The 124,404-nt window shown below is 32.9% G+C and overlaps 11 protein-coding genes across 30 annotated transcripts; 4 read left to right on the top strand and 7 right to left on the bottom strand.

The window, feature by feature from the left end:
- The first annotated feature begins 5,275 nt into the window (after window positions 1–5,275).
- Window positions 5,276–9,474, top strand: LOC128895097 (inositol monophosphatase 1-like). Its single transcript, XM_054157372.1, has 7 exons — window positions 5,276–5,477; window positions 6,380–6,513; window positions 7,561–7,820; window positions 7,995–8,100; window positions 8,202–8,353; window positions 8,482–8,661; window positions 8,757–9,474. Exons 1-6 carry the CDS (start codon window positions 5,418–5,420, stop codon window positions 8,586–8,588), a joined length of 819 nt encoding a protein of 272 aa, XP_054013347.1. The 5' UTR covers window positions 5,276–5,417; the 3' UTR covers window positions 8,589–8,661; window positions 8,757–9,474.
- On the bottom strand, window positions 8,791–17,826 carry LOC128895075 (serine/threonine-protein kinase PRP4 homolog). Of its 10 annotated transcripts, none has more exons than XR_008461693.1 (16): window positions 17,714–17,826; window positions 16,989–17,159; window positions 16,664–16,910; window positions 16,113–16,594; window positions 14,965–15,643; window positions 14,493–14,843; window positions 14,327–14,412; window positions 14,104–14,250; window positions 13,873–14,026; window positions 13,397–13,649; window positions 12,383–12,621; window positions 11,773–11,973; window positions 11,276–11,396; window positions 11,033–11,178; window positions 9,963–10,036; window positions 8,791–9,496 (listed from the first exon to the last, which is right to left on the bottom strand). XR_008461693.1 is itself a non-coding variant. In XM_054157317.1 (13 exons), the coding sequence occupies exons 1-12, from the start codon at window positions 17,716–17,718 to the stop codon at window positions 11,773–11,775; spliced, it is 3,015 nt and encodes a 1,004-aa protein (XP_054013292.1). In that variant the 5' UTR covers window positions 17,719–17,826; the 3' UTR covers window positions 10,681–11,396. The 10 variants fall into 10 exon arrangements, 2 of the variants coding, with proteins under 2 accessions (XP_054013292.1, XP_054013293.1); XR_008461694.1 differs by having other exon boundaries at window positions 11,033–11,175; XR_008461692.1 differs by having other exon boundaries at window positions 11,033–11,396.
- Window positions 17,827–18,851: 1,025 nt separating this feature from the next.
- Window positions 18,852–20,454, bottom strand: LOC128895099 (ubiquitin carboxyl-terminal hydrolase). Of its 4 annotated transcripts, none has more exons than XM_054157377.1 (7): window positions 20,404–20,454; window positions 20,258–20,329; window positions 20,000–20,128; window positions 19,765–19,919; window positions 19,545–19,686; window positions 19,402–19,477; window positions 18,852–19,259 (listed from the first exon to the last, which is right to left on the bottom strand). In XM_054157377.1, exons 1-7 carry the CDS (start codon window positions 20,437–20,439, stop codon window positions 19,102–19,104), a joined length of 768 nt encoding a protein of 255 aa, XP_054013352.1. In that variant the 5' UTR covers window positions 20,440–20,454; the 3' UTR covers window positions 18,852–19,101. The 4 variants fall into 4 exon arrangements, with proteins under 4 accessions (XP_054013352.1, XP_054013353.1, XP_054013354.1 ...); XM_054157378.1 differs by having other exon boundaries at window positions 20,318–20,329; XM_054157379.1 differs by lacking the exon at window positions 20,258–20,329.
- Window positions 20,455–22,499: 2,045 nt separating this feature from the next.
- On the top strand, window positions 22,500–25,437 carry LOC128895087 (alpha-L-fucosidase). Of its 3 annotated transcripts, none has more exons than XM_054157354.1 (7): window positions 22,500–23,066; window positions 23,462–23,746; window positions 23,870–24,121; window positions 24,201–24,563; window positions 24,639–24,857; window positions 24,992–25,215; window positions 25,296–25,437. In XM_054157354.1, the coding sequence occupies exons 2-7, from the start codon at window positions 23,479–23,481 to the stop codon at window positions 25,386–25,388; spliced, it is 1,419 nt and encodes a 472-aa protein (XP_054013329.1). In that variant the 5' UTR covers window positions 22,500–23,066; window positions 23,462–23,478; the 3' UTR covers window positions 25,389–25,437. The 3 variants fall into 3 exon arrangements, with proteins under 3 accessions (XP_054013329.1, XP_054013328.1, XP_054013327.1); XM_054157353.1 differs by having other exon boundaries at window positions 22,500–23,277; XM_054157352.1 differs by having other exon boundaries at window positions 22,500–23,746.
- LOC128895086 (cytosolic non-specific dipeptidase) lies at window positions 25,425–29,933 on the bottom strand. 3 transcript variants are annotated; one of them, XM_054157349.1, is made up of 6 exons: window positions 29,841–29,933; window positions 27,852–27,955; window positions 27,293–27,743; window positions 26,795–27,223; window positions 26,250–26,723; window positions 25,425–25,822 (listed from the first exon to the last, which is right to left on the bottom strand). In XM_054157349.1, the coding sequence occupies exons 2-6, from the start codon at window positions 27,890–27,892 to the stop codon at window positions 25,775–25,777; spliced, it is 1,443 nt and encodes a 480-aa protein (XP_054013324.1). In that variant the 5' UTR covers window positions 27,893–27,955; window positions 29,841–29,933; the 3' UTR covers window positions 25,425–25,774. The 3 variants fall into 3 exon arrangements, with proteins under 3 accessions (XP_054013324.1, XP_054013326.1, XP_054013325.1); XM_054157351.1 differs by having other exon boundaries at window positions 29,837–29,878; XM_054157350.1 differs by lacking the exon at window positions 29,841–29,933 and adding an exon at window positions 29,382–29,635.
- Window positions 29,934–30,448: 515 nt separating this feature from the next.
- On the top strand, window positions 30,449–35,210 carry LOC128895079 (protein HBS1). 2 transcript variants are annotated; one of them, XM_054157327.1, is made up of 10 exons: window positions 30,449–30,589; window positions 30,663–30,728; window positions 31,173–31,463; window positions 31,527–31,568; window positions 31,747–31,822; window positions 32,957–33,514; window positions 33,589–33,818; window positions 33,881–34,076; window positions 34,164–34,369; window positions 34,466–35,210. In XM_054157327.1, the coding sequence occupies exons 1-10, from the start codon at window positions 30,547–30,549 to the stop codon at window positions 34,918–34,920; spliced, it is 2,163 nt and encodes a 720-aa protein (XP_054013302.1). In that variant the 5' UTR covers window positions 30,449–30,546; the 3' UTR covers window positions 34,921–35,210. The 2 variants fall into 2 exon arrangements, with proteins under 2 accessions (XP_054013302.1, XP_054013301.1); XM_054157326.1 differs by lacking the exon at window positions 31,747–31,822 and having other exon boundaries at window positions 32,959–33,514.
- LOC128895107 (selenoprotein K-like) lies at window positions 30,509–36,101 on the bottom strand. The gene is made up of 5 exons (XM_054157389.1): window positions 35,960–36,101; window positions 35,752–35,836; window positions 35,600–35,674; window positions 35,337–35,428; window positions 30,509–30,744 (listed from the first exon to the last, which is right to left on the bottom strand). The coding sequence occupies exons 1-4, from the start codon at window positions 35,976–35,978 to the stop codon at window positions 35,338–35,340; spliced, it is 270 nt and encodes an 89-aa protein (XP_054013364.1). The 5' UTR covers window positions 35,979–36,101; the 3' UTR covers window positions 30,509–30,744; window position 35,337.
- A 99-nt stretch (window positions 36,102–36,200) lies between these two features.
- LOC128895074 (vacuolar protein sorting-associated protein 8 homolog) lies at window positions 36,201–43,452 on the top strand. The gene is made up of 16 exons (XM_054157316.1): window positions 36,201–36,375; window positions 36,529–36,757; window positions 37,128–37,406; window positions 37,871–38,164; window positions 38,273–38,491; window positions 38,568–38,747; window positions 38,825–39,070; window positions 39,153–39,293; window positions 39,361–39,816; window positions 40,077–40,822; window positions 41,189–41,580; window positions 41,656–41,819; window positions 41,896–42,043; window positions 42,163–42,403; window positions 42,480–42,693; window positions 42,806–43,452. The coding sequence occupies exons 2-16, from the start codon at window positions 36,677–36,679 to the stop codon at window positions 42,902–42,904; spliced, it is 3,900 nt and encodes a 1,299-aa protein (XP_054013291.1). The 5' UTR covers window positions 36,201–36,375; window positions 36,529–36,676; the 3' UTR covers window positions 42,905–43,452.
- Window positions 43,342–46,523, bottom strand: LOC128895101 (uncharacterized). The gene is made up of 4 exons (XM_054157382.1): window positions 44,760–46,523; window positions 44,243–44,452; window positions 43,852–44,058; window positions 43,342–43,761 (listed from the first exon to the last, which is right to left on the bottom strand). The coding sequence occupies exons 1-4, from the start codon at window positions 44,823–44,825 to the stop codon at window positions 43,480–43,482; spliced, it is 765 nt and encodes a 254-aa protein (XP_054013357.1). The 5' UTR covers window positions 44,826–46,523; the 3' UTR covers window positions 43,342–43,479.
- Window positions 46,524–46,688: 165 nt separating this feature from the next.
- Window positions 46,689–52,720, bottom strand: LOC128895078 (ubiquitin carboxyl-terminal hydrolase 36-like). 3 transcript variants are annotated; one of them, XM_054157325.1, is made up of 8 exons: window positions 52,553–52,720; window positions 51,067–51,606; window positions 49,848–49,961; window positions 49,544–49,770; window positions 49,070–49,468; window positions 47,944–48,878; window positions 47,714–47,850; window positions 46,689–47,216 (listed from the first exon to the last, which is right to left on the bottom strand). In XM_054157325.1, exons 2-8 carry the CDS (start codon window positions 51,560–51,562, stop codon window positions 46,876–46,878), a joined length of 2,649 nt encoding a protein of 882 aa, XP_054013300.1. In that variant the 5' UTR covers window positions 51,563–51,606; window positions 52,553–52,720; the 3' UTR covers window positions 46,689–46,875. The 3 variants fall into 3 exon arrangements, with proteins under 3 accessions (XP_054013300.1, XP_054013298.1, XP_054013299.1); XM_054157323.1 differs by lacking the exon at window positions 52,553–52,720 and adding an exon at window positions 52,312–52,508; XM_054157324.1 differs by lacking the exon at window positions 52,553–52,720 and adding an exon at window positions 52,312–52,507 and having other exon boundaries at window positions 49,848–49,955.
- A 20,493-nt stretch (window positions 52,721–73,213) lies between these two features.
- LOC128895103 (uncharacterized) lies at window positions 73,214–111,984 on the bottom strand. Its single transcript, XM_054157384.1, has 4 exons — window positions 111,786–111,984; window positions 91,190–91,358; window positions 74,634–74,893; window positions 73,214–73,700 (listed from the first exon to the last, which is right to left on the bottom strand). Exons 2-4 carry the CDS (start codon window positions 91,355–91,357, stop codon window positions 73,601–73,603), a joined length of 528 nt encoding a protein of 175 aa, XP_054013359.1. The 5' UTR covers window position 91,358; window positions 111,786–111,984; the 3' UTR covers window positions 73,214–73,600.
- Window positions 111,985–124,404: the final 12,420 nt, after the last annotated feature.

Here is a 124,404-nt window from a genome sequence, read left to right as displayed (position 1 = left end):
ATTAAAAAAATGTACCTACACCACTTTCAAAATAAACTGTCCATATAATAATTATTAATGATAGTTCAGAGGTCGTAGAAGGTATGCCGTAAGTATTTAGTACGATTATGTTGACGATGAATTATTATTTGTTCTTACTGTTTAAGTTATCATTTAAATCCTTTGTATAACTCACTAAGAGGAGAAGATATTATTTTACTTAAATCATAAAAATCTGCAACGTTGTATTGAATCTATCTCAGAATTAGGAATATTTTAACTGATATTTGTTACGAATTTATTCCTTGCTGCTGTATCTTCTAAGCTACATGAATATTATATATTACATACGTACATGTTTATGCAGTTAATTTGATTTTTGTATTTCATACCAACGAGATAAAGTGTTTACTGCAGAGGTATAAAATAAAAAAGCAGTAGAAATGAGAGAGTTTTGAAAAATTAGATGGAACAGTAGGACAGTAAGAAGAGAATATAGAGTGTAATATTATGGGATAAAGGATAACAATGGTGTTCTGTTTCACACAGAATCGTTCAACCGTCTTGATCTTTCGAGAGCCTGTCGTTAACCAAAATAGCGACGCGATCAGCTGTTCCGAAAGATCAATATATCGATTGAACATTGACACGGCTAACCAGACAAAGACAGAATTAATATATTTCTCGTTTCACTCATGTTGAATTCATTTGTCTTAACCTATTGATAGGGTTCCCCGCATACTTGAATGCAATTCACTTGATTTCCTCCTCTTTTCTCAAGAGGGGCCAACGAAATAATCGAATCGAGCTGCAGTAGTTCAGTTTTTCATAGACCTTTGACCGAAAACGATCGAGCTCATCAGACACGGTTCTGAATTAAGATCACGTATCAATTGGTCGTTAGAATCCTTGATATTCGGCTTATTCTGATTATACAGCATTCAACGTAAGATTGATTGACTGAGGTCGACCATCGAGACTTCGTCAACCATCTTCGTTTTCCATAATCAATCAGTCGAATAATGCTGAATAATCTTTGGATTCAGCCAATTGATGTATCGAATTATTAACGATTGGTCGAATAGAGTTCAACACGGAACTCAACCAATTATTTATCGTTCTCGACGTGCGTTGGTTGAAAAAGAGTCGTAATATCGAGACTCAACCAATCGTCACGATTGCGAAATTCATACGTCAAGAAAACGACGCGTCTAGGGCAGGAATTGTCAGATGCAGCCCTACCGATGAGTCTACTGACAATTCCGAGACGAAACGCACGCACTCCGTAAATTCGATCCATTTGAATCAATCACTCGATATTAATTTGGCGAGTGATAATCCGATTGTTTGTATTCTTTAAAAAAATTTTAAAAGTAAAAGTATGCAACAAATGGAGTGTTTAAATGAATTAAAGAAGCGTAGAACAAATTTGAGCATATTGTATATATATTTAAATATTATTCCATAATTATGATAGTCGGATAATGATGATAATAATAATAAAAATTAAATAATAGTACAATAATTTATTCAAATAATGTAGATAAATAAAAGTATAATTAAAAAAATGTTATATGCAATTTGCATTTAAAAAACAGATTTGTTTAACTTTGTCTGACAACAAGCATGTTCGCTTTTCCGTGACAATATTGCCAGCTCTAGAAAATAGCCTCTCACTGTAGGTTCGGATTGCTGGAATGCCTAATAAACTTTTGGCCACTGGCGCTAAATGGACAAATCGAATTTCGTTCTCTGTCCACCATTGCAAAATGCAGTTGTCCGTTGGAATGACTTTCTCTGCCATGTACATACTAATTTGCTTGTTCACCCGCAAACATTACTATTCGTCGCGACTGATTAAGATACGAATACATCATCATCGTTCGCTCGATCCCCAAACATTCCACAGTGTTTCGAGTTGACATTACACTCCTCGTAGCTAGCACGCCTATCAAACATTATACACGGCCTGCACATCATAAACCTGGGCGAGCTGAGATCAGTTTCGTCGCCCAAGGTTGCTGCATTTTTTTAAAATGTCGACCAAGTGGCCACATTCTTTAATACTGTCTTTCACCATCAATTGAAAAGAATAAAGTACATGTAGATTTGAAATGTTGACAATATATTAATTTGTTTAACATTTGAATTGCTTGATACTTTTTGCTTACTTGTAATGTGTGAGCAAAACAGGGGATCCTCTCCCACGCATTACATAATGTGATTGCCTTTACAATGTTTGCACCATTGTCGGTGATGAAATATATCTGGTAATTGGTACTGCTGAATCCCCATTTATCCAAAGTATGTCTTAGGTAGTTGTTGATATTTTCACTGGTATGGCATTCACGAATAACAGCAATGTTTAAAGTATAATTGACTAATTTGAAATTATCATTTAAATAGTGGACTGTCACGGACATATAATTTTCATTTGCCTGCGATGTCCATCCGTCGGTAGTAAAAGCGAATGAGCGCACTTAAGTAAAAAAATGGAAAAAATAAATACAAATTTTGTATACAATTGAAAAACCTTTTGTTTTAAAAATATTCGAACAGACATTGTAAATAATATAAAATGTTCTACCTTAGAATTAAAACGGTGAAACGTTTCTTGGGAGAATAAACTTATAAAAAAATAATGTTACAAAAATTATTTAGTAACCAGAGGGGTGTGGTACTAGTGCTAATGGAATAATAATAATATTATATATCAGATCGAATAATTTGTCCCAAAAAGAACAGTATCGTGTTAAGAATTGGTTTTTTTTTTTTTTTTTTAAATATATACAAGTTGGTACCCAAGTTGATACCCATTCAATGTAACTAATTGTATTGTATTGTATTGCTTTATTGAGCGTTAACCCTTAACGGGCTGTTTACGCTTTTCTTACACATCATATAATCCGCTCTACAAAAACTTCCTTATACAACTAGAGTACAAAAATCGTAACCCGTACAATATACATATATCTCGTCAGACTTAAACAGTATTGCATTTGTTCCCTTATATTAAACTTCGATGCGTTACTATTGCATATCTCGTCCCACCACCCAATGGATTGAATTCAGGTACCTGTCTATCCGTTACAACACTCATTCATAATTATCTCTTTCCACACTTATTGTCTAATCTTATTTCTACACATGACTGTGCTAAATCGGTCCATCCCATTCTATCCTTACTTCACTTATTCCTATCCTCCTTCTGATTTCCCGCTTTTTTGCCCTAAGTATCTTATTCCGGTAAAAGAATGGACAGGTATGGCTCTTGCAATTGTTTTAGATCAATATACCTTATCACTAAAATCTTTGTACTTTCTTTCCCTTTGTATATCACTATTGTCCACTATTATTTAACCGCATAAAAAACTTCAAAAAAGCAAAAAAATTACGCCAAGTTCATGAAAAAGTAGAGGACTTAAAGAGTAATCATAGAAAAATAAAAGATGCCCCTAAAAAAATTCAAGAAAGTAGGAAAAGATGTGAAATCGAAATGAGCAGCCAGTACTTGAAGGTCCTTTCCAGTAAAGTGCAAGGTGACACTGTGTAACATAATATAAAATTCCGTGCTTTTCAACTATGCGCAGCTAAAATGCTGTGTTTAACAGTGCAGACGTTCAGATTCTAATGACAACTCATGTAAACTGACTGCTCCGCACTTTGACGGTGAAATGAAGAAGCTAAGTAGTGTATCAACCATAAACTGAGACTGTTTAAACATTTGCCTAGATGTTCGTGGCCTGGAAGTCAAATGCTTGGCATGGCCAGGCAAGGTCAAGGTTTTGATGAATAAGAATTATTTTAAAATGTAAAATAATAAAAATGTACTTATATTGTCAGCATTTTAAACTGACAAATTATCTGAAAGTTTGTAAGAGGAAAGGTATCTATGTCAATGAATGTTCTTAGAAATATTTTAAAACACAATAAAATGAAAATGTACTCATACTGTCAAAGTTTTAAATTGAGAAATTATGTGAAAGTCTGCGTGAGAGAAAGTATGGGTATTGATGATCTGAGAATGCTTTGCCTGGCCTTGCCAAGCATTTGACTTCCAGGCCACGAACATCTAGGCAAATGTTTAAACAGTCTCAGTTTGTGGTTGATACACTACTTAGCTTCTTCATTTCACCGTCAAAGTGCGGAGCAGTCAGTTTACATGTGTTGTCATTAGAATCTGAACGTCTGCACTGTTAAACACAGCATTTTAGCTGCGCATAGTTGAAAAGCACGGAATTTTATATTATGTTACACAGTGTCACCTTGCACTTTACTGGAAAGGACCTTCAAGTACTGGCTGCTCATTTCGATTCCACATCTTTTCCTACTTTCTTGAATTTTTTAGGGGCATCTTTTATTTTTCTATGATTACTCTTTAAGTCCTCCACTTTTTCATGAACTTGGCGTAATTTTTTTGCTTTTTTGAAGTTTTTTATGAGGATCTCACTTCTTTTTACAAAGATAATTTGTATAATGATAACCATATACTTCCAAATACAGTATCACTACACGTAGTCTTTAAAATAATTATTCAATTTACGGCGTCCAAATGTCACAAATACAAACTGACAGGTTATACAGGTTAGAAATGAACGAGCGATGTGAGCGGCAGCCATATTACAATTCCGGCCGACGAGCCCTGCCGACTGATTCCGAGAGTCGACGAATCGACGAACGGCCTTAGCTCCTATTGGCTAAGTGTTGACGAAAACAATAAGTATAAGAGTCAGAATCAGAAGAAAAATCTACAATTTCTGACCGATTTATGACATGATATTACGATATCTCAGTTGTACATGGACCGGACCGATTTTATGATTTTGGTTTTATTAGAAAGATTACACGAGATTTACATAAGAAAAATGCCTTTAAATTTAGAAAATATTGCAGGTGTGATGAGATATTAATGAAGGAAGTTTCAGGTTAGGTTGGAATCGCAATTTTACGAGTAAAAAATACGTGGTAGCGCCAGCGCCAGTGCAGTGTACAGGGTGGTGGAACTTTTGTCATGTACTTGGCGTCAAGACGCTACCGCGTCTCTAGATTCTCCTACAAGAATGGATGTATTTTATGAATTGACCACTGAATAAGTGACGCTGCGATCGTCCAGTAACTGGTTCGAAATTTGAGAGTAAACAATTAAACACTGCTTTAATCGTGACTTAAATATACCTGTATATAGTGAAGCACGAGTTAAGGTTGTGTAGCTGATTCGTGATTCGAGTTTATTTACCTACGATTCATCACATGACCACGCGATTCACTTCGGTGACTTATATAGATAAAACCGCCTGTTTAAAACCAGCTGACAAGATGTTACGTCAGCCAGTCGGTAGCCGTTGCCATTGGACGCACGACGTTATTGCCAGTGTTGGTTATGCCGGGAGTCTGAAATTGTGTACCTTTTTTCTCTCGTTCGAACGTATCGCTGAATCATGTCCAAAATTGACGAATATTACTTGACAGTGCTTCGACTAGTTAAAGAAGCTGGCTCGGTAAGTTTCAGTTCCTTTGATAAAATCGATGCTAACCCGCGGAAAAAATGTTTTGGAGAATCGAGTTATTCTTAGTTAATAGTTACTACGTTTATCGATTTTGCACACAAACATGGATTTCAATAAAATTCTTAGTCAGTATATATATATATATATATATATATATATATATATATATATATATATATATATATATACATATATGTTTTGTTTTTGTATTCCCCTCGAACAGGTTTGTGTCGTGTTACTTTATGAAATATTAATGCATGCTTGCTCGATGTTCAGTCATTCGTTTTAATGATTTGTTTTGAAGTTGTTTTGTTTAACGTAATGTTAATTCTATCGTAAAATCGATCGATATAATATTACGATAAAAACTATTTATTGGGGGATATTATGTATTTGCAATTACTGTAATTTTATAAGTTGGATTGATAATAAATTATGTCAATGTCAATGCGTTCGACTTCTAATAGGATTTATAGTTACCATGTCCATTGTAATGACTGACCATGTTGTTATCATTTATGTAACCTATAATGTTAATGTGCATGCTTTACAAACGAATTGCATTATACTTACGTTAAAATTTATGTACAATTACAATTTTCGTGACTTATTTTCGTGATGAAATAAATTGAAATTCTCAACATTAAAAACTTGGAGTGTTACTTAATTACATGTACAAGTGGAAGAATTCTCATTAAATAATTATTAGCTGGTACTTTAAATCTTTTCATTATATTGCTATTTGACTTCTACTTTCACATTTATTTGAGAAAACATTTGTTAACAACGATTTGTTCCATCTCAAGTTTATTTAATTATGTGTAATCGATATGAACAGGCGTAAAAAATACGAAATTAAGGAAAATAGTTGAGTTGAATCATATCGTTTACAGATCGTTCGGGAAAAAATTAATCAACCGAAGGATCCGATGATAAAGTCGTGCGAAGTCGATCTTGTTACTGAATGGGATCAAAAAGTTGAGAAATTGTTAGTCGAGGGTATATCTTCGAAATATGCAGACCACAAGTACGTTCTGTAATTTATAATATTTAAATAGATGTTTTGTCTTATGTCACAAACAGTTCGGAAATTTCATCATAACGAACAACAATCACAATCTCACGATCAATGTCAATACATATTGCAATCTCCTTCAAAAAGTTTTGGGCTATTTCTTCGATACATATGAACGTGTGGAAAAAGTAGGAAATCCTAATAATTTTTAGAACAAGTGATGTGCTTTTTTTATTCAGTTTTTGTAACATTATTTTTGTGGACGTTCAGCGAAGTTTTTCAACAGGTATTACATGGTTTTCTTGATCAGGTATTAAATATTTGAATATATGTTGAACAATGTTGAACATTTATTTAATAGATGTTGAACATTGTGTTGATAAATGTGGATGAATTTGGTAGTACATGTTGAAAAAACTTGTTATACTTGTTGAGCACTAATTTAATAAACGCTTAAAATTTTTACTAATCTTGAAGTAAACAATGAATATTTCTGACCTGAAACATAAAGTGCGACGAACTCTGTAGAATATAATTTGATCTTATCCATCGAAACCTTCGATTCGTTCTATCCCATTAAGCTCATTATTGCGTGCTTATAACCCATAAGGGGATAAGAATGGTTACTAAGGGTTCCGTAGTATGTTTAACTGGAATTTTCCATTAGTATAACGTTCTAGAACAATCGAAATAATTTATTTGTATTCCAAAAATATGCCGATTTAAAGAGGGCGAAAAATATTATTCATTAAAAAACCAGACAGAAATGAAATTAGCATTAAACAAGTTGAATAGTTTGCGCTGTATGATCTATTTCGTAATATTTTTAACTATTAATTCCATTTTGTAATTACTTGTTAATAAAGACTTTAAACTTGGTTTAATAAAAGATACAAATTTTCCTGTTAAATGTTGATAAATTCGTTAAACAAAAGTTAAAAGTTTCGTTATTGAACGTTGACAAAAATTGCAATTAAAAAAAAAAGATGTAATTATGTGGTATCGTATTTGATGAAAATGTCTGTGTAAAATTTTAAGTGAAAACATACATTTTTCCAGATTTATTGGCGAGGAAGAGAGTTCACTTGGTAAGAAGATCGAATTAACGGACGAGCCAACATGGATCATCGATCCAATCGATGGCACGATGAATTTCGTGCACGGTTTACCGCACACTTGCATATCAATTGCGTTACTTATTAACAAAGTTGCTGAAATTGGAATCGTTTATAATCCGATTTTGGAACAACTATTTACTGCCCGCAAGGGTCAAGGTGCATTTTTGAACGGGGCACCCATTCAAGTCTCTGAAGTAACTGGTAATTAAATTTTATACTCCTATATGTTGTTCAATAACACCTTATCAATAATCGCATTAACTTGCGTTTACCTTTTGAACTTTAAAATAATAAAATCGTTTAAAAATTAAAGCTATATGTACAAAGTTTACATATATACCAAATTGAAACGAATTAAGCTTTATTTTTTTAAAGAATTGCGCAAGGCACTCGTAATGATGGAAATGGGCACAAGCAGGGATCCTGAAAAAATGAAAATTGTATTGGAGAATGCAAACAATCTTACTCCAAAAGTTCACGGGTAAAACGTTTTCGATTTGAGATTGGTCGTTTATTTTACTTAGACATTGTTTTATGATCTCTATTAAAGAGACTTTTGTTCTTCTTATTATATTGCTTCAGAATACGAGCTTTGGGATCTGCAGCTTTAAACATGTGCATGGTCGCTCTAGGCGGAGCGGATGTTTCGTTTGAATTCGGTATTCACGCTTGGGATATTGCAGCTGGTGATATTATTGTGAGAGAAGCTGGTGGTGTGTGTATAGATCCGGCAGGTAATTAATGCATGTTACAGTTATTAGTTATTTTGAAGATAATTAATGTATGATGTATAATTATTTTATTACAATAATAAATTATCTAGATTTAGTGATTTTACTTTTTCTTAACGCTTTAATTTTAGGTGGTCCATTTGATGTCATGAGCAGAAGAGTCTTGTGTGCAACAACAATGGACTTGGCTCAGGAATTAGCTAAAGTATTGGTTCAGTATTATCCCGAACGCGACTGAAAATCTTAAAATAGATATAAATAAATAAACCCAAAACTCAATAATTAAAAATTGAAGTGATTCTGTATTTAATGTACGTATAATTTGTATTATGTACTTCGTTTCGTCATATATCGAAACGTAATTTTAATCTTGTTCAAACCATGACAATTTTTTCCTTTTTCGCAGGCATTTAAGGTTTATAAATAGAAAAATACATATAAATTTTTAAAGAATGTACTTATATTTTACATAGATGTTTGAAACAAAGATGACAATATATCCAAGAGATGTATTATAAATCTAAATTTCATATAAATTACATATTCATGATAAAAAAAATGCTAACAATGTTAAATATTAACGAAAGGGATATTCTATGGCTGTAAATGTGATTTGCTCTTTACATCTAAATATAAAATACTATATTAAAATGTAACATGAAATAAACTTAATTATCCCGCTAAATATATGTGTAATTTGTTCTGATCATTGTTTCCGTGTTACACTTTTCGAATTACATGTCACATTATAGTACTTTTTGCATCTAAAACTTGTTCACTGTATTCTAATTATTTTCTAAGATTTTTGTATTTAGCAATCTGAAAACTGAAGGCCATAAATATTAGGATTATGTTATTTTTAATATAACTTAAGTATTTTGTTTTAATTTAATGTAATAATTTGTAATTCTCACGCATATGTACCTTACCTGTTCACATACTTACGATTTCATTAATTTCAACGAAACAAACCTTCCTGCTGATATAAATTTAATTAAATATTCGGCGATCCTTTCGGCGATAGGCACCATTTTAATACAGTTGTCAAGCTGCAGCTGCGACGATCTCACGCCATTTCCTTCATCATTGCTTTCCATCAACTGATTTCATCACCTCTTCCATTGCCTCCCCTCCTCACAGGGAGGGCTACAAGTGAAACATTACCAAATTGCCAATTAGAAAACTGTAAACTAATCTAAATTTCTGTGTATTCATTTTATTTCTGTATTGAAATGTGCCCGAAATATCTATTTCCCCCCTTTGATATCTCAATTTAACCAAGTTTATTCTTAATTTTTATAGCTATTGACAGATAAGATTGAAGTACTCAAGTGCTCTATTTTATATAGTAATACAATAATGCAAGTTTAATATCTATCCTTTTATCACCTTTGCGAGTATAACTTTGTAATTTACTATTTAAAATGATATATGATGATCTAAATCTGTATGAGTGTAAAATTTTATCTACATCCAAGTAGAACAGACTAAGTAGGATTGTTACGACTTGAGTTTGTTTGCGATGCAATATGGAGGTTCTGATTGTCTATACAGGTCGTTTAATGAAAAACGGATATACTAAATATCCCATAAGGCAGTCCCCCAAGAATACCTTGCAACGGGATCGGCGTTAAAAGCCCACAAAGGTCCACTCGCGCTTAACGTTGCTTTGAATCGAAGACTCATCTGAAACATAAGCAGCCTCGTACAATATTGCCAGGTAAAAATGCATACCACGAACCATTCAAACAGCATTGACGTTCTGTTGTATCTTACTTAAACGAACAACTCAATATTAAATAAAAGGAAAAAAAATAAAATTTACGAAGCTACGATGCGAAATCGTATGACGTAAACAGATATCTGTTAAAATCAAATTATACAAATTTTAGAAGATAATAAACACGATCGCTATTAATATATTAATATCGAGTGTTAAATTATTTTCGTTCATATATATATATATACGTAATGCAATATTCACTGGTAAATATTTGTAACTTCTATTTCTCAGTGCAAATATATACATTATTATATTTTCATATTTCTTTACATTGATATCTAAATAAATGCAAAGTTAGACGTAAAAATAATTATCCATGATATTAAAGATCGAACAGTAAATGAGTGTTAACATATCGACTTATTTTACAGCAGTTCCTAAAACACACGTTGTCCTACCTATTATATCTCGTTACTAGATAAAAACAGATTACATTTTTTTTGTCATATGTTATTTATGGATTGAAATACGTCTACGGTGCGTGCTTCTAATTGCACGAGCAGCGCGCGAATAGACTGAAAGTATAAAATACAGGGCTCGTTTCTCATTATTTTAAGCATGTGTCGTTTTATTTCAGTCACCTACTTATTATACAATTTGTTTTCTTCTTCATTAGTACAAGACTCCTTGTTTTACTAGAACTTCAATGCCGTACCGGCACTGAAGAAGAACAACAAAAAACTGTTCGTGAACCGGTACGATCAATCATCAGATTCGTATGTTTCACAATTTCACAAACACGGAATCCCCTTGTCGCGAACGTAAACGCATTATCAATAATGATTTATGATATAATAATTTATACGAGATATTATTATTGTTCTTAAAGAACTCGCGCTTTTTTTTATTTATTTTTTTTTTTTAATCGAAAGATGAAGAAAAAGAAAAATACTATGTACCACCATTATGCTAAGTATCGATGGCCAGTGCTGAAAGAGGCGGTCACTTTTCCCAGTTCATATCGTCCACGGAAGAGAATACGATTACCACGTAATTCAGCGAGCCTCTTCTTCTAGCGTCATCGTTGATTTATTATTTATAGCTGCTGTGCACAGAGAAAGAGAAGAAATAAACCAAATCTAAGCGAAACTTGTATTCAAAAATTTACACGCAAAAAAGATTTTTACGCCCTGATACACTACATTGTTCCGAGTCGTACAAATATGTCGCTTTTTTCGTTGGTAAATGCATCGGTGAACTCCAATGTCTTATTCATCGTTCGTATTGGTTATAATTATTATAAAAATATTGCACTCTATTGACCTGCAATAGTTATCATTCATTAAATAATACAGTTCAGATTGATAGAGTACAATGTCATGCGTTTGATTAAAATTCATTTGTTTCCCTTGTATGTTTGTGTGTGTGTGTGTGTGTGTGTATATATATATATATATATATATATATATATTTTTCCAAAAGTTTTTTCATTATTATTGAGAAGGAGCGAGTGAAACGTGAAATTTTGCACCGCCTCTTTCTGCTAAAACGGATACAGGACACAGTCAATATAAGGAGACACCGCCTTATGTTAGTATGTTTTATAGTATACAACGAATCGTTAGCGGTGTCATTTCAAACATTTTGCAAAGTTACGTTAATGAATTCTCCGATGTGGAAGGACCCCGGACAGGGTTACCTAGATCTTTTCTTGTATAAAGGGATGTGCCAGGGCATGGTTCACAGTGATTCTCTTTCCCGCGTCCAACATCAACGTTCGCTCCAAGAGGTCCTTCAGTTGCCCAACCTTTCTATTTTGTTCCGGCGGCAAGGAGTTTCCACCTAACTCAGCGGTAAGGTCACGAGTGGCAGATAACGTTGACATCACGACAACTTTTTCCTAAAACCACAGATATTCAGAATTCTATAGTTCGTGACGACTAGAATTTTAACACAACAAAACGTCGATCATCGGAACACAAATTAAACATTTGTCTAAAGCATAACAAGCCCAACACTAACAATGTGTACATTGAAACACATATCTGTCGTATGTAAACAATTTTACTAATTTCGTATTAACTTACATCTCTCAAATTATTTTATTTCCTGTTGTTTTTTCATGTGATTGAAACTTTAGTTCTCTTAGACTAACTACCCAAAAAATTGTTTTATGGAACAAATTTGTCTCTTTATTTGTTTAAATAATGGACGTTTTACTGTATTAATTTATAAATATGTAAAACCATTATACACTTACCACACGGCAAAGAACAGGAATGGAAAAAAACGGTAGAAAGACAACTTACCCGCTCTGTGACCTTATCAACTTCATGATAGAGGAAATTGCAGTTTGTGTCAAAATGCTGGTCCTTGAATGTGCCTTTCCTAATCAGTTTATTAGGCATTTTGCCTTTTAGGTCCATGAAGAATTTCAACATTTGGTTGTTTGTTTTGCCCGAGAACATTATTTTTCCCGTGTACAATTCATATATGGTGCATCCCACGGACCACATGTCAATGCCGAAATCATACGGTATACCAAGAACTAGAAAATGGCAATGTTAACTTCCAGAACGTGGCAATTGTTACTACATCTCTATGACAGTGGAGATCTCCCCAATATGGGTGTCTGTCACACAGTTTCCGTTAATATTTACAACATATACTATACATGTATATGCGACTAATATAATGTAGCCGCTACAGAATTATTTATTCAGATTAGATATGTATATATTTTTGATTCCTTTACGCCAATGTTTTCCAAAAGTGGGAGGCGTAACCTCGAAGGGGGTGGGAGTGGTGGTTCATTCCAAAAGGATGAAGAAAAAAAATTTTTAATATAAGGACGTATAGATAACCTAAACATCAGATTGTATTACATTAATCATCGAAAAATAACAATATGAGTATATTAATCTTGCATAATTTTAACTTTTTCTGTGACTAATTCTATAAAGAGAACTAAATTTCTAACTAATATTCATCCATTACATCTATCAATACCATTGAGAAATTTAAATATAATCTTGATTTAGAAATCCTTTTGTTAATAAGGCGACGCCTTCCAAAAGATTTGGAAACCACTGGTTCATGCCATGTTCTTAAAGGACATAGTGCACGGCTACCAAAAGCTAGTTTAAAGTAGAAAAAGTGGTGAGTAAGTAGAGGTTAATCTCTTGAGTTTTTGAATCAACTGAATTTTAGAAATTACTCTTAGAAACATGTTATGTAAATTAATAAATAACTCAAGAGGTTGGCATAATTGTTCAGTCTAAAAAATATGTATTTATCTAGTAATGAAAATATGAAATACTTACTAATTTCGGGTGCTCGATAAAATCTTGATACTAAGTATGGTGTTATTTCATTCTCGTGAGCATGGGATGCGGAACCGAAATCGCAAAGTTTCAATACTAACTTGCTTTCACTGACTAGAATGTTATCCGGTTTGATGTCAGCATGCAGAATATTTGCACGTTTTAATAACTTGAGAGCAAGGAAAAGTTGCTGCGTATACGATCTTACCGCTTTAACATGTAAACCAACGTCTTTCCCATATTTTTTTAAAACCTAAATAAATTTATATAATAAATATAATAATTAGTAACAGATATTCGAAGTAAGACACTTAGGATAGACCATCCGAATATCTCATTTACTTTCGTTAGTAGTTAAATTGTAGGTTAGGTATAACCATGTATTTGGTTAAATAAGTTAATCAGGTCGTCTGTCTTAAGCGCCTCAGACCTGTATAATGTTATTTTTGACAGAAGTAGCGATAAAGAATACCTACCTCTCTTAAATTCATAGCTAAAGGTTCAAAAACCATACATAAATGATTTTTGTGAAAGAAATGCCTAAAAAGTCGTAAACAATGAAATCTATCTTCTGGATCTGCATCATTCAGTTTTCTAAGAATTTCTAATTCCTTAAGGCCAGTTCTATGCCTGAAATGACAAAAAAGGATACGTTTAATTAATTGTTGATTTATACTGTAGGGGAGCAAGATATATAATATAATTACATTATTTCATTATTCCTGATTATTTTTACAGCAACATCCAAATTGCCTCTAGCGCTGTCTCTAGCTCTTACAACATTACTAAATACACCTTGACCCGTGTATCCGTAAACGACATATCGCGAATCTAATGTTTCGCCCACTCGTACTCTAGAAATACAGTTAAATTTATAATTCAAATATTATACGAAAGTTATAAACAAAACATGAAAGGTAGATAATTTACCTATAATATCCTTCTGCATCATCCCAATTGTCCGTTAAACTTGGATTATCTGGTCCACCTTGTCGCTTACCTTCGACAGTGGGACTCTGCGTAAAAGAGTAACATTTTAAATAAACTTGAATAATGTATACGAACTTCAATAAAAAATAAGGGATTATAAACGTACATTGAAATCGCCAATGTTATCTGCTTCAGCGAACATATCCCATTCGTTTGACTTTTTCGCGTTAAGTTTTTCGTCTGGTTTAATTTTCTCTATTGTTTTTAAATCGTCAATTTTGTCAATATCTTCTAATGGCGCGTCTTCAAATCTAGACTTTCTTTTTTTAACTGGTTGCGGTGACTTTGGTTTTTCAGGTAATGGTGGGGTATGACTTTCTGATGTGGATTCATTATTATTAGATGGGATTTCTATTGACTTCTGCGATACGTTTGATTGGCTTTCTGAAGGTGGAGTAGCAGGAACAGTGTTTATGTCCCCAGACATGTTTGAATCTTCATTTGGACCGCCTAACCTCTACAAAAAAACAGGAACAAAAAATATAATTCTAAGAATTGTTTGATGTTTGGAATAAATGAATTCATGAGTAGCATCCATCTATACCAAAAATATAGATGTTACTTAGTAATTCACTTACTTTGAGAAGTTCTTCTCTTTGTTTTCTTCTACGTTCTATAATTGCTTCCTCATCTTCCTCTTCTTCAATATCAATGTCTTTGATATCTTCTTCACTCGAAGTTTCCGAATGTTCAACTTTGAGTCCTTCAGATAAAGAGTCTTTATATTTATCGCTACGTTCCCTCTTACCATTCTTTTCTCTATCTCTATCGTGGTCTCTAGCATGCTTGTCCCTGTCCCTTCGACTTCGAGACAACGACCTCGAGGGTTTGTACCGATCGTTGCGATCTCTATCCAGCCTACTTCTAACAGGACTACGAGATCTTCTTATACTTCTCGAGCGTTCCCGAATTCTTTCGCGATTTCGACTATCACGTCGATCTCGTAGATCATTACGATCACGACTGCTTCGACCATCTCTGTGCCGATCTCTGCTAGCATGGCGCTCTCTGCTGTCCCTTTTATCACGACTATGCCGATCTCTACTGGAGGGTCTATCACGGCTACGACGATCATGACTAGCAGGTCGATCTTTACTCGCATGACGATCTCGACTGCTTTGCCGTTCTCGGCTTCCCAATCTATCGCGACTGTCGCGTCTCGACGCAGAAACTTTATCGGACCTATCTACGGGTTTGTAATCATTACGAGATCTAGCATTATTATGATGATCTACATCTCGCCGTCGATCTTCTTCTCTACAATCGAATATTAAAATATAGTTGGACTCGCTACAACTTTACCCGCTACAATGTCTATAAGGGTCTTCTAAATTTAGCGCCTTGAAAAATGTATCATTTTCAGAAATCTTTTTAAAAGAAAATACAAGCCGAATCAAGTTCACATTTGATACTTCAGACATCCTATAATTTTTAAAAATATAAAAAATTCGAATTTTTTAAACCTCTAAAATGAGAAGATCCCTTATGTCTGAAGCCTCCATAAGTCGAACGGTTATTCATTTTCCTTCGTAAATCTTTGATAACTAAAGAAATAGTAATAATTACTGTTCGAATTTGTATAATTGACCAAAATATAATTTCTGTCTCATTTATCAATGTCAATACTGAATTTGTTTACAATATTTAAAATATTTTGTATTATTCTGTAACTTCGACTTATCGAGGTGTGACTTGTATTTCTATTAATATTTTACTTTCAACTTACCGTCTGTCTTGTTCTCTTTTACGTGATTCGTCTCTTTTAATAGAATCTTTACGCTTTTCATCTTCTGACCTTCTTTTATTATCATCTTTCCGAGGATCCTCTCTATGCCTATCGCTTGGTTTCCGTACTTGCCTGTCATCTCTCCTATTATCGTCCCTCCTTAATTCTTCTTTAGTACGTACTTTATCCTCTCGTCTCCTGTCAGAATCTCTTCGTTTGTCTTTATGGTCATCTCGACTTCTTCGATCTCTGCTCATATCGACTACAACGCGTCTTTCAGGTTTTGTTATTTTTTTACGTTCCCTACTGCCAGATTTGCTTCTAGCTCGTTTCTTAGGAGGTATATTGTCATTTTCGCTATCATCTTCAACAAGTATAACATCAGGTGTTTCCGTAGCTTTAACTTCATCTTGTTCTGGTTCTTTATCCTCCTTTTCAGATTCATCCGATAGATATTGTACTAAACATGCTTGTAACCGTTCCTGTGGAAGTATTGGACTATGATTAGAAGTCCTCTTTCTTATGTGCAAAACTTTTGAGCAAAGACATACCTTTTGTTTCATTAACTCCTCAAGATCAATATCATCTTCAATGATTGTACAGTCTACTTCATCTGAATCTAAATCTATTAATTTTTCATCTTCACTTTCTTCTGTAGAAACCACTTCTAGTAACGAATTTTTCACTTTGCCATTAACACCAATATCTTTTTGAATTGTTCTAGGTGGTTTTTCTTCCAAAGATCCATTTTCGACCTCTTTTTCCTTTTTAGGTCGCTTATGTTTCTTATGTCTTTTCCTAAAATATTAAATTTAATGATATTTTCAGTAATTAAGTCTGGACATTAAATACGAATAAAATATATATTGGACATACCGTTCTTGTCGATCAATTTTTCCATCTTCTCTTTCAATTATTTTGTCTTTCTTATGCTTGTGATGCTTATGCTTTCTTTTCTTTTTCTTTCTTTGGTCGTTCAACATGTCAGATTCAGAATCTATACCAACAATATCTCTCTTAGACTCTAAACATTCTAGATCTGACGTACTGAAACATAATTTAAAAATTAATTGATTAAAGAAGATGATAAGAGATATATGATGTTCATTTACTCAGTTCATTAACATATTACAGTCAAATAGGACCTTCAATCTCATAAAGTAAGTCATACTTTACGAACTACAATTATACAATTTCCAAAAGCATAGATTAATATAACTAATTTCCTTTTCATTTACAATTACTTTAAATGTGATCCACGTGATATAATAATTACCCAGACACAATCCAGTAGAATTGAGCGGGATCTATTGCGAAATACTAATGTTGTAAGACACAAAAATTAGGTTACTTTTTCTTAATGAATCCACACTAAAAATCGTAGTAGAAAAATACCATTTGTCGAGTAATTCACTCAATCATCTTACGTAATACAAAAAGAAAAAAGATTTTTTAAATGTGTACGAAATTTATTCCGAAAATAAACAGAAGATCACGTAAGTATATGCGATGTAAACAGACTACCTTACGTATCTTTTTGTACACTGAAAGCGACGATTTCGTAACCAATGTAATTATGCTTGTTGAAATTTACGACTTACCCCATGCTTATACTTGGTAAATTATTGTTAAGAAAAAAACTACAGAATCACTGCACAAAACAACTACACGTATATATGAACTCTTTAATGGGCCGCCATCTTGTATGCTCGATCGTGTTATTTCGAGATATCACGGTAAGGCTTCGAACTATCGATAACAAAGGGTTGCTTCCGGTTTCTGTATTCGCGTGTGTTGTAAAAGTATATTTATGATATAAAACTTTTTCTAAGTTTAACAATTTTTAACAATTTTGACAATCTACAAACATGTACTTACAACTAGTGAGTGGAAGAATGACATTTAACATTCAACGATACTTTTTTATTGAAAGTTTACAGCAAATTTTACACAAATAAATGAATTTCCTCAAACAAAGACATAGAAATTAGTAATGTACTCAACAAGACGAATCTAACGACATATAACACGTCAAAATCGGTGAACGGGCCGTTTGCTAGAAATATGCCATTTTTTTTTAAAACAAACAGCGATTATTATTAATATTTAAGGGAAGTATACGTGATCGCGACGAAAGTTCGTTTGAATAATCGTTCGTGTCCGCCACAGTCTTTAACAATCTTGGATGATCCTTCGGTCGGTACAGATCCCGCGATCACGAGTGCGCGTCTCATGTCCGTCATATTTATTTCTGTCTAATTACTCATTTTCTTGATTATCGATAATCGTAGCTAGGTATTGCATCGAACGAAGTCATTGCTTCCGCCGTGGGAACCTTTGTTTTAAGTCACGTCGCTAGAATATGAGTTAGGGTAAATTGTAATAAGCAATACTGGAACAAAAAAAGTGCAAGTAGTTCGACAGGACTATCACTCAAATAAAGGAAATCAAATCAATTAGTTCGGCATATTCACCGCTAGATGGCTATTTATTTGAGCGAAAATAGCGGGAACCCATAAGAGAAACTGTGACAATTTAAAATTTATTCTTCATTCTTAAATCACATAGTATTATTTATTTATGGAAGTATTTATACAATTTAATACGTTTAAATAATTTCATCGGTGTATTTTTAATAATGAAATCATTTAAAAACATTAAATAGTGAATGTAAAGCAAATAGATAATTTCTACATATTTAAAAGGAAGGTATGGTATTTTTCATATTACATACTCATATATTAGAATTAAATTTTTATTTGGCTTGAGATACTTCCCACGTTTATATTATTTTAAGGATAAAGATTATTTTATATAAAACAGTGAGATGAACATCTGTGGATACACTTATTTTTCATGAATACACGTGTTGCACTGCGATAGTAAGCAAATATTATTAAATGGGGTAAAAAGAAACATTGTATATATAAAGTGCAAAATAAATTATTTGAACAATTATCGTAAAATGTATAGTATATTAGATATGGAGCTATAGTGCTTCTGCATCACTATTACTGAGAGCAACGACGGTGAAGCACATTTCTTCCGGATCACGAGCCATATATTCCTTACAAACACGTGCAGCATCTTCTAATAATCTCTCGGGACAAGTTGAGCCATGATTAATAGGTGCAGGTTTACGTCCATCTAATAAAATATTGTTACGCGACAAGTACTTTTTATACTAAAATTATTATATCAACCGTTATTAACAATAATTTAATTATTATTCTTCTAATATTATTTATTTCAAAACATCTACTAAAGTTACCAATGTAAAAATATTTACCCAATTCATATAACACTCCATTTTTGTGTATAAATGCCACAAAGTGATGGTACACAGGTGTCTCCACACTTGGTGCCTACAAAACATATGTGGTAACGTTTTTTTTTATATAACAAATTACATAGCAAGCATAAGTATCATACCTCTGTCTGCCCTTCTTGTGCCAATTCTTTATGCGTACCACTAATTTCATATGAAGACATTAAAACTTCACCACACTCCGCAAAAGAAAGATTTTTTGATTGCTCTAAGAAAGTTTTTAGAAAACCATCCTGAAGATTTATGCTGCAAAAATGGAAAAGCATAAACTATAGTATTTTACTTAAAGTAAATGTAATTTTGTATTTTCAATCATCAGTTTACCTGTCTAGATTATTTGCAACACTATGTATTAATGCAATTGTTCCACAAGCATTATGAATACATTGTTTCATGTGAAAAACATCTGGATCTTTTGGTTCTGAAGGAATTTTATCACTTTCTTTAACATCTTCTTCTACATCTTCTAGTTTATCATCCTTTTAGAAACATAAAAACATAATGCATATTAATATATGGTGTTTTAAACAAATATAATTATATAGTTTTAATTTTAAACCTTTTTAGATAAAGGATAAAGTAATATAACTGCCAGAACTGGTTTGGGTACAAGTGCTAATAAGTCTGGTTCCAACCCATAGACATCAATAATGCTCCATTCTTTTGGTACACCTAGTTTATGCAAGAACTGTAAACAAATAAACGATCTATAATTCGGCTTAGTAACCAACAAATTATTAACGAATCCGTTTTAACAGAAAAGAAAATTATTCTATTTATGTAAAAATATCTTATGATTCTAAAAATATATATTCACGATACATATGAAGGACACATCGAAGAGTAGAATCAACAATTGAAAGTCATGGTCATTTACCTTTGTCATAACCTAAAACAAAATAGAAATAATTAAGTAATATAACAAAACCTGTGTATTTTTAATTTAGAAATATAAATTCTTACATCTGGATTTGATTCCAAAGGTATCCAGGTAGTCATTATGTACTTTCGTATCTATTGGGTTTGTCGGCAAATTGAGCGGTTTACAAACAGTTTACAAACTAAAGGGTGCGCAGGAGACCCAGCAAAACTCCGAGTTGATTTCAGCGACAGTTGCGGAAAAAGTAGGAAGCTCTAGGACAAAGATAGATAGATCCTTGTCTCTCCAATGATGCTGTGACAGAGAAGAAGATACAACAATCGCAGTAGAGACAAAGACAGAATGATGCCAAACGTTTGTAATTTTCCAAACAGTTATTGTAATTTTATGAGGCGAGGAAGCGACCTTTCCGGTAGTTTTTTTTTAAAACTGTTCCTTATAAAATTCCGCTGCGGGGGATAGTTACACATTTTGCAGTTCGCTTTTGAAACGTGGTAAAAATACGTTTAAAGACAAGACATTTAGTGTGGGTCTTTTTTCAAAAATCTTCAACTATCCTCCGCAGCAGCATTGTACAAGGAACAGTTTAAAGAAAAAGTCAGCCAAAAAGGTTGCTTCCTCGCCTCATAAAATTACATTGGTGTTGTCGCTACGATTGAGACGATTCGTATGCCAACATGGCTGCCTCCATATCGCGCTTTCCACCGTAGTGCTGTTGTCGTCTTCCTTTCTGTTACCGTGTCGACCATCTAAACACGCTTTTCGACTTGGTTCGCAGGTATCCTAGTCGGCTGGGTTGTTTCGCGCACGCGCAGCGAACATGGCATCAATGAAGTATACGCACGACTAAAAAGGTGTGTCTTAATTACCCCCGTATAATGTTACAAATATAATCATTATTTATGGACAAATGTAGGACTGTAAATGTAGGAATGTGATATATTAATGATTTCGCGCTCATAGTCACAATAGCTATAGCACCCCACACCTGAAACCCTGGATACGACACTGTCTCTCTCTCTCTCTCTCTCTCCAAAAAAAGGGCTGACAAGGGAACGGGCCCAGATATGACGCTAATTTTTTGATGAGCCTTTGCACAGGGGAAAAGTGAAGCGAATCATATTCAGTTTTGGGGGTAGACCTTTTATAGTTTACGTCGTAAACTTTACGAGATATTCAACATTGGATTATTATTGGTGCCTAGCGCGAGTTAGAGTTCCGTTGAAACGTTCTTACACTATTTCTTTTTTCACATTGTTTTAAAAATACATTCGTTAAATAGGACTTATTTATAACTAATGTTCTGTTACGAGCCCCAATAGTTTGTAAGATAATTGTATCTACTTTCTTCGTAAGGAGGGCGCGAAGAGAGCAGGAGACATACCGTGTTTGAGGTTAATATCGTAAAGAGATCGAAAGGCTCTCGCGGTTTCACTGAACGGATAGGAAACCCAAAAGATCGGGATCCTATCCCAGGCCCACGGGTGAGGTTGCCGTAAATGGCATCCTAGGCCCGGTAGACCAAAGGGGGAAAACGTGAGCGTCTTCCCAAAACTTATGGTCCACCAGCGCGGAGGCCGTCAGGCTGACAATGAGCGAAGCCGCGAGCAGGGCAATAAAACCACAGAGTGGGGAGGATTAACACGGATCCGAGGCTGTCCGTGTCGAAAATCATTTGGGCATTCGGTTTTGAGCTCTTGCCTCGGCAACAATGATATTTTCTCGTGTTCTCCTCTCGCGCTCCTTTCCTGAGTGTGTCCTAAATATGTTCGGATATATTTTTTAAAACAAACAATTTCCATTTTGAATGTATGATGTACATGAACTTGGGTGATAATTTTCGAAAAAGCAGTGGAAACAAAAATTTTAATCACCATGTACATCGAATGAATGCTTTAGATTCACAACTGCAAAATTATTTATTTAATTCTTCTACTAGGAATACCGCTTGATTTACATTAATGATATGTACTCGATTTTTGGATAGCTATGATGCCTACCAAGCATATCTATGTAGAATAGAGATGAATATATTGAAATTCATTATACAAATAGAGACAAGTACAGCAATGTCTTGAAATAAGTAACTCGATCGGGACCGGCGATCAGTCTTCTCGATTTCATAACGACAACACCAATGTAATTTTATGAGGCGAGGAAAAGACCCTTCCGGCTGATTTTTTTTAAACTGTTCCTTATAAAATTCCGCTGCGGGGGATAGTTACACATTTTGCAAATTCGCTTTTGAAACATGCTAAAAATACGTTCAAAGGCAGAAAATTTTTTTTCTTTCAATTTTTTCCAAAAAACGCTTGACGAGACGATAGATTTACTTTCCCTGATTACGAAATGCATAATTATTATATGTTTTTTTCATTATTGTGCTTGAAAAACGGGAAAATCTATCTAGTAGTTCACCTACTTTCCGTTGGTGGCGCCAGTTTGTCTCCTGCGCACCTGTTCAACAAGAGTTTAAAAAAAAACGATTGTCAATTACAGATTATTACGGTTTACAACAATACAGTTATCGAAAGATCTTTATCTTCAAAATTTAATTATTATTTGTACTTGAATTGCACCACGACAAGCTTGCCGAATGTTATTCCCGGTTATTCTCTCGAGCTTTGAGCCATTGATAGAACGTTATTGGCTACTGTCAACATGTTTTAAACAAGCGAAATAATTGATAACGAAATTATCAGTTTGTTTTTATGGAATATTTGATATGTTTTACATTTAACTCAGCGTAGTTACTCTTATTCGTTCTTTATCCGTTGTAACAGTTATTTATAGTCTTTGTTTGAAAAAGTCTGGGAAAGTACCAAATATTTCTTTTACCTTACGTATAATAATAAATTAAAACATAGTAAAGGATTTATAAAATAATTAATTAACTATATGATATAATTATATTAACTTTACCATTTACTTATGAATAATCTTTCCAATTAAACAGCGTATGTATATATACTTAAAATTTTCTTTTAAATTAAACAACCAATAATAAAGGAACATATTAACAATATTTGTCTAATTTAATTTAATATCAAACGATGTAACAAAGTTATAGACTAATTTTTGTATTGTTAAATAATAAAAGAATAACTACTCTTATTAGTTATACGTACAAAATATTTTCAGTAAATACTGGACATATAATGATTCTACACACTTATATTCTACTGATTCTTTGCATACTGTGTGCATCAGTAGAAAAGCAATATATCGTAATAAAATCAGAAGATAGTCGTGAATTAGTCTGGACCCGAGAAGCAAAGACATCTAGATATTTACCATCATGGGATAGTTTAGACAGCCGACCACTTCCAACTTGGTATGACAATGCAAAATTTGGCATTTTTATTCATTGGGGTGTCTTTAGTGTCCCTAGTTTTGGTTCAGAATGGTTTTGGAATAATTGGAAAGGTAACTTATTTTCTTATTTATTAATTTGTATTTTATAATTATAATAAGACTTGTCTTTTTTTTTTAAATTAATGCAATTTAATATACTGCCAGACAAAAGAAATCTGAATTTATCATTTTTAGAGGAAAAAGGTAGTACCAAATATCATGATTTTATGAAACAAAGATATCCACCACAGTTTACGTATCAGGATTTTGCTCATGAATTTACTGCTGAATTTTTCAATGCCACCAAGTGGAGTGAATTATTTCAAGCTTCAGGTGCAAAGTACATTGTATTAACAAGTAAACATCATGAAGGATACACACTATGGCCTTCAAAATATTCCTTCAGCTGGAACTCCATGGATATAGGACCACAAAAAGATCTTATAGGTATTAATCATTTTTAAGTTTTGTGTTTACTATTGTTGACAATTAGTTTCATGTTAATTACTAATAATTTTTAAATCAGGTGAATTGGCAATGGCAATTAGAAGTTCAACTGATTTGAGATTTGGTCTCTATCATTCATTGTATGAATGGTATAATCCTCTTTACTTGTTTGATAAAGAAAATAATTTTACAACAGAGATTTTTGTTAAGCAAAAAATAATTCCTGAATTACACGAGTTGATAAATAAGTATAAACCAGAAATTATATGGTCAGATGGTGATTGGGAAGCATCAGATAATTACTGGAAATCAAAAGAATTTTTATCTTGGTTGTACAACGAAAGTCCAGTAAAGGATACAATTGTTGTTAATGACAGATGGGGTAGAGATATACCATGTCATCATGGTGATTTTTATACATGTACCGATCGTTATAATCCCGGTAAACATTACAATTTCATATCAATGCAATAATCAAAGTTTATAACTTCATCCATTTTTTACATAAAATTATTAGGAATACTACAACCGCATAAATGGGAAAATTGTATGACTATCGATAGAAAATCATGGGGATTTCGTAGAAATGCTGTTTTGTCAGAATACTTCACTTTACCAGAATTGGTAAAAGAGTTAGTAATTACAGTAAGTTGTGGAGGAAATTTATTAATGAATGTTGGACCAACCAAGGATGGTATTATTTCTCCAATATTTGAAGAAAGACTCCGTGGAATGGGTATGATTTTAATACCTACATTCTATTTAGAGGATAGTATATTAAAATGTTGTTTATATTCAGATCAGAACGCAAAATTTAAATTATTCAAAAATAGTTCAATAAAGTGTAATAAGAAAATAATTTTGTAATAGGTGATTGGCTAGCAATAAATGGAGAAGCTATTTACGATACTAAACCTTGGATATGGCAAAATGATACTCTAACTGGGAGCGTTTGGTATACACAAAGCAAAAACCAGAAACAAATTTATGCGCTAATTCTTAGTTGGCCAGACAATGGAAAATTATACTTAGGATCGCTTAAAGTACCTAGTGACACACAGATTTTCTTGCTTGGATGTGCACAACCAATTTTGGTATGTTACATAATAAACTATGAATTTAAAATTACTCCAATTGACATGATTTGTAACTAATATGGAATGATAAATTTTAGTGGGTAAATGAAGGTGAACATGTTACTATAGCCTTACCACCACAATTCCATAAAGGACAACCAGCTTGGGTATTAAAAATAAAACAGAAGTAATATATAATGTCTTATACATGTATGAAAAAAAAGTAATGATTTTTAAAATGCCTTTATTTTATTACAAATAATATATTTTATATGGATCATAAAAGAACTTATATAAATTATGCAGTATTATTTGTCCCCTTTTGTGATTTATAAATGAATTAAAAAATTATACATTGCAAAAATGTAATATTAATTATGATATTTATTTAAATATCATTGCATTATGTAATAGAAAATCGAAACTCTGCTGACATTTACTTATCAGTAGATTGAATGTAGAGTGTTATCTGCTGAAATATTCAATACAGATCTTTGCCAAATCCAATTCGTAAATGCTGCTCCCGAACGCTGTTACCTAGGCTACTTTTGTTATATATATTATATAATATGCATATTTATTGAAGTTGAGCCACTTCATATAAATAAGCTCCAAGTAATTTAGTCTAAAACAAAAGTAATATATACTTATTGAATTTTAGTAAAATAATTATAACAGAGTTAGACATTAATAGTGCTATTATAAATTTAGTCAGAAGATTTATCACTATTAATGTTTAATCAATTGCTAAAATTAATCGTTCACGACGATTGACTATTAAATTAATAAATTATTTCTCTGGCATTGCATTATAATTAATGTATAATAAATCATGACATTGATGTAATTTTTTGTCATTCAATTATTAGTCGCTTGCGACTATCATGTATTACATTAATAGTTATTCTTCAATGCTATTACACCACTGAATAGTCAAGTGCCGTGAGCGATTAACGCGATCATCTATTTCAATTGTAATTGTCATTTCTTACCAACATTAAATTGTCCTCAAGACTCTAACAGACTATATTGTTTAAACAAAAAGTACTTACACCTTCGATATAATTTCGGATGTTTAACTTTTCATTTTGAGAATGTGCTCCATCATCACCAGCACCAACTGGTAAAAGTAATACATTTTTGCCTGTTACTTCTTGGAATGTTAAAGTAACTGGAATCGAACCACCTTCACGCGATAAATCAGGCTCCACTTTATAAACATGTTTGGTTGCTTTTCGACCAGCTATGTAATGTGGATGATTGGGATCTTCAGTCCAAGGTTTTCCTCCATGACCCAGATTAACATTCATTATATTTGGACTACCTCTAGCAGCCCATTTCTTCTTTAAATATGCTGTTACTTTCTCAACAGTATCATCAGGAGTCATGTTTGGTACAATCCTAATTGAAAATTTGCCAATAACTTTTCTTGGAATAACGGTCTTTGCACCTGGTTCACTAAATGCACCCTCTATACCATGAAGTGATAAACTGGGTTGTCTCCATCGATGCATTAACAATTGAATCTGAAAAAATAATAAAACGCATTAATACTTATACTAATAAAACAATTTAATGTCATATCATAAACACATACTTTGTCTTCATTGTGAGCCAATCTACCAGCTCCAACGGACTTCTTAAATTCGGGTACATCAAATTCTATTGTTTTATAGGATGCCAATTCTTCTTTTGTAATTTCAGCAACATTCTCATAAATACCATCAATTAAAATTTTTCCATTAACATCAACCAATGTATCTAACAAATAAATCAAGTCTGCCATTGCTTCATACACAGTTCCACCAAATGTACCACTGTGTAGATCTTTAGCAGCACAAGTTACTTCCACTTGGAAGTAACAGATACCTCTTAAGCCATATGTGATACAGGGCTTAGTGGTACCCAACCAATAATTATCAGATATACACACATAATCAACACCTTGCAAAAATGTATCTTTACGTGCCCAAAGAAGATCATCTAAACCTTCACTACCACTTTCTTCCATACCTTCAAAAACAAACTGTAATAAAAAAAAATAATTAATAGAAAGAAGGTAAAAAAGGAAAGTCAATCAAATTTGAATAATTACTTTAAGATTGACTGGAATATCAAGCCCAATAGCTTTGTAAGCTTGCAGTGCATGTATCCAACAAAGTACAGGACCTTTATCATCTGTACTTCCACGTCCAAATAATTTTTCATCTTTCTCTACAAGAGTAAATGGTTCTGTGTCCCAACCATCTTCTTTTAATGCAGGTTGAACATCTAAATGCCCGTATATAAGAACTGTTTTTTTCTTTGAATCAGATCCAAGAGTTCCTAACAAAGCAGGAGGAAGGGGAATTTCACTTTTGTCTGGAAGTGTTTGTTTCCCTAATTCTACTAACTCTGTAGTAGCTCCAAGATCCTTTAATCTAATTTCTGCCCATTTCATCATTCGAACTATTTCATTTCTATGATCAGGCCATGCAGAAACAGATTTTATAGCTACTGCCTCTCGTAAATTATTAATATATTCTGCTTTATGCTTATCAATGTAACTAAAAATTAAGTAATAATTATTTTAGAATAAAATTAATAATGTTATAAATGCATTAAAATGAAATAAAATTTTGTATGTATAAAGTAACTGAATATTGTTGAAATACCTGAACAAATTTTTCAATGGTGCTGGAATTTCAGAAGCCATTTTTTTATTTTTACTTAAGTCAGACAGTATTCCCAAAGGTAATCAACAGACTAAAGATATATTCTGTGAACACATGTAATAAATTAATCAGTTTTATCTTGTTTTATCTTGTTTTATCAAGTACAGAATGTTTTTTCAAGTAGTGACACATATATTTTGAGTTTGATCAAAAATGTTTTAGAATATGATATAGTAATACGTGGAATATATATATATATATATATGATACATAAAACAATTGGATTACATGATATATTATAAAATAACCAATCAATTTTCCTTGAAGTGGTATTAAACTTATAATGAATTATTATTAACTTAATTTTATTTGATAATTAAGCATCATTACGATTTCCATGGAATCACTATTTGACTGTGCTTTTGTTTAATATAATTTATCAGAAAAATAATACCAGAAACTACAATTTTCTATCACATTTAGTTTAGAAGTTATGTAGATGCCTTGAAAGTTTGATAACATCATATTTATAATGAATATAATTTATAAACTAAATGTAATTGAGAACTGTAGTTTGCAGAATTGTTTTTCTGATAAATTAGATTAAATAAAAACACGGTCAAATGCATTGAAACTTATTCATATACATTCACTGGGTGGCTATGATGATATGATTATTCTTTGAAAGATTTGGGTTTGGGTTTAACTAAAATTAAGAAACAATGTTAATTGTTGAAATGAAGAATAAAGTTATTGAAATATCAACCTCCTAATTCTGATATCGTACGGTCCTGAACGAAAAGTCTAGTTCTATCCTTGTCTAAAAAGGCGTCAGATTACTAAAATCGATTTCCGATCGATTTTACGACCTCACAAGATCCCTACCAGTGACTAATACTATCAAATACCACATGATAAATAGACTATGATAAATAGACTGCGGAAATTTATGCACGATAAATATATAACACGCATATAACATTCATGCACGAAAAATATGGAAAACATGCAAGATATATATAAAATGTAGTATAATAAGGAATATATTAGTATGTTACAGAATATCCGCTATATACGCATATATAAAATACTTTTCACAATTATTCCGATACATTATAGTTCGCGTGACAATAAATTACAAACATGTTCTCCGAATTTTTCTGACATAATTGATCTACATATACGCGGAGAATGGCTCTTTTACGTCACACGAAGTAACCGGTGCGTATTTTAATTTACTCCAATAAAATACTTGAAATCTTCGATCATGTAGAATATCCTACATTTCTTTCTAAGGTAGTATTTAAAATTTTTTAATTTTTTCACCGCGATCACCAGGTATATTTTTTAAATGTATTATACTATACATATGTATTCCGATTGAATTTTGCGATAAAAGCTTCTATCATCGTTATCATTATTATCGTTGTCATTAATAAGAAAATTGGAATCGTTTTTGATCCAACTTAGTATTAATGCTTTTCTACTTTTTCTAACTTTTGGCATTTTTAAAAAAACCAAGAGACTTACTTTTCCACGAAGTGAAGTATTCGAATTTCAAACACAAACTGTCACATCTAACGCTCGATTAGCAATTCGAGGTTACAGAAATTCATATGGCCTGTATTTATATGAACAGTATACAACGATACTTATGATACGAAAGTTTGCTGATAGACGAAAGTATGTAATTTGTCGAAAATAGATATTTCACATAAGCACGGTAAATAACATACTCAAAACATATTATTGTATGTTTTTAAACAGAAATCACGGTATAATCTTTCTTACACCGTGATACAAATATACAAAGCATATGTATTATGCAAAAAATGTATTTTTGTAGTACTCTAACAAAAAAACAAATTTCTGTCCAGGCCCCATTCTTTTAACTGTTTCCTATAAAAATATGCATTTCCATAAACTTCCGCAATCTAATGATAATTCTTGCTTTATCTAAAGTAGAGAGATAAAATCATACTTACTAACCATAGTACACATACACATTCTCCTTTATGTTATCACTGGTTATCACCAAAATGTTACAAAGTCAGAACCAAAACCATAAAACCGACTAAGACAACCTACATAGAAAAAAATAATAAACCGGATTAGCTCTGCATTATACCACGTGCGGCGCTGTAATGTTCCAATAAAAATCCAAAGAGATATTCATCTATGATAATTAATCTTTATAAAACAACCCGTATCTGAAAAAAATTGTTTTAAATACAACCAAGTATATTTCGTAAATGTCAAAATTATTTTCACGTCCCGATGCTGTTCAATTTTAAACAAAATGTGTATTTTACAAAGTATTATAATACACAATGTGCTATTAAACAATTACAATGATGTATAACTCTATCTTGAATAGGTTCAGTCAGGTTCAGTCGAATATTATTTGTGTTTAATTTAGTTAGTGATAATTAAAAGTAACAAGTAGAGGGGAAAAATAAAAATAATAGTAACAAAAATCGTCCAATCAGGCATGCATACGATGAACGTGTCATATTATTTATAAAGCAAGCAAAAGTGAATTATTTTAAAGGAGAAGAAATACTACACGTATCGTCTACTACATCGTCAACATATGAGTCAGAATTCATCTTAATCTGTTCTACGTGTAATATGGGAGTTTGTAAATAATAAGAAGATTATTTTTTTCTTGCTACATTTTGTATAATTTTATGAAATGTCTCGTCATCGAGACGTACGGTCTATGAATTACTCTGAAGGTATACAATACATGCATTTGTATAACAAATTAAATGTTCTATTTTACTTCTTGACATAATAAACATTTTACAGAGTATGAAGGTTATGATGATGTCTATGGGCATTCTGTGGAAGATGATTTCTGTGTATCTCCCAGTGGTAAGTTTTGTTTAATCTGTAACATATTGTACAATTCTGTGGTGATCAAACTGTAGTATTACATTTTATGGATAGAGATAAGTAAAAAATGTTATATGTATGTGGGTTCATAAAAGCTTTATTAACAAGTTGTACTAAAAATATAAAGTATAATCTTATGTTAACAAAATGTCACAGACTTCCAAATATTGTTACTATAGCATACGATAAAAATAGATGAACAATATTTATATAATCTTTTTTATAAGTTGCATTTAACCTTGTAACTATGGTATTCTTTAATTAAAAAGTAGTATAAACAGAGATTAAAAGCAAGAATAACACTCATAACTTTTATTAAATATTGTCTTTCTTTTAAACTATTCATTATTAGTTTCTTAGATACAAATAATTCTTACTTTGGTTGTGATCATGCTTACACAAGTTGTAAAATGTTATTTACAGTGGAGCAATTCTTATTTGATCGAAGCAAGCAACAAAATATGGCATCCTTTATTACGGAGCCAGATATAGAAGAAGATAACGAGGATGGCATAGAACCTACAACACCTAACGAAGAAGACATAATACTCACAGAATTAGAAAAGACTAAGCTTATATCATGTATGGAATCTATCAAGAACATTATAGGAGATGCAGTATCTGACACTGAAATAAAGAAGAAAATTATTCAGTCAAATTTTAATGCAGAAGTAGCACTTGATTTACTTTTAAAAGATTCTTCCCCAAAAAATGGTATATACATTATTATATATTTTCTTATAGTTTGTGTATTACATTGTGCAATTGTATTTTTAGAATCACTTGCAATCAACGAGGATAATGCAGAACACTATCCAGGTATGTTATTCACTCACATTATCTAAGAGTTTGAGATATAAAGTAATACGTATATTTTTTAATGGCAAATAATAATAAATTTTATAGTAAAATGATTTATATTTTAGTAGATGATTATTTCCTGACCTACAATTTTTTCTGTTTCATGTGCTGTCCATAAATCCATCGGTAAGGTAAGATGTTGCATCTACTAAGCCTCAATCTAGTTCATTTATTATACCTAAAATATCATTTAAAAGACAAAATAATATTGAAAACACGACTTTGAATGCATCTATCGCGGAGAATGTAGACAGTCTTAAAAATTTAACTCTTAGTAGCCCTCCCTTTTCCTCTTTATCTGAATTAATAACTAATCACGCTAAGTCAATATCACCAAAAACTGTGAAGGAATCTCAAACAAATTCAAGTACAGTACTATTTAAAACATTAGCAGATTTAACAGCACATCATTTACAAAAGTCCAGTAACTTAATTAATACTACAAATTCTAATGAAACAAATTTTGTCATACCAAAACTGTCGATTAAAAAGGATAGATGTAATGATTTAACTAATACACAACTAGATGTGTGTACTGTTGAAAAAGATGTAAGTGTAATATCAGAATCATTCGATGATGAGGAGAAAGATTATTCTATGAGCTCACTTGAAAAGAGCATATCCAACATTTTTGCTTTTTCTGCAAACTGTCCCAACAGTACAAATAATTTACATAATTTAGAAAGAAAAGAAGATTCACTATTAAATGTAAGTGGTACTCGAACTCCATCACCAGATGATTGGATGATTGATTTGAGTTCTGCTTTGAAAGAAGCTACATTTTTAGTTCCAAATAACTCTAATCACACAAGGTCGAAAGTATTAAAGAGTATTGATAATATCATTCCTGATTCAAAGTTGCACACATTTAATCAAAATTCTGAAATTCCGTGTGTTATTCTTCCTACAACATTAAATTTAAGTTCTTTGAGATATGCTAAACTTCCATATACGACAAAAAATGTATCTCTATTTGCTAGAACATTATGTAGAACATGGAAATTGAAAAAACCAATTCTTAAATCTCAAAAACAACAACATCAAGCTATAAAACGATTTGATTTTTCAGCTCCCTATACACGTAATAAACAAAATCCCTAGAAATATTTAAATTAAATTAGGTACAATGTATTGTAACACTTCACAATAATTTTTATGAATGTAATTTTTAATGCATAAATACAAGAGAAAATCAAATTTATATTAAACGTATAAGACGATGTTAAATGACGTTAGAAAATTACTATTTTGTTTATGTAATTTTATTTATAGTGGTATATTATTTCTATGTAGAAATGGTATGAATTCTCAGGGAATTTAACAAAATTGCTAATAAATTTTCTATTAGGTAAAAAGTTGTCATCCAAATCTCCATTTCAAGTTACAACACCTTCCAATGTGAAAATTATTCCTGCTGGAAAACGACCTGTTGTAAAGGGTTTCAATTTAAGTGGAATAGAGAATACAGATCAGTTGAATTCTCACATTGAAAGTCCCCGTTCTCAAAGTCCATTTTCTGGTTATAACAGTCCAGAAATAAAAAGAAAAGAACATATTGCACCAAAGGAAAAAAAAGTAATTTCTTCAACTACAAACAGCCCACAATGTCAGTCCCCAGTCTTAGGGCACGTGACGCCCGACTTAGATCCTAAAACGAAGCTTAGCGAAGAAAAGGTCGATGCTTTGAAAATATATAAAAGTAAAAGAGGGGATAGCAAAGAACAATTACATCTTGTAGTGGTTGGACATGTAGATGCAGGTAAAAGTACTTTACTAGGACGACTTCTGTGCGACTTAGGACAAGTTCCATCAAGATTGATTCATAAATATCAACAAGAAAGTAAAAAGATAGGAAAGCAATCATTTGCATATGCATGGGTTCTTGACGAGACAGGGGAAGAACGGTGCGTAGAACTTTTAATACAATAACTTTACTTAATAAGTAATGTTAAAGTTATTTCTTACTTCTTTTCTATAGAGAACGTGGGATAACAATGGATATTGGTCATTCCAAATTTGAAACAGAAACAAAATGTATTACTTTATTAGATGCACCTGGACATAAGGACTTCATACCAAACATGATTACTGGTGCCACTCAGGCAGATGTGGCTTTATTAGTAGTAGATGCAACAATAGGAGAATTTGAAACTGGATTTGATAGTGGAGGTCAAACTAGAGAACATGCACTATTATTACGTTCATTAGGTACTGTTTTATGGTATATAACATATATGTAATCTGTATAATGCTTAAAAGTCATTTTTCAGGTGTATCACAGTTAGCAGTGGTAGTAAACAAACTAGATACGGTGGACTGGTCGAAAGATAGATTTAACGAAATAGTTGACAAATTGAGTGTATTTTTGAAGCAAGTTGGATTTAAAGATAACGTTACTTTTGTCCCCTGTAGTGGTCTATCTGGTGAAAATATTGTATCAAAACCTAAAGAGTCTTTATCTAATTGGTATAATTATCACTTTGAAATTCCAGTTTATTTAAACAATTGTAATAAGATGCTTATCAATTGCTTATCAATATCTTTTAATGACAGGTATACGGGACCAACATTAGTCAGTGTTATTGACAACTTTAAGTGTCCTGATCGTCCTATAAATAAACCATTCCGGTTTTCAGTTAATGACATATTTAAAGGCACTGGATCTGGATTCTGTGTTTTTGGACATGTAGAAACAGGCATGGTGTCTTTGGGTGATAAAGTTTTAGTGTCGCCAAGATGTGAAAGTGCAGTAATTAAAGGTATGTTAATTTAAAATTTTAATATTTTGTTTCTATATTTTGTAAGGTGTCCAAACACCTATAATACACTTATAAATGTATAAAAATACATTTTAGGTCTACAAGTAGATGAGGTGTCTATAACAAATGCATTTGCTGGGGATCATGTTGCTTTAACATTATCAGGAATTGACCAACAGAATGTTGGAATTGGAGACATTATATGCAACGTCCAACACCCAGTTCCTATAACAACATCTTTCCAAGCACATGTAGTCATTTTTGCAGTTAAAATTCCTGTAGTGAAAGGTCTTCCAGTAATAATGCATCAACAATCTCTAGTGCAACCTGCCGTGATTACAAAATTAGTAGCTCAACTTCACAGAACTACCGGTGAAATAATCAAAAAGAAGCCACGCTGTTTACCAAAAAATTCAAGTGCTATTGTCGAAATTACAACGCAAAATGCAGTCTGTATGGAGTTATACAAAGATATCAAACAATTAGGTCGAGTTATGCTGCGCGTAGAAGGAACAACTATCGCTGCTGGACTCATTACGAAAATCAAATAATAATACAATATTTGTATTTGTTTCGCATATTCGGAGTCGTAATTATAGAGGAAATTTTTGTCATTCATTTAGAACTATGTAACTATTGTATTTACATATTGATGAAACAATACAAAAGTTAACAAATGTATCATGTTCTTGTTAATTTATATTAATGTATATGTAACATACAAGTTTATTTGCTACAAAGCGCTTAGTTGTTTTCTTAGCATATAATGTGTAACATATTTATAATGATTTGTAACATTTTTAACGTAAAATTAATGTTTAATAAAATCGTTCTTTGAAAATCAGTTGCTTACTTATTTATTGTGTTTCTATGTATTCTCTTTTTATGGGACAACACAGCATAATTATAATATTCATATAAAAATATTAAATGTGAACATTTTAATGGAGAATATCTCATGTTTTACCTTATCTAGCACAACTTTTACATCCAAATGGAACATCCACTGTATTTCCCATGTTAGGTCTTCCTAATCTACGCATTGGTGGACGTGGTGGCCTACATGTAAACATAAATTATTATTATAGTTAGTAAACTATATTAAAAATTAGTTATTATCAATTATTATAGATGATTAACGATTATTCATTGTAATCGTCAATCGTTGTTTTAATTAAAATAGCTCAGCATAATACACAAGGTGTTTCGTCAGAATTATGAATATATTACCCAGATCCAGGTCTATAATCTCTTGTATATTCACTTCCATATTTGTTCATATCAGGGTTGATCAATGTCCTAAAACTGTATCAAATCAATTAATTTAATAAATGTATATGGTCCAAAAATAATAAATATGAGAATTAATATATATTCCTTACAACATAATAACCATGTAAATTATTCCAGTGAAGAATTGAAATAGTCTTTTTAAACTCCAGGGAGTACTATCTAATACGTTTCCGTCTAAAAGTCAATTAAAAATTGGTCTACATAAATAATCGGTATATATAATAATATACATAAGAAATAGTATAACAAACTGTCGATATACAGTATTATACAATACACTAAGGTTACGTTCATTACCATTCGATATATAAACCATGATTCACAATTTTCTTGTAGAACTTTTTCAATAAAATCTTTCAATTAAAATGATCCAGAAGTTTAGTTCAATTACATTAATAATGTTCTATTGCACAGATATTTTACACTTTTTTGACAGCACGAAATCCACGTCAGAAAGAATAACTTGAAGTTTCTCTGATTGCGTGTATACGATATGATAACGATTACGCACACATCGTAGTCATCTATGCACGAGATTTCCCAACCTATCACCGTTATAATTGGTTACAATGGTACCGGACATGATATCATATATACATATATATCATAGATAATGTGCTCTAATACGATAATTTATAATATAAATAGATCGAACCATCTGACAGCTAAGACAATCATTTTTGTACTACATTACTAACAATACAGAAATAAAGGTAGGATTGAAGTTTTCGTACTGTACAAATTATTTTCTGTGATGAAATTTGTAATTTTAAATATATTTCTTATGACCTGTTTTAGAGTGTGGATATATAACGTCAAGTAGTTTTTAAATTCTACTCCATATAATATGCTTTTTCTCTTTTGAGGACTCACAACAGCTCACAAATCCCCAAGGATCTGTAGCACACAGTTTGAGAAACACTGTTATAATGTATCTGCTATAGTTCAATGAGGAGCTGCTATCAGCCGCTATATTTACGCCTATCAGCTGTGGAATGACAGGTGGAATAAAAAATGGCTGAAAATGGGTTGGGGTCCGATGCTGGGTCTCAAGAATACCTCGCAACAGAGGTTATTAATTTAGATATCGAAGAGGTAATTAACTATCTTTATCACGTGTATGCTTAAATGTGCAAACTTTATAGACTCCATTTTCAGGTTATGTTCAGTATAAGTGATTTAATTATACTTTCCTTACGTTTGTTATAACATATTATTGAAATATTGTGATTACTGTATTATATTTGATAATATTAGTGTTGAAATTTGTTATTGATCTCTTTTAATATTTTACATGTATCACATGTAATGTATTACCTTTCTTTTTGTTTTTATCTTGACTTAAATATTCCATAAATGTGCATCTAATTACAACTTATAGTTATATTCATTTGTATTATTATTTAAATTATTAACTCTACTTATTAAGAGTACTAAAATTGTACAGTAAAACTCTTTATTTCAGTTGGACAACACAGAATATGCTATACCTGCTGTGGAAGAACTACCCTCCTTAGAAAGTATATTGACAGAACCTGACTGTGCATCATTATCTGGAACAGACGATGATATTGGTTTGACACCTGGTGAAAAGTTAGGTAGCAGTGAAACAACAAGTGTTGGGAGTCATTTGTCATTAAACTCTTTGAATAAACCAAATAGAAATTCACAACCAACATCTTCTGGTGCTATCTTGAGGCATGTCATATTGAAAGGAATATCTTCGCAAATTGTATCAGCTAGTGTAAGAGAAAAATGTACCATCAATTGTAACCAATTAAAAAGAATAATTTTGTTTGCTCTCTTTGGATCAATGGAATCAATTGAGAGTATAAACAATTTAAGTTCATTAGTTTTCAAGAACGATCCAAGTAGTTCTTACTATTTAATAAGGCAGTGTTTTGGCTTTTATTTATTTATTTTCAAGTTATACAATTTTATTATTCTAGAAATTTAAGGACAATAAACATAAAGAAATGATAATAACAAAATAAATATCGTTTTTTTATGTGTTATCTTTTTGAATTTCTAGAATAATAAAATTGTATAACCCGAACAGAGACACAAAATGAGCTCAAAATGTCATATTGTTAAATAATGAAAGTTATTTGGATTGCTCTCTAAAGCCAATAAATTGAAAAAGTACTATGTTAATCTTATATTTGTAAATGCTATGTTAAGTCTAATAGGAACATTTTATTTATGTAGGAAAAAGTCAATGCCGGTTTTGCAAGTGCAGTTGCTGCTGGAGGGAATATGTTAGTAGTTGGTACCAGTCATGGTCTGGTATTAGGCTTTGATTCTTTACAAACATTACGATGGTGCGATCAAGAAACAAGACATCAGGGATCTGTATCAGCATTATGTTTTAATTTTGATGGGAGTAGAGTACTGGCTGGTTTTGCTAGAGGACATATATTAATGATAGATAGTTCTAATGGAAAAGTACTAAGGACACTCACCGATGTTCACCCTTTCGATAATGCTGTATTACATGTTAAAGTAAGATCTGTTTGTATTATTTTATTAGTTAATTCACAATGTTAATTACGTTTTAAAATAATTAAATAACTGCTTTATAATATAAAATATTAATTTTTTTTATTATAGTTCACAGATTCACCAAAAGTAGCATTATGTAGTGACAGTGGTGGATCTGTTTTCGAATTAAATTTTACAAGAGTTATGGGAGTACGTGGTTGCGACAGCAGATGTTTATTTAGTGGGTCCAAAGGTGAAGTATGCACATTAGAACCTTTGCTATTAAATCATCTGCCGTCACACCCCCTGAAAAATTATACGTTAGTGGCGATGGCAACATTATCACAGGTTTATTTATATTTTTTTAAAGAAATATGAAAGATATATTACATATACACGCTGTACAATAATAAAATTTTTTTAGGTAATGGTAGTTTGCACAAGGCCACGAACACGCGTTGTATTAATTCATCCTTTATCTAGTGCTCCCGTAGCACCGCCACAATTATCCTGGCAACTTGTTGTTATACAAGCAGCAGATGCTTCTCGTGTAATTGATCCAGTTTTGGCTCTTGCAAGAGATGATGTAGTCTATTTCTATCACGTATGAATTCCACATGATTCTATATTTTAAATAGTTACATCTCTAAATGATTCGTATTGATTGAATTTCCTTACCAGGTATGCACAGAAGCTGGTTCAAGAGTAAAACTATTTCCTCTAAGGAGGATAACTCTTCCGTATACAATAAGTAATTTGCGATGGTTAAACCCAAGATCGTTAGCAGTATTGGATACTCAAGAAAGACTACATCTATTAGATGTTAGAGCGCAGGATAATTTAGAAACTCTAGATATGAGCCGTGTTGGTATTTCGTATGCATCTAGCCATTTCAAGGGTTTATCCACTGGTGGAAATGTTTCAAAGGTATTGATTAATTAGATGATTAAATTAAATAACTATTTGACCAGGATTGGTTATCGTAATTTTATTATTTTGTTAAAATTAGGCAATGGCATTGGCTGGCGAACGAGCATGCTATAATACTGTTGTAACATTTGGTACTCAACTTTTACTCTTAGGTACAAAAAGTTTGCATGTAGTTTGCATACGAACATGGACAGAACGATTGAGACACTTAACAATGCAGGTTTGCATAATATAATATGTACATTAGATTCACTACATTCTATAAAGTGTAATTTCCACAATTTTAGAGAAGATTTCCAGAAGCACTAGCGTTAGGATTTGCTTTCTACCAAGACAAAGGGAAAGCAGTCGTTGGCCTTCGTGGTTCAAAACAACGACGTAAACAAATAGCTCGTGATAAAGTATGTCAAGTTTTGATTCAATATATGGAAGAATTGAATCGTTGCCCTGCGGATGAAACTGCAGACTCTGAAATAGTCACAACTTGTGTAGATTATTGTATACAATTAGAAAATACAGAATTATTATTTGGAAAGTTATGGGATCTAGTTTCGGAATCCGAGGGACTTAAAGCAAGTTATTTGCACGCTCTTGAAAGCCCTTTGTTAGATGGGAGTTTACGACCTCGATTACCGCCATTAATTGCTCAACATTTAGTCACTCTTTATGATCAAGAGAAAAAAGTAGATTCCCTTCAAGCGATTATAGTGTTACTAGATGTGGATTGCTTAGATATTCATCAAGTAAGTAAAAAGATTTATTACATTTTCTTAATTTTGTTTACTTTATTTGGTAGTAGTGGCGCGTTATATACAGAAAGAGACATGTGTTGACCAAAGAGTCTCGATAAAATGGGATTCAATTTAAAAATCTTCGTCATTATTTTTTTCTTTACATGGGTAGCCAAGTTTTGTTTTCTTCTAGCATCATGAAAATATAACGCGCCACTATTCGATAGGAAAATAACAATTTAAAATATACATCCTCTTGACAAATTTTGTAGGTAACAACAATTTGTCGTCAACGAGGTCTTTGGGGGGCTTTAATACATCTTCAGACGACAGCATTAGGTGATTTTACCGCTCCGATTCATCAATTAGTACCAATTTTACAAAATTTACTGACAAATTCAAAAGATTCATTATCTCGGGATAGTATACAACTTGGTAATGCGATTCTGGTTTATGCTAGTTGTTGCCTTGCCGGTCGTGGCTTTCCTAGAGATGAACTTCCAGAAGGCAAGTCTCAAAGAGCAAAATCGGATGTGTTAAGGGCTCTTCTATCACAGCATTCAACCTTAGCTAATGATACGGAAAGACAATATCCGTATCTAAGGACTTTGCTTCAATTTGATGCAAAAGGGTTCCTTGATGTAATAGCAATTGCCTTTCAAGAACCAGAATTCACATCTGAAATGGGTCTCAGACAGCGACAGAGACTTATAGATATACTATTGAGTATTGTCATGCCTAACACACCACTTAGTCCGAAGAACACTGATTATATTACCGATGAACAAAGAAATCTAGTTCTTATATTCGTCGCTAATGAAGTTGCAGAAAATACTGTTAACTTGGAACCTAGTATGATAAATAAAATGATAGACATATTATGTACTGATTCAAATATGGGATCAACAAAAGAGCTTAAGACTGATAAAGAAAATGCAATACTAGGATTGTTACGTTCAAAAAAATTACGTAATATATCAGATAATACTCTACTTAATTTAGCAGAGAGAGCTAAGTTGTAAGTATATGAGCAAATATATTTATATTACCAAATATTATGGAACCAATTGCTTAATAACTTAATCCTTTTTCGATATTATTGGAGTATGCACAGTGATTCTAGAAATTGGAACATGCTATAGCTCATTTCCAAGTTCAGATACAAAAAATTGTTACAGGAAATCTTGGATTCTATAATGGAAATTATATTTTGATCTTGCTATATTTTTGCTTTGAAAAAGCCCTTAGCTTGTTTCAGTTTCTTCAAGAACTCTGTATATTTCTTGATTGGTGTAATGGAAAATATTCGTAAACAAAACGTAATATAGTTTTAATACCACATTATAAGAAATAGTAACTTGTATCGCAGTACATAATGTTACAGTATGCGAGTTGCGGAGTTGTTGTACAGTGCAAGAGAAGATTGGATTGCAGTCTGTAAATGTATGATACTGCATCCATCCAGACATCATGATATTTGGCCTTGGTTAAAACACCTTCCTCAGAGTTCATTGCAAGCAGTCGTAATGGCTAATGCTGAAGCTCTAGTAGGAATCAATGCAAATCAATTTGCTATGCTTATAGGAACACATATGCAAAATAAAATTAATGAAACATTACAAAAGCTAGAGAACACTCCAAATATACAGTATACTCTATTAGATGCACTATATCAATTAGTCCAATATAAAGAAGAGGATGTCTCATTGGAGCTTACAGCTGAATTGTTAGAAAAATATTTGGAATTAATGTGTGAATTACAACCAGAACGTGTAGGTAAAAACTAAGATTACACCAAGATGTATAGAAAATACCATTTCCTATTTTAATTATTTTGTTCTATGCAGGTAGTTTACCATATTCAAGCAGGTCATGGTTGCAGACTAAATGAAGCGTTGAAAATAGTTCAAAAAGCAAATCATAAAGATGCTGAAGCAGTTATGTTAGAAAAGTTGGGTAATTATCAAGATGCATTTGATATTCTTTTGAAAGAATTTCAAAATAATCTTGAGCTGGTAAATATGCTGTATAAGAATAATATAATATAAATATTGTTGGTTGGTTTTTATGAGTTATAAAATCGTTTTCTAGTATTGTCAGAACAAGGTTTCAGAAAATGAAACAATTCATAGTACAGTACAGCTTGCTGGTTTGTGTAGGCGATCTGCTGGAAATTTAGATTGGATGCCGCTTATGGAAATAATACTTCGAACACACTCAAATAGTAACAATGAGAAAAGTATGTTATGTATTTATATCAATCTAGTGCAAACAATAGTAACGCTCTATATTAATTAATAGCATATTTTTCATTTTACTTTGTGGAATAATTAATAATACTAATTGAATAAATTACAGTTGAAAAATTAAGCGGGAAATTATTAAGGATTGCATTAGAATATCTCAGTGGTACAACAGCATTATCAACAGTATTAGAACAGATATTAAAGCATCCATTGGCAACCAGTGGAACAATAGGTGATATAAGACAGCTATTATCTGGAGTACTTACACATTCTCGATATGAACAAACTTTGGTTGAGACTACTGCACGTTTGGTCAGCTTAGAACTTCATAAGGCACTAAAAAAATCATTAAGGTATGAAATGATCTGATAATTAAATTCATTTGATATTGATAATAATTTTTTTAAATACGAACGTTTTCCCTTACAGAGATGCTGGAAAAGCTTGTGCCAGTATGTCAATAATTTGTCCTATATGTCGACAATTGTTGTCACAAAGTTCAGATTACATTGTAGTGTTCAGTTGTGGCCATGGCTTTCATTCAGAATGTTTGGGAGAACCTAAATCTTGTTATAAATGTTTAAATTCGAAGGGATGGGCACCTGTTGTTACTAATGTCACACATCCTCCCAAAACATTCAATGTAAGCAACACTATTTTTTATTATGTAAAAATTACATACATGTATGTATATTGTTAAAATATTTTATATGTTGATACAAGTATGTTAAAAATTGGAATTGATTGTTTTACAGGCATATAAAGAAATTCTACCACCGGCATTTATGCGTAATAAAGACCTTTCTCTAAGTCTTGCGCCACCTACTTTACCAGATCTTGAAGGTATTTTTTAATCTAGTCTTTAAATATCAAAATTCAGTATCACATTTATCAGTGGTATGTAGCATTCTAATAGCAAAAATGACTGTGTCTTATACATGTACATTATACTAGATCTCTAACTTTCATTCCATGAACTTTACATTGTTCTCTTTTCCTATTCCATATACAAAATTAAATTCTTATAATTTTTAATGGAACTCTCTTTTATATAATTGCGAGAGTACACCATTTTATCATATTTCCACCAATTTATTGAACTTGATATTTAAATAATATTTTTTTCCTTGGCAAGACTCAAATGTTGTATGTTTGTATATTGTAAAGTAATATACTTAATATTGTGTATAGTATCAAATAAGGACTTGTATACTTTTAATGCTGTAAATTCTATTCGCCCAATTTACAGCATTTTGCCAAATATCAGTCATTAAGTAAATAAAGATATTCATTAAGTAAATAAAGGTATTATTATTCATTATTAATAATTGTGTACATTGTCCTCAATTTAATGTTTTATTTGGGAAACTTTCAAATAATAAACAATCTGTTGAAATTAATATGCAAAAGTGTATATTCTATGTAGTTTTTATGTTGGGTAATAAGGGTAAGTAGCTTTACGTTTAACATTCTTGATAATGAAAACTGGTTTTTTCGGCATATTTTCTGTCAAGATATGATTAGGATCAATAAATTCATGCCCTAGCAATTCACCAGTCAAAAGTTTTGAGACTAATGAAAAGATACTCAAATCGTATAAGAAAGATTTTTTTGTAGGTAGTAATTCAACGTTAGAAACATACCTGTCCACTATAGATTCTAATTTTATAATGTGTGGAGTAATGTTCGATACAGATAGATACTGCTGTAACTGAAATTTAAGAACAAAAAATTAGTATTAAACTATTACTTTCTCCAATTAATTTTACCATTTATATTAGTACAAAAGTAATTGTTTTACCTTACTATCACACTTTTCTAAGCTATTTATAAGTTCTTCAATTTCAGTAATTAATTTGAATGTCTTTAATATATAAACAGGTTCGTGAACTTGTAGTGATGCCTTTAATAAAACGACTTCCTTCTTAATTTTATCTAGTAACAATGATAACGGAATTCCGTGTAATGTTCGACTGGCCATTCGAATTTTAGAATATTTTTCGGAAATCTACATGCATAGTTTAATAACTTTTCAAATATATGTATTTCGATAAAATATTTCATTTTTTAAAGATAATTTTTAATAGAAATGAAAATAAATTGCATGAATATGTAAGTATAAAGAGATACGTTTACAAAGAACAAGTATCAAAGTATTATATTTAAATGGTTTAGAAATACGCCCATTTTACCTGCCGATTTATGGAAGTCCATGAACTTGAAATTTGGTCAGCAAACTGTTTTATTTCATTTCCCTGTGGATGATGCGCTTCAGCTAAACTCCATAGAGAGTCAAGTTTATCCGCGAGGCCACGTGAAATATTATCGAAACACGTGAGTTTAGTTTCCAATTCGTGATTTATTCTTAAATTATAATGATTTTCTATTTTTAAGATCGTTACCTAAATAAATACAATTGTTTTTGTTGTGTTTCTTATCTTTATTTAGTTTTGTTTGCAATTTTATTAAATAAACGTTAATGCACTTTTTATTTCTTTATATCTATGAATCATGGTTGCTTGATTTTTGTACCACACATTTTAACTTCCTTTTATGCTAACCAAGTTAAGAATATATAATAAATGTCAATAATTTTAAACGTTCTTGTGACAACATTGAAATATCGTTTGTGTTATAAAACTGACTAATTAAAACTGAATTATTAATTCGTATAAACACGTTCTAACTATGACAGTAATAAATACTCACATTTCTTTCGAGCGTTTTTATGAACTCTTTTTGAGTAGTTTCTTCCTTTCCAATTACAAATTCCATCGTGAATGACGGACAAATTTTTAACTGTACAGAATTACTGTTAAAAATGATAAAGATCGCTATTAACGAGTTATAACATTAAACAAATGCTAAAATACATTAGATGCGCGTACAAACTTTACATTGCTTCCGCTGGAAAACGCGATAGTCTTATTTTCTTTTATGTTGTAAATGAATTTGGTTTCTATGTATTCATCATGTACTCTAATGCGTTTCGACATTGATATATCAAATATCGTAGAAACGACATTTTCTTTTTATTTGAGATAGGTAGTACATAAATTAAATCTGGCGTTTATCGCTGTATAATTGGTATCACGTACGACTACAATGTCAAACGTAGTGAATTTACAAAACACCGATTCTCATTCTTTCAAATGATACATGAATTTGCACGATACAAAGACCGTTATCCTACCTCAGCGGATGCAGTAACATCGTGCTTACTATAAGGTTACACCATGATAATTATATTATATTTACCGCAATATCAAGCCTGTATGATTATAAAATTGCGACTAATATTTAAGATATAGGTCAAGAGTATATCAAACTCATGTACCTTCTGAAATGAGAAAACTGATAATTAACTAGATCCGTAATAATCGCCAGATCTTAACGTATGTTTGTTGTTTTCTTTTGGCTAGTATTTCATTTGTAGATTGATATAACGAGGTATCATATATAACGTGCAGGCAAAACAGCCGACTTCCTTATACTTGGCTTAACAATGTATCTATGGCTTTGTAATTTTTAATACTCTATGAAAAGTTCATAATATTAAAATTCTACACTTATCTATGCAATTTACAATTTTTTTTTAAAACTAGTATTTCAATAACTCGGTATTATTACTCATCATTATTGTTAAACACTTCGTTTGATTATGCACAAATTACCCAATCACTCTGGAATTTTCATACATATATATATATATAATATATATAAAAAAAAAAAAAAAATTAAATTCGCATACATTCACAAGTATGCATATTCATCATGTATGAAGAAAGATTGTTCGCTTACCGTTCAATTATTATAATTACTATGAACCTGTTTCTTTTTGGTAAGCTACGATGAAAAGCATCTTTCTTGATATTAATTGTTAATAAAGATTTGCAGTTTAATTGAACTGGTTTTGCTCTAATTCGAAGAGGGAGGAGTATCTTTCTTCATCAAAACAAAGGACGGATTTTTTAGAAGAACGGAAGATGTTCCCCAACATAAAACTTTGAAAATATCCTTTTGTTTAATTTCAGTATCATAAGTAAAAAATTTTGAATTATTTATATAATTTATAATATTACAATTCCATATTGAGAACTTTTATGAACAATTAAAGGTATACAAGGTAAAGTGTCTTTTGCAATTTTAATTTAACAGTAATATTTATACTTATTCAGCACAAATAACGTAAGATTAGTATAAAATAATTCTTAAAAATTTTCGTATTATTGTACAATATAAATGTTAAATTATTTTATGAATAATATATTCAATTGCGTAATTCAAATTAAATAACAAGAACATCATTTCACGATGTTATTCAAAAGCATACAAAATTCACATAAAAAGTTATCGAACTCTTTTGTTATATACTGTTAAAATGTTATCAATGTAACTTTTAAATATCGCATCCACACATGCAATCCTTCAATACTATGTGTACAAGACTAAATTAACGCGATTTTATAACAGACTTTTCTTCGTTCATTATGAACACAAGATTGACAGAGTTGTTGATACTCATCCCCCACGTTCTGTTTAGTAAAATGTCCATAAGACATAATGTGAGCTACAAGACAACGATAGAGTACAAGACTCTGTCAGGAACATGCAAGGCTGTTACAACGCAGTTTAGCAATTCGTTAAGAGTAAATGTGAACAGTAGCTTTGAATATTAATTATCTAAATTAACATTGTCACGTCTGTAGTTCAATTTCAACGTATTGAAAAATTATAATTTCTTTTAGTAATTGAAAACTAACAAAGTCTTTCAGTATCGGATTGCTTTCGAAGTTTTTCCCTCAATGAGTTTTCTCCTTTTATTTTATCCCCGTTGCCAATGTGCTCGAGAATGATTATTATATCTGTAATGTGAAGGCCTATAATTTCTACCATGACGTTGTCGAGTATAGCTAGAAGTATTGTAGTAATGCCTTCGGTAATAATCATTAATAGATCGATTCCACGTTTTGCCATTTTGATATTCTTGGAAAGGATTATACCCAGTGTTACTTCTTTCTTCATATGTTCGATGATCTTTCACTTTTTTCACTCGTCCTCGGTCTAGTTCTTCGTCATCTGTATTAAAGTGACGTTTGCGTTCCTCCCGCCTATCATTGTCAATTTCTCGGTCTAAATGCGTTCTATTGCCATTCCAATTTGAAACTGTAAAAACGTAACAATACATTTCATAACATACTTTCCGTTTCGTATCACAAATAATTCGTTTACTACAACAACTTTACGTAATAAAAATGATCATACGCTGTTTTTTATTTAATTTTGTATGACCCTATAATGGTGATAACCTAACACTTCATATAATTTCCTCATAGACACAATATATTTTAGAATAACACAGACTCAACAAACAGTAAAATTGTATATGTTCATTAAAGATTTTGACATAATTTTTTATATGATTATTAATTCACGCATATTTTATCGAATGTATGAATTTTTTGTTATCACTTTAGGTGAAATTTTAGATTTGAAGATATTTGAATCGAGATGAGATTTCGTCCCCTGCACGTTTATCTTATGATTCTGTGTAGAATTGTTTGATTTGGGATACATGGATGCATAATGAGCTGTTGAGGATTTTGAAGGAAGAGGTGCTGGATTCAATGGGTTCCTCGAGAAAATTCTTTTGCTGTACTGACCCGAAGAACTGCCGTAACCACGATGAGACATCTTCAATAAATGTGAAACCGTTTCGGAACGATTCGTTCCATTGAAATCTCTTAAAGCTGCAGCACTGGGTGTCGTATTATTTTGACTACCTTTGTTAATATCTTCCCTATAAAAATAATATAAATTATTATAGTAACAACAATAATTTTTCATTAAATATTAAATATAATATTTAAATCAGATTGGAAATATAACTTACTTATCGGTAACTGACCACCCATTAGGTACTGCAGCTGATGTTGGAGAAAACGTATCTTTCGAAACTTGCCAACCTTTCATACTGCTGCTTGCAGCTTTTGTAATCACTTTCTCGTCTTGTCCTACTTTTGCTCTTACAGATTGATGCCACTTAGTCTTATTACTACTGCTTTCTGTTTTACTGTTTACTTCTGATTGACCATTTTGATATTTTATTAGACTCGTAATGGTACTGCAACTAGAACCATTTTGTATCTTCGTACATTGTGTTATATTAGTTTGATTCTGAGAAATACTACTGCCATTTGTCTTTAACGCAGATTTTTGCATATCTTTAGAATTAATAACAGTTTTAGGTGAATTATTCTTTATCGGAGAACCTTTTTGCATGCCATTAGTACCACTGGAAGAAACATTTGTTTTTGGCGGAGTATTTGAATTCGCGTTATTTTTCAATGCTCCAATACAGATAATATCCTCCTCTTCACTAGATCCATCATAAGGAACCAAACTATTCCCATTTAAAATTTTTCCATTTTTAATATGCATAATCAATCTCGGTTGTGTTTTATCTTGTAATTTTTGTGGTAACAGTGGCCCAATAAAATTTGTGCCCTTTTGCATGGTACATGGAAGTTCTGTACTTTTACTTGCTGACGTTTGAGAACTGATTTCTGAATTCTCAGTAATGTCTTTAGTAATCGATGTGCCATTAACTGATCCATTTAAAGGGAGTAATCCAGAAGTTGATGGTTTAGGACTAATAGTCTTATTCATAGGACTTCCTGGTGAAGATAATGTATTGTTTACAGTCAATGTACCATTTAATTTAACAGTCTGTTGATTTTGAACCTGAGTTTGTGTCTGTTGTTCCATTTCAAAAATCATTATGTATGCATTTGTACTCAATACATTACTCAAGCTAATTGGACGAACCTATACGGAAAATATACAAATAATTATGAACAATATATAAACATCAAATATATTATTAAATTAAAACTAAGAAGCAAAGTTTATGGCACGAAGTAAAGTTTAGTTAGATAAAGTGCGATTCGTTATTTTGATGAAAATAATTCTAATTCTGTTTAAAAATATATTACTAATAGGATATTTTTGATACATACACAAGAATCATCAAAGGAATAATATTGGCCTGTTGAAACCTTGGCAACGGCTGTGTAATGTCCACAATTTACCGATGGACCCATATGCGTAACTATCGACATAAGTTTATATGTGAGCGGTTGTGTAGGTTCACCTGGTTCTCTCCAGAGATAGGGACCCATGTCTATTGTTTGTTTAAAACCTATATGTTTAGATATTTTTCCTCCCAGAACACTAAACCTCTTTAACTGTACACAAAGCACTTTAGGAGGTCGTTCTAAGCTAAATTGTTTCGTGGCAGGAACTCTTCTTTTACATGCTTCGCATTTATAATCATTGTTATCTAGTTGTTCACGACTAAAATAACTACTCAGTGCTTCATCCAGAGTACTCGCTTTACGAATATCTACCAGTAAATCCTACAGAGATATAAAAATATTCTTAAGATTTTACTGAATGTTTGTCAAGTTAACTAAAAATTCTATTTTCTATACCTGAAAATGTTGAAATGTAGTAGAAACATGTCGACATTGTAAACACTTGACTTCAGTACGAATATAACCACCAAAAATTTGATTAATAGGAGTGGTTTCTTTAGAATAACTGTCTAATTTGCCAGCCTTATGTCTTGCTAAATAAGCCTTTTCCATGCCTTCTAGTAAATAACGTAAAAATTCATGAGCATCTTCTTGCTGTCCCGGAACCATAGTTCGGCAAATGACTGATGAATAAATTAATTAATTACATACAAAATATATAAGATTCGGTAATAGATGATTTATATTTTCCAATACTCACGCTTTAATTTGTTATATATATAGAATGGCTTAATGGCGCAACCTGATTTCTGATGACTAAATTGCAAAGTCTTAGCCACTGCGCATGTAAGGCACTCTCCACCTCCATCTAAAACTAACCTATTATCAAAATACGACACAAAACTGTGGAATTATAAATGTAATCTTATTTTTATTATTCATAGAATATATAGTAATTATTTATGATATTAACAATCTCATTAATTTTAATAGCCTTGAAGGATGTTAGAAAGGAACTGCCATTGGCAAGGAACATCCACTAACTGTCTGTCACCTTTGATTCTAATAAAACTTTACAGATTTGTGAAGCTACCAATCTGCTAATAATTGTATTTCAAGTTTAAGCGGTGAAAATTGTCTTCCAAGATTTCATTTAATAATATCTTGAGAATTACAAGAAATTTTTTCAAACAAATTCTTTACAGATTTGAAAGAAAATAATATCAGCCAAAAAATAAATATAAAGTCAGAAAATGATTTCTATCACCTACATTCTCAACAGTTTTGAAAATACAATGCAGTGAACTATTTTTATTTCAAATTCAGAATTAGCTACAAGCAATACAACAAGTGATCATTTTCTTTCCACAATAAATGGTAGTTAGTTTTCCATATATAATGCAAGTGTATAGTGATTTTTTAATTTTTTTTTTTGTAATGTGTACAATATGCGTACAATATGTGTACAATATTTTTTTTTGTAATGTGTACAATTTCCATTAAAAAGAATAAGGATTAGAGGATAGTTTCACCCCTTAAACTTGAGATACCACTACTAAAAAGGTACATATCATTTACTTTTCGGCTGGTGAACAAATCTACAATATGTCATAGAAATTAGGGACTCTCAATTTTAAAAATAGAACCAGATTATTACCTCTTAGTCATAATGGTTTAGATTGATTTGGTTTTATTTATAAAACAATAATGGCAAATAAACATTTCCTAGCAACAAGCAACCTAGTGCTCAGGAGAGTTACAACCAAATATCAATGAAGATACAAATTATTACTGCAAACTCAATAATTATGTCTTGAAAATTAAGAGTGATTGACAAATATTTTGCTCTATATCTCATAATGACCAACTCTCTCGAACATACTTCAAGACTGTTGAAATTGATAAGATCAGTGGTATTGTGAATAATTACTGAATATGGAATACAAGTTACCAAGAAAATATAAACTTTCAAAACTTACCATTTTGTTCGCACTTTGATGTGTGATGCGTATCAGACAATAACCAGTTAACAAGTGCTGGTACATGAAACAGTGCTTGAAGGGTGCTATTTAAATAACAAGTATTCCCAACATTATACATGCCAGCTCCAACTGGAAACGTGCCCTTCCATCCTAGACTGATTTTCTTTGGAGAGTATAAAGTAGTGGTTGGCTCTGGTAAACTAGGTCCTTTAACCATTCTTTCATTCCTTTTCACATAAGTTGTACCATCTTTTGGTTTATCATCTGAATTTTCTGAGTTTGGTAAGCTTAATACAATATATTTGGCTTTAAGTTGATCCAATATCGTTGTTTGATAATCATCCACTTCCTTGTATTGAATTTCAGATTGGAGGATTCTAGATGCACTACTAACTAAACTTGTTGATAAATCATCCGATGTTTTGGGTTGACTATTCTCTAACGTACGGCAGAGTGTAGCCGTAACAGGATCACAAATGCGCACAGCAGGCATTGTTATTATATTTAATCTTGTATCAAACTTTTTATTTCTTACTCCTATAAAAATATATAGAAAATAATATGTTAATATTTAAAATAATAACATGAAATATTTGGGAATATTTTTCATAATACATACAACATTCTAAACTCTATTATAATTATAAATACCATATAAACAAACTCATATTTAGATTGCAGTTTCAAAAGTAATAAACATTATTAATTTTAATTTACCATCTTTTATTTGAACTTATTATAATTAAAAAATCATATGTAAAAAGTAATATAGACAATGTTATACAAGTATTGACAGTTTTTTTCTACATGAAATGTGTAGACATAAATTATAAATAAGAATCAATTAAAAATATAAAGAATCGCAACATTTCATTTCACTATATAATAAAATTACCTAATCGTTGTATAATTATCCAATCAATTCCGTCAAAATAAACAGAATATTTTACAACATAATAATTACACGTTTTTCATTTTCGTACTTAAGATAGTACATATAGCAGATGCAGGGATATCGCGGAAGTAGAAGTGAAAGGGTTAATTTCATAACTAATTCATTTATGATCGTAATATTAAGTATGAATCGATGCGTCAATATATGAATCAGTCGAGATAAAAAAGAAAAAGTTGATTTGCTTGAAATTGTTTCAGTGATTATACTTAGTTCCATTAAACATGTAACAGAATACACTAAAAGCACGCGGCGTGCAATTGATACCGCGCGACAGATTCATTGTTTACCTTTCTTCAAGTGATTACGTACGTTACAGCCCGTACAAATAATTTTTATCGATGCTATTACAACACATTTCACGCAATAAACAAGATTTAACGATCGCCAGCACATACAATCACAATGTTATCGATTTATTCAAAATTCCACGCGCTTACGTGCCTCGGAAATGATTACCGGATGAGTTTAACCGAGGGCGCGTGTCTCCGGCCACGAGTCATTTTTTCCCGCGTACTTTGTCACACTTACCCAACTTTTATTTAACCGTGTAAAGTGGTAACGTTAATTTCAGTGAGGAACACCATTAAAAATACCGCGCGTCAATACTACACGACATTTTTAGAACTGTTAGTTTTGGGCATGCGAAATCAAGACCCGTCTTCTACCGTCACGTCCGCCATTTGCAATTGCGGTGGCCATTAAACTTTTTCCGTTGGGTTCTAGAATCCTTATCGAGGGCGCCCAAAACGTAAAACCCGGTTTTCACACCAGTGTCACCATAGAATATTCTTATAAATGCGATACTCCGGTATTTCTCAAGTTCTGATTCTCTATGTAGGAAATTAGAGTAAAATGTGGTTAAATTAAAAACTAATTTCAAACATGAATTTAGTCATTTTATCGTAAATTTGTCTGTTTGCATTTAGTGTCGAGTTGGAATTAAATTGGAGAAAATCGAATGGAGCACTTATAAATATATGTATTTTGGACTATTAAGTAATCCATTGAGTATTCTTAGTCGATAGATCAAAATGTTTTTTTGAATATGTTAAAATTAATTAAAAATGTGTCAAGTGATGGTGTCGGGGGAAAAAAGGAAAAGAACCCCAAACCCAAATCCTTACCAAAGGTTAAGTTTATTTTGAATATCATGAAATTGTAAGGTAAAAGAATTTTTATAATTAAGTATAAGTATACTTTGTTATAACTAAGATAAGAAACGGAATTAGGTACTAAGCGATGTATTTGGGATACCCTACAAGAACCATTAACTATATATAAATCAACAGGCAAATAAACAACAAAGACTTTAATAACAAATAACAATAACAGAAATATAACACTGGAGGTACGCTTTTCAAATTCCACGAGGTGGACTATACGCCAATCGGAAACGGAAAAAGAAGACACTTCTTCTATGTTATATGACTGCGGGAAATCCCTAGGCGCTGAATGCCCTAGTCTAGTAATATGGGGGTCAGTTGGTTCAACTGTTCTAACCCCAGAATTTTGTGGAAAGAGCTTAGGTGTTTACCAAGAAACAGAGAGCTACGAGTTTTGATTTGGAGAATTATACTTTATTTTCTATGTTGTCTATGCGACACGTTCAGACGCGTTCCTTTGAATAAGGAAGAAGCAAGCTCTTTTTCGTCTGTTACAAAAATTACGCTTTTTTGTCTGTTACGCCACTTAAAACTAAACTTACCAACTAAGTAACAAAAACTTACTAGCTAACTAACCTATAGTGCTGCGGTCCGATCTAGGGACCTTTCTGCCACAGTTTGGTGGGGATTTTTCCCTAGGCTTGGTCAGGTTGGCGCTACTGTCGCGTTAGCGTGGGATTTTTCGGACTTCTGTAAGAGTCGACTCGCGCTTCGGAGGGCCTGGCGCATTCCTGAGGTACTAACCTCTCGGCCTCTAAACGCGCTAGACGTTGCTCTAACTCCTCTTACGACATTTTCCCAGACGAGGTGATAAATTCCAATTAAAATAACACTACAAAACTCGTACCGTCGAAGCCGGACACCCAAAATCCCAAAATGGCCGCTACGACCGAACAATTGCGTCTTACCTATCGCATGGCCATCAAAATGGCGGACTTGATGTAATAGGCGAAGGTAGCGATGAGTTTCTTTTACAGGCTCCACAGGAACCCGATTTCTTGCTGAAAGGCGCCGGCGTCGTCGGCTTCACGCAATACAATACCCCAGACGCTGAAGTTGCTCTCTCGAAGATAGGCGCCGGTGTCGTTGGCTTCGCGCAACCAAAAAAGAACACGTGATCTGAAGAGGCAGCTTGGCTTCAATATATCGGCAATTTCCCAAGATCACGTCGGGGTCACCTGATGTGGGGATTAGTTTACTAATGATAGTATGCGTGATAGACGTATAACTTGTGAACGGTGTTTCATTTATTTAATACTATAATAATACTAGTTTTGCAGGTATTAACTTCGCACGAAACGGCTCTCGAAGCGTCTCTGGCCTAAAAAAGTTGCACGCTCGAACGTCGCACGCTTGCCAAACTCTGGAAAAACCCCACGCCGACGCGACAGTAGCGCCAACCTGACCAAGCCTAGGGGAAAGTCCCCACAATTTCGAATCTGGTTGCATCATCTGGCAGTTACGATAAGAACTAAACTTAGTTCCATTCTTAACGTTAGATGGCGCCACTAGTATCGAAATATACCTCATGTATGAATGTTACTTCGCCATTGTCATCCCTAGATGGCGCCACTAGTACCGAATCAGATAGGTGTGCAGTTTGAATTTTAGTTCATATCGTTCACCCCAAATTCAAGCAATAATATATTGACTTTCAGATGACCTTGTCTGGAGTTATTATTATAAAAACATTCTGTAACGTACACAGTCAATGTTTGCTAATTGTTAATAATATTTTATTATATTTTATGATGTATTAAATTGCAATAAGCTGAGTGTATCCCTCAGCGATATTCTTCTTATTGTTAGCAGTCAATGGTATTCAAATTTTTAAGACGCAAACTAGATGCTATATCTTACTATATCTTACTTAAGAAATGTGTCTTGTTTACAAATTTATATAATCAATTAGTGATTTCAAATTGCAGCATTTTAAAAGCGCATATGATCTTTTTTTTTATACTTCCACGACAACGTTTCTCACTGGCAATCAAAACCATTATTTCTGTCGTAATAGTATCTTTATTAATCTCTATCGATAATCTTTGCTTACAAAATATACAGATTAACACAACTTCCAAGCGACAAGGTAATAATATTCCCGATAAAATATTTTTAATGTATAATAGCCATTAGTAGCAGCATTAACACGTTTACGATGGCGAAAGGGAACATCGCTATTTTAATCATTTTCACTCTATCCTCTATCTTAATTAACCGGCAATTAATTATCGAAACAAATTGTCTCGCTGTGTGGTAACAATTAACGAACGTAGTTACAATAAAGAATTCGAAGTTTCCATTCAAATAGGCGTTTACTATGAAAGTAACGATGTTAAACGATGTAATCGATCAGGGTGTGTTTATACGAAAGCGGTGAAACTGATCGATCGATGTTCGCATTCTTAACTATACATTAGGGTGTCTACGTCATTCCTCGGATACTCTCTGGCAGTGATAAAACAGACTAAACTTTTCGTTCGAAAAGTTTGCTTTATCCCAGTTGGTTCTTGAGAGTCGCTTATGCTACTTGACCATAAGACATCGTTCACGTGAGCGCATGAGAGACGAGCTCGCGAGTGCCGAGGCAACTATCGGGGTAAAACCGACGATGGGACAAGCGATGGGAATGATACTTAAGGGACTCGATGTCAAAGTACTAAACCCCAGATCTTCTATCGAGTCAAGTGTTTTCGAAACAAAAATGGCTAAATATATCTATGGTTGTCACGCATTCAAAGTGACTTCCTTCCTTAAACAGGTATTCCATTCACAACATCGAGGGTAGTTTTCACCTGTTGAATACACTTCCAGACAAAAAGATAGCACACCTGTGATCGTGTTAAGATTATGCTAGCGTGAAAACTCTGAGTTATATGTAAAACGTACCTTCTACGAATGTGTAAACATAACATAGACAAAATGATAGCACACTTGAAAAATAAAGATATATATTTCATATGACACCACTACCACAACAAAAGTATACATATTTCTTATAATAATATATATACAAAACCCTTTGTTTATTACAATTTCCATCATCCTTTAAGATAAAGAATTACGTATATAGTTGTTTAATTTTTATTAGTGTTAAATTTTCCCATTCGGTTGTAACGCAAGTTTTTAATTCATTTATATTTGAAAATCGTCGGCCTTCAGCTGATACTGTTTGCAAAAACATTGCTCAGCAATTTTTGATGACATTATGGTCGGGTGTGCGCGCCGGCCATTGACGAGTGAAAATATTCTCCTTTAAAAAATATTCCTTAATAATTTTAGCAGCATATATTGCAGCATTATCTTGCTGGGATATACATGTATATAGTGTAACAGCAATGCTTATTAATTTGATTTTTTATTAGTTCGAGGTAACGAATGCTATTCATTTTGCTCTGAATAAACTTAATTTCTGTTTTCTCTTGATATCCGTTAACAGCCCAAGCCATAACTCCATCTCCACGCTTTTGACGTCGAATTTTTGTTAGTAGTTGTTTACGAACATCGTAATAATAATACGTATATCCGTCTGAGCCATCAAGGGTGAACCGTTTTGTATCCGTAAAGATTACTTTTCTCCAAGTCTTCTTCCAAAGTACATGTGCATTTGCAAATAACAACCGTGTCTCCTTATGTGTTGCGTTTAGTGATGGGGGACGCCATTAATTTAGCCCGATTTATAATGCCTAGTCTGGAGTCTTCATGACGAACATTTTGCATATTTGTTTCTACGCCAGCTTTCTTAGCGATCTCTCTCGCAATAGCACGAGAATTGGAAGCAGCACGTATTATTGCTCGTGTATCGCGTTCAGATAATGCTGCTGGCCTTCCTGTACTTTTATATTTTCCATATGCACTTGTATATTTCAGCAAATTATACGATCCGCGGAGCTAATATTATACTAATATCACTTTCACTAAGCTTTTTGTCACGATCCACTACGAGGATAGCGATATAACAAAGCTCTAGAAATTGAATGTAATAACTCCATGCAAATTCACGGAACACTGAAGAATATGTAAACCTAGTTCAAGTGTGCTATCATTTTGTCTGTGTCGGATTATGTATTTCTCTTCGAACTAAGGGAACTCATTGAAGTAAAGTAAATCCATGTTATGTTTACATATTCGTAGAAGGTACATTTTACATATAACTCAGAGTTTCCATGCTATCATAATCTTAACACAAGATATTAAAGATAGCATAGATGTGCTATTTTTTTGTCTGGGAGTGTACATGTCTAATATTTTTCAATGGTCTATTTGTGTACCAAGTTTAATACAAATTGACGTGTTAAGATCATTGATTAATTACGTAAGGACGATTTTGGCCATTCTTGTCTCCCTCCATCATGTAAGGACACATAAGATTTCTCGGACCTCTCTTGCCCTTTTTTACATAAATTTTTACTTAGAGTTTTCCTAAAAACCGTTAAATATTTCAATGTCGTTGGAAAAGGTTCAGCCACACTAAACAATGTTATTATTTGATGTAAATCAAACATTATTATTCTATACAAAATAATTTTTTAAACCCTTCTCCCTCGGGACCCTTGCGTAATTAATAAATGGCTCCGAATCTCGTTTATTCGCAACTCGTTTATATGAATAAAATCATGCTTCGTCTATATCCATCACTTTTTTGACGGTATCATTTTGTCCATTATTTTTAACATTGACAAATCATGGATATCACATTTTGGCGGGCTTTATGTTAACTTTAGGAACACCAAAAATGTAGAGTGATGTGTTTCTTCTTTTTAACAGTCATGGTTTATATTATAATATTTTTGTCTGTTTTATATATTTCATGTTTTGTAAGTTTTGTTACGTTGCTTGTGTATTATTCCCATCACTATTTGAGATTACTTGCATGCAGGGTTACCAATCGGACCCTTATAAGAATACATGTGTTGTTTCTGATAAGCACTTTTACTTTTCAATCAAATTATTCTTTGAGGTAAAATTTTACATTTACAACAATGAATAGTATGATTAAGAAATTGTATTATTACAATAATTATTATTTATCTTATTTCAAAGAGCGTCTTCTGTACTTTGTTCTCATAACCCTGGGAATGGTAACCCTATACATATATGTATACATACGCAGGAGTTAACTCAATAAACTGACAAATTAGACGCCAATGTTCGACAAAATTAATTTCCGTAGCGAACATCTACGTTAACATTATTTAGGATTCCTACGGTGTATTTCGAAATACCATACTAACCTTTTATCGATTATAACGATGAAAAATTACGCCATCGTAAACGTTTTACCATTATTCCGTAGATAATATCGTGATACCTCTAGTCTTAAACTTATCGATAGAACTTTCTCGATTACGTGTACTAATCGGCAATACGATAGTGTATTGGTGCCGTTACAAAATTTTTTCTTGCATTAAGCCGTTTTTCGTAAATTCCTGTGTGACGTGTAGCGCCTCGTTAATTCGTATCTGATAAACTTGGACTTCGTGCTCGAGTTTGGGCACGGGTTGCGTGCATGGTATATCGAATCAAATTGATGTAATGTCGATTCAATCCTGACTCGATAAAATTTTGTTTTCATTAACAAAAACGCGACCGTTATGAATAAAACTTCTTCTTTAATTCTTTGCGGTCGAACCACGGATTCTCAACTGATGTTTAGTTAACATGGCATAATCAAGTGGAGCCAGAAAGTTAAGTACTTAGGAAATTGGATATTTAGTGATCATAAACTCAACGTGGAAACGAATTTGGATATACAGCAAAAATAGAGTCATAAAAACAATCGTCGTCACTTTACAAACGGCAACTCTGCATGTACATATTTTATAGGGTGGGAAGGAGAGCACAATACTGCTGAAGAATTATATTAAAAAATCTAAATCTACAAAATGTGTGTGGCAAGGTTCATGAAGATCTCAAATTGGAAACAACCAAGCAAAAACATTTTAACAGAATGTCCCAGAATTAGTGTAAGAAACGGAAATGGAGGGTAGCCGAGACGATTCTGGAGCACAATGTCTTTTGCAAAAATGTCGAATAGTGCTTCGTTTTTGAATTATTAGCGAAAATCACCGACCAATCATAATGCTCGAGGAAATTGTGCTTCAGAATCGTCTCAGCTACCCCCCATTTCGGGTTCTTACACTAATTCTGGGACACCCTGTATATACAGAATCCACAGAGCATAGAAACAATATTTTAAGAATCATACAAAACAGAAGAATAAAGAGTGGGAGGACTATCGAATAAGAGACATTTTCACAGAGAACGAAAATGGAGAACCAACACGTAGAATATACATACAGTGGGTGTAGAAAGTATTCGTACACCGATCAATTTCCAAAAAAGCTGTGTAAAATTGTAATTTATTAACTTATTTTTTATAAACAATGACATTCTACATATTCTCGGAAATCTCTAGAATAGATAGAGTACAAAACAAAATAGCTACTTATGCAAGTTACGAAATTAACAAGAAAAAAACAATTAATCGATAGAAAAATTGAAGCAATAAGTATTCGCACAACTGTTTAATTTTTAAAACTTGATTAAAAACAAACGAAATTTACATTGATTTACAAGTATATAATACTTCATTTGTGGGATTTCCTTTTGATTGTATAATTATTGCAACTCTTCTAAGCATTAAATGTAAATTATTAGTTATTCGAAATGGGATCTTTTTCCATTCCTCTATTAGAGCCAGATTTAAAAGTACTTTCCTGGAAATTTGATGTTTTCTGATTCGTACGGAGCAATAAACTAATGTGTTTACTTTACAAACTCTACTGTAAATGGTTCGTCATAAGAATCGTACAAATACTTATTGCTTCTATACTTTTACCCACTTTTCGCATTTTTTTGTTAATTTCAAAAATCATATTAACTAGTAAATGTTGTTTGGACTATATCTATCTTAGAGACTTCCGAGAATATGTAAAATATCATTGATTTTATAAAAAAAGAGAAGTTAAGAAACTACAATTTCACACAAAAGTTTTTTGGGAATTGATCGGTGTACGAATACATCCTGCGCTCACTGTACATAAACACTCATGAACTAAATATGAACTTGTATAACAACCCAAAATATCATAATCCATTGATTAAATTCACTTGGAAAACACAAAATAGAAGATTACCTCCTCCATTGAAGATTAGATATAAGACGCCAAAAATTTCCACTCCAAAAGAAACTAAAGGCAGATCTATATAAAATATCGAGTACCATTAAATTAAATAATATGTACACAGCTCTTAAACGAATTCGTTTGAATAAAATGAGTACTCTTGACAAGCAACAACTACCCAAAAACACTTCCAACCAGTACGATTTCCATGCCTACAGCAAATACGATTGCAAAAGTGTTATAGTGCGAAATAAAATAATAGTCTACCCAATGTTTTTTTTTCATAGAGATATACCTATGTAAAGACAAACATATTTTGAATGATTGGGAAATGTTCGCAATTGATATAAAAAAATAATTAAAAAACTGAATAAGTCAATACCAGAACCTTTAGTTGAAGTTTCCCAGAAAAAAAGATGAAATTACAAAATATGAATAAATAATTTATAAATAATGCAATCATATTTTGCATATAGCGTGCTATCATTAGCGTGCCTCAGCGATTTCAGCTTCGGTTTACATTTATTTCCATAACCTCCGGGAAGCACGTTCCAGCAAAAGTAATTTTCACTTTCTTTACATAAAATGAACCTTGCAATATACGAGGTGCACAAAATATATACATTCTTACGTATACATACGAATATAAACGAAAGCATTGGCTATCGTTTCCAGATCCGTCATAGATAGCGATTACCTTTATCAGACACGGATTAAAAACCGTCCACGATTAATCCTAAATCGAAATTCGTTTCAACGATTTCAACGTGACATCCCGATTGGTCATTAAACGGCTACCTATACAATAACAACAATAATAATCATTATTACGGCCATCGAACATACCCGATGACCAACGAAAAGTCACCATTGCGCGTCATTGAACTTCTACCTGCCCCTGTTTTCTTATCACTTTGTCCGTCTTTCAATTATGAACTCTAATATTTACAAGTTATGCTCGGCGTGTACCATGGTGTTCTATGGAATGAGCCGGAGACCCACGCGCAACCATGTCCCTCGGATTCCTTCTTTCAGCGTTAACAAGCGACGAAAAGAAGAAAGATCTCGTATTAAAAGGAGACGAGTCGTGTGATGATATCGTATTCGACGGCAGAGACGATCTCATAGAGCACCATTATAAAAACCCTTACAAGCTAGGTGTGTGCGTTGAATGACTTAATATTAAGCTGGATACAAACATGCAACAAGGAATCTGCCTCATCTCCGTCGATTGTTACTAGAAATAATATGAATTGTGTCGCAGCTATCCCTCTACGAATGATTATGATAAACTATTTATCGTATAAATTATGCAGCACTTAGAGTTGACAATTGGATGAATCTATGATAAATTAGTCAAACTCGCGGTGACATTTTTGCAACGCCAAAAAATGCCACTAATACATAGGGCGTAGAACTTGCTGGGATGCTGCAGAGATTCTAGCAAATTTTTCTTGTAGATCTCGATATAGTATTTAATACTACAACGATGTCTTGTTAATCGAAGAGTACTCCATTACCGTTTGCACATTTGTATCTATGAATAATAAGTTTTTCATGCTTGATGGAATTCAGTATTGGTTTTGTACTCCTTGGTTAATTAATTGTAATATATTTACATGCCATGTAATCGATCAGTGGTCTTAAGTAGTCATTTAATTTTGTTTTGAATATAGTTGGTTTCGATTGAAAATTTTAATGAGTACAGTAGATTGTGTAAATCAGTTTTTTTGGAAGGCCTTTCTACTTCATATATATATATATATATATCATTTCTATTGACGTTCGGAGATTTGAAAATTACAATTTTTGTTATATTTATTTTAATTAATTCAAGATTAAGTTTTTCTCAATGATATTGGTAGATTGGATACTCATTGAACATCATATATTATTTAAAATAAACTAATGGATGGATAATGCTTGCACTAATAAGTAGGTTATTTTAAAAATTGAAATTACATATTTGTATAGCTTCTTTTACCTAAGATTTAGAAGTGGGAACATTTATTAAACAAAGTCACCGGTATATTAAATCTTGTAAACAGTACGTAAATTCGTGTAATTTAAAAATTCTGGATAATGGAGAAAACCACGACAACTCTGAATAAATATTCGTAATTAAATTTTTCACAATATACACAAAAATTTCTAGGAAAGTCTGTAGCAACTCAACAGTTTTACCAAAAAATTGGAATGAAACGCCTATATTGAGCATACCGTGATCCTATATCGTTCTAAGCGAATCGCCGAAGAAGAAGATAGAATAATTTAGGAATTTTGATTCGTTCGTTTCGTGCAGTGCATACGTGCGATCCTTTCCTTGTTGCACCTTATCCAGAACTCGCTTCATATTAAATACTACCGTGGGAACAATATTTTGGGGAGAAATACTTCGAAACGTTGGAACGCGAGACATGAAGGAAAATGACAATTTTACTACGTTAAATGATAAAAAGAAAATTTGTTTAGCGACGATTCATTCGTCGTTCTTTCGTGTGGTAAGGTGAGTGTCCAAATTCTCATAATTTTGAAAGATAATTCGATTTGAATCGAATAATTTAATTTTTGGCTATTCTTGTTTGCCTACATTATAGCATGAGAAGATAGAACAATCTATGTTGAACAAACAATACGATGTATTGTTTTCTAATAATAATTCTTTATTTTATATTTGAATTCTTAAGACACAAGTACTCTAATATTCAAGTATTCGACTATAGGTGCCCCAGTCATGTTGATGTAAACATACGAATACGAATGCTTGAAAACATAATGAAAATTATCTATGTCTATAACATATGTTATAGCAATAATATGCAATAATATTATTTGCTCATTTTTAATTTGAAAATTCACCGAAGAGGATCCTCTGCAAAAATTATAATTCAAAATAAAACCAATCGACTCGAAGAACTGTTTTCTCGTTTAAATTGTATAGTTCACTGAACAAGACGATTGCAATACTATTATCAAACTATTAATAATCGTATATTTGTACTAATTTTTAGTTGACATTTACGTCATTATATTTTCGTTAGATAAATAGTATAATTATATTTATATAGAATTTGAAGGAAACTTGATTATAATTTTAATTTCGGTTTCCATATTATTATTCTATGATATGATTTTCTTTGTTTAATCGTTTTTCTTAATGTAAACATTTGATTAAACGATAAAAATACTACAAAAACTATAAATACTTTTTACAAAATGAAATATAAAGTTTTTGAAACCTTCAATTAGAAGAAGCATTGTTCTACTGCTAAAGATTTACTGCTGTAATTAATATGAATGCTTTTTGTCTATCAAAAAAAAGCGTTACACTTTTTTACTATCAACCCTTTGCACTCGAGGGTTTTTTCGCTTGCGCGCACCAACAACTCCAGACGATTTCGGCAAAATTCGGCAAACACTTTACAAGTACTTTAAAAACATTTATAAACAAACAAACGTATACAAATAATAAAATTCCACCAATTTATTCATTTATATGTCGAAAACAACAAACTACGATAAATATTACATTCTGCAATTAGTTTTGATGTGATATTTTGGAAAACAATATCCAAGATGCATCCTAGGTTTGTCAGGACACGTATTACAGTAATACGAAATTTTCCGCCTACCTCCAGGCGTGTTACAGTCAGAACAAACCTTGCATGCCCTTTTTGGCCTTTTTAGTATTAAGTGAAGCTTCCCGGTTAGTCGGATTTCATCGGAATGGGACGTAGGCGCTTGCTCTCGTTGCTGGCGATATAATCTTCTCAATTGTTCGACAAGTGTTTTCAGAAATCGCAAATGACGCAGTGGCTTTTCCGTTCTTTTTTGGTCTTTTCTAGTTTACACAAAATGTATGAATTAATCAGGGAAATTTCCATGCACCCCAAAAAAAGCTTACGCCACCATTTAAGACTTCAAATCACTGTTGACAGTTCAAATCGGCCGGGCGCCGTACCGGCGCCGCTCGAGTGCAAAGGGTTAGTGTGTGCAGCCTAAATTTTTGTTTTTGTCAGACTTCGTATTCGGAAATATGTTATTTTGAGAGGCGTGTAAATCGGGGCTTAGATGTGAATCGGAAGTGTCGATGACTGGGTTTGCATCGAAATTAGGCGCATTTACCTTGCACGCGAAAGAAATCAATCCACCAAAGGACAATAATGGACGTATCCTTGCAACGATTTCCCCCCAAAAATATTTCCGTCGCGCTTCTTACCTACTACAACTTACGTCACATTCGAAAATAATTGTTTGTTCGCCTAGAAACGTATTCGTACTATTCCTCGTCGAAACTATTCGTCTTTGCTAACTCTTTCTAAGATACAAAGGAAGTTGACATCTTACAAATTAAGGCAAACGTCTCTCACTGTAGAAGGAAATCTCAACGTATGGGATGCCGTTCGACGATAAACGAATAGTTTGACAAAACGGCGTGTCTTGGGTCGTTCGATTCTTCTCTCACGTTTATTTCATTCAGCTGTATACACTAATGGCAATGAAAAAATAGTTATCTACGTATCGCTTGCTCGTTAGATATGTTTCTTCTGAAATTCTTCTTCCTCGATCCAGAAAAGAAGAAACTCGCCTCCCTTTAACCCTCAACTGGCATGATGGAGCAGCTGTCACGTCACTGTTAACCTTTTCACTGTTGAATTAATTAGTGATAAGAAACGCCTCCGTGCTGAATTAATCTCGCAATTTATTTTATTTTCCTTTTTTTTATTTCAGTAATTACACTTACAAATTTATGTAAAAATTATTTACATAAAGAAGTAAAAGATCGCACGGAGGGGTTGTTTACAAAATTTAAAAAGCTCGTGTTGTTGTTTTCTGATGTTTTCTTTGACTTGAGCAATGAGCATCCAGAAGAATATTAACACTCGACTGTTGAAAGGTTAAGGGTCGGTTCGATTCGATACACAGACATTGTCGATTACATAGACAATGTACCAATTTTACCTTCGACTTATTAGGAAACGGTGTATTGCGAAATCGTGATATTGCCGAACGATAAATTTACCTTGGCTCCATCTTAACAGTTAAGGATTAAATTGGCTTCGAAACTATATATATCATTTGCCCGTGAACGAAATGAATCTTACAGACGCGAACGTTTCATTCCAGAAATTACTTCGAAATTAACGCTACATTAGTATGCGTCTATCCACGTTCTATGTTTCCTTACTTACGTTACGTACTGTTATCGTTTAGTTTATGTTGTATCGTTACCATTTAATTAGTAATCGTTCGCGAACGAAACTTTATTACGTTCGCGCGATCTTTTCTTTTTCTTTTAAGAAAATGATAAACGGCAAATCAAACTGCGTCGTCGGGTCGACTTAGGTTTGTCATTCTCCGGGAAAAAAAAAACAGAAAAGAAAATGGGAATTTCTAACTGAAACGGTTTTTCGCTGTAAGCGCGTATTCGTCGTCCTTGCTTTAGGGGAGAACGCTATGCGCGTTATTATCGTTAGCCATCGATGAGAAAATTGGTAAAAATTTCGAACGATAGATCTTTACGATGATCGTGTGGCTGAATTTGCTTTGTACGTCCAGTCGACGGTGATCGATGGACGACGGTTGGATTGGCGAAAGTTAAGACTCGTGAATTGATTCTTTTGTCCTCCATCCATGGTAGATAATTGTCCGAATAAATTAGTGATTCTGGCCAGGAAGATTGGAATATTCTATATTTATCCTTAACAGACGTACGTCATCTATTGCTATTTCCATTTTTATCACATCGGAAGTTTGTCACGTGACATAGTAACTTTTAGTGTATAGGAAGTAGTTTTAGTAGCTTCTTAATTTAAGAAAAAAAATAATTACATCTTTCGTATCAAGTAGTGTTAGTGCAACATTTTTTATCGATGCATGATAAGAGTTAAGTTTAATACAGAATATTCCGTTGTTACTATTAAGAAAAGCATTAATTTGGGATAATTATATATCGAACGTCGAAGATGATAAGAGTCGTAGATAAAATAATACCAGTACTGGTATAATTAATATGTTTTAATGTGACGAAAATTGATGTTAAATGAAGAAATTTTCCTAATACAATGCTGACATTTTCCTTTCTCTTTTTACCAAAATATTAGAAAAGAAGTAAAAAGATTTCATTTTATTAATTAAAATAAAGCCAGTACGAAATACGTTCATAAATTCATTACAAAGTATTTCAAAATATGTAATCTGATTAGAGAGATTTCACAAGTGACAGGAATTAATTCAGATACGACTAATTGTAAATCAAATGATACGAGAAAACAGCTCATACCCTTTCAACCATTGCGAGTGAGTTACACTTACAATTTCAATGTATTAGACACTGGTAGCAGCCAATTTAATTCTAGATAAGGTATTGTGAATCCTCGGTAGACCTAAAAAGCTACTGAATCATACACTGTCGACTGGACGTGAATCTAGCCTTCGTACATGAGCTATGTTATATCATGGGTGAAATAGAAAATGTCGTATGATTCTAACAGCCTTTCTGGGATCGTTTACGATCATTTTTCCAGCAGTCACTCTTATATTCGACAATTTAATCCCCCTTTGACAGCCTCGTTCTATGCCTCTTCGCCCTTAACACACGAACGAGCAGCCTTAACGCCTATGAGTTAAGCCTAAACATCGATTTATGTTTCGTAATATGAAGCACGTTATTATAATAGTCATTTCTCGGTATGTTTCTGTGTCCGTGGCCTCGTCGATCAACCGCGACGCGTTTCCAACTTTTCAGCTGTTGTTTCTCTCGTCGTATCAACGATCAACGAAAACCACGAATTGTTCAGTAACCAGAGAAGAGCAAAATTTTATTCGAATAACAGATAAACGATTGAGTCAACGAATATCAATGTCTATTTATTTTTGTTTATTCAGTGATGTTTGTTTGCTCGAACAGTTGAATACTTCCTTTGCTCATCCCGAAATATTTAATTCTGTAATTAAAATGTTCATTCTCATTCAACGAATTAAACGATCGTTACTCGAAATTTGTATTCAGATGAGAATTTTGCTCGTCTCTGTTCTTGACCCTCATTTTCGGATTTAGCATCTGCTCGACGATGTTCCCTTTCTTGGATTACGTCGGATGATTCGCGTTACATTCATCCCTGTCATTCGTGATGATACGACGCGTTGTCGCACGATAGGATATCCGAACGAGAACTCGGTGAATCGTGAAAAGAATCTCGCTCGATCGATGCCCAAAAATATACACACGTATGTACATACATACGTCGCAGAAATTAACGAATCGGTGACCCGATGAAGCGTGTGAAATCTCTCGATCTAATCGCATTATTTCGTCGAAGAATTCGCCACGTTCGATTGAATTGTTAATAAGAGAAATTCTAGTTTTCATTCAACCAGTGACGAATTCAAAAATAAGATATTCGAAGCCTTATGCGGTGTCGAAACAACTCGATTATCCATAGTTGATACTAATTAATCATTGCAGCTTCTTCGTATTGATTTCATATCAGTGTATCATTTGATTCACGAAGAAGCTGCAGTGCTAAATTGCAACGTATTTTTCTCAAAGGACACGGCTTATACCCAGAAGGCTCAATTAGGATCAAATATGAATACACATTTGCTGAATTTTTTTCTTCGTTATTTTAAACTTTTATTTCGGTAAGAGTTTCGTCCAATCTCTGGTTGCAACTGTACTTAGAGAGCTCGTTAAACTATACTCTAATTAAAAAGATATATGTACTTATATATGTATGTATACCGCAAACCTTTCATTTCGCTTTGTTCCTTGCTTCATTTCGTTTTGATCATAAAAATATTTTATTAAATATATCGTCGCCCGTGAAATTCTCGCTAGCTTTATCGGAACGCTTCCCGAATATCTCAAGTAGCTACCCATATGCAAGTCCTTTACAAGTACAGCATTATGTTTTTCATCTTTTTCTTCGAATGTATCTCAGCGAACACAGACAGTATTGACAAGACGTTCTTCGTGGTTATTAAGCAGGAACTCGTTGGATGATAAAAATAATGGGGATCGCAGACGTGGACGATTTATCGTACGTAGAATTGCAATGATGCTTGTATGTAGCATTATTGCCATTAATATGCTCGCGTTGTGTGTCAAGTTGTAACGTTGTCCAGTCAGAAGAATACTTGTGATTGCAAAACATGTGAATTTATAACAACTCTGTAAATAACTTCATTCGCAACAGATTTATAAATTTTAAAATTTATAACGGGGTAAGAGATTTATGAATTTGTAACAAATTTATTAATTTATGAATTCGTAAAGTTTAAAAATTTATAACAAATGTTATCGAAAGCGTTACATGCTCCCATGAGATTAAAAGGAATGTAAATACATGTTTCAATTTCATGAAAATCTCTGACATCAGTTGCAAGAAGTGTTATAGGTATAACATTGCTTCAGAAATCGATAGTTCGTTATGCGTATCCGAATATGCTGCACTCGCTAATAGACAACGCTTTCTGTAGATCTCATTTAACTTCCAGAGGCGTTCTTCCGACAGGACAATGAACCTCACATATTTTGCAATTATCATTCGAACAGTCGTATCAACGATAATTGAGCAAATAATTGTACGAAAAATCGTCACGTTTGTGGCCCCTGCAGGTGTCCTAAGTGGTCAGGTGTGTCGTGAGTCGTTTCAGTAGGACAGTCGGGTGGCAAAGAAACTATGCTAGGTATAAGTGATCCTGAGACTGTCGGGATTGCCAATAATCGACGGTGATAAAACAATAGTGCTCTGTCGTCGCTGTTGAAGACGGTTCAGTGTGAGAGTTTCTATATCGTTCGTTAACTCTTTGCAGCACGGTGGCCAAATAATCTAGAAAATGTCCATCTAAACGCAGTGGCTAGAATCAATGACCACTTGCTTCATAAATTTACTCTACATCACCTTGCAAGTGTACGATAATTTCATGTTACACTAGTTTCATTTCATTTGAGCCTCCTCGTGCATGAAAGACATCAAGATTACTCAGTGCGAGTGATCATTTGGCTCAAAAATTTGTGTCAATGCATTCTCACCATCTTGCAAGAGTACAATTTTCATGTTTTTATCATTATTATTTCGTTTGAGCCTCCTTGTGCAATATAAGTCTCAAAACTACTCAATGCCAGTGATCACTTGGCTCAACATTTTTCACCATCTCGCAAGATTATAATTTTCTTGCATTTCGCTATTTTCATTTCATTTGAGCCTGTCTATACACAAAGGGCCTCAAAACTTTACAACATGAGTGATCATTTGGCTCAAAAATTTCTATCAATGCATTCTCACCATCTTGCAAGACTACAGTTTCCATGCCGTCATCACTTTCATTTTGTTTGAGCCTCTTTGTGCATGAAAGACGTCAGAATTATTTACTGCCAGTGATCACTTGCTTCAACAAAGTTTACCTATAAATTTCTACCATTTTGCAAGGGTACATTTTCATGCTTTCGTCGTATTCCTTTCGTTTGAGCCTCCCCGCGCGCAAAAGGTCCCAAAAACTGTTAAAATTCTTGCGCTGCAAAGAGTTAATCCTTCTCGTTTGACGAATCGCGGTCGACTGAATCGCCTCCACGGTCGTGGGAAGGATTCCTTCGATGCTGACTCTCGTTTCGAGAAATTGTTCACTCAGATTCGGGTCATTTTTTTGTTTGTTTTGTTTTACAGCTACTACTTAACGCTCGAAGATATGTGCGTGTACATCATGCGGTGATAGATACTCGGTGTGAAAGTATTTTACTTAAACGTTACTACCGGCAAGTGAACGGGTCCCTTGGGACCCGACTAAAAATATCCTGCGACTATCCGTAGGGTGTCTTTCGACAGTGACAAGGCCGCTCCAAGCTACGTGACTCGCTTGATCGTTTTTCAAACGCGCATCGCGCATTCTAACGGCGCTAACGATGCACGAAATTATATTACCCTTTTAGTTTTTGTTCTCCTTCGTTCCCGTTCCCCCTGCCCCCCTGCCAGTTGTGAAGATGATGCAGTGAATTAATCAAGTACCGTAACAATCTAAATTTCGTACAAAAGACTTTACGATAGAATCTTTGTTTTTCCCAATAGAACGTCGGGATTACCGATCTATTAACGTTAAAGATTAACATACAGTCAGACTTGTATCTTGGCGATTTGAACACAATGAAGTCTCGAACGAAATTGCTTTTTTGGTCTCGTAAGGTAACGAATGTCCCCGAACAATCGAAAAACTTTCAGTGATCGTTAGCCGTGAAGCAGCCTTCGGGTGTCTCTGACAATCGATTCGCCTCGACGGACTACCTGCTCGATCGAGACCGATCGAGCGACCGGTTTCTTCGCGATGCGATCTTTGAACGAGTACAACAAAAGACTGATTCCTTTTCCAAGAGTAATGCAGGATTTTTATGTGCAGAGATTATTGCCGCCAATTTACATGAATATGGAAACACGTCAATTTAGTTAGCGTCACTGACGTAATTCAGTGTTAGAATATCGATAATATTGATTACGAATTCTCGTTCCTCTCATTTTTAGAGATTACACATACACTTCCATCCATAAATATGTGGATACTTATTACCTTCAATGAATAATTGATATATACAGGATATCTCAGCATCGGTGGTACAACCGAGGTGGGAGTGATTCTACATAGAAAAACAAATCGAAAATAAAGAATACAATTTTTTCATTTGGGGTTTCGTTCTCGGGAAAATCGGTTTTGAATATTCAGCGGGTACGTGTACACGTAACTATGGTTTAGATGGATGGATCTCGATACAAGTCGTATGTATGTTTATACATATGACACTTATAAGTAGTACTCATATCATTAGCATCAAGATGATGTGCTGTATTACTCATTTCTGTCTACGGATTTAGAGCGAATTTAAAGCCTGTATCGAGATCCATCTATCTAGGCCATAGTTAAGTGACCCGTACTCCCTTAATATTCAAACTCGATTTTCTCGAAAACGAAACCTCAAATGAAAAAATTTTATTCTAAAATTCCTTATTTTTGATTTGTTTTTTCATGTAGAATCACCTCCTTCTCGATTTTACCACCGATGCTGGGATACCCTGTATATATTGTAAATTCTTTTTTGACCGAGGATGTATAAGTAAATTTATATTTTCAAAGATGCAAAAAAAAAATTGATGCTTATATAGTTGGCGATATTGTATATATTTTTGCATTTGTGCATATTTTCGTTAATTTTTCCATTTCTTCATTTGCTATAAATGGATAAACATCCGCAGTTTAATTATTACTATAAAATTTGTTGTTTATAGACTCTATTTGGGATATGTACTTAGTAACACTAAATAATATCAGATCGTATAATATTATAATTTTGAGTAACATATTAAATCTCTTAAAGAAGCTATGGAATCATTAATAAAAAGAAAATTGAATTGTTGTGTATTATTACTAGTGAAACATTAAATAAACTATTGATAAAATATATTCTCTGATGCAACAAAAATTAAATTCAGAAACATAAGTGACAGTCATTCAAAGATTCGTAACTTTTTGTACATACTTATTCCAATTGAAGAATCGACCACATACTTATAAACTTATGTGCGTTTCACGTTTGGAAAGGTCTATTTACAGAGGTCAATTTAATAAGATTCTAAAATCTTGTATCGCCTGATGTCATATGCAACAAATCAACAGCGATATCAGTTAAATCCCATGCTAGTTACAAAAATATTAAAAATTGTGAAAATATAAATCAATGCCACTAATATTGACGTCATTGGACTCTGCAGGTATATTCCTGCCGCCAATAATCTTTGCATGCAGAAATCCTGTATCAACTTTTCGATTTGAGCTATCATTAATTTTATCTAAGCAGCGCAGACTCGGGTGAGAAAGAAAAATAAGTAAATTCTGCTAACCAACATATCGATTGTGGGATTGATTCGTCTGTATTGTAGGAAAAAGAAGGATCAGTCCTGAAAAGAATTCAGCCAAGCTATTTATACTCTATTTACTCATGGCGTTATATTCTCTTTAACTCGGGACCACAGATGAGCAAAATTTTATTGGAATAGCAACACTCTGTAGTAGTTAGATTTGTTTGCTACGTTTATTCGATAAGTCTTTATTTAATCAGTGTAAAATTTAACATTTCATTTTGAAATTCAAATTGCTATTTCTATCGAACAAGTTACGGGTTGGAAGTTGTTTAATTTTAATTCGTTATTCGAACTTGTAATCTAAACAAGAATGTTGCTATCTTAGCCTAGAACTGATCTCTCTTTCTCCTTTCCTCGTTGCTTCAGAACGAGACACGCTGTCGCATGTGTGAAGAAAAATCTTGATGTGAATCGAGAATTGAATGACGATTAAAGGAAGGCAGCCGATTAATCGGTAATTAGGTCCCTATTTCTTCATTTTACGCATTCCGATCGGTCCAATCGATCTACGAGGAAACTTTCATAGTCGAGAACCTGTTCCTACGATTGATCGTTTGCAGAGATGGGCAGAATTTTATTCGAATAATGAATGACGAACGAAAATATCTTACAGAGATTCGTTCTCAATGCTTCGTTTCATTTTACACTTATCGAGATAAACTCTGTGTTTCTTCAAATACAATATCATTTTATCATTCAAATTGTGCTTCTTTTTAAATAAATTCGTATTAAATTGAAACTTCATCTTCCGTTCTGCATTCGAAACGTTTTATCTCGATAAGAAATTTGCCCATCGCTGTCCGTTTTTCTCCCACAATTAAGACTGCAATCTCGAGTCCGATGCTCGCCGATCGACGACTTCCTTAATCGAGGAAATGAACCTTGCCGAGATTTCTTTGATTATTGCCCGACAAGAATCGCGTCTTCGCTTCTTCGCAACAATTATACTTAACGAAATAACAGCGAACAATTCGTGAGAAACTTCGCTAACCGTTTTTCTTTGTTTGCAGGCAATTCCATTGCGAGTGCTTACCAAAACTGAAGGAGCAACGTGGTCGTTCTTCTATCCGGTGACAATTTCACATGATCGCCATAGGGATTAACGCTTGCGCCAAGCTGAAGGCAGCGTGCAATCTTCGGAGAAAGAAACTGCTCTTGCCGCGTGCACAATAGTCAAATTGATTTTCTTTTTCTAAGAAACGAGACTGACGTGTACGCCAGTTTCTTATTTTTTTTTTCTTTTTAAACCAGACTGTGTTCACGAGAGTCGTAACGATGCGTGTAGAGAATGGATGAGCTAGTTCCTGGCGACGTCGATGATGATGGCGTGTTCGAGCACTGTGGTGACGATGAATGGGCCTTCTTCGAGGCCGACAATACCTAGGTATTGTGTCCCTGTTTACGAATTTTACTCTCCAGGGCGGAGGTCGACCGGCCGACGAGGTCCTCGAGTTCATCGGGCGTCAGAACCGTGAAGTCTCTGCTCGCAAAATGTATTTATGTAGAAATAATTAGGACATATTTTGTTGTTATGTTTAGTAATGCGTGTTACGGACAAATAAAGAATATTATGCAGTTACTGTAAGGCTTTGAATGTTTTGAGTCGTTCTCAGTATATTTTTAGAATCTAAAACACTTTTTGAGTATGGATTGATACACCAAGGAGAGTGAAGAGGATACTGTACATATTTACAAGATTTTTTCAAAAGAAGGAATGTGCATTTTTAAAAAGTAGTAAATAATCAACGATAGACTCATACTTATTAGTGTGAATGTAATTGAATTGCATTCTTTATCAATCCAAAATTCAACATTGTTTTAGATTTTTGAAAAAATCTGAGGACAACTCAAACTAAATGTGTCGAAAACGATATAAACAGAGTGAAAAGTACGAACAGAATGGTAATTCCAACTGCAAGACGTATTACTTGTTCTAACGCGAGCATTAACTAAGGTCATCTTGTAACTAGAGAATGTACTTTCCCACGAATTTTTGTTTTTCTAAGATTTAGGAATTCTCGAATTTCTCTTTCTTTGATTTTAAAAATGTTCAAAATGAAATAATGCAGTTTTCTGCAGTTTTGCGCAAGACTCCAGTCTTTTGTGACAAAAAATTCCATTTTTTGTTTCATAAAAATTGTTTTACCACTTCTAGTGCTCCAAATTCAATTTTCTTTGTGTAGAATTGTTGATATCGCTTAAACTTTAATACAAAAATAAAAATAAAAAGAAGTGATTTTTTTTCATTTTTTGATGTTCGAAGCCTCTTAAGAAACTAATATAAAATTGCATGCGATGGACCATTTTTTCAAACTCGGAAATAAAGAATAGAGAATCGTATTGAAAAGAAAGCAAAAGTAGCTTAGACACAAGTGAAATGTATTACTCTGAAAAAGTAAATATAAATTCTCACCTGTGTTGGGCCAACAGCATGTCTATGCTGGTGACGCTTCTTTGATGGGTACCATCCTTCTGGGCAGCCTTTTGTTTCTTGATGCATAAAGCTCTGACCATCGCGAGGAACATACCGATGCCCAGCAAACTGCATCCGGCGACAATCAGGGATGTCGAGTTTTGTGCAGCTTCGGCTCCTGGTGCAAGTTGCACCAGGCCTACCACCAACACTACAGCACCGAGCAGCAGCGAACCAACCATCACGTGCAAAGAGTTGACCTTCAAAGATAACGAGGAATTCAGTTTAATAATAGTTTTTTCATTGTCTATAGTCCCAATCATACATTTGATACCATTCCTTGGTAAACTTTGAATTAAACTCTACATACAGTGGGTGTAGAAAGTACACCGATCAATTTCCAAAAAAACTGTGTAAAATTGTAATTTATTAACTTATTTTTGATAAACAATGACATTCTACATATTCTCGGAAATCTCTTGAATAGATAGATTACAACAAAAAATAGCTATTTATGTAAGTTGTGAAATTAACAAGAAAAAAATAATTAATCGATAGAAAAATTGAAGCAATAAGTATTCGCACAACTGTTTAATTTTTAAAACTTGATTAAAAACAAACGAAATTTACATTGATTTACAAGTATATAATACTTCCTTTGTGGGATTTTCTTTTGACTTTATAATTATTGGAACTCTTCTAAGGGTTAAATTAACTAAATTATTAATTATTCGAAGTGGGATTTTCTTCAATTCCTCTATTAGAGCCATTTTTAAATGTACATTACTTGAAATTTGATGTTTTCTGATTCGTACAGAGCAATAAACTAATGTGTATTCTTTACAAACTCTACTGTAAATGGTTCGTCATAAGAATCGTACAAATACTTATTGCTTCTATACTTTTACCCACTTTTCGCATTTTTTTGTTAATTTCAAAAATCATATTAACTAGTAAATGTTGTTTGGACTATATCTATCTTAGAGACTTCCGAGAATATGTAAAATATCATTGATTTTATAAAAAAAGAGAAGTTAAGAAACTACAATTTCACACAAAAGTTTTTTGGGAATTGATCGGTGTACGAATACATCCTACGCTCACTGTACATAAACACTCATGAACTAAATATGAACTTGTATAACAACCCAAAATATCATAATCCATTGATTAAATTCACTTGGAAAACACAAAATAGAAGATTACCTCCTCCATTGAAGATTAGATATAAGACGCCAAAAATTTCGAGAACTAGAACAATCTTTATTTTCAAAGGCAGCTATTTTAGTACCACCAATTGCTATTCAATCACTTTCAGAATACGCACTCCACCGTGAATAATGACAAGGAATTCTTTCACCGTTTAAGAAGCGAAAATTTATCCTTCGCACATTCTTTCGACGAGATATCTCCAAGAACGCCCAGTTCGAAGGCCGAACGTAGCGGATTTTAATTAAAATATACACTCTCTCAAATTATAGAGTTCTCTGCTAGCAAACAAATTTAAATTTAGATCCCACCCACGCGATACTCTCTGCTGTTTAAAGTCTTCTGTTATTTTGTGAAGTTTCACAGATTCTCCATTGAAATTTTAAACATTTGCTAAAAGAAATCGTTTCTAAACGAAATGGTTCTAGATATGTTTAATTATCACGAATGGTCACGTCTAATTAGTATTCTGTCATTCTGACAACACTAAATCCTCTGCCTTTTGCAACAATAGTTTTTATCAAGTATTTTATAATTTTTTCTATCATAGAGCTTTAATATGCTTGCACACGTTGATACTTATATAATATGTAACTGTTAATTCCAACAAAATCACTCGTATGAAATATTAATGCGTAATGAACTGTACGTAAACAATTACGACATAGAATTACTGTTTTCCATCTAGCTGGAGAACGTGTCGTGGAACATAATCGCGAAAGGATGATATTGATCGATCCTTTACCATGTCGGTGCACTATTGATGCGTAAATACCGCTAGAGCTAGTTCTAGAGGGACGTGATGTGTAATAAATTTAATCTCTCTATTCACAACAGCAAATACATAGGTGGATTTTTTTAACTTTGTTGGCTCTTCTGAGTCTATTTACTTGTTTACATCCGTATTTATACAGCCTAATTTCTTCCAATCTCTTGTATTATCTGGATAACAAGTATCCTACTCAATCTCAATTATGCATGATCATTCCTGATCATCATTCATCTACATTGGGTGTAGAATGTATTCGCACACCGATCGAGTTTCCGCGCTTCCGGTTGCCAGGAAGCGGCAAACTTTTAAATTAGAAGAGAGCGATCTGGGAACTCAAAGAGAGAAGAAATTTCGTTACAAGTCTCCAAGATTATCGTTATATTATCGTTATATTGTTTAAAAGTTATAGTTTGTTAATAAACTTTATATTTAATTAAAATGAATTTTACATATTCTCGGAAGTCTCTAAGATAGATATAGTCCAAATAACATTTACTAGTTAATATGATTTTTGAAATTAAGAAAAATATGCGAAAAGTGAGTAAAAGTATAGAAGCAATAAGTATTTGTACGATTCTTGTGACGAACCATTTACAGTAGAGTTTGTAAAGTAAACACATTAGTTTATTGCTCCGTACGAATTAGAAAACATCAAATTTCCAGTAATGTACATTTAAAAATGGCTCTAATAGAGGAATTGAAGAAAATCCCACTTCGAATAATTAATAATTTAGTTAATTTAACCCTTAGAAGAGTTCCAATAATTATAAAGTCAAAAAGAAATCCCACGAAGGAAGTATTATATACTTGTAAATCAATGTGAGTTTCGTTTGTTTTTAATCAAGTTTTAAAAATTAAACAGTTGTGCGAATACTTATTGCTTCAACATTTCTATCGATTAATTATTTTTTTCTTGTTAATTTCACAACTTACATAAATAGCTACATTATTAATAAATAGCTACATAATGTACAAAGGGTACATTATTTGCAGGGTCGAATTGTCGCAATGAATTATGAACATTCAAATTATCACTTACCAACACCAATGAATCAAAAACCTTCCTTCACTTCATACATTTTTCCAAAAGGTATTTCAGGATTTTGTTTTTAATGAATCACAATTGGTTTGTAATATAATTAATTTCGTAATTTGAAATCGAAGTACACATGATTAAAATTAAATAAGAAAGGCGAGAGACATGTTTTGTTATTAAACAAAACGAAATCTTTATGGTTTTGTTGGAAAACTGTTTAAATTTCAAATAAAACCAAAATTGTCTGGCTGCTTAATGTATTGTGCATGGTCACTTAAATGTACTCTAACTGTAAATTATGAATGTGTCATACGCATTAGGTTCTTCACCCGTGTGAAGTTGGCCCCACCTATATCAAAAACTTAAAATTTTCTTTTTGTATACGTTTGCTCATCGTTTGCTCAAGAAAAATATTCGTTTGCCGCTCTTTAGTTCAAAAGATATACGCGATTCAAATTAGGTGGGACCAGCTTCACACTAGCCCCACCTTTTTGAAAAACTCATATTTTTCTTTTTGATTCTGTTTTGCCATCGTTTTCTCACGTTTGCCCAAGTGAAATTTTCGTTTGCCCCTCTTTAGTTCAAAAGCTACACGCGATTCAAAATTTTGCAAAGTGTAAAGCTGGCCCCACCTAATTTGAATCGCGTATATCTTTTGAACTAAAGAGGGGCAAACGAAAATTCCACTTGAGCAAACGTGAGCAAACGATGACGAAACAGAATGAAAAAGAAAAATATGAGTTTTTCAAAAAGGTGGGGCCAGCTTCACACTTTGCAAAATTTTGAATCGCGTGTAGCTTTTGAACTAAAGAAGGGCAAATGAAAATTTCACTTGAGCTTTCTTGAGCAAACGATGAGCAAACGTATGCAAAAAGAAAATTTTGAGTTTTTGATATAGGTGGGGCCAGCTTCACATGGGTAGGTTTTTCCTACTCGTTACTTATAATGAAAGTCGTGTTGCAAAGTGATTAATCAAATCTGTGTTTTCGTGGGTGTAACAGAAGCGGAGGTATTCGAAATTTTGATTTCTGAGTAGTGTCCTGGGATCTGTAGGAGTCAGGCTGCGATTGACTATTAAAATAGCTCATAATTTACATTGAAATACGTTATGCAATCATCGATCATTCATAACCCTAATTCACAGACTTTCGTGCTCTCATTATTTTGTATAATTTACACAATTACTTCTTGCCAGACGTTTAAAGGATTTCTATTTCAATTGATTTATGTAAATATCAGAAAGAATGTTTCAAGTAAAAGTTGAAATGTATCTAAAGGGACATTACATAGTAGACTTAACATCTTATATAGATAAAATATGTTTTCTTTAATGTAAGTATGTTCTTTCGCTCGACATTGTACCTTCAAGGAAGACAAATAGTCCACTCAGTTTATATGTATGCAGATATGGAAAAACTTTTATCATGCAGATTTTTTGCATATTCTTCTTTGACATAAATAATATTTAATATAAATCTTAAATAATAAATATAAAGACCAACAGTTATCATCATACATACAATTTATTCATCTTTATTTTTTAGAGTAATAATATTTGTAATAATATTAGTATATGTAAGAAGTTATTTTCATAACAATGTTTGGTTACGTCCCGCGTATTTTATTATAGTGTAACTGTGCCAAAAAATTCATTTCCATAGTTTGTTTTTGCCATTATTATTTTAAAGGAAGTCCTTCAGTCTCAGTGCAAGGATTTGCTCAATTCCATACATGCTCTGGTAATCGTTAAGAAGTAGAGGATTAACTGGCAAACTGAAATAATTAATGAACTAATTAGTGAAGCTAATAAATGAACTAGTTAATGCCATTTTTATACGATCAATCACGTATCCATCGAAATGTCAAAAGTTCTAGCGTCTGCATAACATTCAATTAAGAAATTATGTCTATTATAAAATGTAGTTGCTTAATTCTCGTTCGGAAACAATTTCTGATATCGATAGCAATTTCGAAGCTATTTGCGTGGGCAGATTTAAACGAGTGTATATTGACTTGTATATCGTTGAGTAAACAATGGCAACTTCTACGTCTGTTCGTACGAACATTTCTAGTTAACTGATTCTATTTTCACACAAATAGCGTGCTATGATATTTTCCTTAAGAATGACATCTTTCCTCTGGCTGTTGCTGAAGTTGCTATTTTTTCCACCGTGAGAATCGACAAATCATAATGTTTATTTGAATTCGTGAAAATGTTAATTACCATCTGTACTTTGTCTATTTAAGCATATAAATGCTTGGATCACTGTTCAAATTGATTAAAAAAAAACATTTAATAATTTTTTTACAGCGTGTAAACAAGTGATATATTATTAAAATGTTGTGTTCTTATGTTTTCTTCTTGAGAACTGTTTGTAGTTATGTATTAGTCTACAAGCAGTTTAATGTTTGTAATTGTATCTCCTCTTTGCAGAAATATGTTTAATCAACTTTTATTTATTATTATTGTATTATAGATAGATAGCACTAAGTTCACCTAACATAAATTGTTTTTAATCATACATCGTCGGATAATCTCGAATAGGATGGCCTATATAACATAATATTGGTTGAAGCTGTTCAAGGATTAATTTAAATACATACGTATCATTTTTAGGTACATTCAGAATTACAAATAAAGCAATTCATAGTGGTACAGAGTTTGGTATTCCTGACGTTCTAAAGAGAGCTGTCTGGCATTTTCAGTTCAAAATTAGAGAATCTTTTATAATTTTCTATTTCGGTAATGAAAATTTAGATCAGCAAATCAATATTCATGCATCCAGTGTAATGAAATATAATTTATTATCTATGTCAATTTTTGTATACTGTAATACAATTTACAGACGAAATTTTTAAGACTTCAAAAAAATTCGGAATATTATCATCTACAAACGTACTATCCAATCCCGTCGAGTGGATCCCTGCTTAGGTACAACAAAAAACCGATTATGAAATTCCATGGATAATCGATCACAGTTCTCATCATAAAATTTTACGAGAAAACGAACAGTGACTAGCGAGAATAAATTCTAAACAGAAGTACGTGCTTTATCATGTAACAGGCTGATTCCACTAAACGCCCACGAGTTTTGAATGACGTCACGACGGTACACTTCGTACCGGTAGCGGAGAAATTCCATTTTCCATTCAGCCAATCTACGAAGCAACCGCGACGAAATGCATCGTAATGCGTTTCCAAGTGAATAATCATGCGGAGGAGGAAGATTTGCAGTTAGTTAGCGCCTGTCCTCCGCAGACGACTGCGACAAAACTCTTTGCAAACTTCATTGACTCGCAGTCGGATTCGTGGACCCTCTTAATCCTTTGATTGCGAAGGGCGTGAATATACGCACTCGAGAAATGGGCTACGAGAAATGTTTATGTTCGTTAAATAAATTTAAAAAAGAATATAAGCTCATAGGGAATGATAAGACGGAACTTTTTTATATTTAGAGTTTATTCATAAAACGCTTAGTTTCGAAAATAAAAATTGAAAAGTTAGAAGTTCATTGTCAAAATTATATTTCAAGGAAACTGGTCTTTTAAGTTTTCAATTTTTATCTCTGAAACTAAATGTCCTACGAATAAATTGTAAATATAAGAAAGTTTCGTTTTATCATTGCCTACAAGCTGATATTTTTTTTAAATTCACACCTCCATGCTTCTTAGAATTTCTAACAAAAAAATGGCACCGCGATGTCTTCATTCTCAATCGTACCGCGGTCAAAGGGTTAATAAACCTGGAGTCCGAGGCAAACGCCGCCCGCGTCTACGATGTTTCATTCCTTTTAGCCCGTATTTGAAACCTATTTTTGCCCGAGAAGCAGTTTGAACTTTGCTGCCATGCCGCCGGTTGGAGATATACAATTATTTGATGACGGGTAAAAATACATTAAAGTGGCAATCTATTGATCGTCTTAACATCGTTAAAGGGATCAGGCGATTTAATTATTTCAACAATGGGTTGGTGGAGATTCGAAGTATCTAAGCTACATTTTTTTTTTGGTTACTTTCTAAGAAGTTTTTGATCATGTTTATATCTATTATCGAAGTAATTTGGATGTACGCTTGTGTTTTTATGTAGATAAAAGTCAGTATAAGTGGTTGGCGAAGAATGACAATGGTTTCTGTAACTCTTCTTATGAAATTCGTGTCTGATGACTACGAAAAAATGATCATGCTTTGAAAACCTAATGTTAAAGTGAAACTTTATTTGGTAATTATTTTCAACGAAACGACCTCAAGTCTCGACTTTTACTTTTCTACAGTGTTCGTACGCATCTTAACGAAAAAGATATATTTTTTTTAGAGTTTAAAATGGCGCTGCATGCGGTTTATTAAAAGACCATTTTTAAGAAGCCCTGTTGGTTTCGTAGTGATTTCAGGATTAAAAATAAAGTGATCGCGAAATTTCCTTGAAGACTGTTATTCTGGAAAGTTGTAATTTTGGACTGAACACGTGGATAAAGAAAATAGAGATAAAGCACTGAAATGTATAACTGGAAGAAGTTTTTCCTACACTTTAAGAAACATATAAACATTGTGTATAAGGAAAAGTGTAGACTTGTATTCATTTTCTTGGATTAATTATAATTTCCTGAAAAATGCGAATATTAAAAAATGCTACGTCTATTAAAATTTACTACCAATTTTGTCCCTAATGCGTAACATCATGAATAATATATAGGACTATGAAATTTTTTAAAAATGTTGTCAACAATTTTTCACAATCACGATGAAAGAAAAATTTCAAGATAATCCATTTATGTATGAGAGATCACTGGTTATAATTGTTCGAAATAAATAAAGAATGACCAGATGAGGTTACATAGGAATTCTAACTTATTCAAACAACTTTCACATATTTCGGAAAAGAAATGAGATTTGTATACGCAAATAAATGATGTTCAAGTAAAATTAAGATAGAAGCAACAATTCCTACAGGAACAAGTGAAAGGACATAGTTATTTATAAAAGGGCGTAGGTACTTTGAACAGACAATTTTTTTCTTAACCCCTATGTAGATGAGCTTATATTTATAACTCAAGTAGGCGAGCGAAGGTACGCTAGACACTCATTTTGTTGCTTTTTCTAATTAGGTGTGGTTATCATTGTAAATGATCTTTGTTATTTAAGCTATTATTTAATATCTAGAGACGCGGTAGCGTCTCGGCGCCAAGTATATGAAAAATTATCCGTCACCGCGTATATACTGGCGTTGGAGCTACCACGTATCTTTTACAGGAGAGATGGTCCATTCCAACCTAACCTGAAACTTCTTTCATAAATATCTCAACACGCCTGCAATATTTTCTAAATTTAAAGGCATTTTTCTCATGTAAACCGCATATAAGCTTTCGAATATAACCAAAATCAATAAAATCGGTCCACGTACAACTGAGATATCGTAATATCATGTCATAAATATGTCAGAAACGGTATTTTTCGTATGATTTTCCCGTCGTCAGCCCTTAGCCAATAGGAGCTAAGCAAAAGCCGACCGTTTATGTTTTTCTATTTTCTTGTAGTTTTTTATGGGGATCTTCTATTTTTCAATGATAACTCCTTGAGTTCTACACTTTTTCATGTACTTGGCGTGATTTTTTTACTTTTTCGAAGTTTTTTATCGGATTGTAACAACACCAGAAAATCGCGACCAAAAATTCGCAAACATCGGGGAAAGCTCGCGAACTCTCGCGAACGCGCTCGCATAGTAACGCGACTTGTTGATTGACCGCAGTCTGTTAGCAACAATCGGGTATAAGAATCGCTCTCGCGATAGCTCTTAGGAGAGAATGAGGTAATTACCACGGTCGCCTAATGAGTGAGGAGAGTATGAAGCCTAGCTTTCGGACGCCTTTTGCAGCTCAGAAGTGAACGGCTGGAATTGCCGCCGGTCGTCTGTAAAAGAGGACGTGTGTAAGAAGAGCTCTTGCCTGGCCGCCCTGGAACGGAGAGAACAGCTGGATTTACCGCCGGTCGCCTCACAGGGAATGGACGGTAGAGCCACCCGGACGCCTCGACGCGATATACATTTTCTGTTATTGTAAAATTGAGCTGAAAGCTTTGATTCCGAAAAAACCTGTAACTTTTATTCCTCTCCCAGAAAACTAACATGTACAGTTGGTTAATAAATAAACCATTTCCTTTTATCCTTAGAACTCGTTTCCAATTCATTCCTGCGATTCCTACAACCTACATCCCCTACTATATCTTTTTATCTAATAAATATATTGCCAATCTATAATATATTAGGCAGAACATGACTCGAGTGTTAATATATACTCCTATATATCTTTCTGCTTAAAGGTTACATTGCATTATTTCTAATAATTAAGACTATCATCAGGCAGTGTCAAAGGAGAAACATTCTTTTTATTTCCGTTTCCATTCTAAGATTTGAGTTATCGTTGGTGAATAGTCCGAATATAGCAGGATTGATGAAAAATAGATAATCATAATCATCACCAATGTTCTCGAATACACCACACCAACACAAGTAGAAATAGTGAGCGATGGTCAGACATATTAGCCAGACTGTGCTCACTTGCACGTGGGACTGTTATTTTTCTCTATCCTTCAGGATCGAAATAAAGCTAAAAGAAAGAAAATTGGACGTCGTTGACACAATTAAAGCGAACGTGACAAAAGTGCTCAACTGCCTCTTACTGAAAGACTTCCAACGATGTTTGCAGAAGTGGCAGAAACGTTGGAATAAGTGCATACCTATTATCAGCAGAAATCTACTTTAAAATACGTTGTTAGCTTTAAGTTTGTACACGTTGAACTTTTATTCAAAGAAAAAAATTCTTATTTAAAAATCCAGAATTCGTATACATTATACTAATCTATTAATCCTGAAGGAATAGTCGCATTGCCGATATACTAATGCTCCTAAAACCATTACTATCTTAATTTTTTATTTATCAAAAAGAAGCAGTAATGGTTTCTAATAGTGCATCGTATATTATATTAATCAATACATTGTATTATATTGGGTATTCGAAAAAGTCCGTGGGGTTTCTCAACCATTTGCATGATTTCATCGAATCGTTCTGTGATTGGTCGACAACAGCGTAATGCATCTGTGGTGTGTATGTAATGCATAAAAATGATATTATAAAATGTAGCGAATTTTCTCATTATTTATCTTCATGTTTAAGACCTTATTACTGTTAAATCAATCAAGAAATTTGATACCTATTTTTTCAATCTGTAGTATAAACTGTAACCTTTTAAATGACATCTAGTATGTTTCAACAGGTTACGTGTAAACAAAGATTTACAATGTTAAATTCATCTAGCGAGAAAACGCCTAATTAGGGAACTTTTTCGGATACCAATTATAATTGTACCTTGTATCGTCACCAGCTAACGTCTTTGCTAATGGTATACAAACAGGGATGGACAAAATTTTCAGCTAGATAAATGTTACGAGCAATGATGAAAAGACAAACTTTTTATTCAGTACTCAATTGAATAAACGTCGCGAATAAATTGCTATGTGTTGGCTTTATTTGAATGAAGTTGTGTTCATCTCTGCATGTAAAGGCATTATCTACACTGCTGATGGAATTTTTAAATTCTTTGTCTCTGTCTTGGACAAGCTAACTCCTCGTTTGGAATTTTCCTGTGAACGAGCTTCCCTTGTCCTCGAGGAGAACTCCACCTATGACAAATACTCAACGCCGATTTACGTCATGGTAGAAACTCGTAAAAATCCGGTACAGTTCCCAAGAAAAAGGAGAAATATTAGAATTAGAACCAGTGGAATAAAAATCAGCGATCGTGAGTTAGTACTAAATTATTAACGCTTCTCCATTTCCATGTGAAACTCATCTACTCACACGTGCAGAAATTCAAGCCTATAGATGAACCAACTCTTAGTATTCTTCAAAATAAATCAACGAAATTGATTAATTTTTAATTATTCGATGGTGTTTTTTTTCATTTATATTGTATTTCGAGAAATACTATTTGACAAAGTTTGAGGTTCGAACATTTGTGTAATTGTATGATCAAAGCTATATCTAATTGTAAATATAGCTAACTGAAGTTATATTTCATTTGAAACATATGTAGTATATGTTCTTTGTGAATTCTAAGCAAATGATGTGTCATTCATTTTCAAATCTTTTGTTTAGTATTTGTTTAAGGAGGTTTCCTTATATATTTAGCAATGGAAAAAGGCGATTTCTTAAATTTTGTGTTTTCTTAAAGCTTAGTGATTTAAAAATGTAGTTTTACTTTCAAATTTACTCTTTCCTTTTGTAATGTAAAAATGAGGTGACAAGTTTGTAGTGGAAGTTATAATCCCTTGTGGTAAACCGAAATATGCCTTCAAAGTGTCGCCATTTTGTCAACTTTTTAATTTTTTAAATTTCTTCTAGTCTAGACGAAATCTTCATTCGCTTTACTTTTGTTTGTATCTTGCAATTTTTATTTACAATCATTGAATATGGTGCAATCGTGTTCACCGATTGCGATGGTAATCTCGTTACAGCATTAGGATATTATTTATAACTTGTTTACTATCAAAGTAATTTTGATCAAAGTAAATCAAAGTAAGTTACACGAAAATATTTATGTAAAGTCTTTATATCAATATGTAGTAATTAACAAAGAAAGTTTTAGTTCAGTATGTCGCGTACTTTCCTCAAACAAAATCTCTCAAATGTTGCTCATTTTTCAGTCAAGAGTCAACCTACGCAAGAGATAAGATGCGAGTTACGAGATGTTTGGCTTTACAGCTTGTTCTTCAGATTGTGGCCAGTTGGACGACGCGTCCTTTAACACTTTGTTTCAACCTTCACCTTTCGGTGTCTGGTAGAAAATAACGGACCTTGTGAGCGAGCTATACGATGCACTGTTTAGATTCTTCTTACTTTCTTTGCGCAAGTGATATCGATCACGGTTTTTATCAGTAACGAGTAGTAGATGTCGAATATTTTCTCATTTTAACGCGAAGGGAAGACATTTTTTTATTATACACTATTCCTTGAGTTATATCTTGAGATTCGTTTGAAACCTTTATTATTTATGTTTCGAGAACGAAACGTAATAGAAAGCTGAAATTTTGCACATGTCTTATTTGGAGTGTTTCTTTTTACTGTTCTTTTATTTCGTATCTTGTGCTCAAATACGATTGTCAATTGGACGGTCAGCTACTGTGATTACAAATCTCACCCGACTTAAATTCTAAACGGTGTCACATCCTCACCGATATAACATCTACCGATGTAAAGTAAAAAGTCGTAGGGTTAGGTATCTTTTTGTAGCGGAAAGAAGTTTAAATATGTCTATATTTTATTTTTAGTTTTATATAGTCCAAGGATTTTCAACAATGATTCGATTCAATTATTATTTAAAAATTTAATCTATATTTAATTCGATAAATAATGAAACGAGAAAAGGAAGAAAAACAAAGTCAATTTACACACTTTTAATCGTGTTTCAAAGTAATAAAACTTTTTGTGAACTCTTTATTTGGATCCAACAAGGGAGGTGCCTTTAATACCTAAAAACTCCTTTTCCCTGCTCATCAACGAGTTTATTTATTCTTTCTTTATTGATCCAACATTTTTTCTAAATTCGAAATATTATATTTTAATAATCAAAAAGAGAAAATAAAGAGAACCTTTAAGGTTACTTGCGTTTCTAACTAAAATCAATGTGTATTTATGAGAGAAGAATTTTTCCTAACTTTGATCTTGTATGATTTCAATTTTATACTCTTTAACACTATTAATTTGGTTTTATTTTATGATTTTTTGTCTGACTCAAATTTTTGCAAGAGGTTAATTTTAGTATTTTACGATATTGCATAATATTTTTACATCGATTAAGCAGTATGCAAAAGTTAAGTTGTTATGTAGTCTAAAAATGTTAACTAACAAATAAGAGATAATTTTTGGATTCGTTATATGATCAATAACGATTACAATCCAAATTATGTTTCGCGGTTGGTCGAATAGAAGCTTATCTTAATAAGTGTTCGATTTAATCAATCATATTGCGTATAAATCACTGTACAAAGCGCCTATGTATCATCTAATTGAAAAAAAATTCTGTCCACCCGTGGCATTACGTCACTGGTTTCAATCTACCGTGGCGAGCAAGCTGACAAATAATGAAACGTGTGATTATTGCGTCAACGCGTAACATTAAACACGATCACGCGAATCGAGAGATGAAAGCTTGCAATGCAAACAGTATCATTCGGAAAAATGGTTCTTGTAGATCTTGACCGTTGGAAGTGCGCTCGATTAGTTTGGGAATTGTGTGGGATGGTACAAATAAAAGCAAAACGTAACATTGAATTGATACGAAAGTGAGCGAGGCAAACTGCGTGGGAGTTCGAGGTTCCTGAAACTTGTAGGTAATAGTATGACGCACAGATTAACATTCGATAATGTTTTGGAATTCCTACATTCCCAGCTCTTATTAGCGCCTACAATTTTCTCGAATTTTTCATTTGTTGAAGTACCCTTCTAAAAATGCAAAAAAGACTGATTACGAAATTCTGTATGAACCTATATTGGCTTCTGTTTGCTTTTGCATCTCAGAAGTGGTTTATTAGAAAATTATGAAATTTCAGTAGTGATTACTACACACAGTCAGTCCCATAATTATTCATAGCCTCTATGTCTAATAAAGATACTTTAAATTAAATGATAGGTTCCATGTTTCCAAATAAATGTTCATTATAAATATATACATGAATAAACTTTACACATTTATACAGGATGAGTCTTATAATGTGACGACCTCAAATAAATCGTAAGGTATTTGTTGTACGACAAAATGTTTCAAACAAAAGTTGCATGGTATCTAGGGGGACATACAGTGCTGTAATCTGTTTTTCATTACCTTACTTTTTTATTGAGATATTAGAGTTACCTTCAGTTTTTTAAATGGAATGTCTAATATTTTTTTTCGAATTCGAATAAATCATCAAACTATATGTAAAAAAGTATGAAGTGGGACTTTTACGCAAATATACTTTTTTATGCAAAATTTGATGACTTATCCGTATTCGAAACAAATATTAGATATTCCATTTAAAAAACTGAAGGTAACCCTAATATCTCAATAAAAAAGTAAGGTAATGAAAAACAGATTACAGCACTGTATGTCCCCCTAGATACCATGCAACTTTTGTTTGAAACATTTTGTCGTACAACGAATACCTTACGAGTTGTTTGAGGTCGTCATGTTACAAGACTCACCCTGTATATTTATAATGGGGGATTTATTTGGAAACATAAAACCTATCATTTAATTTTAAATTTCTTTAAGGCACACAGAGGGTCCGAATCTTTTTTGGGACTGACTGTATAGATCATTGATACCAGTGAAGTTTTGAACAAATCCAGTGACCAGGGATGTCATCTACATATGTTGATCTTTGTTCCGCTTTGTATCTCAGGAGTTTTTCAACAAAAAAATGTGGATATGATCACTTTCATGTGAGACATGAGGTACTATTCAAATTTTGAGCAAATTTTGTATGTATATGTATATATTAACTGTTCATGTTTGTTTGCATAACAATTTTGTGGTTAAGTGAACAGCAGCCCCTGGCTGTACCTCACCTCTGTGTAAACTATTTATTTATTTTGTGTTTAATCTGTTACAATATACCTATGTGATCAGTTAAAACGTTTAGTAATAATAATGCCGCAGAAGTGGTTTATCGGAAAATTATGGAATTTGTTACAGTGACTTCATTATAAGGCCTTTTGATGCCATTCCGCTCTTTTGTGGTTAGAAGTTTTGAATATTGAATGCAGAAAAATTTGTTACGAACTAAAAGCAAGAAAGTTTCCCAATAATGTTAGCTTCTTCTATTCGGTAATATTCATTACTCTAACGTGCTATATTAGTTTCTTCGTAGAAACTTTGCAAAGTGCACAAATGTTTGCATCATTAACCGCTTAGTTACACCACCCACGGTTCTTATCATCCTCGAGACTTCATCTACCTCCCTTTAATCGATTAGCTTCGCGATAGACAGCAGTTTTCAATTTTGCGAATTCGGTAGAAATTCAAACGTCAATTAATCTCTGGCGTCTCAACATCTTTATCCATGTAACGAATGCAATCTTGCCTCTTATACTTGATCTATTATCTCCGTAAAAATATGTATATTATCTCTTATTTTTCGTTACCCAACAAACATGAGGTATCATAAAAATGTTAGAGTATCGAGCGAATATTTATTTTAAATTCTCCGTCGTTAAAATTGAATTGAGGTGGTTTGATGCAACATGTGAATGTACTGGAACCCTCAACAAACGTTCACTTTTAGAAAATTATGAAAACGTTTGATCTTTTATTTGTATCTTCTGCAAAAAGTCAGATTAATTTACTTCTGACTACGTGTATTTCTAGTATAACATTATTTTTATAATGTACATAATTATAACATTAACTTCATATTTATTTTGATATTTCAATCATTTAAATAACAATCGAAGTGTTCATTATTTGATTAAACATAAGAAATGAATACATTTAGCAATAATAATTTTGTATGAAAATAGATGATAAATACAATATTTTATGATACATTAAAGCTAAACACACGTAGTATCGTAAACCAACGTTTGTTCCTTTATTACATCACCGCCGTGAGACAGCATTTTGTATACCAACTCAAATTGACTAAAAGCAAGTTGAAATTTAATACGGAACTTGTTTATCATACTAACAGTGTTTCAGAAGTTGGTCACCTTTTTCGAGTTCCAGATCAGTTTAATGTCACAATCTATGTCTGAATGCACGCGAAATGCGTGGCAGAAAATATTGGTAGGATACTATGGGTGACCTTAAAAACTTTGGAAAAATTGTTTGAAAATAATAGATGTCATTTTTTGCCTTTATTCTGATGGAACATTACGTGAAGTCATTAACTCTTTGACCTAAGATTTACTGTAGGATCGTGAATGCCATAATCAGGTATAAAATTCCTTGCACCCTTTTATGCGACATGTCGTGTCTTTCATGTTCGACTCAAATTCTGTACCACGAGTCTCACACGTTGTTATAGGTTAAACGGTTAACTGTGCTCATTGCATAAATCTCTGAAGAAAAATATTTACCTTCATTATTCTAGTGTAGTTTATTTTCATTTTTTGTTTACATTCTGCTCGTAAGACTTAATTAAAATACTCGTTCTTAAAAGGTCAGCACTCCAAAACATATAATAATTACTGCTAATTAAATACTTCATATCAATAACAGATCAGTTGCTCTTAATTGATTATCTAAAGACTCAATTTAGTCGTTTCATAATCAGTTCGATGGACAGAGTTATTGATAAATATCGTTATCGCAATAGGGTCATCGAATTCGTATAGAACATAACACAAGATTGGTTTTTATACTGTAAAAAATTCTAATCAGATCCTAGATTTCGTCCTCGTAGATTTTTCTTTAGAAAATCATTCCTGTGTCAAGTCTAATTTTTCCTCCATTCAAAAGCAAGCTATGTTTTACATTTTACAGGTTCTTTAAATTGATTTAGTTTCTCACCTTGCCACAGATGTAGTATTCTGGTGGTTCCTTGTCACTTAACGCTAATACTGCCTCGCTCTCAGCTAGAGGACTTCCAGGTTGACTACTCGCTATCCTGGATCCCTTTTCCTGATAATATGTTTTGTGGAAGACCTTCACCGAGGGTACTGGCAACGCCGTGATCATCCTGAATAAAACAAGAACACAGAAATACGTTATTCGAGTAGCTTAGTCTTGTCATTGAATCGATTGAATATTCTGTATCAGTGGTCAGTTATTTTGTAAACAGAAAAAACACATCTACCTTCAGAAAAAAAAACAAAAAGAGACCAAAATCTACCTCAAAATTATTTTCAAATATTTTTAATCATCGTGGAAATAATTACATATGTTTTAGAATTTTCTAGATCTCGCAAGTAGAGGAACAACCCCTCGAATTCTACCCTTACGAATCACCCCAGGTATTTACCCATTCTATGTATACTATTCCATGCAAAAACTAATCCAAAATATAAAATCAAAGTAGACATTTTCTTTCGTTATCGAGAAAAACAAATAAATTTAAATAAAATTATATTTGGAAGGTAACTGCTTCACCTTTACTTAAAAAATCATTCTAATTAAATGACACATATATACATACAATTCTATTCTATACAATTTTATTTATTACATATACTTACAATACGCAATTTAATTATAATGATTTTGTAAGTAAAGGTCATACCGTTACTTTCCAAATATAATTTTATTGGACTTAAATTTGATCAAAGAGTTATGATTTTCAGATTTTCAAAATTTGTTTTTTTCCATAACGAAAACGTAAAGCCTATAAACACATTTTACTTTATATTTTGGATTGGTTTTTGGATGAAATATTAACCTCTTTCCAATTATACTACACTTGCTGTACTGCTGAGGGGTTCCATTGTTTCACAAGCGAATGAAACGTTTGATATTTCTAAACGATCGAGGAAGTGTAATTCTTTATCATTAGGTTTACGGAGCACGGTAATTTTGACCCATTTTTTCACAAAGTTTCAACAAATCTTCTATTGTATATCTGTATATTTGATTGCCACCCATTTATACTGACTTTTACCCATATTTAAAGAGAAGCATATACAAGGTATTCGGTAATTTATGGTACATTAACTGGAGAACAATACATTAATTTTCTTCGTAATGTGTTGCAAATCTTTGTAGAAGACATTCCACTGGCCACCAGAAGAAGAAAACTTTAAGCCATGGAAATGACCTTGAATGACATTTCAAGGTCAACATAATATAGGTAAATGAATTCGTCTTGAGATAAGCTATGTGTCTAGCGTGAAAAAAAACTACGTTTCCATTTAAAAAAACAAAGGTGACCTTCAAATCTCGGAAGCGCCTCCACCTAGAAAAAAAAACAATGTACACCATTGAATGTCTCCCTTCAGATAGAGCATGTTTCGTTTAAACATTTTTTTCGAATGATGAATATTTTTCGAGATAATCGCGTAGAAAGATTATAATGAGACACCCTGTATTTAAGTTAATTTTTGTTCAAGTCTCCTAATTAATCTATATTTTAGTAAATCGACTTCTTAAAGCATTACTTCAATGATAGGAATCTGATATGAAATCTCCGTAAACCAAGTGTTAACGACGTCCCCGTTTCATCCAGTAACTGTCGGCCGTAGTCGATTGGGAAAACAAGGGGGAAGCCTGTGAGTCGCCACGGCTCGACGGTAAAACAGCAATAATGCGACCCTCCCCTGTCTCTTCAATCTCAAAGATAAGTTGGAGGGTGTCCTTGGCTTTAATTTCCCGATCGCCGTGGACGTCCCTCTTTTTACCGCGTTTGCACGACAAAGTAGCCGACCGTGTCGCGTTTCCAGGACGACGAGCCGTTCCGTTCAACATGTGGGCTCCATTGTCCTTTCCGTGATCCATCGAAAACCCAGGATCGTCGTATTCCGTCCCCGTTTTGTTTTGATCGATCACGAAGAGGTGCTACGTCACGGCTGACGGTTAATGTGAACGTATGTCTTCGGTGTGTCGACTAATGATCGTGTCCTTGGCACAGCTTTAAATCCTTCCCGCGGAAGCTTCCCGTGTTTCCCTTTTACGGTGACTACTTTGTACGATTCGAATTAATAAAATTGGATTTACCAGAGTTCTTGTGAGATTTCCCGTCGTCTTCCTGAGTTATGTACTTTGCAATCAGCCGTTGTCCTTCGATTCTACGATATCGAATGGATTATGGGGGATTATAATACCGTCGAAGCGGTTCTTGCAATTCCTGGATCTTTCAGGATTTCGCTGATGTGAACTTTTACGATACGTTTTAGATTTAGCAGATGCGTCATCATGAAAGTTCCTCCGCCTACGTATCTGCACAAGTGTCTAAGTCTTGTAATTTCTAGGTATCAACATGTATATTCTTCATTTACTGTAAATAACATTTCGCTTCACGAACAAATGTAAGTCTTTTTAGATTTTATGACTTCAAAGAATGTTTCAGTCGACTAAAATAACCAAGATTATGTTCTACTACTAGATTACGTACAATCTACTTAAACAAATCGCTTGTTCAGCAGCGTGTCCATTGCTTTTTAAAATCGGGTTTATGCAATAGAAGTTAGTTGCTCGATAAATGTATCTCTACAATAATCCTCTTACTCCGAAGCCATTTTGTGCTGAGCTTGTTTCAGTTGTCACGATTGTTTGAGACTAATGTTAGATTTGATTTAAATGATCATGTATTGAATTTTCATGTTTCTTCATCGAATACAGAAGAAAACTACGGATTGAGGAGTTTAATATATATTTGTTGATTTGTTTCAACCTTGTTTGCTAGATCATTGTTCGTTGACGAACAGTGAAAGAATACTTACTGTTTTTAAAAGAAATATTAATCGAAATTGAAAGTATGCCAAAATATTCATTCAATAAAAATTTCATGTTAACGATATTATATCTTTGTTAAAGTTCAAACCACTCATCCCTTACATGTATGTTTATTGCCATATATGGTTAGCTACCTCAATTCGCCATTTAAGACCATTTTTATACTACTAACAACCAAAGATTCTGTTAATTTAACTACACCTTGTTCATTGTGGTAAATAAATAGGATAACATCCCCACGTTCTTCTACTTTTAACCAGTCAGCTGTCGCGTCGTCTTTTCAGAACGCGCACCTATGTGTGTCGCGAGAATCAAGCTACGACAGGTATAGTTGCTAAACACAGACTAATATTGAATCGCAGAGACGGTTATATATTAGATCGACCCAAAAATTCATGTCACTGAAATTAATATGTGAAACATACTCTTAAATAACCAGTGGTAAATAAATTTTACGCATAACGAGTATACTTGTCATGACATAAAATACTGGTTAAAGAATGTCTTGTGTACTCTTTTCTTACAACGCAGGGGTAGTAACAATACTATTACCAGAGGATTCTGTTAATTTAACTAAAGCTTGTTCATTTTGTTAAATAAATGGGGTAACATCCCTACGTCATTCTTCATCTCTCAAAGAATGTCTTGTGTTCTTTTTTTTGCAACCCAGGGATAGTAACCCTACTGTGCTAGACAGTTTCGAGCTCATTTATACTTATTTGTTCGAGTTACCAGTAACTTCCAAAGGAAAGTAACTAAAGCTTTCATTTATAAAGGGTTTCGACTTAAAGAATTTCGAGTTGTAATGATCTCCGAATTGTAATTATTTTGTGGAGGGCATAACAGACTCGCAACAAGAATAATGTTGTAGCATTAATGTATGATGGTTTGTGATGGTTGTAGCGGTAGCAGTGATATTGATGGTGGCGGGTGGCGGTGGTGGTGGCTGTGGAGGTGGAAATGCTGGTGCTGGTGCCCTAGATACGCTCTTGGGGCCGACGGCCGTTGCACCTCGGTTATCGAACAGCAGAGTTTGCACGAGGTGCAGCTGCACAGCTAGAAAACTATTGCGGACCCGTTTTTGGCGTCCTATTTAGTTTCCTCTCGGAATCTAGCGGTCGCGGTGAAATTAGCAGATGCAAAGAATGTTTCAATTACTAAACGTGACGTATCGCCCAGGGACTGACCAAAACTCTTACCTAGATGAACATTTCTAATAACGAATGAGAGATACGATAACGATCAAATTCAGAGAGTGTTTTTCTTTCCACTGTTCCTGTATGTATCGAACAATTATAGTTAAAAAAGTATCAGTGTTTACTGGGTAAATAACGTTCAGGGCACTAGAGAGTGTGAACCTTTTTGGATAAGTAAAAAAACTAAAATTATGTGTAGGAATAAGGCGAATATAATTGTACGAAAAATGACTAGAAATTGTATTAATTAATTTGAACCATATTATATTAATTTGTCATACTTCCTAATGATCCGAAACGTTGCGTATAAAATAGGTAACGAGTGATATTAACATTCTGTTGCTAGATATTACCGAATAACTTATAATACTAGTTTAAAAGATGAACTATTTATTCGTTACTCGTTGAATAAATATTAGGATTCAAATCGTAGAGTATTGCGCAATAAATAAAAATTCAACTCCTCGATCCAATAAATGTTGTGGATAACGTTGTATGTATGACGTTGATTTCGTTGGTTATATATTATTCGTGTAACATGTTCTGTTCTACTCATGATCTGTTACATTCTGTTACACAAATCACGTCGAAATCAATACCAAGAACGAAGCATGTATTAAGCATATCTCTTTAGTCGACCTGCCACACTAACGACCATATATTTATTTATTTAGTTATTTGGTCACGTAACACATAAGAATTTAAATTGGACACAATAGAAGTTTGTAATAAATAATCTTAATATTAGGACGTATATTTTGAGCGCTAAATCAAAGGAATTTTGTTGTTAATTTACGACTGGCATCGATAGTTGTACACTTGGTAATTTCTTCGTTGCAAATTGGAACATCGTTCTTATCCTTAGATTCACGACGTTTTGCAGAACTCTGAAACCTCACTGCTCAAAGGGTTAATGATAATCGTCGAAAGTTAATGCTTCAAGACGAGTGCTTAATTGCTTCATAAAATTGCAGTAACCCAGAAATATGAAGCTCCATTTCGCGTGGGTAGTAACTTGCAACGACTTATACTTTGTATTCGAGATGTTAGGAGCCGGAGATTTGCGAAACTTAGATAACCATTTAACTTTATAACGTCTCGCAGCAATCTAGAAATAGTGTCTTTTTGAGTTGCTTCTCCACTCTCTGCATTTGGACGGTAAAATGAAGCGGATGAATTCGAAAAGTTTTCCAAACTTTTACAGTTGTACTTCCAGGTTGTAAGAAATTTCTTGAGGTGTACTTAGTTAAATATTGAAAAGGAATTTTCTAGAGTTTGTTTCCTTTCTTCATATCATTTATAACGTATAAATCTAATTAGACTCGTTACAATATCATTAATAATATAACATTTGTGTGTACAACTGAAAACAGTATAATAACGCTACAATGTCCAAAAGACATATGATTGTGAGTGAAAAGCAATGTTTTTAGTTGATTGATTAACTAGGGAGATAATCAAATACACTCGGTACGACTCGATTTTCTCTAAAACAAGACTTCAAACGAAACAGTACTATTTTTGTACTTATTTTTAGATGTCCAATAATTCCCCGCTTATTCGTACCACGTGTTTGAAACTAATCTTAAACCTTTGGTCAGTGCTCTTGAGGACAGATAGAGTCGATATATCGATATTATAGATCGCATTTAAAGACTGCGTGTTTGTGATTTTCCTATAACTGTTGCTATGTTTGTCCAATCCAAACGAAATTTTATTCAGATGCTCTCTACGCCCTGACACGAACTATAGACTACGTAATTCACACAAATAATAATGATAATAGTTATTAAACGATATTATGACACACGAAAGACATCAAAGGAAAATTTTTAAAGACAGAATCTTTACCAAGAACGAATAGTATAATATTTCCTTTTACAAAAGAGTTCAATGATAAATGAACATTTTACAATAAATAAAAAACAAGTACAAAATTGTTAGATTCAACGTCAGATCAAACTACATGGGGAAATATACAGTGGGTGTAGAAAGTACTCGTACACCGATCAATTTCCAAAAAAGCTATGTAAAATTGTAATTTATTAACTTATTTTTTATAAACAATAACATTCTATATATTTTCGGAAATCTCTAGAATAGATACAAGAAAATTAACAAGAAAAAAACAATTAATCGATAGAAGCAATAAGTATTCGCACAACTGTTTAATTTTTAAAACTTCATTAAAAAAAAAAGAAATTTACATTAATTTACAAGTATATAATACTTCCTTCGTGAGATTTCCATTTGATTTTATAATTATTCTAACTTTTCTAAGCATTAAATTAACTAAATTATTAGTTATTCCAAGTGGGATCTTTTTCCATTTTTCTATTAGAACCTTTTTTAAAAATACTTTACTGTAAATTAGATGTTTTCTAATTCGCACGGAGCAATAAACTAATGTGTTTACGTTACAAACTCTACTGTAAATGGTTCGTCATAAGAATCGTACAAATACTTATTGCTTCTATATTTTTACCCACTTTTCGCATATTTTTCTTAATTTCACAAATTATATTAACTAGTAAATGTTGTTTGGACTATATCTATCTTAGAGATTTCCGAGAATATCTAAAATATCATTGATTATAAAAAAAGAAGTTAAGAAACTACAATTTCCCCCAAATTTTGGGAGGAAATTGATCGGTGTACGAATACATTCTACACCCACTGTATTTGTTTAAAATATTTCCCCATGTGGCTGCTGTTCGTTTATCCGTTCGATAGACCAAAGAAGGGAATGGCCAGTCGTATTTCATAGTTAATCTTATAAAAGAATAATTCCGCACGTGTTAATGATAAACACGATCTCGCGTGCCCACGGTTACGTTTGCGAAGGCCGAGAGATGAACGACACGCGATCCAACGTGCACGTATCCCCCCGGCTTGTATTACTATGCGTTATACAAGCAGGGTATTCAACTGCACACGAATTCCGAGCGCAATTTGTAGCTTGGACAGATAGAAAGGAATCATGGAACCGGATATCCCACGGTTCTATCGTGTTGGTTTATGCAATTTCAATGAAAACCCATATCCCCTGTCGGTCACTCTGAACGTCCCTATTGTTTCATTCTAAACGTTTCGTACGAGTCTCTTTTTACATTATACGCGAATATAATTTGCCAATCATAAAGTGCAACGAGACGAGCATCAGATTTGTAAGTTCACGACAAAGTTCAGGCGATATTTGATCAGGCTGTCGTCTATTTAATCTTTTATGAATGTTATTTTATAATTAATTTCTATTCTTGACAATTTAAGCTGTTTACTCTCATTCAATCAGGTGTATGATTGAAGGAATAAACTTAATCTTAATTTTTCAGTTTCTCTATCTAGCACAGTTGCCCGATTAAAATATCATTAAATATCATAACGTTTCTAAAGCAATTGGAACGATTCACTGAAAATTATTAAAAAATTGTACAAATCTAATTCTAAACAGTTGTATGTATTCTATTGATCTAAGCAAGCACTGTTTCAAATTGTCGACTTTGTGTTGGCGCATCCATAAAAAATATGGTTTATTTAAAAATGCATGACAGTATATGTCGATTTTACGTTTCATTTTAGAAGAAGGTATTTTTTTTTGGTTTAACCTGATTCTAACTCAATCGTTCACATTATTATTTCCAAACTAATATAGTTCTACCGGATACCGAGCACTTTATCTATTTGATAAACTAAAATAAAAGTAAATTAAAAAGTACCTTACATGTTTCCAATTTTGCGGATAAAGAGAAATGAATATTCATTTGATGAATGTTACAACTATGGTAAATGGATCTAAAATCTAACGAGTGAATCAATAAATAAATACTAGGTGTAAGGAAACCGACATGGTTCATAACGTACCTACAATATGCAGAAATCGAAGCCAACCTAGATTAATGTACAGTGGATGTAGAATGTATTCGTACATTGATCAATTTTCCAAAAAACCTTTGTGTGATATTGTAGTTTATTAACTCCTTTTCTTAATCAATGATATTCTAAATATTCTCGGAAATCTCTAGAATATAGTTCAAACAACAATCACTAGTTTATATAATTTGCGAAATTAACAAGAAAATACGAAAAATCGGTAGAAATATAGAAGCAATAAGTATTCGCACGGTTCTTATGACGAACAATTTACAGTAGAATTTGTAACATAAGCACATCAGTTTATTGCTTCGTGAGAATTAGGAAACATTAAATTTTCAGTAAAAAAGACTTAAAAAATGCTCTAATAAGGGAATGAAAGAAGATCCTACCCTGAATAACATCGACATTTATGATAGTTAAATTAATGCTTAGAAGAGTTGCAGTAATTATAAAATCAAAGAAAATCCCACGAAGTATTAATTATTTATAAATTAATGTAAATGAAGTTTTAAATATTTAACACTTGTATAAATACTTATTGCTTCTGTATTTCTATCAATTTATTGTTTTTTCTTGTTGATTTCTCACTTATACAAAATACCTAATCTTTTCGTACTGCATCTATTCTAGAGATTTCCAAAAATATGTAAAATATCATTGTTTATAAAAAAAAAGTTAATAAATCACAATTTCACATAGTTTTTTTGAATATTGATCGGTGTACGAATACTTTCTACACCCACTGTATACCAATTACGAGTTCTCCAAACTGTCCCTTAGGATATCCTTTATAAAATAAGTAAAACTTTAACGACATCACCTTTCACGTTCAACTCTCTAAAAATCATTGTAAAAACACCACTCATGTTTCATTAAAAACTAAAATCCTTCAATCCCCTTTGAAAACCCTCTACATAAAGTCCGCCTTCCAACATTTACTCAAAAGTCGCAGAATTTCGCGAACAATCAATCCCACTCCCGCACGACAGGTCGCTGCCGCGTATTCGCAACTAAATAGGCCACGTAGGCATAAATGGAGGATGCAGAACAAATTCTAAAGGAATTAGGATGATAATCGATGAAACCCAGATTCGGCTTCGACGTTTTTCGCGAAACGAAAGTTTCTCTACGCGGAACTTTCAAGGGCCCCCGTCGGTTCCAGACAGGTTCGTCAATGGTCGCGCGTGAAATCAGCCTGGTCGCGCCTCCGCAACCCTAATCCGAAGGTCGGTAATCGTGACCGGGCCACGATTTAGCTATCATCGCCATCGAACGCATCGCCGTCTTGGCTTCCGAGGCGGAATCGTACAAGTTTTGCAACGAGCCAGTTACGTGCACAGCGAAGGGGTAACCTTTATTGCTCGGAAAGGCGTAAACTGGGACAGTGGCCTGATTCCTGGTGTCATGGCTGCAGCTGCATGTGCACCGAGGAGAGTGGAACGGCTATAGACACACGAATGTGCAACCAGTACCGTTCCCTCGGTCTTGGATCTCTGCCAAAAGCTCGCGGGGATTCTCGCCCAGCCGTGGAAAAGGAAAGAGGGGAAACGTCGGATTAATATTTGCGCGTAACGCGAAGACAGTGGACTCGTCTGTTTTTCAGCGCCACCCGCGCTTCGCTCGCTCCAGTTTTCGCCCTATGGTCTCGCGGGGGAGGTAGGAACGCCTTAGACTGCAACAGGGGTCGGTAAACTTTTTTCGAGAAGGGGAATGGTTACGAATTTTGGTGCAACGAACGCTGCAAAATGGTACATTTTTACTCGATCTTTTATTCATATTAAATTATATTATTTTCACGATGATGACACGTTTTCTGATAATTGCAGCTTTAAAGGAAAGATAATGAGAAATTCTGGGTAGATGCTACTTTTTGCTTACAGTATAGCGCAAGAACGTATAGAATTTTATGGACACCAAACAGCCTTTTCTATTTTTTTATATTTAACCAACTTTCATAGGAATGTACTACGGTATGGGTGATGGCATTTTCTGGATCAGGGGAGTTCAGAGAATGCATTGAGTCCAAAATCGAGACCGTTGTCAAAAAATTGTGGATTGTAGAAGGGGTGGGGGTTTGTGGGTGGTGGATTTGTCCGAGAGGGATTTCAAGGGATGCATTTTGTAGAGGGCATCAAAGAGAGTCGCCCTAAAGGTTTGTTTAATTTTTCTAACCCCTTCCATTATTCCTGGTCCCTTCAGAAGTGACGTTTTTCGATGCGCCCCCCTTTAAGGGTGTGAATTAACCCCTTCGCGTCAACCCTCGCCAATGCAACTTTACACACGCCTAGGGGATACTTTAAAAGTACTCCTTACGCAGTTTCATTTCAATCGGTTGGAAACTGCCATAGTTACGATGCACAGTGCGATGAGTATATGAGAAATAAGGACAAAAAAATCAAATCAGTATTCAAAAATATTGTACTTGATAAGAAAGGTAAAAAAAGTAAATAAGTATGTTAAAACAATGAAGAAAAAATTTATTACATAATATTTTACTAAAAACTTTCTTAAAGAATCATTAATTAATTAATTAATTTTAGAAGATAATAGAGAAATTTAATTTTAAATAATATCTACACATAATTTTAAATAATAATTTTAAATAATATCTATACATAAAATAGTTTATGCCGGATCGTCGAAATCGAGATAGTCACTCGGTGATTCAATCATTCGGTTCTAAAAAGGGGGTGGATTGGGGCAGAAATTTCTTTCACTATATTAAAGTAGGCTACCTAATAAATTTTTTAAGCCAAGCCGGGAAGAGACCGATTCAGCCTTTTCGAAAAAATTAGTTTTTAAGTTAAACAGAGGAAACTTCAAAATTAAAATGTTAACTAGTGCAAATCGTTCATTTTACATATATTATTAAAACTTTATAAAACTGCTATAAAGTAGTAAGTAGTTTTAAGTATTAGTGTTATAGGGCTAACTTACCACGAAAATTCAGATCCATTAAAAAAAAATACTAATTTTTTTTTAAAGAAGTACCTATCCTGTTGAAAGATAACTACAGACTAAAATTAATCCTACTTACAAAACAAGTCTAAATAATCAAATCAAAGAAACACAAATTTTTATGTTTTGACTTTTGTCCACAGTTCGACGCACTGTGCGACGGTTTGAAAAAGTGTTCCACTAATTGTTTGAAGCAGTGTAGGTCATCCCACAAGTTTATGAAATTAATATATTGAATATACCTTCAAGTGTTATGAAAAACTGTAATCAGCCTCTCTTTCTACAATCTTTTGTCTTTTTCTATATTTCATGAAAGTCTTTTCTATATTTTATGAAAAAATGTAATTAGCTTCTCTTTCTACGATCGTTTCCCACCTTTGTGGCGAAGTCATTGTACTGTGGATGTTTATGCAAATTCATATCTTTATAGATATACATGAAGAACAGAAACTTAAAATAAAGTATATTTTGACTTCTAAATGTTGTAACGTGTAATTTATTTTTTATATTTTATATATTCATGCATTTGTTTACATCCTTATCTATTTTTTAGTATTCCCAATTGTTATAAATGCATAAACATCCGTAGTCTAGACGTTATACTGTCACTATACAATTGCTGTTATTTTGTATTAAATATAAGCACAATCTGCGACACGGATTGATGGAATAACCTAATATGTAGATGAAGAAGAAAAGAAAGCATGTATTACAAGATCAGAGGAAGACCTGTAAAGGGTTCAATCGTTGTTTGACTTTCTAGCAATAATAATAAATTACTGATATAAAATAAAGTCAATAAATTTTATTTATATACTAATGAAGTAATTCATTAATAATGTGTACTGAAAATAATGTAAGAAACAAAATTGAACGAAAAAAGTATGCGAAATCCAAATACAGAAGTAAAAATATTTAGATTAAGTTTAGGTTCGCGTATTACTTGTAAATTATTGTTCCAATTAGTTATATAATTTTCTTATTATGTTACATAATATGTGTTTTTCTTGTCTAATTACAGTGAGATTGACTAAGGTTCGAAATAGCATTTTCTTGGGTTCCTCGAAGGTATAACTTTCCATTGAAGGGGATTATTTTCTTTTAGTTCGAATCAAGATCGAATGATAGCTCGTACAAGAGGTGAAGCATTAATCGAAGGAACGAGATAAAGGGCACAGATAGGGTTTACACGAATCGTGGATTCACCTCGACACACGGTTTACATTCAACACTTGTAGCCTTACATCTGTAGTTTATCAGAGTCGAGTCTGGGGCATCCGAATCCCAATAAACAGAAAAACAAACCTAACACCAGCCAGATTGATGTTAAGTGAATATTAATCGTCTGGTCACAGTGTCAATGTCTTTTCACCATTGCTATGATGCCTTCTTCCAAAGTAACAATGTTTAATTTGATTTTGGACCGCATGCTTTTATTAATTTTCAGAATTATATTTTTAAAACACTGTATTAACTTAAATACAAATTAAATTAAATTATGAGTAATCAATCCTTGGTGTCTGCACACTTATATTTGTTCTTTCGTTAACACAACCCTATATTTAAAATGATTATACTATTCCAAAGGTGACCGTAAAAACTCATAACTGAAAACAATAAATATATCACTTGGTATAACCACATGTTATTATAATTTTCTTTGGAAAGTATCGAAAGAAATTTTACGTAACGTATTGCGTAAAGGAAGTCTGAAGATTGGGATTATATGTTTTCATTTCAATTATTATGCACAATCATCCGACGTGAATAAAATTCTTCAGTTTCGTAGAAAAAGAATCCTGACCAAAGAGGTTACGAGAGTAAGGGAAAAGGTTACGAGTCACGTATGGCATTGAAGAAAAGAAGGGAATTGCTATTTGGAAACGAAAAATCAAGATACATTGTGCCGCAGTTCGCCAGTCACGAATGCTTTTGGATCGTTCGCGATAAGCCACCGACGAAGGCCGACGACCTCCGATCTCTTTTCGAAATTTCACCGACTGTCTAATTGAAGTAACCATGGGAGGTGTAGTATCGACGATAAAAGAAAGTAGCTTGGCAAGTATTTATGCAAATACGCGCCTTCGCATGACGCATGCAAGTCAGTTTTATCGAAGGTGACACGACACCAAGGTGGTTCACCCTTTCGCGGAAGGTACCAATGTATTTACAGGGGTGTTCCGTGCGCAGCGTGAAAATAAGCTGATCCTCGCCAAACGTCGACTCTCAACTAACTCTCGAAGAATTCTTTTCCAATGTTATTTTACTCGCATTTTGTAATATTATCTACAGTGGGTGTAGAAAGTATTCGTACACCGATCAATTTCCATTAAAACTGTGTAAAATTGTAATTTATTAACTTATTTTTGATAAACAATAACATTCTACATACTCTCGAAAATCTCTAGAACAGATAGATTACAAAAAAATAGCTATTTATGTAAGTTGTGAAATTAACAAGAAAAAAATAATTAATCGATAGAAAAATTGAAGCAATAAGTATTCGCACAACTGTTTAATTTTTAAAACTTGATTAAAAACAAACGAAATTCACATTGATTTACAAGTATATAATACTTCCTTCGTGGGATTTCCTTTTGAAAAGCCTATAAATAGGCTCCCCATAAATGAAGTGTTAAGAAACTACAATTTCACACAAAAGTTTTTTAAGAAATTGATCGGTGTACGAATACATTCTACACCCACTGTACGTACACCTAGGAAGACTAAAAAGAGGGTCCTATTACAGAATTTGTCTCGCTTATACTATTGATTATACTGAATAATTGTTGTTACTAGTCTAAAGTTTGCACTATTAGTAACGTTTTGTGAAAATTTCATCGAACAATTTCTACAAATGATGAAAATATAGCGATTAGAGTGTGTCTGATTTAAAAAAATAGAATTCTCGCTATAACAAAATTGAGATTTTCAAAAGACTAACAGAATTTGGAAACGAGTACAATGATGATGTCGCATGAAAAATTCACTAATAGAATAAATATTCTTGCCATTCTTAAGAAATAAAATAAATTTTTGTTCTTTAAAAGTTTCAAATAATTCAAGTACTATGAATTCGTAAGATTTCTCCAAACAATTAGTTTTCGAAATATAACAAAAGCATAGCTCCTGAAAGTAACCTATATTCTTTCGAATACTACAATTTATACACTTTTGATTTTTAAACACTGGTAGAACTGGAATTCAAGGCGTCGACGTACCGCGCATGCTGCAAATGAAAACGACGCCATTTTGTTTCCTCGCGGCTAACGTAAACATAAATATTTCCAATGTTTGCTCAATACAAATAATTATTAGATTATGTTTATCCAAGCACTTCATTACAGCATTTCAATACTTTTAATCAATTGCCTGGAAAGACGTCATCCAATGTTTATAAACACTACTTGTTGAAATAAATGCATTCGTTGAACTTTCCATAGCATCTATTAAAAAATGTATTACAAATATTTATTAAGAAATAACTTTTCCTTCGAAAGATGGCAAGAAAATCCTTTTTCTTTGTATCGTGTATGATATCTACGGAGTGAAAATAATAAAAAATAACAATCATACTTTCAGTTTGTCATAAATACAAACGCATATATTCGAATACTTTTATAAGCTACATATAACCAAGCAATAATTAATTTTCTTATCATTCTTCTATGAAAGAAATCTTTTAAAAGTCTCGCTATATTTTATTCACAAAAATAAAATTCATTTAATTAAGAATACTAATTAGTATATTAAAAGAAGGAATACACTGCAGGAAGCACATCTGTGCTATCTGTAATATCTCGTGTTAAGATTATGATAGCGTGGAAACTCTGAATTATATGTAAAATGTACCTTCTACGAATATGTAAACATAACATAGATTGATTTTACTTCAATGAGTTCTCTTAGTTCGAAGAAATACATAATCCGACGCAGACAAAATGATGGTACACTTGAACTAGGCGTACATTTTCTTCAGTGTTCCGTGAATTTGCATGGAGTTATTACGTTCAATTTCTAGAGCTTTGTTATATCGCTATCCTCATAATGGGTCGTGACAAAAAGCTTAGTGAAAGCGACATTAGTGTAATATTAACTCTGCGGAGGCAAAAGTTATCCTTTACTCAAATTGCGAAAGAAATTAGTTGCATTTGAAGAGTTATTGTATAATTTGCTGAAATATACAAGTGTGTAAGGAAAATATAAAAGTATAGGAAGGCCAAGCAGCATTATCTGAACGCGATACACGAGCAATAATACGTGCTGTTTCCAATTCTCGTGCTATTCCGAGAGAGATCGCTAAAAAAGCTGGCGTAGAAACAAATATGCAAAATGTTCGTCATGAAGACTCCAGACTAGGCATTATAAATCGGGCTAGATTAATGGCGAAACCATCCCTACACGCAACACATAAGGAGACACGGTTGTTATTTGCAAATGCACATGTACTTTGGAAGAAGACTTGGAGGAAAGTAATCTTTACGGATGCGAAACGGTTCACCTTAATTGGCCAAGACGGATGTACGTATTATTATTACGATGATCGTAAACAACTACTAACAAAAATTCGACGTCAAAAGCGTGGAGATGAAGTAATGGTTTGGGCTATTAACGGATATCAAGAGAAAACAGAAATTAAGTTTATTCAGAGCAAAATGAATAGCATTCGTTACCTCGAACTGATACAAAATCAAATTAATACGTATGCAGAACGCATTGCTGTTACACCATATATATCCCAGCAAGATAATGCTGCAATACATACATGCTGCTAAAATTATTAAGGAATATTTTTTAAAGGAGAATATTTCCGCTCGTCAATGGCCGACCATAATATCATCAAAAATTGCTGGGCAACGTTTTTGCAAACAGTGTATGCTGAAGGCCGACAATTTTCAAATATAAATGAATTAAAAACTTGCATTACAACCGAATGGGAAAATTGAACACAAATAAAAATTAAACAATTGTATATGTAATTCTTTACCTTAAAGGATGGTGAAAATGATAGAAAACAAAGGGGGTTCTACGCATTATTAGAAAAATATAGTTTTGTATATATATTATTATAAGAAATATGTATACTTTTGTTGTGGCAGTCGTGTTATATAAAATATATATCTTTATTTTTCAAGTGTGCTATCATTTTGTCTGCGTCGGATTACTTGCTTCTCTTCGAATTAAGAGAAATCATTGAAGTAAAGTCAATCTATGTTATGTTTACATATTCGTAGAAGGTACGTTTTATATATAACTCAGAGTTTTCACGCTAGCATAATCTTAACACGAGATATTAAAGATAGCACAGGTGTGCCCTTAAACGTATTATGCCTTCTTGTATTTCTCGATGAAAAGATTTACCTTCATCGATTGGTCTTTGATGTTACAGCGAACGCGATTACTCGAAAGCGTGAAACTTCACGGTCTTCCTAGCGTCGCGTCGGGTCCTCGCTCCCTCCTGTACAAGCGAGTCGAGTTTTACAGCGAATCGAATATCCGATCGATCGTTTGCCAGCTCCGAATCAAGGAGACCTAATTATCGACCATGTGAAAGGTCGGAATCCTCGTAAACGCCGAACACCATTGATTTATGAACGTGTCCGCGACGAGAGATTCCTCGTACGTTGACTCACGATCGCCAGTCGCACTAAATGCAGTTGCAACTTTGCCTGGCTCTGTTCCAGCCACCATAGCTATATCCGCCACGATGGATTTGGTAATCGAGGTCAGTGTACCCCTTGCTTTGTCGTACCTATTTGTAGAGCAACTTCAACGAACGTCCTTCTCGCGGATATTAGGTTGCGACGCGAAAGAATAGCTCCTTAAGTCCAGTTCGGCGATTTCAGATCCAAAAGTTGATTTTTCACGGGCATTTTCTTAAAGATTCGAATCTTAGCAGCGTTATATTAAAAAGGCACGGCCTTATGGGATCTCTCTGTTGTTCTATTGATATTCTAATGCTCTACATAGCAGCTTTAAAAGAGCTAGGCAGACAAAGACTTCTTTGGAAGTTAATTCTATTAAAATGAGTGCAAATCCAGGTTTTATCTTCTATACAATGTTTCTATGTATCTTGATGATTAAGTAAATTTCTTTGTATATTTTAAAAAATGGCGGTGCACGTAATTAATCAAAGAGCCACTTTTAAAAAGACCAATTCTTCTTGCAGTGATCTGAATTTGAAAAATTGAGATAGTTTGAATATTAACATTAATTTATCATGATTTTGAATTTGTATCAGGTTCTAAAATAGACGTTCTTGACAATGACTTCTTTTTTTACCTAGCACACCAGAACTCTGCTTTCATTTCTTCATTACTAGTAAGAAGTAATTAACAGCAGAAAATGTATTTGGTTTTAAATTAATTTCAGACTCTATTTTTTAATAGTCATATTTTTAAATAAAAATTATATTAGAAATTGTTACCAATGAATTTGAAGGTATAGTTTTGCATGTGTACTCCTACGTAAATACCGATAAAAACGCGGTTCACTTCACTACGGTTTTCAATCTTTAGGTATACGTAAAAATGAAGTAAAGAAGTAAAAACTGGTATTTCCTCGAACTTGAGCTTCTATAATAATGTCTATTTCAGCATAGCAGTTAAAAGTTTAAAAAGGAACGAATATGTTAAAAATTATAAAATGTATATGTAAGGAAAGTTTACTAGCCAGTAGATGTTTATACAAACTCATTCCTACAGACACACATAAAAATTATATACTATCTCTCACATTCTAACTGGTGTAACAAGTATTTTACTTTTGTTATTTTCTATACTTGTTCATATTTAAACTTGTCATACATGCATAAACCACTGCAAGCCAGAGATTGCACAAACATTTGAAGTCTCCTGATTCAACGAGGGAATTTTTGTCGCAAAACGTGGGCTCTTCGAAGGTTTTAGTGACGTTTCGTAACTCCGACTTAAACAATTTTATGCGATTCTAAAGGACGCATAACGCGGACGAACACGTTCTTCCGAGACAACTGTGCCGCTGAATACACGTAGCGCGCTGCGAGCGCGAGTTTCCTCGTTATTCCAACTCAACTTCGTTTAACCCGACTTCATCGTTCAGCGAACAGGCTTTTCACACTCTCCGAAGCGACAGCTAGGAACAAAACCAGCCGGTGCGTGCACTATAACGCCCGTATGCCGAGGTGAACGCGATGAAAACAATTCTAGAAGTAGTTCATTAAAATCTGGCGAATCGATAAATGGGTCACTGTAGGTCGTCGGGCAGTATCTCGCGTATCCATGATGAGTATTCGATCGTCAACTGGGTCATTCGACTGTGGCGAAAATGATTGTAAAATTATGTTCACGGATCGAAATATTCCAAAATCACCAGCCATTTTCTATTTGATTATGGGAATATTTTTAGCGAGCTGATTTCTTCCATATGAAGAGTTTCTTGAAAGAGTTTTTAGGATTCTCTTGGGTATCTACTACAACCATGCTGACAGACGCATTTTGTTGTTAAAAGTCAAAATTCTAGAAACTCTTTTTAGAGAACCCTTTACTTTCCTATAGTCGTTACAAATAATATGTAAAATATTCTACAGATGTAAGAAATTGATTCATTGTACATGCTTCTGTGTGTATTGCAAAAATAATTAACAAAAATGGAGATTAGGGAATTTTTGGCAATAATTTGAATGTAACATAATGTGAAAAGTTTGAACACAATATTAAATTTTTAATTTCGATTCTCATTTGACCAGTCACAGACGCATATAAAATTACTTCTTGATCATTTTTTCAATAAACGATTAAAATCTTTCAATAACGATAGTCTAAATTAATAACGACGGTGTGTACATTAATGTCCTTATAAACTAAAGTTCAAAGCTTTCTCGCCATGTTACACGTAATTATTATTTAAAAAAAAACACACCATGCCATTTTTATAGGAAATTTTCTTACTTTATTTTTGATAATAAATGTTTTTACTGTCAACTACTATTAGTAAATGACACAGCGATAACAGTGGAATGATTTACGTATTATTTGTAACGACTTAATAGATCTAATATGTATATGTAATAAATCAGGTTGATAAAAATATTTCTACGGTCTTTTGAGTATTTTGATGTAAAATGACTGAAAATTTTAACGGAATAATGGATGACGAATAGGAATATATACTGCATAGGGATGCAACGTGAAACAATTTCATTTTATAATTAAACTTCTACTCCTTATCCAATAAACAACACATAAAAAGATATTTATCCTTTTTCTTGAATGTTTTATAATCTGCTAAAGACAAATGAGCCCATGAAGGATTGAACAAAATGTTCATTTCTTATTTTGTGGGCTGTACAGATGTGATTTATTTCTAAATTTTACGTTTCAAGTTATGTAGAAGGCTGTATTCCGGAAAAATTTTCCAATGAGTTACATTTGTACTGCTGAATCCCATAAAATTGATATGTTTCAAATTCCCAATCTAAATATTAATCTCGTAATAGATATTTGAAATTTGTGTTATGAATGTGTTTGAGAAAACGTGAAGAAACAGCCTGTCAGTTCTTGAATAACACACATGACTCACTTAAAAGACATTTCAAAGATAAAATACGTAACATCGCTTTCTAAATGAGATTTATCTCATGAGTATCTGCAATGTTTTGATGATAAAGAACATCTACTTTGAGCTTCTATTCTAACCATATATATTAATTATTAACAAAAATCATATTAGCAAAATCACCTTATGAATTAGATTTAAGTGAACACCATTTTGATAATGGTTATTTTATTACGAACAATTTCATTCTTCCTACTAATTTTAAAAAAATAATAATTATATTAATTAATATTAATACGAGTAGTATTATATTCTGGACTTTGTTAATAAAAAATTGTGTAAATTTCATTGCCTGTCTGGTGTATTCAGTGAGTGAAATAGTATCCGCGATTTTACTTTTTGGCCCACAAACCCAAAATGTACACTACCCAACCCTTCTCAAAAACAGTTTGTCGACCTCTGGTCCAGATAGTGCACCGAAACGTTCGTAATCGCTCCGTTGCCAGAACAGAGACAGGGGGATTTATCATCTAGATACAAGTTTCGAACAACAAACAAAAACAAATATCGTTTTATCTATTAATCGTTACACAAAAATTAGAGTTTGAATTAAATAGAGATAATTCACAACGAACAATTGATTCAAGCGTAAAAATACAGTGAAGATATAAACTTTAAACAACGAATAAACGATAAACTACGCTCTATGCCGTTAATCGTTGATTAAACATTAAAATTCGGATCATACCATAAAATAATAATTTATGTGTTTTGCTCGAATAAATGTTGGAAAAAAAACTGCCACTCGTAAATTTCATTCGTGGTCCATCACTCGAATAAAATTCCACCCATCTCTGGTCTAGAGTTTCCTTGTTAGAAACAAGGCTATTTGGCGTCGTATCCTCGCCGATCGGACGAGAAAGAGTCGCTCAACCCAGTGTGTCACGAGACCCAGTGTATTTACATTCCCTGTTGTCGGCGGGGCAGTGTCGTTTCCCGTGGGAACAAGCCTGAGTGATCGATGCAACTTGCAATTTGCAATTTATATTCCGTTCGTTAGAATGGTTCGGAATCGGTGACCCAAAGAGAGCGTCGATCTGGGTTCGCGGTGAAGCCTGGCCAGGGCGAGTGTAATCACATCGCGATGAGGTGCAACTTACTTTGCTGACTGTTATCGACGAACCTCCGTGAAAATCCGTGTCGATTCGCCGCGAGAATTGCCGAGAGACTCAGGTATACGTTTTTCACGAGTCAACGAAACATCGAGCTTCTCGACGAAGAGAGAGGTGACGCACCGCGAACCGAGAATCCCGCTCCGTGAGATCGCTTCGACGGGGTGGTGGTCCCGCGAATACTGAGCCTCCAGAGGTTCGTATCCTGGTCGATAAACCACCCTACGAGCCACCCACTCGGCTCACGTTAAAGGTACGGTCACACCTGCGCTCAGGTGGCCCGTTGAACGCGTACGTTTCGCACACCTGCCTCGTCAACCCGTGCACTCAGGGCTGAATCAACCCGCATCCTGACCCTTGCCAATAAGTGGCCTGCATTTGGGTAATCGTTAAATGAAAGATGTGAAATGTACAGAGTTTGACTTTGATAATATGAATGTGTACACTTGGGAAGTGGAGTGAGGAGCGAAAGTGAATCAGTCATCAAAATTTACCTAAAAAGTATTTGTTATTATTGAAATAATTTATAACAAGGGAAAATCAACGTCGATAATCGTTTTGTTATAGTCTTAGGGATTTTACACTATTTCATTAGATGTAGAGTATGGTCTATCTTGTGATATAATTTGTTTGTATCAATATTTGGAAGTGGTATTATAATTTACTATTTTGTTCGCAACCCTTTAATTTTATTTCATTATTGAAATAATTTATAACAAGTGAAACTCATTAATGTTGATAATTATTTCGTTATTGTCCTAAGGAATTTAAATTATTTATTGCATTTAGAGTATGTTCTATCTTGCAATATAATTTGTTTGTATCAATATTTGGAAGTGTTATTGTGGCTTACTAGTTTTTCCACAACCCTTTAATTTTAATAACAGGTCTCATGCGTCATGGTATACGCTCGACTTATTTTAGAAATCTTTTAGAATTTGATTCTTTTCTACGTAATCGTGCAACTGTAGATAGATTTACAAAATTGTTATGGTTTAAGCAAAGGACCTACTGTAAGAATCTCTATTTCAGTAGTATTATACTACAAATCCTGTCTCAGGTTTCAGATTGGGTCTGGGTTGTGTCAGTGAAAAACGAGGTAGGTGAAATTTAATTGCAATTTATTTAATAAACCTGCTGTTTCATATGTCTAAGACGCGACGCAGAAGGTTATTAAAAGGATCGAAAAGGGTCGATTTTTATTATATCGACCGTTTCGACCCCTTTAATAAGTTTTTGCGCTTCGCCTCATAAATGAGGGATGGATGACGTTGAAGTTCACCCCGAGCAAGCAATTCCTAGAAGTGGTGGGAATAGTCACGTGCCTCCTAGACAGGGAATTTTCGCGCATTTTAGACAGGATTTACTGTACGCAGTTCCATTATATCAACGTAAAAATAGCAAAGGAAAATGCAAATTTGATTCTTAAACAATTTTGATTTTGTATGCCAATTAAAATTATTCCTCACACCACACTGTGAGACTAAAAAGATTTTGAACTATTACACTAGTTTACAGCCAAAATGTACATTCAATACCACAACTTTTTCCTTATGTATTTTGGCCTACTAAACTCGAAAATCGCAAAAAAAACTTTTTTATAGATAGGTTTTTTACATGAATTTTTGAATTTTTTTCCGATTTTTTTCTGACATACCATCACATTTTAGGCCATATATTAAGTTAAAAACGTCCGATTGGGTCGCACAAGAAGCTATTGTAAAGGTAATCGAATTTCCAACAATTGTTATTTACATTATTTTCCAATCGGTTCAATAGTTTAAGTGTTTCGAGCCAATATGTATGAGAAACTTTGATTTTTAGGTTAAAATAGAACACTAATATTTCTTCCATCGCCAAGGAAAAATAGAAATTGTCAAATTATGTCCAGTTTCTTATTGTTTAAGTATAGATCGCACTGTTACGAAGAAAACAAGCTTTTTGTTGAAGAAAATCTATGGATAAATACCGGAGTTAGGAACAATTGAGTAAAGATACAAAAATCTCAATTTTACTCTGTTTTTGTATTTGTTTCCTATTTATATAGAAAACATTTATTTAATTAATTTCGATTAGAAATAATTTCGGCCTTTGCTTTGTCTTCTGTTATTCATTGGGTTCGTTTCTCTGATAAGGAACCAAATGTAATCTATTAACATTCTTTCATCTCAATATCCTTGATAGCGCTCCTCAATAGTTTTTATATCTTGGTGAAACCTTTCGCCGTGTTCGTCAGTTACATCGCCAAGATTCTCCGTGAAAAAATGCAAGTGAGAATGTAAAAAATGAATTTTGAGCGACATATTTACGTCTGTTGAAATTAAAATTGAAATTAAATGTACAAATTTATCCATTTTGTCAAATCAAATAGAATAACAATATACATTTCATATCCATATCCATTTTTCCATAATTTATTAGCAAATCTTCAACAACTTCCTTATAATTTATAATCTGCCGAGCCACAAGCGCTAACAAGTGCAGCACTATCAAGGATATTGGGATGAAAGAATGTTTGGAGACTACATTTGGTTCTTCATCAGAGAAACGAACCCAACGAAGAACAGAAGACAACGCAAAGGCTGAAATTATTTCTAATCGAAATTACATAAATAAATATTTCCTATATAAATAGGAAAAAAATACAAAAACAGAGTAAAATTGGGATTTTTGTACCTTTACTCAATTGTTTCTAACTCCGGTATTTATCCATAGATTTTCTACAACAAAAAGCTTGTTTTCTTTGTATCAGTGCGATCTATACGTAAACAATAAGAAACTGGACATAATTTGACAATTTCTATTCTTCCATGGCGATGGAAGAAATATTAGTGTTCTATTTTAACCTAAAAATCAAAGTTTCTCATACATATTGGCTCGAAACACTTAAACTATTGAACCGATTGGAAAATAATGTAAATAACAATTGTTGGAAATTCGATTACCTTTACAATAGCTTCTTGTGCGACCCAATCGGACGTTTTTAACTCAATATATGGCCTACAATGTGAAGGTATGTCATAAATAATCGAAAAAAATTCAAAAATTCATATAAAAAAAACCTATCTATAGAAAAGTTTTTTTTGCGATTTTCGAGTTTAGTAGGCCAAAATACATGAGAAAAAATATGTGGCATTAAATGTATATTTTTTTTTTTTATTTTGTAAACTAGTGTTATCATACTGCATCCCATTTCCTATTAGAACATGTTTTCTACAACGATAAAAATTAACTCCTACCAAATTTACGATACAACAAATAATAGTGATTTGAAAGAAATATAGTGCCAATTACGTTATAGTAAAGAATAAGCATTTTTTAATATATGAAAAATTACTTGAAACGAGAAGAATATGTGATAGATCTATAGTTTATGAAACTTTTTGTTTAGAATTACCTGCCGAACACGTAAGGAAAGAGCACTGAATATTTTACCGGACACCTTGTATATATGTATAATGACTTCGAAAGATTTTCAAAGTAGCAGAGAGAAGTCTACGAATAGGGCAAGGTTCAGAAAGTTTCGTGGAGGACACGGAAGGTAGAATAATGCAGAATTCGTAGGACACGCATGGCATAGTGTTCGCAGGATGACTGACGCAGTGTTTGTACTGACAAGTCACGCACAGATTTGACAGCTACATTACCTTTGGATTAACCTTTAACCTCTCGCAACGAAAAAGGAAATCTAACCTCTTTTTACCCACAAATATCAAATGATAAATGTATGAGGGATGTACTTTGATTCACCTTATTAGGCCAAGTGCAAATAGCAAGTAGCACACGTGTATTTAAATCAGCACAACGTTTAGACAGAAATGTTTCTTGAGGCAAATCAAATAAAAATGTAATGCGAGCGACCAATTATGAAAATCACGATATGCAAACATCGATATTTTAAAACCCAGGGAGATTCCCAAAGGAGACAGGAGAAGGAAGGAATATCATGATTTTGTTAACTAACTAAGTACTATATACTTCCTCCATATGGAGATCAAACATAAATCTCCATAAGAAATAATATTTATTTTGACTTGTATTTATTTCTCGTCATTTTTTCTTTCTGTATTTGATATTGCATTTTTTTATTATTATCAAATAAGAAATTAATCAGTTCAGCCATGGTACTATTTATAATGAACGTCTCGATTCTTGTTTTAGGTCTTTTTCAGTATAATGATTACGTATCCAGAAGAGTAATTACATAAAGATTAATATTAAGTAAATGGAAAAAATTAAAATATAAACATAAAATGTTAATTAATCGTATACATAAGGTATTTGTAAAATATAAGTGTAAATAAAGAACTCGAATTAAATGTATATAAAAACTAACTATATATATATATATTATTTATATATATATATATATTATATATATATAAATTAATAATATATATATATATAAATTTGTACTATTATAAATAATAAATAATTGGGAAAAATAAGTGGGAAAAATTAGTGTACAATATAGGCTTGCAGACGAACAATCACAGATGCAAGAAGGCACCAATACTTCTGCATAGCCAACACGTCGAACTACTTATGCTGATTAGACAGGTACAGTAACGCTTTGAAATCCTATTGAAGGCTCATTCTTTGTTTACGTTGCAATTTGCTGCCTCGCGTGTTTGACTTAAGCTACGAACTATCAACAAAGATCACAGTTTGTTCGTTGCTTTCCGTTTGCCTTGCTGTTTAATGGTGGTCGAGGAAGATTCGAAGCCGCGTCGATGACTATTATTACCCGCTGATGCGTTCAGAATATGAAATTTGTTCAACTATTGAAACAATATGTACCCATTCACGTAAACTACGTAAAGATTATATCGTAGCCACATATATTTTAAAACAAAAGTATTTTGTAGAGACGATAAAGTAATTCCACCAATAGTGGATTTCTAAAAGGTTTTCCGGAAGAGGCTTTAAGATTTTGTTTTTTAACAAAAGAACACAAATGGTGTGCAGTATATATGATTTTCATAATTTCTAAAGTATATTTATTAAAAATAAATAACAAGAGAGAATTTGATTTGCTACAATAATAAAAGTATCAAAAAATAGTTATTTATTATTCTCATTACACTGTATCGATTTTATGTAAAAATTAATAGGCTAAATCAGATAAAGAATTTGTGATTCCATGATTGAGATTTTTTTACATACTGTATCATAAATATATATTAAAAGAAAGGGTATCTTCAGCAGATATATTTATAAAAATAATAGATGCAATACAGAGATTGTTTACACAGTGTTTTTATTGTTGAAGCATCGCCAGTGATCGTGGGTCGTCAAGAATCAGGAATATTGTTATTATAAATGACAATAATTTTTTATATTTTTAATGAACACCTTACCTTCATGGGATTTATGCAACGCATGGGTACTTTACGACCTTACCGTACCTTTAACCTTTCTTCTCGACCACTGACATTTTTCAAGGGGGACACGAAACATTTGAATATTCATGTTCATATTCTATCTTTACTTTCAATGGTTGTTTACGTAACGCAGAAGTCACCGATATCAAGGAGTATGACTTTTACCAAAGTCGAGCAGATCAATCAGAAATTGAAGAAAACTTGATCGAAACGAACACGTGGAAATACTTTCAGACAGATAGGTTGGTTATCACCTTTCAGAATTTGAAAACTAAGTTATCGAATATTAATTGAAAATGACAGTAGCGAAACAAAATTGCAAGAAAATAAATATAGAATAACTGAAGATTTTTCTTTGAAATTTTAATTTTTATAACCTTTATTTTTATATCGTTTCCTATCAATTCGTGGATCTCCAGAGAGCAGTGCACTTCTTCTTTGAGGCATCTTTTTTTTAGTAGTAACAACGAAGAACAACATAGTTTTCATGTTAGACCAGTAATCATGTACGTAAAATTTCATTAAAATCGACACTTGACTTTAGCTATGCAAAAGGAATAGATCTCTGTTGAAAAACATGTAAATATAATGTTCTCTATGAATCTAATAATAATTTCTGCACTATAAAACGGGCATGAACAAAATGTTCTATTCGTTCAACGTGAGATGATGCCGTTCCATAATTTAAATTGTACATGTTATTTAATCAGAAAGAAATAAGCACTCTATTAAATCCTGAAATAAAAAATTCTAAAATTAGTCTTCCATTCTTATCATTCTATTACTGTCATAACTCTACAGTAGAAAAAAAATTTTAAAGAATTACTCTCCTCGGAGTTGTGCCACTTTCATTTTGAATCTAAAATACATTTTCAAACCGATCATTTCAGTTTTCATGTACACTGTAATGTTTCTTCGATTTATCGAACATTTTTCTCATTTCCTACAAATTCAATTTTATGTAACAACCCTATTTCATCGCGACACCCCCGATATGTTTACGATTCCTCCCACGAATGCTAAGCACGCATGAGCACGACAATTGTCCGCATAAATTCCTACGGAATAGCCGTTCTAAACGAAGGCCAAAGGCTTCTGTTTTGCTTGGACGCGATCTAGAATTTTCGCGTAAATGATCATAACGGAAACGCATGCTCAACACGTCCCATGATCGACCGACACGTACAAGACGCAGATTTAACATTGTTCGTAGTATTCAGAGGGATTATATTTAGCACGTTCGATGTATAGGTGTTACGGTATCGATAAAATATCGACGAGACCTTCTCCGCAAGGTTGCCCGTCTCCTCATTGGAGCTTAACACGATGCACTAAACGGCAATAATTAATTTCGTAATTAACCTTGCGAAATAACCAATAATAACGTTTCACTCTAACGAAGAATTTTAATCCGTGTTTAACGATTCGCTAATTCGCGAATCGTACAACAAAACGAATCGTTGGAAGCCCATGCAGAATTAGAGGTCTTCCGAGCGGCGAAATCCGATAATGCATTCGTTCGTTAATTCCCTTTGAATTATTGAGTGGACCGATAAACTTCTGTTTCGTCCGTTTTTCGAGAGAGCCCTTAGTGAACTACACCAGTGTTCCTCAATCATCTCTGGCTCGTGGCCCACTTATAAGTATTATTTATTTCTGTAATCTCTCTCGTGATTGTTATTTGTTGACAGAAATAACGACACACTATTGTTCACTCGTGATATGAATTTTTAATATAAAACACGCTAGCTTCGAATATGTAACGAAATACAATAATAATATAATATACGATAATAAATGTCTGGTCATTAAAAAATGAGAACTAATGACTGAATTTACTACTTTAAGTTTCTCGTAGTATTTGTAATTTTATATGTTTCTTTTTAATATTATTATATTACTCCCAAAAGTAGCTTTAGGGTTTTGTGTTTTAATAGATCAGAAATGGTATGAAGTAGATACGATTTATTTAATTTATATATTATTATGTATATTAATGTACCCACAACGACAACGATGATAGGTATACTTTGTTATTAAAAAACAAAATCCTAAGCTGACGAAGACGCACAACTGAAATGTCTAATAACGATAAATGCCAGACGTTACATTATTGAAAATCACTGAAATACACTGTAGATTAAAAATTGCTAAAGAATTATTTAAAAATATAAGAGGACTATCTTGGTTTAGCTTATTATACGTGAAGTGTGATTTCATTTTATAATTCAGATTGCAATTTTTATTACACGTATAGATTAGCAGAACTTGTTTATTACAATATATTAAGTAATTGGAGGTCGTCCCAAACACTTTCTTTGTAAACTTTCACAAATTCACACGATTTTTATAAATACAAATTTTTATAGGGAGAATAATAAATGAGAATATTTGAAACGGTTTCAAATTGCTTAATTTGTTTCAGCACAAGCTTTTATCCGTTATTCGCAAATTTTTCTATAAATAATAATTTTTGCAATATGTGGAGAGGAATACATTTGATGATTTTCAGTCAAAAGGACATTATTTCGTATGTATGGAGGATTTATCTGTCTCTCCTACATATGCACAATCTTAAATCAAATGATTAGAGATATAGAAAAAAGATGAAGATTTTTCTGTTTTAAAGGAGCAATGTCAAACTTTCAATAAAATGCGCGTTTAACATTTTACGTATTAGCCACATATTTTTCATTGTCCTCCAAGTTTCCGAACCGTACTTCTACGCCTCCAATAATAAGTCTATTAGCCTAATATACTTTCAATCCAATGTCGTGTATATTTCATAGTCATTTCCAATTTAAAATTTCAAAAAATTGTCCATTCGTTATTTTCTTCGCATGAGGTATGAACTGCGAACATTTTCAAGAAATATGACGCAGCTATTTCTTCTGCATGTCCCGTTCCGCGAATCCATTCCGGGAGAACTTCACTTCTGACGCCAGGAACAATCAATTCTTTGAATGGAGGGTGCCTAAGAATGATCCTCAACGCTATCGATCCAGTCCTAATTAGTCGGCAGCTAGCAGTTTCTTCGTACCGCCACATTTTCCACGAGTATTACTCATAGTTCAAGCACTCCCGCACGCACACATCCTGTAAATAAATTGAACACTCGCGTGCAAAGCGGCTTCGTTTCGGGAGGCCAACATCGGCACGATGAACCGCGCAATTGGACCTCTGGAAACGTAGAGCCGAATGGTCATTGGAGAGCTTCGCATTTAACGAACGCGCACTTGCTGACTATTGGGTTCAGATACGTCACTGAGAACTACCATTCGTTGGTATAAATAGACAGCAGGTAAAGAGCTTGCTACGAAGATTCGCGAAAGCTTCGAATCCCTCGGTTGAGTACGTTTTACGTAAAACGTACAGTGGGTGTAGAATGTATTCGTACATCGATCGATTTTTCCAAAAAACTTTTGTATGAAATTGTAGTTTTTTAACTTCTTCTTTTATAATTAATGATATTTTACATATTCTTGGAAGTCTCTAAGATAGATATAGTCCAAACAACATTTATTAGTTAATATAATTTGTGAAATTAACAAAAAAAAAAGCGAAAAGTGAGTAAAAGTATAGAAGCATTAAGTATTTATACGATTCTTATGACGAACCATTTACAGTAGAGTTTGTAACGTAAACACATTAGTTTATTGCTCCGTACGAATTAGAAAACATCAAATTTCCAGGAAAGTACTTTTAAAAATTGGCTCTGATAGAGGAATTGAAGAAGATCCCACTTCGATTAACTAATAATTTAGTTAATTTAACGCTTAGAATAGTTGCAATAATTATAAAATCAAAAGGAAATCCCACGAAGTATTAATTATTTATAAATTAATGTAAATTTTTCTTTTTTTAATCAAGTTTTAAAAATTAAACAGTTGTGCGAATACTTATTGCTTCAATATTTCTATCGTTTAATTTTTTTTTTCTTGTTAATTTCGCAACTTACATAAATAGCTATTTTTTTTGTACTCTATGTATTCTAGAGATTTCCTAGAATATATAGAATGTCATTGTTTATAAAAAATAAATTAAAAAATTATAATTTTACATATTTTTTTTGGAAATTGATCGGTGTACGAATACTTTCTACACCCACTGTATGTACGTATCGTAGGTTGAAAAAATTAAATCATTTTAGAGGGCACATGCAGCTATCACAAAATTTAAGAATTTATTTAAAAAATTTAAATACATATTTTAGTGCAAGACGAAGCGTGGTTTTATAGTACACCTATTGAACTTGATATATAAATTCTTTTGTTAAGATATATTTCAAAATGGCTAAGAAACAGTAAATCTACAGGAACGATTTTCTTCGGTGTCTCATTTTTCAATTTTTAAAATAATCATTTTTTTTTAATGTATTAAGGATTATCATATATATTGTATATGTAATTGTTCGTTAAGTTCAATACTTGTACTGCAAAGTTACTGTCAGTTTTGGATTAACGTATCCATCTAAATCTTGAAAAAAGAATTTTGAATTTAGGCTATAATAAGTGGAATATTCTATCACATTAGAAAAGTTTAATTCGAATTGTTGTTACTTATATTAATGATGGCATTACTCATAAAGTCAGGAATGTTGAAGTTGTGGCTATATGTGAAAGCAGGAATGTAAAAATTGAAGTTATTTATTGAAAGAGGATTGTCAAAGCTGAAACTATTTAATAAAGCAGAAATTATAAAGTAGATGTTATTTGTGAAATGAGAAAATTTAAGGTATTATGAAAGTAAGAATGTAACAGTGTAAATTAATAATGAAAGTAGGAATGTTAAAGGTAAAATCAACAAAGTTTAAAGTTGAACTCGACATGAAAGTGATATAAAATCTTGTTTTCAGAAGAGTATAAGAACCTGTTGGTTGAAACGCTGGACAAAGGAATAAATGTTTAGAATAAACCAATATATGATATTTCCATGTATCATTTATTATTCGAATCAAATTGTATCCATCTTTGGCCCACGCAACGTGCTATAATTGGTTCAAACTGTTGTCGTACGAATCGCAAAAAGTAATTTTTAATTGCTCGAACGTGTTTCTACTCGCGATGTACCGCTACTCTCGTGTTTAATTAATACCGTGGGGTTAGTCGGAGAATGCGATTCAGTGACCTGAAATAGAGGGTGTACTGTCTGAAGCGGTACAGATTATTTTCTCGGAAAGTATGAGGGTAGCAAACTGTTTTTTTATTTGATACTTTGTCAAACCTGTTTTTGGTAAATTAACGAGGTGCACAAAATATAGTTTTATGCGTGTTATTTAACGTGTACCCTTTAATTGCATTTGGAGTCAAACACGAGGCACTTTATATCTAATTAAAACAGATCTTCTGCGGACAATATCGACGGAATGTTTCATGAGAAAATATAAGTTTTGTGTAATTCCATGGTTAATTGGTTAACCTTGTATTTAAACAATTAATAATTTTAAAGACATACAAAGTTGAAAAGTGGTGTCTCTGTGGCTAGTAAGTATTAGAAAATAATCTGATTGACTTCAGTGGCGTTACCCGTGACTTAATAATATTTCTATTCAGATCTTGTGATTGCTCTTCAACATCCAAACTCTTTACATAGTTAACATTGTTTCAGAATAACAATTAAATACTTTTTTAGCAACTGAACTGAATAAGTATTTTATCCCCAAACTTTAGATGACTGTCCATTTAAAAAAGAATATTTAACTAATATTTTTTTATAATATATCTGTGTATCAACTTTGATGAAACTCGAAGATAGTCAACTAAGTACTGTAAATGTGTGACTAGAAGCTATCGGGGATCGAACTCTGGTTTATTATCTTCAGAAACTCAAATATGTGCACTACTGATTGTACGTCTACCTACTTTTATGAGCTTGGTGTATCTGTTCTGTTCGCTATATAATTTCATGTGAATCAGAGGTGACGTTATCCCGGCTATGCAAACTATCAAGAACCCAGGGGCTATGTAACAAAACTCCTGCTATGGGCTACCCACGCTTTCACACTATCGATGTTTCCTAAATGTTGCAAAAGTCACTCCCACGGATTCGATCCTCCTCGACGGACTATTCAAATCTCAAACAATTGGCTAATACGAAAGACGATTCCGTCGATATACAATAGATTGCTCTGCTATCGTTATTTCAATCCTTTTGTGACGGAATAGTCAATTAGTGGAATATATAAATACACATTTATACATTTAGAAAGTTCTATACTCAAAGATTTATTAGAAAATATATAGCAGTTTTGAAAAAAGAGGATTTTTAAAGTAAACAATTCTGAATAACATAAACATCTTTTTGTGCAGTAATCAGTTGAGTTTAAAAACTGTAGCATTATGTTTTAAATATTCCACTTATTTCATTTGATAAATATTCCCTCTCCTAAACTCGAGGAAGCAATTATACGGAGTGTTCAAAAAAAAAAGCATTCAATATTTATATGGTGTATAGGGCACACTGTACTGAGTAAAAAAGCTTTAGTAAACATAGGTCTAAAGGTCACCCGTTTCTGAGATATAAACATTTTTGTTTGCTAGTATCATGATTGACTTATTTGCTTCCATCGCATGCGAAACACGGGGTTCGGTCAAAGGTGGATTGGACGTGGTGGACCAGTTGCATGGCCTCCTCGATCCCCCGATTTAAATCTTCTGGACTTTTTTTTATGGGGATATTTAAAAAGCCAAGTGTATTCCACGCCGATAAATGACTTAGAAGAACTACGTAACCGAATCCACCATGCTTGTCAAATAATTTGACAGAAATGTGGGATTTTCGAGAGAGTTAGCGATTCTGTAAGAAGAAGATGCCAAGCGTCTACAGAAATGAGCGGTGGACACGTGGAAAATCTTCTATAAATATCGAAAACTCAGTAGTAAGTAAATCATGATACTAGCAAACAAAAATGTTTATATCTCAGAAATGGTTGACCTTTGGACCTATGTTTACTAAAGCTTTTTTACTCAGTACAGTGTGCCCTATACGACATACAAATATTTTTGAACACCCTGTATAAATATGATTCTTGAATGTTTGCAATATATTTTTGTATAATATAACTTGCATTACATATTGTGGTAAATTACTGCAGTGATTAATTTTTCAGATCCTGAATTTTACGACCATTTACCTTGACTGAGAAACTTCTTTAAATAATATTCTTTATTCAATAACTGAAAATCAATGAAACCAATTTAATTTTGAATGAACTGTATCTCCCA

Source organism: Hylaeus anthracinus, unplaced genomic scaffold (assembly GCF_026225885.1).
Source record: "Hylaeus anthracinus isolate JK02 unplaced genomic scaffold, UHH_iyHylAnth1.0_haploid 4, whole genome shotgun sequence".
In the NCBI taxonomy this organism is placed as follows: domain Eukaryota; kingdom Metazoa; phylum Arthropoda; class Insecta; order Hymenoptera; family Colletidae; genus Hylaeus; species Hylaeus anthracinus.
This window is presented reverse-complemented; position numbering and strand designations above follow the sequence as displayed.

What these genes read in the sequence shown, in the direction of transcription:
- LOC128895078 (XM_054157323.1), bottom strand. Translation starts at nt 52,417, where the DNA reads ATGTGCTGGCGATCGTTAAATCTTGTTTATTGCGTGAAATGTGTTGTA. An exon ending in ATTCCTTTGATGATTCTTGT is followed by an intron (nt 48,879 to 49,069) that starts GTATGTATCAAA and finishes TTTTCCGTATAG; the next exon opens with GTTCGTCCAATTAGCTTGAG. An exon ending in TGGTTACGGCAGTTCTTCGG is followed by an intron (nt 47,217 to 47,713) that starts GTCAGTACAGCA and finishes ACGTTTTTACAG; the next exon opens with TTTCAAATTGGAATGGCAAT.
- LOC128895101 (XM_054157382.1), bottom strand. Translation starts at nt 44,825, where the DNA reads ATGGAATTTGTAATTGGAAAGGAAGAAACTACTCAAAAAGAGTTCATA. An exon ending in GGACTTCCATAAATCGGCAG is followed by an intron (nt 44,059 to 44,242) that starts GTAAAATGGGCG and finishes CTATGCATGTAG; the next exon opens with ATTTCCGAAAAATATTCTAA. An exon ending in TAGAAAAGTGTGATAGTAAG is followed by an intron (nt 43,762 to 43,851) that starts GTAAAACAATTA and finishes CTTAAATTTCAG; the next exon opens with TTACAGCAGTATCTATCTGT.
- LOC128895074 (XM_054157316.1), top strand. Translation starts at nt 36,677, where the DNA reads ATGGCTGAAAATGGGTTGGGGTCCGATGCTGGGTCTCAAGAATACCTC. An exon ending in ATGTAGTCTATTTCTATCAC is followed by an intron (nt 38,748 to 38,824) that starts GTATGAATTCCA and finishes TTTCCTTACCAG; the next exon opens with GTATGCACAGAAGCTGGTTC. An exon ending in ATCCTCCCAAAACATTCAAT is followed by an intron (nt 42,694 to 42,805) that starts GTAAGCAACACT and finishes ATTGTTTTACAG; the next exon opens with GCATATAAAGAAATTCTACC.
- LOC128895097 (XM_054157372.1), top strand. Translation starts at nt 5,418, where the DNA reads ATGTCCAAAATTGACGAATATTACTTGACAGTGCTTCGACTAGTTAAA. An exon ending in TAGTTAAAGAAGCTGGCTCG is followed by an intron (nt 5,478 to 6,379) that starts GTAAGTTTCAGT and finishes TATCGTTTACAG; the next exon opens with ATCGTTCGGGAAAAAATTAA. An exon ending in TCAAGTCTCTGAAGTAACTG is followed by an intron (nt 7,821 to 7,994) that starts GTAATTAAATTT and finishes ATTTTTTTAAAG; the next exon opens with AATTGCGCAAGGCACTCGTA.
- LOC128895107 (XM_054157389.1), bottom strand. An exon ending in ATTTACATGGTTATTATGTT is followed by an intron (nt 35,675 to 35,751) that starts GTAAGGAATATA and finishes GATTTGATACAG; the next exon opens with TTTTAGGACATTGATCAACC. An exon ending in GATTATAGACCTGGATCTGG is followed by an intron (nt 35,429 to 35,599) that starts GTAATATATTCA and finishes GTTTACATGTAG; the next exon opens with GCCACCACGTCCACCAATGC.
- LOC128895099 (XM_054157377.1), bottom strand. Translation starts at nt 20,439, where the DNA reads ATGACTACCTGGATACCTTTGGAATCAAATCCAGAT. An exon ending in GTTGCAAATAATCTAGACAG is followed by an intron (nt 19,687 to 19,764) that starts GTAAACTGATGA and finishes CCATTTTTGCAG; the next exon opens with CATAAATCTTCAGGATGGTT. An exon ending in CACAAGAAGGGCAGACAGAG is followed by an intron (nt 19,478 to 19,544) that starts GTATGATACTTA and finishes TATGTTTTGTAG; the next exon opens with GCACCAAGTGTGGAGACACC.
- LOC128895087 (XM_054157354.1), top strand. Translation starts at nt 23,479, where the DNA reads ATGATTCTACACACTTATATTCTACTGATTCTTTGCATACTGTGTGCA. An exon ending in TACCGATCGTTATAATCCCG is followed by an intron (nt 24,564 to 24,638) that starts GTAAACATTACA and finishes TAAAATTATTAG; the next exon opens with GAATACTACAACCGCATAAA. An exon ending in AGAAAGACTCCGTGGAATGG is followed by an intron (nt 24,858 to 24,991) that starts GTATGATTTTAA and finishes ATTTTGTAATAG; the next exon opens with GTGATTGGCTAGCAATAAAT.
- LOC128895075 (XM_054157317.1), bottom strand. An exon ending in AAAAGAGAACAAGACAGACG is followed by an intron (nt 15,644 to 16,112) that starts GTAAGTTGAAAG and finishes ATTCGATTGTAG; the next exon opens with AGAAGAAGATCGACGGCGAG. An exon ending in GATGCAGAAGGATATTATAG is followed by an intron (nt 14,251 to 14,326) that starts GTAAATTATCTA and finishes CTGTATTTCTAG; the next exon opens with AGTACGAGTGGGCGAAACAT.
- LOC128895079 (XM_054157327.1), top strand. Translation starts at nt 30,547, where the DNA reads ATGTCTCGTCATCGAGACGTACGGTCTATGAATTACTCTGAAG. An exon ending in TAATGCAGAACACTATCCAG is followed by an intron (nt 31,569 to 31,746) that starts GTATGTTATTCA and finishes CGGTAAGGTAAG; the next exon opens with ATGTTGCATCTACTAAGCCT. An exon ending in AAAGAGTCTTTATCTAATTG is followed by an intron (nt 34,077 to 34,163) that starts GTATAATTATCA and finishes TTTTAATGACAG; the next exon opens with GTATACGGGACCAACATTAG.
- LOC128895086 (XM_054157349.1), bottom strand. Translation starts at nt 27,892, where the DNA reads ATGGCTTCTGAAATTCCAGCACCATTGAAAAATTTGTTCAG. An exon ending in ATATTCCAGTCAATCTTAAA is followed by an intron (nt 27,224 to 27,292) that starts GTAATTATTCAA and finishes TTTTTATTACAG; the next exon opens with TTTGTTTTTGAAGGTATGGA. An exon ending in TGGCTCACAATGAAGACAAA is followed by an intron (nt 26,724 to 26,794) that starts GTATGTGTTTAT and finishes TTATTTTTTCAG; the next exon opens with ATTCAATTGTTAATGCATCG.
- LOC128895103 (XM_054157384.1), bottom strand. Translation starts at nt 91,357, where the DNA reads ATGATCACGGCGTTGCCAGTACCCTCGGTGAAGGTCTTCCACAAAACA. An exon ending in AATACTACATCTGTGGCAAG is followed by an intron (nt 74,894 to 91,189) that starts GTGAGAAACTAA and finishes TTATCTTTGAAG; the next exon opens with GTCAACTCTTTGCACGTGAT. An exon ending in ATGCTGTTGGCCCAACACAG is followed by an intron (nt 73,701 to 74,633) that starts GTGAGAATTTAT and finishes TTTTGCGAGCAG; the next exon opens with AGACTTCACGGTTCTGACGC.